Source organism: Epinephelus moara, chromosome 5, assembly GCF_006386435.1.
Source record: "Epinephelus moara isolate mb chromosome 5, YSFRI_EMoa_1.0, whole genome shotgun sequence".
Taxonomy (NCBI): domain Eukaryota; kingdom Metazoa; phylum Chordata; class Actinopteri; order Perciformes; family Serranidae; genus Epinephelus; species Epinephelus moara.
Window position 1 is genome coordinate 19,301,137 of NC_065510.1, and position 144,179 is coordinate 19,445,315.

General features: G+C 41.8%; 5 protein-coding genes across 5 annotated transcripts in view; 4 read left to right on the plus strand and 1 right to left on the minus strand.

Moving 5' to 3' along the window:
• The window catches only part of mxd4 (MAX dimerization protein 4), a 31,101-nt gene extending 4,412 nt beyond the window's left edge, over nt 1-26,689 (minus strand). Inside the window, exons 1-6 of the mRNA XM_050043505.1 lie at nt 26,474-26,689; nt 25,764-25,863; nt 20,407-20,436; nt 5,342-5,456; nt 2,562-2,724; nt 1-165 (exon numbers count right to left, since the gene is read on the minus strand). The exon at nt 1-165 is cut by the window's left edge and continues 4,412 nt beyond it. Coding sequence (XP_049899462.1) covers nt 5-165; nt 2,562-2,724; nt 5,342-5,456; nt 20,407-20,436; nt 25,764-25,863; nt 26,474-26,537 — 633 coding nt within the window. The 5' untranslated portion in view covers nt 26,538-26,689 and the 3' untranslated portion in view covers nt 1-4. The remainder of the gene's footprint in view (nt 166-2,561; nt 2,725-5,341; nt 5,457-20,406; nt 20,437-25,763; nt 25,864-26,473) is intronic.
• A 30,118-nt stretch (nt 26,690-56,807) lies between these two features.
• LOC126390858 (proline-rich protein 36-like) lies at nt 56,808-75,573 on the plus strand. Its single transcript, XM_050045342.1, has 6 exons — nt 56,808-57,340; nt 62,610-62,654; nt 63,060-63,104; nt 65,379-65,526; nt 67,531-67,692; nt 69,161-75,573. Exons 1-6 carry the CDS (start codon nt 57,290-57,292, stop codon nt 70,282-70,284), a joined length of 1,575 nt encoding a protein of 524 aa, XP_049901299.1. The 5' UTR covers nt 56,808-57,289; the 3' UTR covers nt 70,285-75,573.
• Nucleotides 75,574-78,617: 3,044 nt separating this feature from the next.
• Nucleotides 78,618-103,398, plus strand: pdcd4a (programmed cell death 4a). Its single transcript, XM_050044454.1, has 11 exons — nt 78,618-79,096; nt 88,212-88,514; nt 88,951-89,048; nt 93,410-93,523; nt 94,636-94,857; nt 94,956-95,053; nt 95,367-95,481; nt 97,363-97,470; nt 99,778-99,891; nt 100,000-100,139; nt 101,587-103,398. The coding sequence occupies exons 1-11, from the start codon at nt 79,051-79,053 to the stop codon at nt 101,636-101,638; spliced, it is 1,410 nt and encodes a 469-aa protein (XP_049900411.1). The 5' UTR covers nt 78,618-79,050; the 3' UTR covers nt 101,639-103,398.
• A 1,483-nt stretch (nt 103,399-104,881) lies between these two features.
• Nucleotides 104,882-113,969, plus strand: mogs (mannosyl-oligosaccharide glucosidase). The gene is made up of 5 exons (XM_050045048.1): nt 104,882-104,973; nt 107,966-108,329; nt 109,510-109,733; nt 109,891-110,084; nt 111,336-113,969. Exons 2-5 carry the CDS (start codon nt 107,981-107,983, stop codon nt 113,101-113,103), a joined length of 2,535 nt encoding a protein of 844 aa, XP_049901005.1. The 5' UTR covers nt 104,882-104,973; nt 107,966-107,980; the 3' UTR covers nt 113,104-113,969.
• A 13,920-nt stretch (nt 113,970-127,889) lies between these two features.
• LOC126390489 (early growth response protein 1-B) lies at nt 127,890-131,186 on the plus strand. Its single transcript, XM_050044817.1, has 2 exons — nt 127,890-128,185; nt 128,453-131,186. Exons 1-2 carry the CDS (start codon nt 128,029-128,031, stop codon nt 129,781-129,783), a joined length of 1,488 nt encoding a protein of 495 aa, XP_049900774.1. The 5' UTR covers nt 127,890-128,028; the 3' UTR covers nt 129,784-131,186.
• Nucleotides 131,187-144,179: the final 12,993 nt, after the last annotated feature.

A 144,179-nucleotide genomic window follows, 5' to 3' on the forward strand; every position in this document is an offset into this window, starting at 1 on the left:
GTCTTTAACAGTGGTGCGGCTGCAGTCTGTGGGAATGTGTGGCTGTGTAGCTGGTGTCGCTGGAGCTGCTCTGGAGGCTGTAGTGGTCCTCCTCCTCGCCGTCGCTGATGCTGTCCACGCTGTCCGCCTCGCCAGGGGTGAACTCCATGCCCTCGATGTCCACCTCTGTGCGCAAAGAGAAAAATACACAAGGTTATTTTCGGCACTGTTCGGAAAACAGAACAAGTGAGGGGAAACTGTTTATTTCCACCCAACTGTGGGCATATTTATTAGGGAGCCTGCAGCGCCTGTGGATTAAACCCGGATTTAGGGAGCCATTAACTCTGGGCAAACAGGCAGATCTTTGTGCTCCCACAGCTAATCCTCATCCATTGATAAACAACTGCATGTGTGTTTACCTCATCCAGGATTTGTAAACAAACTGTAACAGTCCATACTAAGTAATTCAGGGGAGTGTGTGACACCAGTGAGCAGCAGATTGGCCCTTTAAGCTCGGGTTGTGTTTGAAAAGAAATAGATCATAAGACCCTGCAAGGAAAAAGTGTTTACAGCTGTTCTGAACGGCCATCACGGAGAGAGGTGAGACTATGGATGTATAAACAGACCTGGATAAAGTGTTGGAGGCGGGCCTTGTTCATTCTTATGAAAGTTGCTCAGAGCATGAAGCCAAAAAAGCTGATTTCCACGATATGAAATTACCCAGATCCTCTGCATCGTGGGGCCCATAAGAGCAGGCACACCGGAGATTTATGGCAACTGAGCGACTAACTTTCAGTTTATCCCTCAGCTAACTCAAATGAGGGTAAAATGATTTAATGGTGCAGCTCTCCTAGACCTTAGAATGGTGAAATGCGCCATTTTACAGGGACTGTGATGCTCAGATAAATTTATCAACTGGTTAACAAACATCTCTTTTACAATATAAGTCTGTAGAAAAATGTCTTTTTGAACCCAGTGGCATCACGTAGCGTCCCTGGAAGTTTCACGTTTGGCCACTGTCAAATTGGCATTGACCCGTGCTGTTCCTTGGGGCCTGTGTGACACATGATGAATCATTTAAACGTGGATGATATCAGTGCACCTTATTAAACTGCCTTTCCTGGAGGGCATTCATAAGCATCTTTTACAAAGTTGTTGAAGGTGAAAATGCCACACCCTTATTTTGCTTTGCTGTTCAGTATAAAAGGTACGATCACAGAATGGGGGGGCAGAGTTGTCTCGCCTTTAAGCTAGCAGCGGAGGTAGTAACAGCGCCAAACTGACGTCTTTGTAAAAGGGACAGCTGGCAGCATGGGTCAGGTGTGACGTTTTGAGGACGTGTTATATGAGCGACCCTCTACCGGGAGATTTAAAAAGCAGCAAGAAGCAGTTAGCAGCTAACTCAAAGGAGAAGAACAACCAAAATTGTTATTGCCATGTTATGCCGATGTGATTGTTTAGAAAGCACTGCCCGATGCATGTGTTATACGTCACACTAGGGGCTGACCCTGCTGTGTTACATGTCAAACCTGTTATGTCTTTTTTGCTTCTGGAACGCTTGCATGCTATCTTAAATCAATCACTGGGGCGGCATTATGCCACCATTGTTTGGTTCTGTGTAAAAAGGCAAAGCCAGCGTAATGAAGGGACTTGGTTGCGGCCATCGAAGGATCTCTGTATGAAAAGTAAATAGCTGTGTAAAGAATGAAAAGACAGAAGATAAAACCCTGACAACTCTCTAATCTCTGCACACTTGGGCAGTCATTGCAGAGTTGGGCGTGATTGTCATTTCATGAAGTTACAGAGATGGTACAACACAGACCCTTACTGGCTCCATAAATCCTGTTGTGTCAGGATAATAACATTTAAATAAAGCCAGCATTAGTGAACAGAAGTGATGCCCCTGAACCCTGTCACTGTTTGTATTTGTCACGTCAACAGATGAAACATGACAAAGTGGTTGAGCTGCCACAAACTGCAGCCATACATGGAAGATCACATGATCGCCATCAGTAGCTAAAGACGAACGCTAGATTTCTTTATCTGCTCTCAGAGAGGTGTTAACCTTTGATCCCGAGGCCATCACCTGCAAACAAGGCCAGGCTAATCATGGAGGGGCTTTTCACTTGGATCACAGTGTGATTCAGAGTTTATCGGTGGACAGCGAGAGGAATGCAAACAGCTCTGACCAAGTTTACATGTAGACGAGAACAGGAATAGTGTTGTGTTGAGCTGTTATTTGCAAACAGACTATAGCTTCAGGGTATACAGTGTGCATGTTAACTGAGCCATACATTTACAGTAATGTCATAGTTACATAAAGCTGTGGCAACAACAATGCCCACAGTGTACAGTAGAGGAAGTCCTGATTGACATAACATTCTCTAGAATTAATTTTCATTTAAACAGCATTTCATAATATGTCATGCACGTCTCTATCTACCCTAGAAAGCTGTGTACGGATGGCTTATTATTACTGATGGGAGTGTTCAAACAACTGTCCAGATCTGGGACAAACAAGGTTCCATAGTGAGTCAGTCCTGAGTGTAGTGCAGCCAGTTGACTTTTTAAAGCCTGCGTACCTTGCTCAGAGTCGGTGGAGATGGTGGAGCCCATGCTGTCGGTGCGGATGCGCTCAACGGATCCGGACACAGAAAGCTGCTCCAGGCGGCGTTTGAGGTAGCGGTGCTCTCTCTGCAGCTGCTCCTTCGTGTTTAAAGCCTTCCTGTCCTGCTCCTCCAGCTTCTGCAGAGACACAGAAATGCAGAGAATCAATGATCAACGTTCGCTGGACCCAAACATCCCCAACTTTACTCTCTCTTTTTACCGTATACCATTTTGTTTTGTATTTGTTGTACCATTTAAATCCTAAATTTAAACTCTTTTCCACTAAAATAGTTCTTGTTCCTTATTCCGTTCAGGACTCTTGGAACCTATCAGAACCACTGTAATCAAGGATGCATCACCTACAGAGGTCACTGCACAATGCACAACTGAAGTAAACCGTAGTAGCAAGATAGCTAATTGCATTTATTACCCCCAAACTTTTGTTCTGTTTTGTCTTGTTTTTATCCACAAACAAGCATGCATCAACTATTAATAAGACCACTGCATGCTCTTGTTATCCAATGGACTGTGGCTGCGGCGGCTGTTGCTCAGAGGTAGAGCGGGTCGTCCACTAATCGGAAGATTGGCAGTTCGATACTCAGCTCCTCTAGTGCACATGTCGAAGTATCCTTAGGCAAGTTACTGAACCCCAAATTGCTCCCGTTGGCTGTTCCATCGGTGTGTGTGTGTGTGAGTGCGACTGAGTAGCAGGTGGCACCCTGTATGGTTGCCTTGGCCACCAGTGTGTGAAAGGGTGAATGTGACTCACGCTTTGCGTGGTCGGAAAACTAGAAGAGCGCTGTACTATTGTTCTACTACTGTTCTATTGTTGCCTTCTTTGTCCTCTCTTTTCGACCTGTAGAACAAGACACGCCCACTGATGTCATCACGGTTCGCAGGTCAAGGAGGACCTGCTGTTTTTTTGGTTACAGTTGGGGACCAACTTTTTCGGGTTTGGAACCAAGATATTTTTGGTCAAAATGTTCTGGACAGTTCAAAATTAGGTGCCGAACATGTTCCATGTTGGTGGAAAAGGGGCATGTGGGAATTTGTTTTCTGGATTACTTTTTCTTTCCCTTCATAACACATTTTGCAGTGCTTCTTAAATTGGGAGACTTAACATAAAAGTACTTTGGAGAAACAAAATCTGACCGTTTTTGGGGCATGTAGAAATGGCACACTGCAATATCACTTTTAAAAATATATTTTATTTTAGTATTCGATATTCATACAAGAAGAATAAGTCATTGCTGCACACCGTATGCTGTGCATGTTAATAATAAAACGAAAGTAAAACATGTTTTCATAGTACAAATACTCTGACTACGTCTGACATGTTTGGTATTCTTTATCTTCCCAGACCAAAAAAAAATCTTTTAACTCTATTAAACGACCCTTTTTTCCAGGTGTTGACACACAGTGACAGATGACATAAGTTATTTGTTCCGTAGTTACATAAGTTTTTTGTTCCAATGGTGATTTCTATATTAGTGCTCTACTTATTACTGGTGTTGGAAACAGTGTGTCTTTGCAACGATTTGGATTCATGCCATAACATACAGATGCAGTTACTGATGTTATCACATAAAAATGTGAAAGCTTATGAAACCAGTGTTTTCTATAATCTCCTGCCAAACTTACAAAAGAGAGCATCTAACTACAACAACAAATTTCAACATGTAATAAGGAAGTTGGCTGAGGGACTGTGTGAGGTCTGCAGGTTAGAAAGTCAAAATAAACATAAAGTCTTGTAAAAGTTTGACTCAACGGTGGGTTTGGATTTTGCACTTATTTGAATGTGAAAGCTTTCGGTGGTGAATCAAAGCGGAGCTGAAGAACACGTGTGGCCCCCTGTGATGCGAAAAGACACAGTGCTGACGAGAATTAGCGCAGATCGTCTGAGCAGAGAGGACATGCATGATAAACAGGAAATGAAGGGTTAAAACACGCCACGTCTGGATTTTCCACCAACCACATTGTTGCTGCTTGTAAACAGCAAGATCAGTACAGCGTGTCCTTAAGTATAGATTTACAGTTCTTACTCTGCAGCACTAAGAATCTGATAATATCCTGCAACCAATCAAGTGTTTTAAGCCCTCCTCGGTCACTGCTGTTGCATACTTTTTTTTTAAAGTGTGTGTTCGTGTGTGTGTGTGTGTGTGTGTGTGTGTGTGTGTGTGTTTCTTAACTGCCGCAACAGTTAATGAACCATGGAGGAGGAGTTGGCCTTAAACAAACCTAACGTCCAATTATCTCCGTTCACATATCTTAAGATCAGTCACCAAATGTCCTGTATATTCCACTTTGTTGACTCGTTTGTTTTTCTTTCAGCCTTGGGAGCATTTTTTTTTTCCCTGACAGGCCCTGAACTGCTCTGATTAAAAGATTAGAAAACAATATAGCACTTAAGGAAGGCAAGGGAGAAAAATCAAACAGCTCAGAGGTATGAGAGTATGATCACGGAGCCCCAGAGGAAGGCAAACTGGATTTTTTTGAGGAAAGTTTCATCTAGTTTTACTCTTAATTAGAGTCTTAAATGACTTGTTTTTTTGATTAATTGATTGTGCTTTGTCTAAAAATGTCTGAAAAAGTTTTTAAGAAGCAACAGCATCTTATGCAACAGTTCAGAAACCAAAGATATTGAAGTTGCAATGATAAAAAAAGCACTAATAAATTATGTGTGTGAAAGGCTATCAGATACAACACAACCTGCCTCGAGCACTTTATTTTTATTCTGCTGTGTCTGTTTTAATACCTTGATGTGCATCTTGGCCCTTTTCAGCAAGCTCAGTGTGGTGTGTCTCGTGCTGTCTGGACCCAAAGGCACCAGCTTCTTCAACTGCTCCAAGTACAGCCGTAGTTTGGCACGTCTGCAAACACACAAGCACACAAGGGTGAGTCAGCAGACATGCACCAGCAGCAGAAAAGTGAGAAGGCACCTCCACAAACACTCTGACAGGAGCTTATCCACACATCCCTGAAGGGCAGAAAAGAATACTGCTCCTCTTATAAGTGACTGTCATGTAAACATGTTCCAAAGAGGAGACTGAATACTATGCGATCTTCAGTTTCACTTGTGACTTTGGGATTGACCGTGAGACGCTGCGTGTTCAAAGGGTTGAGCTGGTGCAGGGTGTCGCTGGTTCCATGTGTTCAAAGCTCGCGGAGGCTCCAGCAAAACCACTTTTTAAATCCCTGTGAGGAAATCGCATCCTCCCAGCATTAGAAAAGAAAATCTCACATACTGATGAAGTTACAAAATACTTTTTCATATCATCTCCTGCAGCCAGAGTTCATGTCAGTACCTCAACATTTACATCTTTCCTCATCAACAGAGGTGTTTGCACACAGCACACCCACACACTCAAAAAGGCAAACGGGCTCTCGGCTTGGAGACTTTCCTGTTTTTAGAAAAAGCGCGCTATATTTATCGAACCCTGTCGAGCCTGACCTGCCTGTGGGAGTAAATTTGGTTGTGTACTCACAAAAACATACTATTATTAATCTATTTGCACCATACCTCAGTGCACAGGGCTCAAAATACTTTTTATGTGCACATGCACTGGTTTATGCAACTTTAAAAACTATATGACCACATTTTTTGTACCGTAATGTACAAGTAAACTGCTTCAAAGTGAATTTAGATTGAAGCTTCTTAGCAAACATAATATGGAAACTTCTTTTAATCATATAAGGACAGCAGTTCCGCAAGACTTATTTAACATATGATGCTGAAACAGAGTCTTTCTTTGTCCTTTTGGCCACTCCAAGTAGCATTACTGTAACAGTATGAGTAGATGCACATCAAAATCCAAATTGCAGCTGGCTTGACTGGGTTTATCATCGTGCTAATGCTGCTCCGTCTTGTCTATCTGCACACTGTCAGCGTGAGTAAAAACAAGACTTCAGTGTCTTCCTTTCCTCCTTTCGTGCCACGTATAAATTTGTTCTTAAAGGTGTGAGTTTCATGGTCAATGCGTGAGAGATGCTCGCCCTGCACAACATATGTTCTGTATGTAACCTGCATATTACGCTGACAGTTAAATGCACAGTTAAACTTTTATGTGCACTACCATGCACTATGGTTGCGTCACACTCACTTCAGTATAACTGTGTACTGTCTTGTGGTGCAATGCTTTTGTGCATCAGCTGTCTATCTTGCTTTTTCCTAATCTTGTGTTTGATTGATGCACCAAATGGACTCCCTGTTGTACACTAAAGCTGCGTGAGAGTCCTTAAACTCACAGTCACTGCGAACAAAAATCATTTTTGACCAAAATGACGGCCATGAGAAGTTTCTCATCTGTTCATGTCACTTTGTCGGTTGAACTCAAGGCATAAGCCGTGGCCCCGGAAATCCCTGCCAAAGCCCTACAGGCCAACAACCCTGGATCCACAAGTAAACAGCTCACTGGATATAAATTCAGTGATAGTGACGACAAGGCAGCAGAGTTAATTTCTGTGTGGACACTCGCTGACTTGATACAGATAGTGTACATTATTTCAAAAGGCTGCTTTTATTCACATTTTTTTTATCAGCAGATTACCTCCCCTGTCTGTCCTTGGTTCATTCAAATTTGTTCATAAAGGCCTTTCAATCCTCCATTAGTCAAGCTAGTCCATGAACCATTTCTTTGTTCCGAGCTAGCCATCCCCCTTCTCTCCCGTTCCTTTGGCTAACTCTGTCTGAACGGTAAACAAACTCCAACAATACAAGGTCTCCACTGGCCATCGCTGCGACCACAATAAACCTAATCAGAGAAATGAAGCTCTCTGGGGCTGGCTGCAGAGCCAAGCACACGGGAGAACACACTCTTTACACACACACGCACATACACACAGTCTTTTCCCTGTTTCTTTTTCAGGAAGGGCGTCGCCTGTGTTTTTCACATAAAGTAAGACCCTCTCACTAGCCCCGTCTGTTTCATTTAGAGGTCAGCCAGAGGCGGCCTGTGGGTAACAAGAGAGTCTCAGGGACTAAACATAATAATCCAAAGTTGCATCTTTAATTTCTAGGGATTTGACTGTGGCTGTAAAAACGCACAGGATATTTAAATATAAAAAAAAGATTAGCAAAAGCGCCCTTTAAACCATCTCCACCTCTCTACAGGTGCATACAGGCGTGCTCCCCCTAAAAAAAGGGCGTGTGAAAGTGCTCTCGTTCTTTTATTTCCTCCTCTCCCAGGGGGCAATTCTGCCTCCCCCTCCATCCACTGAACCCCTCCACCCCTTTGCTCCACCCTGCCAACACCAACACACCCTCATCCCACTGGAAAACAAGTGTCTTCTGAGGACAGGGGCGGGGGCCCACCTCCAACCTGCCCCAGTCGAGCCACATGAAGCACTTGGATTGCAGCCAGGGGAAGCGGGCAGGAAGGAGCTGGGGGTCTGCAGCAGAAGGGGGAGAGGAGTGTTTTGTTTTTTTTTTTGGAAAGGGGGAGCGGGGTCCGAGCTAGTGGGTGACTTTCTCTCGAGTTGGAAAAAAGGGCTCTTTGAATGCAGTGTGCTCAGCTGCACTAGGCAGCGCTCCACACACATCATCCAAAGGGTAACTTGAGCCAATGGGCCACCATCGTGCACCCCGCTCCCCCCTCTCTCCCTCTCTTGTAGTGAAAAACAAAAACAAGGCGTTGCCCGAATACTCTCCCTGACTACCCACCTTCCCCCCTCAAGAAAACGCGTTTTTTATGGATGTATTCATGACGGGCCCCACCTGTATGCTCACCACATATTTTACCTGGCGTGCAGAGGGTAGAAATGTGCACAGATGCACTTACACCTCCTGAATGTGTGAAGATTGGTCTGGGCTGGATTATAACCCCAGTCCTGCCCTGTGAGAGTGGTGTCAGTTTTTAATCTAAAATGTCAAACTGTTCCTTTTTAAATGAAGGAATAACTAGAAATGAGAAGGCATGCACACTTCTGACTATTCCTCCTGTTGTTTTTGTACGTCACATGACTCCAAAAAAACAAATACAATTTCTCTCCCTTCATCCAAACTGCAGCTTCTGAATTGACAGCAAACTCACTCTCTGTGTAATTGTTGATAACGATCCACTTTAAATTTCTGTTTCAACAAGTCCAGGCAGAGCTTTTCTTCGTCTCAAGCCGTGCATCAAATGCTACACATCTCCCATCTGTTTTCATCATCGCTCTGCTTATTATGATGCATATCAATAAGATAGGACCTGGTTTAACCTGGTGGTGTGTCGCTGACAGCTCCCTCCCAGCTGCACATGTTCCCCCGCTGCAAGACACACTTGTTACTTTTCTTCAAGAGCGCACAGCCGATTTGGAGCGAGAGTTAGGACCCTGCCTCACTCACGTTTGTTATTCCTAAGCTGAGCCCTGGTCACGCTATGTTTATCAGATTGCCTGCGACAGCCATGCAAAGTGTGGCACCAGATGAACGTGAGTGTTGTGTTCATGTGGGGAAGCAGACGGTTTGCATCGCCCGGCTCCACGTGGTTCTAAATCACGTCAAATTTTCCAATTTGTCCGGGTTGAAAATAGGACGGCCTTTGATATTCCATTCACGGATACTGTCACAATGTTAGACTGTTACTGTGGTGTCATGTTTAGTTTTGTGCTAATGTGTGTCACCAAGTAAAACATACTGCAAAAGTCAGGGTTTCAGTGTTTGAAGGACACAACACAGGATATGTTTTTAAAATTCAAACACTTACTTCAAAGTGTTCAAAAATTAGTAAAAATAAATCATACTGTGCATTGTTATAGTGAAACAGCAGCATTTTAGCTCTGCAAGGTTTTCGTGACTTTGCTAAAACTCGCTAAAACAAAAACAAAACAGCCTGCAATTTCCCTGCAGCTGAGGATTTAATAGTAAATCTGCAATTTGATTTGCTCTGGAGTCACGTCTGCAGGGAAATGACCACCTGACTGTTCTCACGTGCGGAGTACCACGGGATGATTTGTGTCTGATCTCTGCCCTTCCCTCCCCCCCTCCTCCTCCTCCCTCCCTCTCCATCAGGGGCTCAGTGCCAAAACAAAGCAAAGGCAGAGAGGGGGGAGAAAAAAAAAAGAAACTTTTGCTCAGAAAGCTGCACGCTGCTGAAACTGGAACAAGCTATTTAAACTGCTGACTTACGCTCCAAGGTTACCGGGTACAGGCCAGGCCTTTCTCACAGATCTGCTCACACTTTGGGCCTTGGAAGGAGAACAACCGTGAAGTATCTTGTTTTGCTGCTCGAGCAGTGTATCTGCAGCAGCCCGTTTGTATGTCTGATGGATGCATAATGAGGGATATTTACAGTATGTACACTGTGTCCACACACACACACACACATACGCACTGTCCTGGTGACAGCAGTGTCCCAGGACCGTCCAGGTCTCTGGGGGTTGGAGATCCATCGGTACACAAAGAGCTGCAGGGCCTGAGAAGGCGAGCCAGTGCAAACAACGGGCCTTCACCCCTCACTCACTGCACTGTTTAATGAGCTCGCTGCAGCCCGGCGCATTCCTCAACCCATACGCACAGGACTGAGTGGCTTGTCTGGCAAGGAGCCAAACCCGCTAAACTCAAGGTCAAAGGTCATCAGAAACACCACTGCGATGTTTCCTCTCAACTGCCGGAGCTGACTCAGTTTGTTCCCCGTTGGGTTTAAAATAAAGAAAATGCGATAGCAGGGCTTCTGGTGTTGTTTTGACTCGAGCCCACAAGACACCAGCATGAAGGATTCACCGCCTCGTCTGCTCGTCTTTTAGCAGCCATGTTAATGGGATCAGTTAACCATAAAATGCATGTATCAGTTAGGAGGGTTTGTCATGTGACACCTTCAAAATCAAGAAGCTCTTAACAGTGTTTTTAAAGACTCAAAAGATAATTCCAGCTCATCACAACTTGTTTTTATAGTCGTGTCTATCTTTCTTATCAGTATAATAACAATACACTAATTGCTGAGATCTGGAGGCACGGCAACACTGACAAACATTTCAGATGTGCTCATTTCAAGTTTTACCTCTGGATAAAAGTGGCTTAGTTGAACCAGAAGGTCAGATGGGTAATAATTGAACTATTTGTCTGGTTTCTCTACCTAACCTTAAGTTTGTTTAAAGCCTGATTGAACATCTGGCTGCTTTTGTCCCATCAGACGTCTTTATAACGGTGTTATCATGTTTCTAGATATCAGCAATTAACTTAGTGAGTATAATCTTACCATAACTGATATAACTTATGACCACAACTAGAAAAATGTGACTCAAGCTGTAATAAAACACACAATATTCTCTGTTTATGCTTGGAGATCATTTTGTAACACTGGTGTTACCCGTTCATATGTTAAAGGTTATGTATTAATATAGCAGCAAACCACTATTTACTGTGTAAAGATATAAAGGAGCGATGGCGTCATGTACAGACAATAAAGTCACGCTACCTCTCTGTGGTTTGTTGTAGTACGGTCTGGCCGTGTGTGCATGTTGAGGCATGGGTCATCGCTGCCACTTTGTACTGTGCTTATAGAGCGGTTATCACTGATATTGGGATTGTGTTGTAGTGGAAGTGTAGTACCCACCCTCTCGTTTCCCCTCTGGTTGCCACTGTTTGCTCTATTGTTGTTTAGTGCTGTTTAGTTTGCACTATTAGTGGCTAGCAGCTCGGCAACGTCCATGTACGCTCTGAATTCTGCATAGAGCCCCTTTAAATATCCTATTGTGTATCAAAACTCTTAATTTCCAGTGTTGGTTTGTGAGTATTTTTCTTTACTTTTGAGTCAGATCCAAAAATACGCCCCCCACTTTTCCAAAGCAAAACCTTGATGCATCTGGCCCTGTTGTTTACAGACAGCTCTGTTATGTGAAGTGAAAGTGGGGGCTGCATTGCGTGAGTGCAGATCACCATGTTGAGGTGGTGGAATTTCGGGTTGCCAGCAGAGTGGCTCCACATCTGGCTGGCAGGTTCCCAGGGAGTATGAAGCCAGATGGAGGGATTTTTGAGGTGGTGGTGGGGGGGACCTTACCCAGGGTCCCAGCAGACAAACACAACACACACACACTGGGCCTTTCAGCAGCCCTTCATCAGTCTCCCTGTCACCCTCCAGCCCTGCCCTCAACATGTTTACATTTAACAGACATCTGATGTCCCGTCTCTGAAAAACAAGGGGGTAGAAAAACGAAGTAGCTCATGTGAGACGGGCAGAGTGGTTCGCCACATTGCCCACGTCAGTGAGACGAGAGACACACACGGAGACATGAGAAGCTTTCATCACGCTGATATGAAATGTCAGTCGTCTGGGTTGAGCTGTATTTGTTTTCTGTCATCGAGGATGCCACACCCACCCACTGTGTGCAGTGACAACTGCGAGGCGAGACAGACGGATACAAGTCCCCCATAAACACATTCTCCTGACGGCAGGAACATGGAGCTGGCTCTCACATGACTCCGCTCTCACACGCAAGCAGCAAACAGAAACTTGAACACACCCCAGCAGCAGCGCAGACAGTAGGGAGGAGCCTGGTTACTCCACTACTCGTGGAATTACACCAAAGAAAGAGCTCTGCATACTTTGCTGGTGATTAAACAACAGGAAACTGCAGAATTAGGCAGTTTGTTGTTCACTCGTTGTCGTAGTATTTCCACTGGGCGTGCTGGGGAATGCCTAGTAATTAGATTCATTTGATTTTTTTTCGTGTACTGAAACAATCCCCTGTGCGAGCACGGATCATGACAAAATCCCTTCCTCAGCACAGCCAGCTTACACTGGTGTTAACAAAAAAACAGATGTCAAATAGAATTTAAAGAGGAGAGCGTGTGAGCAAACAGAGCGAGGGTTCGGACTACAGAGCCAGTTCCCTGTGCACCTTTGAATCACTTCAACACAATGTCAAATGACAGACCTGGACATTAATTGCCTTCCGCTGCGTGCACTGAAAAGTACATCTGCAAATGTTGGACGGACTAGCAGAGACAAGTTCAGCAAGCTCAATAAACACATTCCCCTGACACGGAAGAGCTCTGGTTTTATAATGGGTCCTTGTCAATGATCCACACACAGGAATCTAGTGGCATAAGAGATGATTCCAGCGTCCATGTTTACTGTAGAAGTTTGGCTGTTTACTTCAGAAAGGAGGTTTTAGAGCAGCGGGGTGGGGTCCTGTGAGAGAGATAAAACTGAGGAGTTGTAAGATACTAAAGAGATAAGGAGATATTTCTACAACACAAAATTACACTTACTTAAGATGTTCCTTCATTTTTCTTAGAAATTGTAGTATTATCAATACTTTTCAAATAAAACGAGGAAGTCACAACCTATAGGTTTATGCAACCAAGGAGGAGTCATTTTGGGGCGTCACAACGCATTAAGGTTACAAATTGCTGTTGCAGAGCACAAAACTAGAGAGAAAAAAAAAGGGAAATGAAAACAGATTGATGAATGACAGACCGCCTGCAGCTCTAATCCGCTCTATCAATGCATTATCAAACAAATATTCGCCTGTGACTCCCTGCTCGCCAGAAAAAAACAAGCAGCACCCGACGCAGATGCGGCTGCAGATCATTCTAGTAATACTCGGCCTGCTAGTTTTGTGACCCCCATCCACCCCCCCCACCCCCCCCACCCACCCCACCCCCCACCCAAACCTCCTCTGTTACTTAACTCTACATTCCAGCGTATGTGTGCACTCTCTGCTGACCTGAATTTCAGGCTGCCTGCTCGACCTACACACTGCCTCCCGTTGCTCCCTTTGGCAACGTTCAAGAATGTCATCACCTCTTCCTCTTCCTCAGACCGACAAGGGACTGAGACCAAACCATGAATGGTTCAGTCTGCTCACTTTCCTCCCCTCTCTCCTCCTTTTTTACTTCTTTCTTTAATTGTTTTTTTTGTGCTGATGAAACCCTTAAAGCAATGCACTCACCTTGTTAAAGTGCACTGCTGTTTTTATGAGCATCAGCTGCTTTGCGGCAGTGAACCGAGTTTACTGACACAGAAATGTGGTGCGCCCTGCAGCGGCGACACCTGAGTGGGAGCAGGGACGTTCTCACCTAAATGTAGGTCTATGGCGGTCGCGTTCACACACTCAAATATCTCAGTGGCAGTGTACGAAGAGCCTGTGCGGGTCATCCGCAGGCCTAGCACACAAATGTCCACAGATAGTGTACGTGCAACCGCGACTGTGACTGTGTCCGGGCTTGACCTGAGTGAGCCAGAGAGCGTCTCTGCGCCTGCTGACCTCAGGGTGGAAAAATTCCACATGTGACCTCTGCTGTTGACCTCCAGTTGTAGCCTCTTTCTTATTCTTTGTCCACATCCAGCCTCTCAGCAGTTTCAATCCAGACTGTCCCCAGGCTCTGTCCACTGACTGCAGTAAATGTATAACAACTTGGACAAACCCAGTCTGTCGTAAGATTGGGCAATATGACAAAGTACATCAGGAGAGGATGGAAATGTGTCAACCGTCTTAAGATTTTGCCACACCAACTGAGACGTCCTTGAAATATATCTGGTTGTATTTCTCCATAGCAGGACTACTTTCTAGTAATTATGCTGTATTGTGTGAATGTATTGGATTTACAGGATTATGTAATCAAACTGAATAAATATTTTTCTGTTACACACATTCCTATCTGGCTATTTTATCTAAAAACAATATCACAAAATGCACACATTTAAAGTTTTGTAATAAAATATTACAATATTATCTAACATGGGGTCTGTGGGGATTGACTCGCTTCTGGAGCCAGCCTCAAGAGGCCATTCGAGGAACTGCAGTTTTTGGCACTTAAGCACTTTTTCGGCATTTTGCTAACATTAGCTAACTTAAGATGCGACTTTTTCGGCATTTTGCTAACATTAGCTAACTTAAGATGCGATTAAATACAATGCAATGTGTCTGTGAAGATTGTGACAGTCGCCCAGCCACAACCTGAAACCATCTTCAAACTTTGGTTTTATGTTCAACATTTTTAACTAGCACATACAGATGCATATTTAAGTACAGCAGGAAAGGGAAAAGTTGACTGCCCAAGCTTGCAGGAAGTGCGCAGTGCTTTGAGGCCAAATTACGTACAGTAGTGGCCAGACAGTGGTACTGCAATTTCCAGGGTCCATCACGTGATGCCCCGCGGCCAAAAAAATGTTTTCCCATTGACTTACATTGGGAAAGAGACATCTGTAAATCAGTGGACACATTTTTTTTAGCGCCACAACCCCCGCGAAATGACTCGTTTCACTATCAGGTTGCGATCCAATAACATTTAGTAAATCTAGAGGAGCCGGAAGATTAAATTATTTTATCCCCATTCAAGTTAGCAGGGCGTTAAACTGGAAGTTAGCCATTCAGCCGGCGGATGCGCTAGGCTGCATTCAGCTGCCGTAAGTCTCTAGTGCACATGCTCTGTGGGTGGCACAGTGCGGAAGTAGTGCCGTAAATCCCAAGATCAATTGGGTAATTTTAGATGTGGCAGCAGCAGCAGCGTACCATTTTGGCTTTATGCACCACTGAGCAACTTTCATAGGAATGAACAGGGCCTCGCCTCCCATGCTGTAGCTCAACTGTTATCGGAGTACAGAGTGAAAAAGAGCATAAACTAATTGATAATGACAAATATCCTTAGTTACAGTCCTGCATGTATTTGTATCTCAATATAAAATTACATATATCTTGATAGAGCATTTTATCCACATGGCAGACCTCAAGTAAACTGCAACATCAGGTCAACAGTCACTGATTTCATGTTGAACGTACAGTACAAATTATAACATAGTCTATATGTGCCTTGATAATTAGAGCATGTACAGTGCTTCATTCATTACACTGGGTTATTAACTGCCTGTGCAACCCTAATGACTCCAGGTCACCACACACACACGAGGAATGTAACTGACAGTGTGACATTTGAGGAAGTTAAGTAAAAAAGCCACGCGCAATCATGTGAGCATGTGAACGCCACACCAAAACCCCAAACAGTAAGGAATGAAGGAGCGTCCCACTTTGTTTACGTAGCTGCCTTTTTAACTCTTTAAAAAAAATGGATGTCGTTTTAACGGCAGGATGTGGACATAATATGACCTTAACTCCAGCTGTATTCACAATGGCTGTGCAGTTTACAATCCACATTAAAATGCAGATTAACAGGATTAACAGGCCCATCAAAGCCTGCCGTCTTCCACATAAACTCACTGTCACAAAAGAAGATTTATGCCTTAAAAGAGGAAAAACGGGCACAGATGAGTTTTGGCAGGAGGACCAGTAAAGAGTGATAAAGGCCCTCTGTGAGAAGGGAGCTCAGCCTTTCTCCTCCGTACTGCCTCAGGTTTCTGCTGACTCAGACCCTTTTTTTGGGGGGGGGGGGGGCTGGAATAAGGAGAAAAAGATAACACACACAAAAAAAAAAAAAAAAAACCCAGATATGCACTCTGGAGAAAGGAGGAGACAAAGAGTAGAAGGCGAGGAGGTGAAGTAACAGGGCTATGGGATGGCTCTCCCTCCTACTGACACACTGCCATAACTCAAACAGCTCAGTGAGGTGCTGCCCGGCCTATAGACACACACACACGCACGCACGCACACACAGGAGCTTCACTCGAGGGGAGAGAGGTCCTAAAAGCCAAATAAGTCATTCATCACAGCTGGGAGTAGAAGACACTGGGAGAGTAAATTTAATTAGAGGGAAGATTAGACCGTGACAAACTGAGTGCCGGCTCCTGTGTCCATGAAGTGCGTGTAAATTTAGAGTTCAGTTCAATAGGTGGCACACAGTTGTCGTACATTATCTGAGGTATGATATATATTGTAAGAGAATACTGTTAGTTGAAATCAATCTGTAAACTTCTGAGCATCAATCTGAGTGATCTCAGAATTGAAACTGACACCACCTGACAGCCACGGGGCGGTGCCTTTGTCTGTGTGTGGAAAGATAAAAATAGAGATGTAAATCCTTTTTCAATTGAGGGAAGCAGTGCAAACATATCAGACATACCGGCCTTACACGGCTGGATTTCCTGTAAACAGGTGATACGAGGGAAAACGAAACGTCTGTAGTTTTGCAATTTCTTGGCGTTTCTAGAAAAGGAAACTTGGTGCGCTGACAAGTCGTCACAGGCGTGATCAAGAGCGGCTTAAGTCAGAAATGGGAAGGAAGCAATGCCAGCGGAGACCGACCACACAGTAGCGTTTGGTTTCACGGAAATGTCAAGCTGATGCTCTGCAGCTTTGGCCTGTGCCAGTGCAATGACGAGAGTGAGAGACGGAGAGAGAGAGAAAAAAAGCAGCAGAGTCACCCCTCGAGACGGTCTATACAGAACTGTCACAGGCTGCAGCAGATAAGCAGGTTGTGTCAGGACAGGCGACCCTGTGGGACGCTGCTGGCACCCGACCAGACGTCTCACTCTGATAGCCGGACACAAATATATGCAGGGTGCCTCTTGAGTGGCCACCAAGGCAGTGGTCAGGTTGGTGAGAGACACCTAGCATGCATAAGATCACCCAGAAGCAGCCAGTGAGCCTGTTGTCCACAGGAAACGGAAAAATTTAGGCGCATTAGACGCTGGCTTTAAACTGACTGATGATTTGAAAGTGGGGCTGGGTGTTAAACCTCAAATAACCTCAATATTCGAGGACCCAAGCGCATCATTGGTGCTATTTACAATATACTCAATGCCTGCGGTGTCTAAAACAGACATTTATCGGTCACTTTGCCAGCCACGTGAACATACAGTACAAGGACGGCTCTGTGCTGCACCAGCGTGAACCAAACACACCGACACATGACCAAACAAAGACAGTGAGTCAGGGCTCAAACAGCAGCACCTCCCTGGAGTGGCGTCTGAGGGTGTGAGGGAGGTCGATGAAAGCGATACTGGGATTGCTGAAGATTAAACAGGTCTGAATCTCTGGTGGCACACTCATTAAACTGGTTGAACGGGACAGCCGCAGACTTTTGATGTTCTTATGAATCAGAAAGTAAAACGACAGACAGGCAGAGATCAACCGAGGACACTGAGAGTGTTGGCTCCAGGCGTTTCAGTAGCATACCAGTGGGATTGGAAGTGATAACATTTTGGCTGTCAGCTGCTCTCTTGATTTTTTTACAGATATCAATTAATCCATGGGTTTCTAAAAGTAAAGACACGTTTAAAAGGCCAAGCGTACATTCTGAGAGCACAAGGTGATGTCTTCAAAGGGCTTATTTGTCAGGTTGATAGCCCAACACCAAAATGTTTGGCATCTATGCTTGAAATGACTTAGGGCCAGGAGACATGCCACTTCTTTTATCGCCTGCAAAACGCAAGCTCGGTCATTGCTACTCTTGTGCCTACTGCAGAGGTAGGTCGCGTCTTGAGTTGCCAAGCAACAATAACCAGCACTGTATCATAGCCTTCTCACCAGAAATGCTGAATTCGGAGTTGATTGTCTTCCACACATTTTTTTAATGTGTAGGCCTAAATATTTTTCATCTGGCAGATGTAAAGCTCCGAGTAGCCCTGCGCTAAAATGATCAACTTCTTCTCCAAATACTCCATAAAACTGATATTAATGAAAGAAAGGGAAGATATATACTGGCTGTAATTTGTTGTCCCTTGTCACATGACATGCAGTGCATGTGTTGCTGCATTCCAAACGTCGAACCTTGTTTATCTCTCTATTGATTTTGAGCGTGCCTTCCACGTGTCTACATATATTTGAAAACTCGCTTGCAGGCCCTTAGACATCTTCAGATCTTCAAAAAGATCTAAATTAGAAACACTTATATCTATTGGTGAATTTAAGGGCATTATAAGGAATGAATAGTTGTTGTTTTATTGCGGATTTTTGTATTATATGCTGTATTTGTTGCATTTTAAATGTGTTTTGATCGGCTGCTGCCTTGGTCAGGTGTCTCTTGTGAAAGAGATTTTCAAATTCAAAGGGACTTCCTGGTTAAATAAAGGTTAAATAGAAAATAAAGAAATAAACTGGGCTCGGCAATATGGAGAGAATCTAATATCACAATGTTTTGGATATCAATATTGCAACGATATTGTTAGGTTGACTTCTGGTGCTTTTACAAAATGTTTACACAATGGGATTTTCAATAAATGATCACAAGTAATGCAATAGAACGGCTACAACAGTCTGATAAGTTCAGGAAATTACATCACTTTACTGTAATGCAGCTTTCAAAACCAGGAAAAGACAACACTTACCAAATTACAATATCCAAAATCTAAGAAAATACCTAATCTGATATCACTTTTACCAGCGTCAAAACATTCACGAACCAATTAATACTTTAAAGCGCTACAGCAGGTATAATGCGCTACACACACACGCACTGTAGATGATTGTGCAAGCTAACAGTCACAAACCTTAACACCTGCATGCTGGAGTAATGACCATGTAATTTGAGGCCGCAGGTCCAGACAGGGATTGAATCAGGATGCATTATGTTGCGAAGGATCACAATAATACCTCGTCACTGCAGGGCCTGTCATTACAAACAAGTAGTGGAATTTTCCCCCGCGTGCACACAGTCACGGACTGACAGATGAATAACAGCAGGAAAGTACTTTTAAATATGAACTAATGCAGCACTTGACATCAAGGAACTGCAGTGTGACTTTAAATATGATTTCATTTATTTACGTCCTTGCATCAGGGCCAAAACATCAGCGAAGAAGTTTTACTATTACAGTCACGCTGCACTGGGTGTTAAAAAAAAGCATCTTTTTTAGAAACTTGTGGCCGTGGTGACGACAAGGGAAGTGAGTAAACTGATTATGGAATACTTTACTGGCACTTGTATTTGTCAGTTTGACTGGACGTCACATCACCAACCACACCCGTTATCGGACATGAGGTAACTTCTGTGTCTCAACACCTGCAGTGTGATCAGCTGGAGCCCTCTCTGCCTCGCAGGTCGGGGAGGAATATGTCTGCACTTGTTTCTCTCTGTGCTACACACATCCATTACTCACTCCCAGACATGTGACTGGCAAACCCCAATCCCTCAACGTGGGTGACAGTGTGTCACGCACACTCAGCCCAACACACCCATCTCAGCCTCTGCTCACATGCTGATAGTCGCATCAGCTGTTTTTCTAAATCCTCCCTGGCAGGCTTTTATTTTTATTTTTTTTGAAAGAATCAGCTTGGGATGACCGTGATGCAAAAAGCACGCACACACACACACACAAAAGTTTTGCGTCTCCCACCAACCATTCTTCCCTAAAGCAGGCTTTGCTGTATCAAAGAGGAGTTTTGCTTCCTGACAAGAAACCCCTTTGGATCTCTGTGAAGTCACTTCCCCTCTTGGTGAAGTCAAAACAGAGCAAAAACAGACGTCCGTGCCTTTAACAAGCGAGGATATCACATCACCACAAGCCGAGCGCTGTACCCCGAAGGGAGGAAAAGAAAAAGGTGGAGTGAGATGCATGCTGGGGGTAGTAAAGTGTGTGTGTGTGTGTGTGTGTGTGTGTGTGTGTGTGTGTGCTTTCTGTGGGCTTCTCAGTTTAGAGAAATGACAGGCGAGGGCCAGATTCACCCCGCCTCCGTTCACATCGTCAGCCTGCGCAGGATTATCACATTACTGACAGGATTCCCTTTCCATACAAGGTAACGAGTTTCATCCGTGAAATGGAGACAGATCTAATCGACGTGAAGCTGCTCTTTGAAATCAGCTTATTATCCATTTTCAGACACGAGGAATTAATTGATTCAATCTCTTTGAAGATGACCTCTGATCCAGTCTGGTGCTTTGACTGAGAGGAAAATATCTTGATGTTTACCTGCAGCCAGCATCCCTTGAGGGTGCTCGGCGAAGACGTGTACGTAAATCACACAAACTACAGAGATGCCAAACAGCCTCAGATGACACCTTACCTGTGTTTCTCCAGCTCGTTGTGCGATGATCTGAAAGGACAAAGGAGGAGGAGTGTCAGGGCAGCGAGTATTAAAATACTGTCAAAATACTTCCAATCACACGACATGAGTTAGGGTGCAGTGTAATGAATAATCCCGAGGTGAGAAACTCGGTTAGCAAATGTTTTTTTATCTCAATATAAGACAGATGAAAGCGAGGAAAGTTTGGAATAAAGTGCAGAGTAACAGCAGATCTGAGGAACATTCAGAGGAAAAATGTGTCAAGACATCAAAGAGGAGTGCCGATTTTTCTCTGCTTTTGCCTTTTTTCTGCCTCCAGGAGGCTTTAGGGCTTTTGACTGCTGGAGTTGCTTTACAATAAAGTTTTACCTAAGACATAGAATATTTTAATACTCCAAAACAGGCCTTAAAGGGATACTTCACCTACAAAATGATCGTTTGTGTATCAATTACTTACTCCGTTTTACACTGAATTTATACAGAAAACTTTGGTTTTCTCTCATCCCTCCACGGTGAACGAAGAATTCAAACAAGAGAAAAATTCTTGATGAATTGGAGTGAAAGGGGGCCACATTTAACAACAGCAAAACTATACCAAAATATCAATTTAAAAAGTCTACATACAGCTCCTACAGTATGATCCAAGTCTTGTTTGCTCAGTACTTCCCAAACACAAGCATTTCCACTAAAAGCTTATCATTTAAAGCCATTGATGTAAAATAATAACAAGAAACTTGTCTCTAAGATGGCTCCTATTCGCCTGGCACATATGCCAAAAGCCTCTGGGTTTACTTCTGGGGTATGCAGCCCACTGAATATGCAAAGTAGTGTTTCTCTCACTGGCCCTCTCACTATTCTTTGTTCACAATTACAAAGAAAAGCAAAATTTCCCTCACAAATTCAGTGTAACGCATGGTGTGTAACTGACATATAAATGATCATATTGTGGGTGAAGTATTCCTGAGGCTTGATCCCACACTGGTAACAGACATCCATGACAAGATGGAGTCTCTGTTTTTTAAAATCTTTTTCCATATCTGTGTGACATCTGTCAGAGATTGTGTAGCAGAGGGCAAAAATGACCCTGAGCCTGAGAGAGCGACAGAGAGACAGAGACAGAGAGACTCCTCCCTGCCCACTCTCACATGCATACAAACAGCATGCACACACTGCTGTTGTTGTTGCCGCCGCTGCACGCTGGCTGAAAAAGCAGCGTGGACATGGGATAAAAACACACTCAGACGTCTGGAGGCCGAGACGCTGCAGAATTCCTCAGCGTGTGGGCTATTCCGAGGAGAGCCCCCTATCGTAATGTGCGGCCCGGGCGGCAGCGAGGGCACTGCAGTCCATCTGAAACAGGCCCTCTGTTCATGAGGGCCGTCATGGATACCACGGCAATAAAAACAAAAACAGCAACAACAAAGGGCCAGACTGACAACAAGCCTTTTCAGATTTTCCGCTGTTTGAGAGCCCTTGTGCTGGTGAAGCAGTGGTTCCCACAGCTGTGCCGAAGGAGGCCGAGGCATCCGCGCAGCGACACTGCTCGCTGCACCAAAAAAGGGGTTACAGTTGACCGTGCAACTGGGATAATGTGGCGTCTGCACAGAATCATCCAACAAAGAGCACAGGATGTTGCACCGCTGCTAACAACCTGATCCAAAAAGGCCGACAAAGAGCTTCGTTCCATCATGGAGGAAGTTGTGCTATTCAAACCTGCACAAATTGGGGAAACGTCCCAGTCAAAGCAAAGGGCATGACCAGGAAATCAGGCGGTAGCTTGCACAGGAAGGGAATGCATACAGACCTGTAATAACAGCAGGTTAACAAGCACTCCTTTACGTGTTATGTAAAAGAATGGCGTGGCATGCAAATGACTCTGATCCCTTAAACTTGGCCCTGAAGATCAAAGGCCAATATGTTAGCCTCATATCACCTTTTCAATGGGTTGTAAAACTGCCAAAGCTCATCCTCAGAGCACCTTGTGAATGTTTTCCAACGTTAACAGGAGGGAATTCAAGGAGTAATTTGCACTGTTCTTATTTTTAATTTGATTTGTAGTGTGACAGCGAGCCATAATTCCAGGTCTTCCTCTTTTTTTAGAAGCATTTTGATTTAACAACAGTCTGCGAGTAAAAAAGGAAACTCCACCAGGGTTTCTTCTTTTCTGTGCTCAGAAATAGACTCCCAACTACATTTTTTTTCACATGCCCTGAATATTGCACCGCTGCAAAACATGTGATCCGTTTTAATTTGCAGATTTGGTCATGACATCAAACGCCATAATGCCAGTTTTTGGATGTACAAAGCAAAGCATTGTGCTCCTGTCAAACTGAAAATAAGTTCAAACATGAAACATGTTTTTACTTCACTGCCCCGTGCATCCTGTTGATGCTTAAAAAAAATCCTGAAGGGGAGTATAAAGGGAATTGGGGAATTTGCCCACGGTGCAGTCCCAAGTAAAAAGGGGGGAAAAGCAGGTCTGGTGCATGAAGCCTGGTGGGCTGGGGTTTGCCACAGTGTGTAGGTGTCTGTTTTGGCCACCACACCCACCTGCCACATCCCCATACACACCCTTATCCACACACACACACACACACACACACACACACAGATACATGATTGTGTTACTCAGTCAGAGGCTGTGTCACAGGAATGTGGAACAGACTGCATTCTCATTTGTGACAAATGTATACAAATATCACTTTCAAATTTACAAACCCACGCGCCTTCTAAAGAATTCTAAGGTGATACTGATATGTTAACACACTGTATGTGTCATTGTGTAACTCTCACTACAGAGGAAATCAGGCTCACTGTGCTTCCAAAACTAATATTTGCCAGCAAGGAAAGTTTGTTTTTTCATCAGATATTCATGTGCTCGTGTTCTTGGGAACAAAGCTGAAACATCATACAAATGTCTTTGGAGAGTTACACCAAAAACCCATTTACCACAAATGACAGGTAGTTAACAGATGAAAGACTCCACTGTTGCACACCTGGCTAAATAACTCAGAAAAAATTTGCATGTAGCCTTGGATGTAAAAGTCCCCAAATTAGGGTCATAAATCAAGAGGAAAGGGACTCCTGATGAGGGCGTGCCCCAGATTGATCCAGACAGTTTAAGGCCTCTTTCAGTCCAACATGATGAACATGGTGTGTCAACCATGTTAGCGGCTACAGCTGAAAAGAATTAACTATCATAAGAAAATAAGGCGTCAACTGTTGATAACGGATTAACTCATACATGACAGTAACCTGAAAGTCTTTGGGTTTTGGACTGATGGTTGGATAAAACACGGGATTTGAAGATGCAAACTTTGATTATATTTTTCAAAATTCTGTGACATTTTATAGGCAAAACTAGAATTTAAAAAAATATCATTATATTATTGTGGTATGCTACTCTAAGCTAACGAACGTGGTATCTTGTGAAACCAGACAACCTCATTTACATTGGTGCCACTGCCAACCATTTTAGCATAGCTTGTTGGGAAGCAGACTAAATAATGCTCCAAAGTTTGGCTAAATTTTGGTGAGGGAACAACTGGCATGGCCCTTTTCAAAGGGGTCCCTTGAACTCTCACCTCAAGATATCTGAATAAAAACGTACCCATAAATCTCCCCAAAACTTGAAAAAGCTTTTTCCCAGAAAATAATCTGTTTCTTACAATCAATGTACTCCTTCAAATTAAAACGGTATATTTGTCTTTTTAAAAACAAGGACAACCAGATACATTAAAACAGGGTTGTTGTGGAACTCAAAATGTTAACTGTACCCATACAGAGCGCCCCAGGAATGAGTCCTACACCAGGAAATGAGTTAGCATTGTACCACTCACAGTTCCCTCGTTTCAAAGTCAATGGGTTTTTGGTTAGATGCCTGAAATAGGGTCTGTGGTTAACACAAGCTCAAGAGGCTTTCACCTTTTGGTTTTATGACATAAAATATGTCACTAAATACCTCACTCGTGAACTTTGAAGCTTCTATATGATTTTAAAAAAGCAGCTGCAAACAAGTGGCTAAATGAGACTACAAAATGCCATCACACTGAGCCACGCCAAACACGACTTCACAGTCTTGTTATGGTGGTGACGTTAGGTCATGCGAGAGTGGTGTGGTTCCTTTATTGCCTGACATTAACTTTTTACTTCTGGTGCATTTACGCTTCAATAATCATGAAAATGGAGTTCATTGGTGAAGATTATCTTGCTGAACAAACTGTTCAAGTATCACAAATGTTTGCCACAGAGCGTATTTTTGGCAATAATCCAAAATCCAATGGAAAATCCCATCAGCCTTTTTGCGAGGGAACTGGTGCGATGTTAACTTCCACATCGGCCTATAGAGCATCATCCCTGGAGCATTTTATTAGTCAATGCACATCACTTAGAAACTAAAAAAGATCCGTATGCAATTCCTTAACTATTGATATAGTTAACAGCTAGCCTATATACTTCAACAACATAAGCAAATTCCTAAAATTCTTCTTTTGGTGTGCCATCCCAAGAATTTTAGTGGCCCCATCTCGCCACCCGTATGAAAAAAAAAATTGGGGCACCCCTGCCAACAATTAAAATAATAGCCATGTTAGCTGCCTTTTAATTTTGGTAATGAAATTAAATATTAACCCACTGAGGTTTAAATGGCTTTTAACCAGCTGTCCAACTGGTCTAAATAGAGCAACACAGCAAGACAGAAGTGAAACTGAAACTTAAATATATTGACTTATTCTGTAATTTTATAGCCTTACAGCAGGGTGTATGTCAGCTGCAGACTGTCACGACATGTGAAAGAGGTCAAACTCGTGATGAACGTGTGTTAATTACAGTTTCACGAGGAGACAATGAAAAGCAATCGATGCATTCTGATCAGAAGCATCGATCTACGGAGTCTCAGCAATAATGACAGCTCCATGAACTGTGTGTGTGTGTGTGTGGGGGGGTCGCACGATGGGACCCCCTTTTGGTACAGCACTTTCATTTAACATCAGACACACACACGTACAAAACACACTAACCACATGAAAAAAGAGGCATTTGTGAAGGCATGATAGCCGTGAGAGGCAGGGTGCAGAAGCGAAAGTTTAATGTGCATGTCGGGTGTGTTTTGTGTCAGCATGGGGAGGGTTTTTAGGTGTGTGTGGGAAACACAGAGAGAGAGAGTGGGAGCAGCAGAGTTGACAGTGTACGCGTGGCAGTGTTTATTGGAGAGACCAAAACAGAGAGCCCAGCCCAGGCAGCAGCAGCAGCAGCAGAGACATGGCAGTGTGCATGAAAACACTGTGTATCTGTGCATGTGTGTGTTTCTGCAAGCTGTCATTTGCACAAACAAATAAAAAAGCAAGACTTATATTTACCTATTGTTCTGAGTTTTTCTGGAAATTGGCGAGGCTTTCGTTTTCTTTCTGGAGAAGTCGCTACTGTACGGTAAAACAGACGCATAACCGTGCTCTGCCTCTATGGAGAGAAACAAAGCAAAATGTTAATTTATTGTTGTCTGTGCAGGAATACAATTTAAAAAAAAAGGCTTGCAGTGAGCCATTCAGGGAAATGGTGAAACATGAAAGAGCTCCATAGAGGCTAAGTCATTTTAAAGAGGAACAAAACGTGATCGATCATCAATGTAATCGCTTCCAATAAATCAACTGTAAGCCTCCAGCAAGGTCTGTATGGTAAACATGCAATGCTACATGACCATTTATGATCATCTGTCATTATGATACTGCCTCATATTCTCAATGTCACTCTTGTTTACTCATTTCCGAAGCGCTAATACGAGCTGTACTCTCAGTATACACAACACGAGCTATGCAGAGTTCATTAAAAGGCTACATGACGTACTTTAAATATAAAACATAGCTATTTTTTCTAGCATATAAGCTACCGGGTCCAGTTTGCACCCATCGTCCCATTGTCTGTAAAGTGACATCATACCTGCACTATGGCAGGGCACGTTAAAACTTTACGTATGACAGAAAATGAAGCTAGCTGTCGCCCCAAATGCTCCATTCATGAAATAATTAGTAGCCTGGAAATCCTGTCAACTTGTCAGTTTAGCTTGAAATACCTCTGTCTCTTCTTTCCAAGTACTCTGCAGCCTCCAGCAGAATTAAAAGAGAATTAAGTTCCATGTCGCTGTTGTCTCGTTATAAAAAATAGAAGTTGTCTATTTACACAAATGTACAAGTCATGAAATTGTGGAATGGAGATTTTAAAAATTGTTTTCAGAGCGATGTACGTGCGCTGCTATATTCAGTTCTGAGTCTTGGTGACTCCAAACTACAGTATCAACAGCACCTAACTAAAACTCAGGGAAGGGAGTGATCGCACCGATGGCCAATGAGAAAAGCCTGGAGGCGGGATCTGCCGGTGTGTCTTAGCCAATGAGCAGGCTGGAAACGATTGATTGCGATTTGATTGGCTCAAGCGCGTTAAAGTCATCAGGGACATACCCTAGCAACAGCCTGAGCGACCCGCCCCCTTCGCAGCTGATTGGTTTGACACACAGACGAGCGGCGTCTGATTGGCTGATGCGAATTCTGTGCGTGTGTTACAGTTGAACTTGGGCTGTTGTTTTGGTTGCCGAATTTGATAACTTCTCAAAAGTATGCTTTTGGATTTAGACCGTGAAGTAAACTACATTCAACGGCCGTTCAGTCAACAAGGCTCTTTCACACACATCAGCTATTTCCTTTAAGAGCGTGTGACATGGCAGAATTACTCACAGGGTTTGTGTGTTGTGCTCATTTCCTGTCCAGCTTAGTCATTATGAAAGTCCTGTATGAGGTTGCAGAAACCGAATTGGTTTGTGAGTCCTTTAGCTATAAGGTGAGCTGCAGTATTTCATGCATGTTTTTAAGGAAAATACACTAATATAAACGTTAAATGCACATTTTTCTTGTAAAGTCTGAACACTGTCCGCCTAATTTATAAAAGCAGTTTGGATGGAAGAAGCAGGTCATTGTTCTGCAAGTTACAAATATGTCTCTGAACTTAAGTCCAAGCCCTTAACTTATTATGCACCCTTTATTAAATGTAAGCTCTTGTTCAGACCAAATATAGAATTTGCAGAAGTAGTGGTTGCTTTAAAAAAAAATCTTATTTGTTACTCCAAAATAAACTTTATATCGTCTAGAAGCAAAAGTTTAGATGTTAGGTATTATTCCTGTTATCATGGGTGTATTATGAGACAGTGGGTCCCTGGGCACAGATATACAAAATGCCCCACCTCTACTACAGTACATGGTGGTGAGACATTAAGACTCTGTGGTGATTTTTTGTCTCTTTGTAGTTGCTTTCCCCTTTTTGTAGTTATTTTGTGAATCCTATTTGCATCTATTTGTGGTCATTTTGAGTCTCTTCCTTGCTGCTATGTGTTAATGTGGGAGGCATTTTGCAGGTGAAGGCCAGGGGGGCCTCTGACCCTTTGAGCCCTTGGGTTTGTGCCCCGTACGCCTGTTCAGTAATCCATCCGTGCCTGTGACACAGTTAGATCTGAAACACTCAGGTGATTAATCAGTTGATTGGCAGAAAGTTAATCAACTATTTTAAAGGTAAAAATGTCAAACATTTTCTGGTTCTAGCCTCCAAACATATATATTGGTCCAATAAAGCAATTTAAATATGTCAACTTTGGCTCGGGAGTATTGTGATGGCCTTCTCTCACTATTTTCTGACATTCTATAAACGTGAAATAAATTCACACAGGATTTTTTTTTTTTTACTTTGAATGTAAATTATTAAAAAACAAATAAATAAAAAAGATCGATTGACTAGAACCACCCCTGCGTACACCTGACCTGTAAGGGGCTGTTGCGACTGGCCCCTGGCCTTCTGTCAGTTTGCAAAAGTGTCTCCAAGGACAAAGCAAATTAAGCATTCCTGCTCTTAACACAGTTTTGATACAGGTTTAATTTTTGAGCGAAATGCACATTGCTGTCTGTTTTTTTGTTGACCACAGCAGACTTTTTACATCCGATTATGATTATCTGTTGTCTGTCTGCTTGTTTACGATGCCAAAACAAAAACAAACAAACAAAAAAAAAACGGACCTTTCCATTGTTCAGGAAATGACAACCGACAACTTAATCATCAGAATATGATATTTTTGGTTTATGGGTTTGGGTTTGGAGGGATGCGAGGCACTCCAAGTGAATTCACAAGTCTGATTTGGTCGAGTCAAGTCAAATGTCCCATTCATGACAGACTACTTCTGGCTCCAGGTCCAGCTTTAGGGCTTCATTTCAGATGGCAGATCCCAGCAGATTGAATCCTAATGTTGCTGCTCAGTTTTCACACTGTGTAAAAGTCTTGCAGCTGAACTGTGGGCATGAGCACAGTGTCACTTTGCAAGAGCAGTGGAAGACTTATGAATATCTCAGCAGGAGTTCCTGCCGAGTATAAAAGTGGGTTGCTCTGCATGGCAGGCAGTTTATATCGCTTGCAGCCAGATGTTTGTGCCTCAGATTGTTGGAGAACACTCTGAAGAAATCACAAAGGCGTTATGATGGGGGAAGTAACTTTTTTAGCGTGTATGATGAGGGAAAAGGCCCTTGAGGACTGGAGCCACAAACGTTGTTTTTGTTGTAGTTTCTTAGGAACAAGTGTCACGCAGGATCCTCATGGGGCCTGCACTGCAGACAGTTTATCATAGATTGCAAGATTTCAGACGACACAAATTGCTGGTTAAGTCTGTTGCTGTCAGCTTTTGTGCATGTGAATGAATGTGCAAATTAAAAACAAAGTAAAGCTGTGTACAGTGTGAGTGTCACTGGCAGCAACTCAAACACAAATGGGAATATATTGGTGTACTAAAAAAATTACCTCACCCGTTCGTTTACAGTTTATTTCAAAAAGACTGATGTGAATGCTCTTGTCATTTATTCACATCAAGCTAAAAAGAATGCAGTACACTCAGGGGTGTTTCTAATATTTTGTCTGCCCTTATTGGTATAAATTAGTTGGATAAAAACATCTCACTCTTCAGACAACATAATAAATCAAGATTGATTAAGTACCTCTTAAAACACAACATTATGAGTGCCAAAAAATATAGAATACATTCATCTAGATGTACCTAATAAACTGGCAACTAAGTGTAAATGTTAAAATGCTAAATAACTGCAGGAGACATTCAGGATGCAGGTGATTGATTTAACATTTACAGAAACTGTGATCGTATTTGGTCCACCCAGCTGAAGCCATGCAGAAACCACACTCAGCTGCAAATGAAACTGTATATAAAAGCACGTAGAGCTTTTATTTCCTGTGTTTCGCCTGCCTTCGTTTTGCATGACTTAATTTCGGTGTCATCTGAATGAGGTGGTAACACCTGTTTGGTGTTCGTATCACTTTTTATTTTTGTAATTTACAAATCCATTGTTGCTGTGATGCAGATCAGGGTCGAGTGGATGGTTCCCATGTTATCTTTTGTTTGTCCTTTTAATACCCACTTATGAGGCAGGGCTGCTTGCCAGTAAGATGATTAATGATCTCTCCTCCTGTGCAATTTTAATTCACTCTATACGCATCATAGGGGAGATATTTTTTTGCTTTTTTTTTTTTGGTGTCACTCCTTAAGCTTCATTGAATGTGATGATTTATTTATGAGGAGGTTTGATCGCTTTTCACAGGAGAATATCGCTTGCTATGTGCGTTCTTCGTGGTGATATGAAGACACAGTAAACAAGAGACCAAATTAGCCTCAGTACATCTTTTTCCGAAACAGTGCATCCAGTGTACAGTCGTACTGAGAATAGCTGCACATACAGTGCAACTAAGCAATTTCATTTTCTCTGGTCAGGCCTGATGCAGTGTTTGCACTACACCTCATGACTGTTTTCTGTGGTAATTAAAGAAACGTTATGCAACTTGCACACTTCTTATCATATGCCCACATAGGCAGTTTTGTTGATTCACTCTGCCACTGAACTTTGTACATAGCTTATTTCAGATTGCAAGGGGTCACAGGTTTATGGAGTCACACGGGGTGTTTGTCTCTTCAGGTTTTGTTGTGTGGGCATTCATCTGACCTCGCTCGAGGTCAATGCAATCGAGCAAACGCCCGTGAGAGACTTGACCTCGACCTCTTTACGTAAGTTAGCATTCATCATCTCGCGCATGTTATTCATTTCTGAGGTTTTTGGCATTTATTCAGCCTGCATAGTTTTAAGAAGTCCTGTTTCCTCTCTCACTCAAGTGGACTTCGTCAGAAAGATGTGGCTTTTGGCTGCTGCTGCGTTTGCCTTAATTATTCAGTGACACGGTTTGACAGTCATCTCAGTTAGAGTGATAACTTCAGCCAAGTGTCTTTATAAAAAGGGGTTAGTGTGGTTAATGAATGCTGATTAAGCAGACACGAAGGAAAAGCTCAGGACCTTCTGTTCTCTCAGAATGTAAAAGACTCGCAAAATAACATCTGGTTTTGTAAAATGCATGTTAATCTACTTGGATGTTTTGGATTTGGGCCTGTATTGCATTTACAATACACTTCGAAATGGAAACTGAACCACTGTCACGGAGACGTGTGCAAATCTTTGTCTGCAAACCCAGAATTCATTGACAAAATCTCTTTGATCACCAGGAGCATTTTCACAGCCATGAAGAAGCCCAGTCATTGCCAACACTAAACATCAGTTGCCATGTATTGTGTGTTGCATGCAGGAATTTTTACATTTTATATGGATTTTTTGTGCTACAACTCACCTCATAAGCCTGACTGGTGCCATGTGATTACCAGTCTAACCTTGTGATATTTATTTCAAATATAAAATAGTCACCATGCTCATGTTTATATCATATAAAATGCAATGACAACAAGTCACGTCCTAAATTGCTCATTACAGTACAAACATTCAACCATCCTTTTGCATCATTTGAAAGGAAATAGCCTTTGTCCCTCCCGCTGCATGTTTCTATTTATAGACTTATCATCTGCATGCTCTCTGATCATAGTGGCTCAGGCCTTGCATTGCTCATTGCTTCGGGCCTGTCAGCCAAATGACTACTCTCTCCACTCTTTCGTTGTTTTCTGCCATCCATCGCTCCATCTTGGCCAAACATCTCGATCCCGTCCATCCCACCGGTTACCAGCTGCCCTCAACAGTAAGGGACCGAATCTGCACAGCAAACAGGAGCATTATGTCTCCTATTTGCAAATTTAGGTCATGATATCAGCAGAGTAAAGCTTTTGTTAATGATTATAATACTGAGGGTTTGGATTTTTAGTTTAGTTCTGTAGTTAGGTAAAAAGCAAGCATACTAGCCTGCACTATGTTCTACTGTTATTAATGTTTACGTACTGTAATTGTGACCATAAAACATTTGTTACTTTTAGAACAACTGTCCGCTTCACTGACTGTAGATAAAACTATTTCAGAGTCAACTGAAACTGCAGGCTTCTTCATTATGATCTTTTTGGCCACTCTCATTTCCCTTTTCCCTTTTTAACTTGGATTATTATTGGGCAAAATGTTTGGGGTGACATTTAAAGGAATACTTCACCCACAAAATGATCATTTGTATATCAATTAATCCGCCTGTGCTACCTTGAATTTGTGAAGAAATATTTGTTTTTCTCGCATGCCTCCACAGTGAACGAAGAATCCAAAAATGGTGAACATTCTTGATGAATTGGAGTCAATGGGGCCCATGTTTACCAACAGCAAAACTATATCAAAACATCTGTATATAAAACTCTCACATAACTTGTGTAGAGTAATCCAATGCTAGGAAATACTTCACACCCGATTTCATAGCTTTCAAGAAGAACAAGTCGGAAAACCAAGATTTTGTTAGCAATACAACTTTTAGCGAGGTTAGCCATTGTTAGCAATACCATTTGATAACAACGCGTTACGCTATGTTTTGCACATTCAAACACTGTAGCAAAATGTTCACAGACAGAAGTTGGGCAGGACTGTGTGTATGAGTGTTTTAGTGAGACGCTAGTAAGGCAGAAGTACTAATAAATTGTGTATAATTACAGTTTTCACTATCGTTGATGCACAGAGCGGCCATATTGGATTTTTAGGTTGGAGTTGGTGAGGTTTCTCTGACTTTCCAAGTTGAAAATCCAACTTCAGCGCACATTTCAGTTAAAATTTCTGACCGAGAACTTGGAAATTCCAACTTTACAGTACAAATGTAACGCACTACAAGTCTAATTTATCCAGTCGTATTGTCAGTACTTCCCCAATACATTCATTTCTTGAAACCCTTACAATCTGAAACACTTCTGTATAAAAGTAGCGCACCTGGGCACCAGTGTTGAAAAACTATTTTCCAAGGATAGTAGCTAGCACTAGCTTGAAAAGTCGCCAGATGGTGTCATATGCTCATTTGTATGTTGGCGACATCATCACAACTCAATGGAAGCATTAAAACTTTGCTGAAGTTTTAACCCTTACAAACATAAAATAAAAAGAAGAAAAAGCCTCAAAAAACGATTTCAGTGGCATGATAGCTATGGCGGTTTTGTTATAGTGTACCACTTTCTGTCGCTTACAATTCAAAGAGAGTTGGCTCCTCCAGTCTGCATGTCAAAGTATCCTTAAGCAAGATACTGAACCCCAAATTGCTCCCGATGGCTCAATCAGTGTGTGAGTGTGTTAAAAAATGAGTAGCAGGTGGCACCTGCTACTCAGGTAGCCTCGGCCACCAGTGTGTGAATGTGTGTGTGAATGGGTGAATGTGACTCTTCCTCTACTCCTGCCTGTCCCACACCTACTGCATGGGGGGAGGGGAGGAGATACTTCTAGCTTCCACAGAGCCATGGACTGCGATTACTTTGAGTAGCACACATGTGAAGGAATTACAACATAATATATTTCTCTCATTTTTCTTAATGGTCTGAATAAGTCTCTAAATTTTAGTGCTAGTCGCTTTTTTAGAAATGAAATCACTAAGACGGTCTGAAAAGTCGCTAAGTTTGCAAACACGTATGTTTAAACTCTGTTTGCAGAGTGTATGCCCATGCATGCACCTGTTTGACCCAGGCAGGCTATTTCTACACAACAGTGTTTTGAATTGTAAGTTTGTAAGCACAGTTTGTAAGCACTAAAATGATTATACTACTCTTGGATTATACTGAGCAAATTGTTTGAGAATGTGTAAACAGATGTTTTTATATAGTTTTGCTGTTGTTACATGCGGCCCCCTTTTACTCCAGTTCATCAAGAACTTTATAATTTTTTGGATTCTTCATTTACTCTGGAGGTATGCAAGAAGTTTCTCTTCACAAATTTGACCTAACACAGGGTGAGTAATTGATACACAAATTGTCATTTTGTGGGTGAAGTGTTCCTTTAATTCACACCACACTAAGGCCTGTGCTGCAGCTCTGCGGGAGCCTTCCACGTGTAACCACTGAGAACTGAGGAACTGAGTTTTTATTTTTAAGAATTATAGGTTAATGACAAGTATATTCTCCAACGTGCAGTTCAGCCATATGCAATAGTCATCCATCATAATAGGTATCAATTTCATGAAATGAAAATGTAAGTGGGGTTTTTTTTCTTCTGCTTTGGTCAATTTCCATTTTTGGGCATGACCAAGGAACAAAATATCAGCAACATGTGTTTTCTGGTTCCTGAGCCACAGCGGGCAGTTGCAAAGTGATAATCCCCCAATCAAAGTGATGTTCTCAGGAAATAATCCAAATGCTTTCAATATGTGACTGGAGGGTGGTTCCTTTTTTGCACAAGTCTCCTCTGTCAGTCTCACTGCATTTACAGTCATGCTCAAGGCTCATGAAACCTTCAACAGTAAATAGTCTGGAGACTCTCAAGTCTTTTAATCTTAAAAGACAGCAATAAAACGTCTGGTGCCCCGGAGCCACGGCCGACAAGCTCAGCCAGTTTGTGTCATTTATTTGTTTTTGACGGTTTTTGACTCCTCTGTGGTCTCTTAAGGTCAAAATCTAATCACCACTATCTCAGGAAAGCTAATGGGAGATAAGGGGAGAGAGATTGTGGAGTGGGGGAGTTTTTTATCTTGTAGACGCTAATTGATTACTGACTACCTTTCTCCCATCTGCAAACACCCTTCACTCCATCCTTTAGGCCAAAGGTCAGTGACTGTAGTCTGCTTTCCACCATTTCGCCTCCACTTGTAATCAGGATTAGGCTTGTTAATGCCATTAGCTTTAGTGTAAGTGCAGAAAGGACAAAAGTCCACATACACTAGATGCATTTTTTGTCAACAGGCACACACTCAGATTATTGTTAAAGGGTTAAAAGCTTTCTTTAAATGCAAATCGAGCCATACAGGCCTTGTAGGGCGTTGAAATAGATGCTAACACCCTGAGCTGATAGAGTTAAAGCCTATTACGGGGCTAAGATCAGAAATGTTCATGCCCATACTGAACAAAGGTCATGTCGTATTAGTGTGAGCACGCTCTGATTGGCCTCGAGCAACATCTCATGTTTGCTGGATTAATTACGTGACATGACAAAAAAGGTGTTGCTGCTTGTCTGGCTTCACAATTTTCCATGCAGATTTGGCATGATGCAATTCACCACGTGGTTTGCGTAGTAGATACTGAAACAAAGAGATATTACAGGTCCCATCATCCATCCCTCCCCCAGTTTCAGGAGCATCCTGTGTGTCATAGAGAGCGACGTCACCACCATAGAAATACCAAAGAGTTAACTGTCTGGAAATGTTCCTAAAGGGCGAGGTGGGGCGTGTACACAACAGGAGTTGAGTTTGCACAAACGTAACCTAAATTGCATGATCCAATGTTTTTCAGAGTTAGATTAAAATAGTACTGAGAGGCAGACAACTCACTCACAACTAACTCTTTTTATTTAATTAATTTAATCAAATAAAAACAGTTAAAAAATGTTATTGTACAAAGCAAATTGAGAAAATTCTTCATGTCGATTTTTCTGTAACAGAGATCAAATGTTTCTGCAGCTACAAACAAAGATTTGCAAGATTGCATCATGTTATGATTTTAGGGCAAGGCGTTCTCATGGTATAGCTGGCAGCTTGCGTCACATAGCGAAACCTCTGTGAGCCTGACACTCATCTCAGCTCTGGGTTGAAACCTTTGATGTTGCTAGGCTTCAAACCTCAGTCCGTGGGCTTCTACTTCTTTCGTTCAGCCAGAATATCTCAGATGTATAGGGCAGTCGTCAACCCCCCCCCCCCCCACACACACACGCATACTTCCAGTCTAGACATTTTCCTTCCAAAATCATCGTGCTCGATCTCATGTTTATGTTTTGCAGCAACAATTAGAAATGTTTTGGGAGGACCTGTCTGTGGCTTCACACGGACTTTTTTTGTCTTATTTACTCTGTCAGCTTTCACAGTCCAGCTTCAATGTGCTGGCTGTCACGTCTGTTTGAGTCACATCTGCTTATCTCAGCATGTGTGATGACCATATGATGTGGATATTCTTAGGTCACAGTTTGGTTGTTTTCAAGGGCATACAAGCACAGGCCAAATTATGTTAACAGATGTTAGCATAGTTTCAGAGGTGGGACCAAACCATTATGTTGCAAGTCACAAGTAAGTCTCAAGTCAAACTGAGAGTTTCAAGTCCTGAACAAGTCAGAATGCACTCTTCACTAATGCCATTTTAACAACAACAACAACAACAACAACAACAACTTCATAGTTTTTGTATCTGAATAAAATTATCTTTGGTATGTTTTTTTCCCAGCTGGTGCTCAGTAACGTAATGTTAGTTCTTCATGGTTAACTCCTGCAATGTGACTTCCATCCATCCATCCATCCATCCATCCATCCATTTTCATCCACTTATCCGAGGCCGTTTGTCAGGGGCAGCAGTCCAAGCAAAGCACCCCAGACATCCCTCTCCCCAGCAACGCTTTCCAGCTCTTCCTGGGAGACCCCAAGGTGTTCCCAGGCCAGATGAGATATGTAATCCCTCCAGCATGTACTGGGTCTAACCCGGGGCCTCCTACCAGTGGGACGTGCCTGGAATGCCTCTAGCGGGGGGCGCCCAGTAGGCATCCTGATCAGATGGCTGAACCACCTCAACTGACCCCTTTCGACGTGGAGGAGCAGTAGTTCTATTCCGAGCTCCCTCTGGATGTCCGAACTCCTCACCCTATCTCTAAGGCTGAGCCCAGCCACCCCATGGAGGAAACTCATTTTGACAGCTTGTATCCACAATCTCATTCTTTCAGTCACTACCCAGAGCTCATGACCATAGGTGAGTGTTGGTACGTAGATGGACCAGTAAATCAAAAGCTCCGCCTTTCAGCTCAGCCCCCTCTTCACCACGACGGTCCAGTGCAGTGCACGCATCACTGCAGACTCTGCTCCAAACCACCAGTCCATCTCACGCTCCATTCTACCCTCACTCATTAACAAGACTGAGATACTTGAACTCCTGCACCTGAGGCAATAACTCTCTCCCAAACCAGAGGGGGCAATCCACCGGTTTCCAGCAATGTAATTTGGTTCAAATAAAGTTGATCTGGGGTATTAAGTGTTGACTCACTGGGAATGAATAACGTTAAAATTAGCTGATTTAGGAAATGAAGGGAAATTAATTGATTCGTGACACACTTTTGAAATAACACTTTTATTCTTGGGGCTTGGGGAAAGTTTTTTTCAAGTCAAAAGACTCAAGTCCAAGTGAAGTCACAAGCTGAGTCAAGTTGCAGGTCAAGTCTAAAGTAATTAAATGTGTGACTCCAGTCATATGACTTGAGTCCACACCTCTGTAAGTTACTAAATCTTTGAATCTTTTATGTAAATTTGAGGTAGCTACATCTCCAATGCAAATAGGTATGTCCATTATATAATCGTCTATCATTACACGCTCTCTCTTGTTAATATAATGACTTTAGAGACTGTCGCTTGACATTTTTCTTGCACCCTATTTTCTGCTCTCACAATTTGCATATCGTTGATTTCGCATCTTTGGAGCTCTCTGTTAGTAATTTACTTGTCACCATGGCTGCGGTATGTTCTGGGTCTGTACAAGTGCATAAAGACCATCTAAAGGACTCTTTCCTCCCCTTCCACCCATGCATTCTCCCATCTGTGTCCCTTCCCCTGTCCCGCTGTCTCTGTCGGTGTGCTTCTGCCTACAGAGCTGACGTCTGTTCACACAGCAAGAAGCTGAAAGGTGGCAAACTATTCAACTATCCTGTGCCGTTTCAGTCTTGTGGTCCAACGTCTTTTTTGTGGCTCTGGTGGTAGCACCTGGACAGGTTTCAGCGTCTGGCACTGGTCTCCTGGACTCTCTCCAGGCTCCTGGGTTCCTCAGTTCCTCTGCCTGGCTGGCATGGGTGCTGCGGTGGAGCAACTGTCGCTTGGTCGTTACCCTCTTGTGCTCGTTGGCACATGACAACACCATGTTGTTGTGGCATATGTCCTCCATGGGACCGGGAGCTCATGTGATGTCAAAGCATGAGTGCACAGGGCTGCTGCCTTCACATATGTAGTTGAGAAATATGGTAAACGTGTCAAAGAAATCTGTGACGCAAATTAAAACATACTGTCATTTGCATCTTTTACCTCACTAGGTTTTTAAATGTTAATGTTCCCACAGGTTAACTAGCAAGTCCCCCTAGTCTGAAACACAGACACCAACACAAAGTAAAAAGGCCATACAGCCACTGAAACTGGAGGAGTGGGTGGCAGGGATGTGTGTATGCGAGGCTGAATGGGCTCAAATAAAATAACCATATCCGTGGCCATGGCAACTGGTGAACTTAAGCTAATTCATACACTCAAACAGCGGGTCTCTAACAACAAACATCCTCCCTATAAATATGCAAACCAGGCCTATCTTCTCTGGTGGGTGGGCAGCGGAGAAGGGTGGTGACAGACCACCCACCAATGGATGTGATTCTCCTCTGATGGTGGATGAATATTAGAAAATGAAAGCGGTCTATAGATGAAACAAGAAGCAGAACCGAAGGACCTGTTCTGCTTTTAGACTTGAGTCTGACATCCCACTGAGAATCCTTGTCAGGATGTCTGGATTTATAAATCCCTGGTGTGCCATTGGCTCTAACCTTTGTGTCATGTTTACCGTGCATTTCCGTTCATTCAGTCGAAGTGATGCTCCACCCAAAGTCTGTCTTTTGAGTAATTACCCCCTGCTGGCTTGAAAGGTGGCTTCAAAGGTTTGTAATATTTCTGGGAGAAAACAGCAGCAGTGGTCAGCTCTATGTTCATTATTTTGATGCTTACTGGATTTCACAGCGTTAAAACATAGATATAATGCAATTTGGCCTTGCCTTCTTGCTGACAGAGAACATGCTAAAAGAACAGCTCTAATGTCTGTGCATCAGAGGTCTAGTATCTAGCTGTGAGGCTGCAGATTGCAACCAACTGAAACTTCTTCCGTGTGCCAAGCGTGTAGGAGACCTAAAGTGGGCAGACGTGACAACGCAAATGGCCCTATCAAGAGCCAGTGTTTGACTTGACCATTCTGGGCTACTGTACAAACAACTTAGCAAACTCCTTTAGGATGACCCGCTTTGTATGTTACTACCAATGCCTCATGTTAAGCTAACAAAAACACAACCATTCTTAGTTTCAGGTGATTATACACTGATGAAAAGATAGTTATAAAGGGTATATCATGCCAAATCACACACACTGGCCCTTTAAGTACAAGTCTAGACCTGGGGGATTAGCCTAGCTTAGCATAAAGACTAGGAGCAGGGCAGGAGGGAAGCTTGAGTGGCTCCATCCAAAGTTAAAAAATACGTGTACTAATGCATCACTAGCTCAAAATAATATTGTTACTTTTCTTTTGGTAAATCTTGTTACATATTGTTTTGTTTAATCTGTTTAAGCTCAAATGCAAAAAAAATTACGTGCTGTACTGCTCCTTCCAGTCTTTATTCCAGCTAATCACCTCCTGCCTCCAGTTTATATAAACTGGAAAAAGACAACTATTTAAATCATTGTTGACACCGCTGTCACAAAGCAACATGATCACTCTGTGTTTTCTCAGAACCTAATGGGACTCCTTTTTCTTTGGGCGTGTAAAGTTTGCACAGCTACTTCGGTTGTTCCACCGTCCGTCAAGTACACTACTACAGGTACAGTATATACCCCACTGCTGGGCATATGACTGTAAAAAAAAAAAAAAAAAGTACACTGATACTCTTTGGTACCTGGGGATAGCTACATGCTGTAAACGGAGCCTTCATTTTCCAGGGAGCTCACACCTGGTGAAGATAGAATTGCCAAGTGAAAGCGAGGTTTCCAGGGAACCAATCTAAATGCTAATGGTGTTATTATTTAAAGTATTCTCATACAATGGTTTGTATGATATCTGACAAATTAGCGCTCCATGAATGACGTTACGTACATAACATAAAGTTACATACTAAATGTAAAGTTATGTAGGTTGGGTTTCGGAAAGGTTAGGTTCAGTAAAAGAAACATGGTGACAACATACCTTAAAATAACTCAAAGTTCTCTTGGTTTCACATGGTTCCAAACACCGGCCTCCTGGTGAAAAGTCCTGTGTTTGTTGACCCACCCATCATCCCAACCTACATCTTTACATGGACATTTGGTCTTTGTGCAACTTCCTTATTTGCTCCCACCCGCACATTGGTCATGAGATCGCAACCTTCCTCATTATGTATGCTGTATACGAATTGTGGTACAATATATTTGTGGGTATGCAAACAAACGGTGCATGAGAACAGACATTAGACAACATTTACTTCATAATAACTGCGGAAAAAACTTGTCTTTTTCTACTTTAATGCTCAAACTTAAGAGTGGTATCACAGAAACTTTTTGAACTGCTTCTGCAGCACAGCCCACTCTTAAACTATCAATCTGTACGTTTACTTGCCAACACATGACTAAATATGCTGCAAGGGACACACAAATTACAGATATAAAACATCACAACAAGGCACAGAAAGCAGGCATCACACACACACACACACACACACACACACACACACACACACACATACATATAAAAACATTTACTATGTAGCCCATATTTTGAAGACGCTTTGGTTGGAATATCTCTCAGTTTATTAGCTAGCAACTGTTAGCATCCATAAGCCTTAGAAAAACACACATGCACACGTGCCCCACCAATAATTGGTTGCACGTGTGAGGGAATACCTGCATTGCTGAAATGTCTAGCTTAAGCTTTTCATCAGCTAACTCGCGAGTGGTCAAAGGGCGTGGCAGGGACAAATGTCAGAGACAACACGCTGCTGTAATTACTACCATCTTAACCGGGTCATACATCCAGCGCCATTTGTTTCTGCGACTGATTGCATGTGAACCGTTTTGTTTATGCTCTTCGTATGCTCGCACGCACACTGGCATTGTGAGTGTGCTATATGTGGTTGTGTGTGTGTTTGGGTGTCTGTGTGCATTATTTTGCCCATCTGGCGTTTTAGGCCCACAGCTGCAAGGTACAGGGTTTGGCTCATATCCGCTGCTGAGCTGGCAGTGGAGGGGAGGGGTGTTAAAGGGTCCGGACTGTGAGGAGTCATCGCAGCTCTCTTCCTGCTGTACTCTTCCACTGCTTCACTTTCCTCACACACAACTTCAGTGGTGTGTTTTCTAGTCAGTGTGGTTTTCTCTCCAGCTTTGGGGAGGGGTCTCTGTGAGGACTTGTGTAACACTGAATGTGAAGATTTATATGCCAGGCGCTCCTCTCTACAAAAATAAGCCATCTTTCTTTTCTCTGTACACACGCTGAGGCCCCTGACAGGTGGCATCCCCTTGGGCCGTGACAGGTAATTACCCCCAGGTGCCATGTGTGTATATATGTATATAAGAAGCAGCACTGGCAATAAGGGCAGGTCTGAAGGGGCATGGAGGGCTAATCCAGACATGCTAGTATTAGTGTCACCTTTAGGACCACCGCAGCTTTGACTCAGCTCAGGCACTCGCTGGTTAATTCATGTTACACATCAGCTATTGTCCAGAGCAGCAGGAGGGAAACACATTCTGCAGTTGAGCAATGTTTTCATCACAAAACAACAGACAGAACCACAGATATGCCCGGCTGTTTTTAAGGGCTCGGAGAAAAGGAGGGCAATGAACCTCCAGGGGTGTTTTTATGAGGGAAGCGAAAGAGCAACAAGAGAGGAAACATGGGAAAGACAAAAACATGCTAACACATTTTTTATTTTTCTGTACAGAGATTAGTGAGACGGCAGTGATGAGCAGCATTCTTAACATTTGTTTGCATTTAAATCATAAGCGCTGACCAAAACCAAAGTGCTCCTGCAATCCCCTTATTCATCATTTTTAGGGGAGGAAAGTGGAGCGAAGCGCAGGAGTTTCGGAGCAGGGGGGCATTTGAGCAGTGAAGTTATAACTCAGTAGGGCTCTGCGATGGCTGCTGGCCTCAGCAGACAGAGAGAATGGCCCACAAATGCACAGCTGTTTCTAATCGGTAACTCAGCACCGATGGTTGACCTACATTCTGGTGCTTGCACGTCTTTGAACCCGTGGCCCTGCCAGACTCAGCCATGGGGGAAGGTAGAGGGAATGAGGGAGAAAAACAAGAGGCTGGAGTCAAGAGGGGTAAAAGAAACAACAGGGGGAAAAGAAGATAAGAGAAAGAAAGAGTTTTGTTGCTTTGTTTTTATGCTGTAACGCCTTGTGCAGGTATAGGTTTGACACAGGTTGCATGGCGTGCATACATGTTTAATGACAGAGTGTGTCAGAGAGCCAGAGCCCTGTGCGTGCCTGCAAATGTTTCCACAGCCCCGAAGTGCAGCTGTGCACACCTAAAAAAGAAAAAAAGGGGGAAAAAAGAACTCATGAAAACCTCCTGACCGTCAATTTTCTGGTTCTCTGGATGGCCTTGTTACGCTTGGAAAATCCTCATTTTTCAAAATTGCTTTTCTTTGTCAACACCCTGCTGTCTATCAAACTTTCATAAAGTTCTGCTGTCTGCATCTGAATGAGTGCCCCCTTTCATTAAGGCTGGAGTGCATCTAGCTAGCATTCCTTGCATGCAGAGGAGGGGTACAGCCGAGTGCCAGGGGTCCCCTGGTAATGACTCATGGCAAAGATCCCTATCCACTCCCACTTGCAAACAGGACGCTTCCATGGGTCATGCAGAGAGAGTGAGGGAGTGGGGGTGGGTGTGTTGTATGGGAGAGAAAGAAAGAGCAAAGGAGGGGAAGGGTGGTGAGAAGGGGGGGGGGGGGGCTTGGAGCAAAAATGCTGCAAAAACAAAAACCGTTAGCTTTAACATTTACGCACACTCGGCTTCGGAGAGAGGAAGGAACTGGAAGTGGGTCACTGTGTCTCAGGACTCCAGAAAAAAATAGAAAGGAAAATAGAGAGGACCAGAGCGGGGGGAGAAGGGAAAACTGTGAGAGGAGGAGAGAGTCAGTGGTGGACTCCGGCCAGCGAGGAGTTCACTGGATTGAAATCTGCAGCAGCAGAGACACCAGATTACTTGAGAAATGTTTCACTGTGAGTCAGAATGACAGAAAATAGCAAATTAGTGGCGTTTGTGAGAGCGTTGCTCCTCGCGAGCATGCTTTCATCTTGTGTCACCAAAACCAGGTGTGACACAGAAAAGTGCAAGCCTCAAAAGCTGTTTGCAATTCAGCACAAAAAGGGCATGTTTCAATACCAGTCAGGCCCTTTTTATAGATACTATATCGACAGTTTCTTATCGCATCAGACGCCACGGTAATTCCACTTGCTGCACAACAACAGCAACAAAAGAGCATGTTTTTCTCTTCGTGCGTGTGTATCATCTACCAAAACACGTCTGCAGCAGCGAGTACTTAAATCAATATTTCAAAACAGTGTCACTGAACTCAAATAAGACATGAAGATGGGGAAACAGACAAACTGCAGACATGCAATGGGAACCAGTTTTTCTGCTTGTGCCGGAGTTTCCTCTGCTGACTGACTTGCAGCAGTCGGTGGTGCAACTGAGCTCGGTGTACTTGCTGTCCTGCTTGTGCTTCTCTGTTCCTCTCTGGGCTCTGATGGTCCTCTGGGTTCCCTTTTGTTTTTGTGTGGGGCTGAAACAAAAGCCTTATGTCAGCAGCAGCAGCAGCAGCAGCAGCAGCAGCAAACACTGAAGAGAGACATCAAGGTCCTGTGGAGGGAGTGGAACCAACAATGGAGTAAAGGGAGGAACTGTCCTGATATGGAGGCCCTTTTTTGAAAACTTATTCATAATTTCTCCGTCTCTCAATTCCCTTCCCCCGCTTGCTACTCATTTAAAAGAATGGGGGATGAATGTTGTCCGATACTTTAGTTATTCCAGCCAGAGATTTGTCTCAGTTAGCTATGGATAATTCATTTGGAAGGCGTAGAAGCTTTGAATGAGATCCCAATTGTGGGCTTCATCTCCTTTCTCTTTGATATATTCTGTTTTTCCAGCACTCAGCAGCATTGTAAACCGCTGTTGTTTGTGTCACTGTGTGCATATTTAAGCAAGCACATCAGAAATAGACTGAAGGGGTGGCTTCCAAAAGCAGCATACATCCTATGCGCCGACTTTAACTCCCATTTATTACATTAGGGAGTCAAAAACATCATTGCTTTCTATTTATGCATGTGTTCCCCCCAGAGCAAGCCTGTGCATATTTCCTCTCTTATTACTGTTAGTGGTTTGGTATAATTTCCTCCTGGCCACATATTTTAACGTTTCAATGCATCTGACGTCTACGGTACATAAAGAAAAGTTACATTAGCTTACTTAAGTATGCACATGGCTCAGTAGTCAATCCTTTTTAACCTGCAGGTAAACACAAATATCAAAACTAAAGCCACTGGATTAGAATATACATTTTTTTGTTTGTGTTCCTGGGCCACGACGCTCTGATGTGAAGCTCTGGATTTCAGGCGGCGGCAGCGTGAGGTAACCTGATGCAAGTCTTTTCATATGATGTTTTGGTTGTTTCACTCAACGGCATGATAATCATGTTTGATAGCATGTGCTTGTGTGTGTGTGTGTGTGTGTGTGTGTGTGTCAAGGTCTCCACTACCCTCATTAAGTTAACTACGGATGACTTGCCAGGACTTGTCATGAACCCCTGTTTGGCCTGTGGTTCCAGACTGTGTGTGTGTATGTGTGTGTTGAGGGGGGGCGGGGTCTGACAGTTTAATCCGCTGTCAAAGACAGGAACAGGAGACTTTGGGTGCAAAACAGCCTGTCTGTCATGTGTGTTTTTTCTCTGAGTAAAACCAGTGTTTGTCTAGATACGTTATGTTTGCATCATCTGTTCGAAAAAATATGAAATAAAAAAAATGCAGGGGAGAAAAAGTGAAATGTTAGAACAGGAAGCTGTTTGTGTCGGTGAGAAGTTTGTGCCCAAACAGCAGCTCTTTACTGCCAACTCATAATTTAGCCGACTCAGAGTGTTCCCTCTTTCCAAGAGATAGTGACTCACATTAATACAACTGTCTCGTCTCTGTGGAACTAAACACTGCACACTGATTGGGCACGCATCAGCAAAAATACGTTTCCCACTGAATATCGCATGATGCCTACTCACATGAGACAAGGACGCTTCATAACGTGATAAAGCAGGACAGAGTGTGAGCGGTGAGGCTTGCTGTGTCTGTGTGTGTGTATTGACATATATAGCAGTGTATTGTGCATTCTCTGTGTTTGGTTTGCATGTGGACGGTGCAGGGCCGTACCACGGCACATAATGACAAATGTTTGCAGCCGGATTAGCCATGTGATCCTTCGACAAACATCAGAGAAATAGTTTCGTGTATCTGCCTCCTTGTAGTTGTGTTTGACAGCTGTAGTATATTAGACTAGGGACAGCTGATTTACAATGCTGGTGATAACAAATTGCAGTCGTTCTTCAAACAAAGACACCAAAGACACTGATCCGGTGACTTGGTCTGACTTAACCAGTGACAGCTGGTGGAGGATCATCTAGGGGGCATATGAAGGCCTCGTGCTGGATGTCAGGTATTATTGGCAGGTACTTGATTGATGGGACAAGTGATGACGACGTGTCTAAGTGCTAGTTGACAAGTCCTGGAGCGCCTGAAAACTTTCTTTTAACATTAAATATTTAAAGCAATCATCAAATATAAACTCATACATAAATAAAAGTTAAGCACTCATAAATTCTGCTAATCTGCTTCATCAGGATAGTTTGGATGTGGTTAAAGCAGAGATGACTGACAGTGGCATCGCCCGGGCAACACAGGCAACAAACCTAAACAAAACTGTCACATTTTGATTCTTTTTTTTTTTTTTTAAAGATATTTTTATGGGCATTTTTGCCTTTAATTGACAGGACAGTGAAGTGTGAAAGGGGGAGAGAGAGAGGGAGTGCCACGCAGAAAAGGGCCACAGGCTGGAGTCGAACCCGGGCCGCCGCGGCAACAGCCCTGCACATGGGGCGCCCGCTCCACCACCAAGCCACCGACGCCCCACACATTTTGATTCTTACAGCATGTCAGAAAACACTTCAGTGACATTACTTTTTAATATTTCATGTGACTGTTGGATTGTATGCACAATAGAGTGGAATAAAAAAGCAGTGTCCATGGCATGTACACTGCTTGCTAACAATCTCACAATGTCACCTTTACAGATTTAACAAAAATTAAAGTCATACAACCGTATACCTTTCATTTAGGACTTAAATATCTGAAATCTCGAGTTACTCCTCGCTACAAGCTAAAACAAACATAGGGCAGTGATCCCCATCTCTTTTGGGTTGTGACCCCTTAAAATGAAACAAAGTCTACTTGAGACACAGGTAATGTACATGAGTAGTCAACATGAGCAGTGAACTATGTCAGATAGTTTAATTTTGATTTAATTTGGGTTTTAGAGGCCTGGAGAGGAAAGGACTTAGGATATAGCTTCATTGCTATATTGCTGAATTGTGATTGGGGCTTGTAAATATGTGACATCACCAAATTTCACTCTACTTCAAACTAGTAAGAGCACCACAGACAAATATATAAATATCTGAAGTTAAAACCAATATTGTTTGACTGATAATGTTGTAATCATGTAGCACCCAAACTGCAACTTCCGGGGCTGAAAAACTAAGCCACCACAGAGGTGCCAAAAACCGCAGTTCCTTGAATGGCCACTTGAGGCTGGCTCCAAAAGCAAGTAAATCCCCATAGACCCCCCTGTTAATTTGCACAATTTGCCTGGAACAAAAAATAGTTTGGGTCTGTTGGCTATAGCTAATAATCCTGTTCATGAGAACGGTACGGTGTTAAACTTTTATATAACTCTATATACTAAAACTGTTATGCATAATTTAGGACGGATGGTTTGAGTGACAGATGGGCGGGTGAGAAATGGCTGCCATGGCGACAATGATGGATAGGTAACGTAACCATGGCATACGCGTCCTGTCACAGCGCTGCCGGCGTCTCCCCGTCAGGACAGCTCCAGGTGAAACCACGGTCATCTCAGGGCTAGCTCGATGTAGCAGGCCAAGCTTGCTGCACATCCTGAGCTCTCTCGGTTGTAGCGTTAGATCTCTGCAGCGCTTTCTAATGTCTGTTAGAAACTCGCGACTAAGCTCGCGGTTACGTCAGTCGGAGGCCTCCACGTGGGGAAGACAAACAGGACAGGTGCAATGGTATAACGGTATAATGCTATAATTATGGGGTTTTATTTCTGGTGGAATTTACTTACATTTTAGTGTGCCATCAGCTCATTAATAGCATTTTAACCTAAACAAAGAAAAGTGTAAAATTTCCAGAAAGGTAAGTGTCGCTTTAAGCCATTATATCAAAGCCACCAGACTCCATTGACAAACACAGTAGTTCTACCTAGCAGAGTATTGACTTGCTGGTCTACCACAGCTTCGATTGGTTAGTGTGTAAGGTAAAGTGGAGCACGTATTCAAATTTAGCAACACTTACACTGATAGTGATTTTTTTAGGTGGCTAAAATACACTTTGTTGTGGCCCCTGTCCACAGCAGTGCATTGCTTCTGTGCCAGTAGATTTGGTTTATCAAGGACGATAGCAAAGCAAAAAAGTGCATAAAATAAGCACAGCAGACATGTCAGACCACCATGTTTAACTATTTATCTTTTTATATCTTATAACAGAAATCAACAAGTTTTCCAATTTTACATACCCCCTGACTTATAATCAGGTGCCAGTTTTCTACCTGGAAGTGATTATTGTTGTTAGTGCGACATCACAGTCATTCAGTGTATAAGCGTAGCAGTTGTTATTTCAGTGTGTTTTCATTCATGACAGTCAATTGTAACATTCTGATCTCTTAAAAAAGTCTTGTTCAGCATTTGGATGTATTAAAGGATCCTCTAAGGAATCAGATGTTCATTTTTTTTGGTAAGTACATTTTGTTTTGATGGTTTCAAGCCTGTTTTTTTTTTCCCAGCAAAAATTAGCATTAGTTTTATCACAGTTAACCATAGCTGTAAATGCACCTCGCTAACCAAGCTAGCAGCTAGCATTAGGGTTAGCGCCACCCTCTCATCCAAATATGGTTGCTTCTGGCACCAAAAATCCAAGATGGGTTACATCCATTATTTTATACAGTTTATGTGTAGGAGCCTATTTCTCAACATAAGAAGCTGATTTTTTTTTAAAAAAGGGATTTAGGGTGTTTAAACAATGTGTACAGTTTGGAAAAACAGGAACAGGCGATGCAGAATTAGATTTTGTTGACAGACAAATTATCATGGTGTGTTGAAGTTAAGCACTGATTGAGTTTTATCTGAAGATCTCTCGCCCAGGGAGGAGCAACATAAAGCGAAGAGAGGGTGACTTGCTTGCAGAAAATTCAAACATTAAGGTTTCTGACACGAACATGTGATCAAAGGCACGCACGCAGAGAAAAAGAGGAACACGCAGAACGTGGCTGTAATTTGACATGCAGGTGAGGAAAGAAGCTCAGTGCTCCTCATCACTTTGGAAAATAGCTGATAATGATGCAAAGTATATGGAATTTTTCTCTCCCCTTCAGGGACCCACAGTGCACTGTCATTTACAGTGGTATTTTTAAATGTCACATGTCCACGAGGCACAGGATGTGACTTGACAGTGTGGTAAGTGCAGGCAGATGCATGTTGTTTTTGCAACACCAGACACTTTGCATTTCCCAGCATTAGCAAATTATTAAGCTTTGCCGGTTGATTCGTGGACTTTCTGTTGGGCATTTAACGAGAAAAGGGAAGTCTGCAGTTGACTGACTGGTGCTTTTTCCCTATCAGCTTTCCAGAGTGACATCATTTTCAAGAATTATGACTCTTACGTGTTGGGAAGGTTTAAAAATAACAGCGACCACGTAGCCACAGGAAACATTCCTTATTGTCTTATAAGGGCTTTATTTCTGACAACTGTGTCAAAGTCCACATTATGAACTCCAGACTTTTGGGCCCGGGCTGCATCTAATCTCTCACAAAACAACCTGTGTTTTGAGACTCCCCCATGCTGTCATACAGCATCCATTGTGTGTGTGCTGTTAAAGACGTGACTGTCAGCTGTACATATGACAGTGGAAATTTCTGTACTTACAGTATGTTGATTGTGCAAGTGAGATTGTATCAGACAGTGGGACAAAGAGGGAACCAACTCATATTTGTTGTGCTGTGTATACAAATACATTATATGACTATAAATTTATGAACAATAATATTATTAACATAGTATTTAATATCATAGTCATATTAATTATCATAAATAAGTTTAAAATCCTGCAACTTCTTTAGCAGTTTACAGGCTGCAGTAACTTTGCATTTTTATCGGTCTGTCACAAGTTGAAAAGTTCTTTTAAAGGAACAGTATTTAGGGGGATTTAGTGGCATCTAGTGGTGAGGACTGCAGATTGCAACCAGCTGAAACTTTTCCCTGTTAATCAGGATTAATACTTGTGTGTCAGCTCGATGCAGAGCCTACGCTGTAGCCTATGCACGTGGCCTACGGCATTATGAGCATTTATACTTGCGCAGTGGTGTGTCTGCTGCAGTTACACCTCCGAAACACAAGTTGGTGGCAGGGTTTCTGTGAAGTGCTGTTAAGTTTAGTTGATTCAAAACACACCTAAAACACATTAAACATGGCTTAATAGCGTCAATGTCAAACACAAGTACACAAATCAGCTTCATCGTAAGTCACAGCATTCATAGACAAAGCACACGTGTTTTGCTGGACACATTTTACCCACAAAGTAGCCTAGCAGCTAGCGGACTTTTGCTCTACTCATATAAAGCCAGGGACAACAGCAACGTTTAACAAAGGTAACGCCACAAAATTCGGCTCTTTTACAACTCACAAGGTTCACTGACAAAACAACTGTCTTATACTAAACATGTTTTCCAAACAATATAACATGCTAACACTATTAGCACACGCCTATGGCATTTTACATTGTATAAATTAGCCTAGCGACGAGCGGAGATTTCCTCTGCATTTTACATTGTATAAATTAGCCTAGCGACGAGCGGAGATTTCCTCTGCTCATATGAAGCCAGAATAAATCACACAAAAGACTTAAAATGCTATTTTGTGGAGGCTTTATTGTCTTCACAATTTATTGTTTGTTATCTGTGAAATTAAAGTAAATAAAAGCTTAGTTTCCACTGAGGGAAATGGTTTCAGCTTACAGAAATAGACACGCCGTGACATGTAGCTACATTTCTGGGGAGGTGCACGTCAGGCTACGACATCGGGTAAGGCGTCGATTCGACGCAGAAGTATAAATCCCGCATTAGAACATTAGAATAACTAAATAAAACAGTTTCACGTTAAAAAACTGGTGTTTTTCTGATGCTCTTGTCGCGGAGGGGTTGCTAACTATAGCGAAAACGCAAAAACACATTTTGCACATGGTGGTACAGCATGGCAATCTCTGTAAATGAGGACCTGCTTCCTTTGTAGATGTAAACAGCTCATTCTAAGGTAACAAAAACAAAAATATTCTTATTTTCAGATTAAAATATACTTAAGAAAATATTTCTGCAAATTTATCGGCCTAAGTCTGACAGACTGGACTTTTAATTTCAGCTCCTAACACTCTTTCTGGAAAGCAGAAAATAAATTATTTCATGCCAAGAGATGATTTAGTGAACCACACATACGCCTGCTGGCTCAGGAGGATTCAATGCCAAATAAATGTCCCCTAAACTGTCACTTTAAACTTTCCTTCAAATAGCTTCTGTTTGACTTTAAAACATGCGAGAGTGCAAGAACTACAAACTTGCTTTGAGAGACACGCTTTACACGTCACTTTTTGTTTCATGTTTTCGTGGATGTGTAGCTGCTGCTCTGTGGCTGCTCGCCTTCTGTGGATAGTAAGCGGTGATGAGTGATGTGAGATAAGACAGAGGGAGAGAGACGGAGACGTGCTGCAAGGCCACATACTGAATGCCAGTTTGTGTAACCTACAGCACATATTCCTTGGGCTGGGGAGAAGGCATAAAGTAATTAGCAGGAGTAATTACTGCACAAATCACATGTCTTATCTCTCCGTGGGAGGGAAAACAAAACAAAATGAGTTTCATTTCACAGTTTCCTCTAAAGGGTTCATGAGAATTTGCGTGTTCTTCTCTTGTACTGCCGAGCGTTCCTGTTTCTAACAACTCACTTTTCAATGTCTGATGCACTTTTGTTTTTGCTCCCATTTTTCACAGGTTTAAGTTAAAGATCTAAGACTTTTTATGCAGTAAAAAGACACATTTCTCTCAAATGTTTGTTGCAAATTTGTGTTACTGAGCACTTCTTTTTTCTGTGATAATCCATCCACCTGACAGGCGTGGCATATCAAGATGCTAATTAAACCACATTATAACTACACAGGTGTGTCTTGTGATGGTCACAATTAAAGGTCACTCTAAAATGTGCAGTTTTATCATGAAAAAAAAAAGACTTTTATTAGGATTATACATAACTAGGGCTAAAGAAACGCATTTTGGTCACAGATACACTAAAGAATTATTCAGTATCTGGTGTGTCTGAACATTGGAAAGGCGAAGTGCTCTGTTACATGGATTTTCACAAATTTGCAACCAAATTTGATTGAAATAACTCTTCTGTGTGCATAAAACAGTCTTAGATCTTTAACTTAAACCTGTGAAAAATGCAGAGACACTGCATATTTCTTTATGTGCCACAGCACAGGTCATTTGTCTATTCATTTTCACTACAATTAAAAACACAATGTCCCTTGTCCATTAAGGGGTTTGCTGTTTTGGTGCATGAATGTGTGTGTGGGTGTGCACAAGTGTGTGTGTATGTGCTAAGAGGAGCCAGAGGAAGTGTGTTTTGTCACGTTGTGTCATTACGTGGGTGAGCAAACAAACTGACCAAACATGTTCTCTTAAATGCGTAGGAACATTACTGTAAATCAGGGTACAGTACTAAATAATATGGGGAGAGCTCTTTTAAAGATTTTCAGCATTCATCTTGTATTTCTCACAAGAAAAAAGACACTGAGCTATTTTATTTCAATGTTTGTACACAGATCTAAATTAGTATTGGTTTGCTAAGAGGCAGCATTATTTCATCTACTTTTATTTTCATTTTAATAGCTTGTTCAAGTGTCTGTCTTGCTCCATTTAGTCACTCACTTCAAGTTTTTCGTGTAGAGCAACTAACACTTATGAATATTGATTCTTTATAAATTCCTGTCTGCGTGTGGCTCATTCACATGGTATGAAACACGGTGTGCTTACCATCCAACCTGTTGCTGGTTTAACACAATACATCTACAGCGCTAACACACCCTGTTCATTGTTACTCCCTTTTAATCCATATGTTACAATAGTTGTACCTCAAATGCATGACCAATACCCGTGAGCAAGCGCTCAAACACGTATTTCACCGTCAGCCACAGGTATGAAATATGGAGAAAACAATAGGTGGGTGGTGGAAATACTTATCTTGTTCCCCTTTCCTGTTTAGAGAGAGAGAAAGAGGTGCACAAGCAATGATGGATAGATGTGTAAAGATAAATGAGTCTCACATACAGTGTAGTTTCGTTTGCATGTCTTCACTGTAACAGCTGTAACTGTTTGCCAAAGTCTTACTGAGCTGCAGCCGTATTTTTCTGTTGCAGGTCAATCATCTGACCTCAGAGGCTGAGGGCGGAAAAATGTCTCAAAAAGGAAAAGCCTGTACTCTGCTGCCCTCTAGTGACAAAGACACAAATTGTCATGGATGCACCTCGCTGGATTTGTGTCTACTCTGTTAGGCATTGGCTGTCATCAAGACACATGATGGTCAGTATTGTAATATGACTGTGGACCATCTTCTCCTCTCTTTACACTACATGCGCTTTTACACTACCTCACATGTACCCATTCATACACACATTTATATACTGGTGGTGGTGGCCGAGGTGACCATACCTGTTACTCAACATTCGCACGCACTCTCAGAGCAATTTGGAGGAATAAAAAAGGTATTAGCTTAAAGCTGTATTTCTGATTGTACTTCATAGATGTATTGCTTTTGTTTCATTTTTATTTTGCCAGGAATATTTACGCTGGAATTCAAAACTAGTTTACAAGTCAAAAAGAAACATATTTTGTCATAAATCATCATAAATACTGTGTGAACACATGCAGGCTTAGAATAGACAAAGTCAAATCTCTCAAAATTACATAGGCTATAACTCCAGTGCATCATTTGGTCCGTAACTGTTTTTATAATCTTCATGCATGGAGATATTATAGTTTGAAATGACTCTTTAACTTAAACCATCATAGCAAAGTACAGAAACATTACAAAAAAGGCCTGTTTCATAATGTAGAATATGACCTACAACATTTTTGTACATATAGCTGTGTCAGATGTCCTGCACAGTGAAGTCTACACTATTAGTGACATACTTTATGCTGCCAACAATATGTTTTAAATGCTGCAGATGGTAAATGGACTGCACTTGCATGGTGATTTTCTAGTCCTCCAACCATTCTTACACTACACACAGTCACACACTAGTGGCCGAGACGAACATACATGGTGCCACCTGCTACTCAGTAACCATTTACACGCTCTCACACATTAATGAAACAGCTATCAGGAGCCATTTGGGGTTCAGTTCAGCCCAAGGATACTTCGAAATACGGACTGGAGGAGCTGGGGATTGAATCGCTGATCTTCAGCTTAGAGGCTGACTCTGTCTTCCTCTGACCCAGACCAAAATAATAATAGGCCAGACAGAAGAGAAGAAGAGAGGCACATTTTATAGACAGGCACAGTGAGCAACATTAGATCCTATGTTCCTCAGCTCACTATCCTCTTAATATGACCTTTCAATGGGTTATGTTGACATCAATGTATTTCCCACAGTCAAATGTTCAGTGTTTCCCTCAGTCAATATGCTGAAATCACCTACTGATGCTTTACACTCCTTGAAAGCCTCAGATTTGTGGACGAGGCAGTTTTCTTGCCTTGAGCTGTTTATTTAATAGCAGCTAGTGGAAAACCAAGAATTGCTGCAGTTGATAAACTCACACATAGCTCATTTGAAACAATAAATAGCCTCTGGTTTGCACATGATGCAACAATAATAATTCAAAGCTGTAAAGATAATTAGATAATTGCAGTGGAGTGATGAAGAATTGGTTCATTGTGCCGTTTGACCTTACTAAAAGATTTAATTGATGTCAAATACAAGGAGCTCCACTATTACAACATGCCTTGTTACGGGGGTAAGGAATAAAAAATGACACATTACAAAAAATACACCTAAAAACTGATGCATACACCAATTCCTAATGAGGTCTAACTAGCTAACTTGTTCTTGATGCTTAGTATCTCATGGTCCAAAATACAAATGTGCTGCCTCAGTTAAGTAACCAGCCACGACTACCTTTTGCTGCACATCAAGACTTTGTGACTGCTGCGATCGCCCACACAGGGCAGCTGTGTTGATCCTTTTTGTCTGAGGTTTTGTAATTTCTTGCAGTGTCTGCTCAGTGTCACATGGCAGACAGTATTCTTTGGGGACAGACCATGAGACAGATGTTACTGTCTGTCCCTGCCCACCTGACCTGATGCAGATTTAAGAAGTATGCAAGCACATCCCTATCTGTCTTTTCAGCAGACTGAAAAAAGGAGTGAGCTAGATAGGGAAAATGAGTTTAGCTGTCATTGGGGTTAGTTGCGACACTTTTTATAAAGGTGTTACAACCGCCCCCACCCCTGTGTCAGGCCTTGTTTAGCTGGCTGTTGCAGGGTGGTGGTTTGAAATGAGCAGAGATAAAATGCCTCACATTACTGAAGACATTGCTCTCTAACCTAAAACAAGTTACATAATCCTAACTTCAATAGTATCACTGCTAATCCAACCATAGGGGAGACCGGGGTTGGTTGGCACGCTTATACTCTGATACATATTTCTCTGGCATAATTTATGTTAGAATATTCTCACCAGCAGCAAATGAAAGGTTACGGTCTCAGCCTCAGCTGTGAATAAATATGTTTCAGTGTACTCAAATGTTGTCTAATATTAGGTGATTTGTGATTAAACTCTTGTTGTGTATTTGTGCCAACCAGCCAAATCAGGGGGTTGGTTGGCACACGTTAAAATGCTAAAAAAAAAAAATGAACCAACCAATAGAAACAATTTGAACATTTACTTCGAACAAGAATCAGAGAAAATTAACCTTTAATAGAGTAGGTAGGAATATCTAGTAACTTTTGCCATCGACCATTCAAATTAATAATAACTAACAATATAAACACTGCTTCTAATCTTTTACAATAGTTTTTATAAAAATACAGTTATAGTCACAACTAATATAGTTACAACTGTTCATTTTGCATTTAATTAGCACTTACGCTAACCAACCCCACTCACATTTGATCCAACTTTGACCCAATGTAGCGTATTCCTATGTTTATACAGTAGAAGTGACGCATTTCTAATATCTGTATCTAATACGGTTTTGTAACACATTTAGTCCACAGACCACTTTTTTACTTTTGAGGCAATAAAACTGAAATGTTACCCTCACTAAAAAAGTGACTTTCAGATGTTTTAACATAGTAAAGTGTAGGTGAAGAAGTGTCTTACCTTGTAACTGTTGCTAAAATTGGTCAAATTTGTTGCCATATCATTCTAGAATTAATAAACAAGTTTCAACCATAAAATGTGATCAGGTTTTGGACCTTGTCCACTTTTGTATTGGGATCGGCTGCAGACTGTCTTGACAGAGATGGCTGCCATCTTGTTTTTATATGGATTAGTGTATTTTGGTCTTACTACCACTAGGTGGCACAAAAGAGTGTCCACAAAGGTGGACAACAGGTCCAACAGTTCGCTTGCTTTGATCCGAATCAGATACTAGTTTTGTAACAAAGCTGCATAATTGCCTAGAGTTGGTTCGTGTTCTCACGGCAGCATTTACAAAAAAAAGCTGCTCTTGATTGGTCAGAATTTCTATGCGGGAAAAATCCAGGAAGTAAACAAAACATTGAAGAAGAGTACACTTGCAAGATTAATGCAACACTTTCTAATGTCACAATGGAGGGACAACTACGCAGGTTGATTTTAGCGCTGCTCATCGTGGACTATATTGCTGTTATTGTTCATTTTAGTCAAACCATACAGTTTGAAAACGAGGCGCGGCTCCAACTAGAAAACAATGTTTTGATGCATTGGATGTGCTGAATGTGCATATTAAGGCAGTACAGGAGGAGGTGCACATTAATAATCCTCCAGGACTGTAACATGCTCATGTTTAACCCAAACAATGTGTCATGTGACTGCAGTTGGTTCAGATCCAGGTCGGAACACGTTCTCACCACAAACGAACCGCACCAGAGTTCTTTTGTAACTGGACTGAGACCACCTCTTCAAGAGGGTCTCAAGTGTGATTGCTGTGTTCACACCTGCCCAAACGAACTGCACTTAGGGACTAATTTTGTTATAAAGTTGCACAGTTGCCTAGAGTTGGTTCTTGTTCTCATGGCAGCATTTTCAAGCGGACCAGATAAAATGCCTTGTGCGAGAAAGCTGCTCTTGATTGATCAGAATTTCCACAAACAAACCGCACCAGAGTTTGTTTGTATCCGGACCGAGACCACCTCTTGAAAGAAGATCTCGGTCCGGTTGTTTTAGAGTGCACCCAAGTGTGATTGCTGTGTTCACACCTGCCCAAACGAACCACACTTAGGGGCAAACATACTTGAGTTTGATTGAACCGAACCAAACAGGGCAGGTGTGAAGTCACCCTAGGTTGAGTAGAATGAGGAAAAGTCGAGTAAACCCAAAATGTGATGTCCTGGTATGAGGACACAGGGTCTCAGGAGGATATAAATCAAATTTTACTTACTTACATGACTCCTAGATGAGTCCTTGGTCAAAGTGGTGCTGTAACAACTATTCCCTTGACACAACCACACCTGGTCTCCCCTATGAAGCCAATGTCTGGCGCACACAAACAACCACTGAGTTCACCTTTGTGTTCAACTATATTGCTCACTATCATAGCTATGTTTTACTACAATTAAAAAGCTCTGGTTTTATGTCCATGTGTAATTAATAAAGCAACAGTGTGCGAGTAAAGCCCTGTTGAAGCAGCAGCCTCTGTGCGGCTGTTGCTGGGAGCTCCGGCCAATCAAAGCCGCAGCGCTCCCATACAAGTAGTTTGGGGGCTGGAGAAGCATGACATCATGCTCAGCTCCGACCCTCTCTGCGAAAACAAAGAATAAAACATCTTTATTTCACTACAGCACGCAACAGTCGACGACAGCGACGTCTGCACTGTGATACTCCGCGGCTCCATCCTTAAAATACAGCCGGAGTCTGGCCGCGGTGCTCCGGTGTGTGCGGCGGAGTCTGGGAGGGGCATCCGTCCGTCCGTCCGGGCAATGGCGGATGGGGAGGCCACTGTGTCTGTGGAGTGGGACAGCAGCGATGGGGGCTTAGCAGAATAACATCCCACCTCTGCGTTTGTATTTTCTCTGTTTAGCTTGGTATTCATCTGTCGCCATGGATCCAGAGAAAACGCTGACATTCTGCCTCGGGCTGAAGGCTGAGGAGGTAAACGCACCGCACAGATTTGCTTTGATACAAACAGCTGGGCTTCAGTTCTTCTGCAGAGCAACATGCTCTGCACGGTCTGTGTTGTTGTTGACAGTGGCCTCAACTTGTACTGTACCCGTCTGCCTTTTCCTGTTCTTCATCCTGAGTTGCATCTTTTGACATGTCTCTCCAGCACAGAATGTACATTTGTTGCACCACTGCAGCAAAGTCAGTTTCTATTTGACTGTTTGTAGTGAGAGGAAGTGCTGTCTGTGATGCTGTTGTTCATGCAAAACATTTTATAGACAGTTTTAGAAGCAAGGGCCCTCTAATGCACAACAACATCTTTTAAAATTTAATCCAGTGTCACTAAACTCACCACAGACACACAGTAAACTCTCTCTGGGAACACTAAAGGAAAGTTATGAGTTGTATATTATGGATTTCAGTTGTAGTTTTTTGACTTGTTGACTTGTGTTGCAGAAACTGCACGTAGATTTTAAAGTTGGTTCTTTGTTTGCTGCCATAATGCACCAAGGATTAAACTGTAATATATGCTGGCATGATTAAAGAGCTGTAACTGCCAAACCCCTTACAGCCTCATAAATCTAATATACAGCTGCTTGTCCAGCAGAACACCATACTGCTGATTCAGGACACTGCCAGCTCAACACTGGGGATGATGTTTCCTTGTTCTGAGTCTGTTGTTGTCCAGAAATATTTAGGCTTATACAGCTGTATTCATGATAACACAGTGTAAACTACATCTGTTTGAAAGTGCTCAGAGGAGACATCTATGTTCAGGCAGTCACTGTGACATGTAGAGTAACATTCACCTCAAACCCTGTGATACTAATAGTAACATGTTGCTTTAGTTGCATAATTATAATTAAAGGAATACTTCACTTTCTATTCCTCACTCTGTGTTGTGTTGAATTCGTAAAGAAAACTTTTTTTTTTCTCACATGCCTCCACAGTGAACGAAGAATCTAAAAGCAGTAAACATTGTTGATGAATTGAAGTCATTGGGGACAGTGTTTAACTACAGCAAAACTATATCAAAACATCTGCCCCATTTACACTGATTGTTCAGGGAGATTATATCACGCCATTACACCGCTTTGCTGTACCGTATGTAAGGTGCATTTGCGGATGGATGGACAGAGTTTTCTCGCCTTTTAGCCACCACAGGAAGTAATAACAGCGCAAAAACTGTGTCTGTACAAACAGGACAGCTTTATTGTCTCCGTAGGGAAATTTGTCAAGAGCTGCACAAGTGTTGCTGCTTTACAGTAATTATGATAACGTGTTATGCGTGCGACCCACCATGGGAGATTTGAAAAGTAGCTGTTAGCAGTTAGCGCCTGCAGCGAATTGGAAAACAATGAGATCCAGGAGCTCCTTACCCTCTGAGCAGAGGACGAGATCAGCCGCCATATAACAGATGCATATGTCTTATGTCACAGTAAAGGCTGACACTGTTGTGTTACATGTGACGCCCGTCAGGCCTCCTTTGATTCTGTGTATAATCACACACTAGAGTTGTCTGGTTCTGTATAAAGTGCAAAAGAGGCATCAAGAAGGGACTGTGTAGTGGCCCTGTAGTGTGATCTCTGTGTGAAAAGGGATGAAGTTTGATGTTTTTGGATTCCTCATTTACCGCAGGCATACAAGAAAAACAAAGCTTTCTTAGTTAGTTAGTAATACACAAATGATCATTCAGGAGATGAAGTATACCTTTAGGTGCAGCATTACTATAATAATGTCGGATAATACATTTTTTTTCCAAGTTAATGTTGTTTTAGTATGTCAAGTTTTGGCATTTGATTTTTATTGTGGTAAAGGACTTGGTTCTTATATATTCATATAAAGATGCAGCATCTGTCTTTATGTGTCTCGACCTTTTTACAGGCTTCAGTGGGGCAAAAAGTGTTTGTCTGTCTCGCCTTCAGTCTGACATTCAAAGCAAATCTATTAAACCCACATGATGACCACAGTTTGCTTCAAAGTCCAAGGAGTCTTGACCTCATCTTATTTACATCTTATTTACATGCAAGTTTTAGGATTTAACATATAATTTAAGTCATAATCTTGACTACATGACATAAATGCCTGTTTTTTGTGCATTTTCTCATTTTACCTTTGCCAACTGAAATACCAGCCTCCAACTGATTTCCCCTTCACTCATAATTTTTGGGTGTTCAGGTGGCGAGGGAGGCTCACAGTCAGACGTACACAAATTGGCGTGTTCTTCACAGGTTTCATGTCATCTATGTTGGAGTTAGTAAGGTGTGTGTGTGTCGATGCAAAAGAGAACTGAGGGATCCCAGGGGTGGAAATCATTTGTGGTTAGTCTGTGGTCTCTGGGGAAGTCTGAATGTACTTCGCATCCACGTGCGTGTACTCCACGCTGTGCGGTGGGCTTACCACAGGAACTCAGTTCCCTCTTGACTCCGTATTTCATAACAGTATGAAAGCTTACTTATGAACCACCTGAGGTTATATTTGACAGATGGATATGCAGCAAGACTTTCCTGTTGGGTTTTGTTGTGGAACAATATTTAGTGGTCTGCATATATCAGAAACAAAAAAAGTTTGCAGAATGTCTTATATATAATTAGTTGTAGCAGAGTAGACGAAAAATAGCCAAACATAAAATCATCTTGAAATCTTGACGCAAACTGTTGATTGATTTGAGCACTTTGGCTTCTTTTCTTAAATTAACAAAATGTTTTGTAGTAAAGCACATCTATATTTCTCTGAGCTCGATATCAAAAAAATATTGTTTTGTATTGGTACCAAAATTTAAAGGTCCAGTGTTCAGGATTTAGAGACATGTAATAGAGAGATTGCAGATTGGAACCAACTGAAACTTCTCTTGTGTCCCAACGCAAGAACACAATTGGCCCCTATTTAGAGTCAGTGTTTGGTTTGTCTGTTTTGGGCTACTGTAGAAAAAAATGGCGGACTCTGTGGAAGAGGACCCGCTCTGTATGTAGATATAAACAGCTCATTCTAAGGTGACAAAAAACACAATGATTCTTAGTTTCAGATGATTACAAACTGATGAAAAAAAGATTCTTGGGGCGTCGGTGGCTTAGTGAATAGAGCAGGCGCCCCATGTACAAGGCTGTTGCCGCAGTGGCTCGGGTTCGAGTCCAGCCTATGGCCCTTTGCTGCATGTCATCCTCTCTCTCTCTCTCTGGACCCTATCTTTCCATGTTTTTGTGTCTAAGTGAGTAATGGAGAGAGTCTTTGAAATTACAGCTGCAGCGGCAAAACAGGCTGCAATGTGGTCAATTTACATCTATAAAAACTGCTTGTTTTTGCCACTGACAGGCTCAGATTGTTGTTAGAAGTGTGTGACAACATTATGGAAAGATACCCTCAGAGAAAAGTTTTTTTTATACCTTCCACTGATCCAGTCTGTTGTGTGTAACTTTGTCTTGCTTAAGTAGCAGTCTTGTCCTGAAATCTCACTGACTTTTCCACATCATCGAAATTCAGCCATGACATTGAAAATCTTTTTTGTATTACTAAGCTACGCTTTATTTGCTCCAACACAACAACCTAATTTCCAGCACCACTGTTTTTCTTGCAATAACACAACTCTTGCGAGATTGCAGAATGAGCCTGTTTTGCTGCAGTGGTTTCTGTCAATACTGGACCAGTTTAAAACACTGTGGTCTCCCCTAGTCACTGAGACACAAAAACACAGGAAAATAGGGCCCAGGTTTAGAAATACTTAAGTTTACCTTTAAGTGTTGTATTGAGGAATGTACCCAGCCATAACAGACCTGCCTGTGAAGATCTTGTGCTCATGGCCACATGGTACTGCCTGCAACCTGATCACTTTTTGGCATGACTTTTTGTAATTTTAGTTTGTCTTACGCTCCTGTATGTCCTTAGACATTTCTCTTCCACCAAAGTGTCATGTAATGTTTGTGTTATGCAATATTAATAAACCTGTGGAAGCATCTGGTGTTGAAGAAGGGTATACGTATGTGATATACTTCAGTAAATAAGAATATCTGTCAGCTAACTAACAGCTGTGTACAGTCATGGTGGGGCAGTGTGTGGAGTTAGCTGCTTGTTGAATTTTGGCTCATTGTCATTTTGGTCTTTGTAAGTAGACAGATATAACTCTGAACCTGTTAATAGCTGTGTGCATGTGTGTGTGTATCTGTGCACGCGCTGGCATGTATGTACAGACACCGCAGCCAACATTGTTCCCTGTGCTGACTACATAACAAGCAGCCAGTTGTTAACAAAAGAGGTCTCATTTACATGGCTGCAGCCCCCAGTGTCTGCACATTGTTTTTGACCGTGGCCCCACATCCAGCCGGCACACACACACAGGCATATTTTCCCGTTACTCACGGTGGGCCTGAGTGACATTTACAGAGGCGTGAGTGACACACAGAATTTTAAAATCTGCACCGTGACAGAATTACATTTGGGTAGCGTAAATGCTCTATTTATTTCCACTGCAGATAGTATTTGGACTCAGATCGTTATATGATGGATCCTATTGTGTAGCATCCTTATAGGTAGGTCAGCCTGTGTGATTGCCTGCTGAGATGCTACCCTTGTCAAAAAAATGCCACCAGGGAATTTTTTTAAGATACCCAGATGTTTCATGTGTATACTATGTGACTGATTTAGTGTCAGAATGCTTTGCAGATCAACAGAAAATTCATTTATCAAGCAAAAATGACGAACATTGTCTGATTCCAGCTTCTCAGATGTTGGAATTTTCTGTTTTTCCTCCCTTTAAATGATTGTAAATTGAGTATTTTGGGGTTTCAGACTGTCAGTCAGACAAAAGAAGCAGTCTGAACATGTCAGCTTGGGCTTTGGGAATGCACGTTTAGTGTATTTCCCCTATTTTCTATTTTCATCACAGTTTTCGAGGTGTATGCATGTGTGAATTTTGAAAGAAACAAGCACAGAGAAAGGGAGAGTGTCTGGAAATTGGTGCCTTCTGGCTGCTACCTAGACACACGGAGGAGAAATAGGTTTTGTTAAAAAGCCATTGACCTTCCCGGCTCCTTGAAGAGCGAGGGGTGTGGGGTAACTGGCGTCGTCACACATGGGAAGCTGCCTTTAGTGGCCTTTTTTTGTCATGCTCGATTCCTAGAACGACAGCACAGTCTAATTTCTTTCCTGTGAAGCACGTGTGCTTGTCAGTTGTAACACGTAGTGGCGATCTTCTGTTTATTCTTTCTGTATCATGTCTCTCTCTGCAGCTCCATCTTAACTGTTACATCTCTCTGTGTTTTCCCAGATGACCATGTCCCTGCAGGGGCTGGATGGGACTGAAGCTGCCACGGTAGGGAGCTCGACCTTCACCCACAACTAAACATTTCACACCGCTGGATAATAGAAAACATTGTCCACACGGGTAAAAAAAAGCCTCCGAGCGTAACCACGGTGGTTGCTATGGCGATGCATAATTACTTGTTAGCACTTCTCAGTCTCATGTGTGGTAACTATGTACATAACAGATACAGCAACCTGTTCTTGCTGCATTATTATCGTGGCTTTATGGTTTCGCTGAAGTGTCTGAGCTCATCTCTTCCCCCAAGCATGGACATTTTATCAGCCTTTTATGATGTGTCGAACATTTATTATATTTAAGTTTAGGTCCTTGGTTTCTTCTCTGCCTCGCACTGACTTGTAAGTAATTAAGATGTGACTGTAAAATTCACAGAGGTCCTTCCATTTCTCATTGTAGGTGGCTGTTTCTCAGAAGGAGGCTGACATGCGCACAGTTAATAAGGTGTGAGATTTTTCATAATTTAATTTTGACCTGAAGCTGCAAATAAACATAATGTCATCTCACAAAATGATGTTAAAGCTGCTCTAATCAATATGTTTCTATTAATAATGGATTAAGTGTGTGATGTGTATTGTGAATGGGGTCACTCACAGAGAATTATCACCCACTATGAGACATTTTAACGTCTTTAAAAGCAAGAAGAATGTTTTGATTTTATGAACCACAACCACTACTACTACTGTTTACTGTCGCAGGCTCATATTAACCCAGTTTAAAGCCACCACAGGCAGCTTTATTCAGCAAAACATGCTGATAATGCCACTTCATCAGGAGTTGGTGGAGACCAAAATGGAGCTAAAAAAAAGAGCTAGAATGAGAGTTAATGGTGAATGTTGGGGAGTAGTGAACTACATCTAATTAAACTAATAGTTTAATACATGTTTGCAGTCACTTGCTGGTGTTTCAACTATCTGTCTTATTTGCACTGGGATTCAAGTAGTTAACTTAGTTTTTTGTGTTAAGTTAACTACTAAAATTTAGGGGCAATTTAGGGCCATAACAGGGAAGTTATGATTTTCTTTTATTAAATTACTTGTAATTGTAATTCCTGCAATTGACCTCTCTGACCTTGCCTGGTGCCACTAGGTTGACTCTAGTTTCTTAAGCCAGGTGTCTGACTGATTGACATATACACGATATACAAAATCAAAGATGATATCCCTTACACTTTCCGGTGAATACTGGGGTATTTTTGATTTTTTTTGTTTCCATGATGATCTGGTAACATGGCGGCGTGACTGTCACTAGCATGACAGTGCATTTTAGTAGCTCCTATTTTAGATTTATTTATCTGTTTATTACTTGAATAATTCAACTGAGGATTTATTTATTTTTTTTGCTGGTTTTTATGTTTCATCATAAAAATGATAATAAAAGGAATCTGAATCTAAATCTGTCTGACAAGTGGGAACTTTTTACAATAAACCCTATTGAGTGGCATTTTTTGCTGGCATGTGACTATTACATTTTGTTATAATTTAGTATCACATGCAAACATTGTCAGTTTGGTCATTCACAGAGTAGTTTGTACTGCTTTTTTAAGTAGCTTTACATTTCTCTCTTGGGTAGCTTTGCTGTAGTTCAGCTTCTTCTTGCACAGGGGTAGGCAGTCTGTGGCTTTGGAGCTGCACGTGACTCTTTAGCCGCTCTCAAATGGCTCCCTGTGGCTTTGAATTGAAATTAGGCCACATGTAAATGAATGACGGTTATTTTTTAACTGTGATTCTTACAATATCCAGTTGGAAAAATGTGTAACATGTAGGCCCACAACAAATTTAAGAAAATTTTTGTCAACTAAAATGTGAGTCATAGCTAGGTCTACAGCCTGGCGCCTTTTCTTGGTGGCTTTTCTTGAGTCTTCTTAGTGAAGCCAGCTGTGGATTCCAATTCCAGCTTGGAAAAGACTTGGAGGAAAATATAGAATTTAAAAGTACATAGATTTGTTCACTTTCGCTGCAATATACCAAATATTCATAACTATGTTACTGCAGAGTGGCAGCCTTATGGTAAAAAATATTAATGATTACACCTATTAGTAATGTTGATAAGCTCATTTAGACTTAATGGGGCTGTGTTACTATTGTTATGATAAGGCTCAAATATATTTTGCAGCTCCACACAGATATAATTTTTTTTTTTGGACCAGAAATGGCACTGCTGGTAGTAAAAGTTGCTGACCCCTGTTCTAGTATGAAGTAACTGATAGCTTGCATAGCTATGCTTTCAAACTAGCTTCCTCAACACTGCAAATGTGACTCTAACATGTGTGCCAAAATATAGTGATGCCCCAAAGTGGACAAAGAAAATAGCTGAGTCAAGTTCAAGGTTCACCTACTAGTTTTTTGAGCACCTCTCATGGTCTTCATCAGCAGATGGCATTTGCTCAGTTGTCATAGAGATGGTCAGTTGTCATCACATGATTGACGTATGGAATTTCAGTCAGGTGTTAACAGGTGATTGTATAAAGGGGGGATTATAATCTCTGTCTTGGTTCAAGATTGATGTCAGATGTAACCGGCCTGCTGTTCTGCTCTGACTTTATCTTCAAAAGCTCTGAGGAAAAACCAAATAAGTAAACCTTACATACATTTTCATGCTCACATTGTGTCGTCTGTCATGAGGGAATACCGTAGCCATACCAACCATTCCAGCCTTATCTCTGCAGTAACACCATTGTCACTGTGCTGGTATGTGATACTGTGTTTTGTCCACTAGGTGGTGAAGCATCATGGAGGCTCTGGTAGCCAGCCTGTTGTCAGCCCCAAGTACTGCCCTGGGGTAAACAACAATCCAGGTTACCTGTGTGAAACAGGGCACTGCTGCGGAGAGACAGGCTGCTGCACCTACTATTATGAGCTGTGGTGTGAGTTAACTGACTGACTTCAGTCCTGAGTTCTGATGCATGACGAGAAAAATCTGGACACAAAGATCTGCTTGTATTTACATTCCTGTTGCATATTAAGAACAGGTTACAACACATAAGTTACTGCACGTGAAATAATCTGACAAGGAAATTAAGAGAGGGATGTCGTGCAGATCATTCGATGTCTTATTTTCAGTGTAATTCAGAGATTTAATCTAGGTCAACCAGACAATCAGGCTTATAATACTCTATGTTTTACATTGCTGCACTTTGCATAAAAGCATCTGCCAAATAAACTTGATGTAAAACAACAATAACAGCAATAATAATTATTATAATTATATAATTTTGTATACAAATGATGCACATATTGTACATATTTCTTATTCTTATTTCTATCTATGCATTGTAACATGGAAGATATAATTTTATATTTCTAAACTTTACGTACTGGTTTTATACATTGTAATGTGACATAATGCGCATATTTCTGTATTTCTAAACACACTAGTTTTACACATTATTTTTACAATTCTATATTTTACATACTAGTTTTTTACATTGCAATATAGCAAAATGTATATATTTTTACATTTTTAAACTTTATGTACTAGTTTTATGCCTTGCAGTGGAGCATAATATACATATGTCTAAACTTAACATACTAGTTTTATACATTATTTTTATATTTCTATATTTTACGTACTAGTTTTTTTTTTACAATATTCCTTAATTTCTAAACTTAACATACTAGTTTTATACATTATTTTTATATTTCTGTATTTTACATACTAGTTTTTTACATTGTAATTTAGCAAAAATGTATATATTTTTATATTTCTAAACTCTATGTACTAGTTTTATACATTGTGATGTAGCATAATATACATATTTCTATATTTCTAAACTTAGCATACTAGTTTTATACATTGTAATGTAGCCTAATTTACATATGTCTATATTTCTAAACTTTCCCTACGAGTTTTATACATTGTAATATAGCATAATGTGCATATTTTTATATTTCTAAACTTTACATACTACTTGTATGCCTTGTAATATAGCATAATACACATATTTCTATTTTAATAAACTCAGCATACTTGTTTTATATATTGTAATGTAGCATTATGCACATATTTTGTCTATCTCTAAACTTGAGGGATTGTTTTTTATGATATAGTGCTCTTACAGAACATATTTAAAAAAGCATTTAGCCTACGTATATTTGACATAGTGAATATTGCATTGTAATGTTTAGGTAAAGGTAATGGATAAGCCATATCTGGGCTTTTCCCTTATCCCTGCACATTACCTTTCATTGTTTGTCATTTTGTCATTTGTTTAATTTTAAGTCAAGCTACACACTGCCATGGTCAAGTATTTTAAATAAACACTAGGGGGCACCAAACTACAGCTTCAGGCTGCATGTTGCAATGCTGTTCAGTTAAATCTGATCATTAAATCTTAAAAATCACATCTGAAACTGTATGTTTCTCTTGGTCAGATCACAGGGTCATATATCATTTGACATTTACAGATGAAGTTATGGCTAAAGGTCATGGTTAAGTTGACATTAAAGGATTTATTCTGTACTCTTACAACTTCAGGCTGTTATAAACCACTGCATTCATGAGCTATTCTTGAATGTCTCAACTTTTCATTAGGTTAAAAAACAATAGCAGCATATTCGCCACTGAAATGAATTTCCTGCCTCAAGTATGAAAGCTGACATCATGGTCAAATTAATGCACAAAAGTTAGGAAATAAATCTAAAGTCGTTCAGTATGCTTTGGAAAACAGACAGCAGTAATGTGGAACATAAATGAATTTATGTGCAATGGGATAGAATATCTAAAACCACCATAATTATAGTCCTTTTAAAACAGTGTATACCTCTGTGTGACCTGAGAAAATCTGGGATGTAATTCTGTAAGCGCGAACCAAACGTTTGTTTTCACGGTGATGTCAAGTTCATGCTGGGTCATTTCCTGCTCTCTGCAGGGTTCTGGCTGCTGTGGACGATGCTGATTCTCTTCAGCTGTTTCTGCGCTTACCGCCACCGCCGGGCCAAGCTGAGGATCCAACAGCAGCAGAGACAGAGGGAGATCAATCTGATTGCCTATAACGGAGCCTGCAACTACCCTTCCTCAATGCTGGACCTCAGTATGTTGGCTTATGATACTACATCTCACTTTTTTTTTTGGATCATGTTCTTCTGTCAGGAGCTGCAGAGAATGTTTAGACTCATGCTTGGGTCTTGACAGTTTTGTACTCACAGTTGAATACAAAAATCAATTTCCCAGAACTTTACATGTGTTCTGTTTTCCACAGTGTTCAGCTGCCCTGAGGACATTTTAAGAACTTAAACGGAAAAAACTTGTGAACCTCTGTTTGTTCCACTTGTTTTTCCAGGTTGTAAACTGCACTCAATCTAAAGAGCCATGATGCAGCCAAAATAACATAATATATTGGAAAGTAAGATGTCAACAAATCCCATTTCACTAACAAAGACCAGCACAGTAGTTTTGGGATGACTAAGAATTAGGGAAAGACAGGGTGAGGGTTGTGTTTGATGGGATGATGGGGGTCGAGGGGAAGGATGAAAAGGGGGTTGGTTGCTGGGGGATGAACGGGTCGACCAGAGACAGTTATGGCCCCGGGGGTCGAGCTTTGTGCTTCCGAAGAATGGAGCTTAGAGGGGAGGGTTGTGAGGACAGAGAGGCTGAACTCAAATCTCCACCTTGCGGACCGAGCCCTTGCAGACTTCAGCTGTATATAGTGTGAGGTATTTACTGTCATCACGTAAAGTCTGTGCGGGCAGAGACTGCAAGCGGCTGATAGACAGCCCACAAGACTGTTTTACTCGTTGCCTTGGAAACGTTTAACTATCACTGCTGTCATATTCATCTATGTGTCATATAAGTTGATGAACAGTGCCTACTCATCTGTTCCTGCAGATAACGTAGTCCGCAAGTCCGCAAGTGTGGTGAAGTCCGGACATTTGGATTCAGCAGACAGACAGAAGAGAAAGGGTTAGACACACCTATACAGGTCTGAGCAGGTGTTAATGAGGATTAGCAAGATGCAGGTGATTGAATTAGTTGGAGAGAGAAGCGTGTTTTTGTTCTTGTTCTAGTTATAATAACTTCATCAATAGACTAACAATAAAACTAACAATCTGTCAGCATGTCTTGGGCGCTCAGCTCCAAACCCACCAGTTCCTATCAAGGACGTGCAATAAATATTTAAGAATGGACCACAAATATTCAGCTTCCTTTTCAAAAAAGACTGTTTTCATGAGACAGCTGGGCACTGTAGGTCTTAGTAAGCATCACTCAAAGAAATAGTATACAGTGCCTTTATCAGGGACTACGTTAAATCAGGGATCAATACACATTAGGTGGACTAGGTAGTAGGGTGTATGTGTGATGGACTGCCATTGTCCCACTGTTCCTACCACACCCACCTCTTGCTTGATCTAATTGGCTGCCTTTGCTTAGTGTCACACTGATGAGCCACACCACTGGAAAACAATGTATTTTCTGGTGACACATCTCAGTGTGATCAGGCCCAACAGGTCAGGCAGCATACTGCACGTTTGAGCTGATACGTGATATGTCTTTCGTCGCAGGTTTTCTGGCATCCTTCAAGTTGCCGTCCTATGAGGAGGTGGCAGCGCAGCCCAGCACCCCTCCTCCGCCTTACAGCTCCGTCTTCGCCCTGCAGGGAGGTGCCATGGGGGGCCCTAGCTCCTCTTACCCCCATCATCACCACCACCGTCACCCCTGCCCTCCCTATCTGGGCCCCGGTCCCAGTGGCCTGACTTCCTCCCAGAGCTCTGACAACTACACCAGCTGCTCCTGCGAGTCGTGCTCCCTCACCTCCCCCTCCAGCACCTCCTTCTCCGTTCAGGTGACGGACGAGACATACGACAGCAGCCACATCTCCACGCCCAGTGAAGCAGGGGGCGATTGTGTTGTCATGCCGAGGGTTGGGGCCAGCTTCACACCAACTCCTTCCCCGACTCCTCCATCACAAGTTCCACCTGATGTTATACCCGCGGCTACGCCAGATGTCATACCAGTACAGAGACGCTCCTCTAATGGCAGTGATGGAGTCTCACCTTCAGCTCCACCGCTCTCTCTTCCTTTGCACTCTCGTCCTTCACACCCCTCTCGCCTCCCACTTTCTCCCCTCATTCTGTTATCTTCCCTCCCTCCTGGTCAAGTCCATCCTCTCGTCCTCTCAGACCCACTCGGAGCTGTGGCCATGCAGAGAGAGAAAGAAGAAGAGGCCCCGCCTTGTGTTCCAGTCCCGAGGCCCACTCTGTCTCCCCCTAAACAGGCTCTCTTCTCTGCACATGTTTCTGTTTTCACACATTGCAGCAACAAGGAGGAGCAAAAGCAAGAAAAAGAAGAGGAGGAAGAAGAAGACGACGATGAGGAGGATCATTTCCGGCATCGACGGCTAACGGGCGACTCGGGCATCGAGGTGTGTCGCTGCCACGTGAAGAGAGAGGCACAAGAGGACGAGGAACTACAGAAGGGGCATTTTGGTAAAGGAGGGAAGGAGGCTGTGAAGGAGGAGGAGAGGGCAGACCTGCTGCACGACAGCTTGGACTGTTCTCTCAGAGCGAAGGCCGCCGCTCAGTCACCACACCTGGACGACTGCGCTGAGCAGCGCAGCCACATCTCCTCATCCTCCAGTTTCATCCAGAAGACAGGCGAGGCCATCATCACTGTGGAGTCCTCGTAAGCTGACAGCCTGTTGATGTAGTGGAAAACAGTGAGACGTTTATGCCTGATAGCATCTTTACAGATCAAGACCAGTAGGTGAGAAGTTGAATCACTGAAGGAAAGTCTTGCAGGTTTTGAGGATGAGAAATGAATCCTCTTGTTTTTTCCTGTATTCAAGCGAAAAGCTCCAAGAGAAGCCGACACCTGAAAGTCCTGTTTGTAGTTAATTTATTTATGGTTTGGGAGACGGTATAGCTTCCTCTCTAAAGTGATGAAAATGAATTGTTCTTTCTCTGTCTCTCCCCACATGCTAACCAAATCCATTTTTACCAGTGGATCGATGTCAACATCCCTTTGTCCCTCTGCCGTTTGCTTTTCATCTCTCTTCTCTCTGCATGACACAGCATTGGTAAAATAGCATTTTAGCTCCTTGAGAAGAAATCCGTTATAGTCAGTGGTTCCCAACCTGGGGTCAGGACCAGGGGTCATGATGAGTAACAGCAAAAGAAGATGCTACATAAAATTATACGCTAATGTTTCTCAAATCTTTAGGGATAGTTTTACTTCTCTGGACATTCAAAAATGATTCAGATAAAACAATCTGAGAAGCGCAAATCAATCTTTAGCAGACCTGCTCACAGCATCTTGACTTATGCAATGTGTGACGGGTCACAAAAAGGTTGGGAACTGCTGGCTGATACACCGTATTACTCAAATCATCCCAGCAGCAACGAACAAGACTGTTTATCTTTAACTGATTCTTCAGTCGAATAGAATTATATTCTAGGAGTATACGAAGTAAAAACACGAAACAATTCATTTTCAAAAGAGCAGCTCTGACTTATTGTGTTATATAATCTTAATTTACTGGATCTTTCCAAGAGGTTCACACCTGTTGAACGTTATGTATCGCGGCCACAGGACTAACCTGCGGAAAAAGGGGTGCAAACATTAATTATAACGTGTGGGTGGCAAAGCTTTACAATGGTATTATGATTATACATTGTTGTTTCAGACTGTTACATGATTATACTGTATAATGAACTGACTGTTTGACTTTGGATTTTAATGTGTTGTTCCTGGTTGCCATTTTGTTCTGTTTTTTGCAAGGCAATGTAAATCTGATTCCTCCACGGACGGGATTGTTGAGTTTTGACGAGGCAGAAACTTTAAGCCTAATCTCATCACTGATAATGAATGTAAAAGGTTTATGCATCGCAACACAAAAAAGATCAATTGTTTACGGATCATTTTTATAGCACGACGCTTGGTGTGGCTTGGAAACCTCTGGAAAAGTTTCCTAAAACTGCAGCTAGATGATACGACCTGCCAGCTGCGGGCTTTGGGAAAACGTTTTGAAATGTAGTGCCCATTGTAACGTCTGTCTGAGTCGGGTAATCCCTGTGAGATGTCGAAGGTGTAAATGTGCAAAGTGAGGGTTTAAATTCAGAGTGATTGCTGTGGCTAAACACGTGATCACGTCTGAGAGTTGCTTTTCTCTAAACGTATCCTGGCTGACCCTGTTTTTGTACGTGAAATCATTCATTAGTTAACATCCAGTTGTACTGACAGTAGGGACTTTGATTGATGCCCTGCACTTCCTATGTCAGTTAGTCGATCCTGGTTTTAGCAGTGAGAATAGCACACATCCTGTCTTGTGATTTACTCTGAGTACAAAATGTACTGAAGCGTAGAACAAGATTTACAAAGCGAGAATGTCTCCAATCATATTTCTTATATGTTTGTCTTGCTGTGGTTATTATGAGACAAATGGAGCTTTGTTGTGTCCTTAGCTCAGTGCAAAGCCAACTTAATTATCTGACACCTGAAGGCAAAGCTTTCAACTCATTTATGCGGACTGAAAATGTTGCCTCGGTTCAGCTCAGTAATATTTGTCAGGCAAATTATGTTTGTGTATATAGGGAGTTTAAGCAGATTCGGGGTTTGTTAGGAAGTTTGTTTTGACATCTTATAATCTCTTAGCTCCTGTGCAGTGACTCACAGGTGTGTCTCAGAGGTGACCAATGCTCTGACGGAGACTTTCCACCCTCTGAACACATCAGCATAACGGCCTTTTGGCTGCTGTACATTTCTTTCGGCTAAAGACTGGACAGTTGTTATCTTCTCATTAGCTCTAGCCGATGTTTGTTGATCAAAGTATACGGTGCCTAGATGAAATTAGGCATTCTATAGTTTACTGCTGCTATGCGAGTGTTTTCTGTATATTGCGTATAGTCGTACGTCAAAATGGGCAAACGTTTTCTAGCAGTGCTTAGCGGTCTCTTTATAAAATATATACAGTACATGTGGGACTTGAAGAAAAAAAAATTGTATTTAGCAATAGTATTCACACTTTTTTTCCTTACTCTAGTTAATGCTGGTCGGTAGGAAATTAACTGTTGTGAAAAAAGACATTTACCTCTTTATAACTGATCCGTGAGCTGTGCTGGGCAGAGGCCCGTGATTGTACATAACACTGCATTTAAAATGCCTTTGGCTTAAGGTTTCTCCCAAGTGCAAACTCAGATTATCTGGTTTTACCCCAGCCCCAGTTTGTGCCTCTCATGTGCTGTCATTTCATTTGGGTCACGGAGATAAGCATCTGTGTTTCTGGAGAGTATCTGCTCTGAAAGTATTTCCAGATTCCTCTGGACTGCTCTGTCCATGTGGATAAAAAAATATAATAGTTTGGCCATCCGGAGGGAGCTCGGAGTAGAGCCGCTGCTCCTTCGCGTCAAAAGGTGTCAGTTGAGGTGGTTCAGGTGTCTGATCAGGATGCCTCCTGGGCGCCTCCTGTTGGACCACGTCCCACTGGTAGGAGGCCCTGGGGCAGACCCAGAACACACTGGAGGGATTACATATCTCATCTGGCCTGGGAACGCCTTGGGGTCCCCCAGGAGGAGCTGGAAATCGTTGCTGGGGAGAGGGATGTCTGGGGTGCTTTGCTCGGCCTGCTGCTCCCGTGACCCAGCTTTGGGTACGTGGTTGAAAATGGATGGATGGATGGATGGATGGATGGATGGATGGATGGATGGATGGATGTGTAGAGGACTTTTAAGCTATTTCCCAAATTGCAAGTCTGTTTCCTATTCCACACAAAAATGGGAGCTGGAAATGTCCTTGCTTGATTGATTTGGCTCAGGAAGTAGAGCAGGTTGTTCACTAATTGGATGATCAGTGGTTTGATCCCTGGCTCCTCTAGTCCGCATGTCCAAGTATCCTTGGCAAGATACTGAACCCCAGATTGTGAGTGCGTATGAATGTCTAAACCGATGAGCAGGTAGCACCTGTGTGTGAATGTGTGGGTGACTGTGTATGAATGGGTGAATGAGACTCTGTAGTGTAGGAGCGCTTTGAGTTGTCGGAAGGCTAGAAAGGTACTTTACAAGTGCAAGTCCGTTTACCATTTCTATAATATGAACCAAATTGTAAACTTTTTTAGAATCAGTTATATTTTCTGTGATAATGTTCCTTTCTTTTTTATGTATTTTCAGACAAAATTATGTATTTAACAGCCTTGAATCATAGTTAAATCTTGTTTATGTCGAGGCGAAAGATCTCAAGTTGCACATGCAAACATTTGCAGGATTCCTCTTGAATATTTTTGAACGTGTACGTGAGCAGTGTGATTTAGGGTAAGTGGAAAGTGAGCCCCATTTTCCTATATGATGATTCATGAGCGTCGGATTTCCATAAAATGACCCAACAAAACTATGAAATATTCCGTCATGTAAATGATTTAAAAACTATAAGGATAAAAGGCAAGATTGATAATTTAATTATTATTTATTCAGATTTCTGGAGTATAACACAGTACATGTTTTGCCAGTGATTCATGAATTTCATTGTCGACATCAAGGTCTAGAAACTGTAATTATTCTTACTATTATTGTATTTTATTACTAATAAGAACAAGACATTTTGAGAAAACAACACATATGAACAACTTAGCTAACATGAATTAATAAATAACAAATAAGAGAATACTGTATGTGCAAATTTGCAAATTCCATCTTCTTCTTCTTGTTTCTGTACTTGGCGCTGGATTTGCATACATTAGCATTTTCGTTCACTCTAATGCCCCCACACTCCACTCAACCATTTCCGTTTAAATGTCACTAAAAAAAAGAACATACATTTTGTGTGTGTGTGTGTGTGTGTGTGTGTGTGTGTGTGTGTGTGTGTAAGGGGCCAAAAGGAAGATCTGCCACCGTTACAGTAGCTATTATTTTATCCACATGGACAGAGTCGTCCTTTTTTTATGGATTTTTCAGGTATTTATTTTTCCAGCAGATGTTTAGCTCTGTGACTTGAATGTAATCGCGACACACATGAGGCACAAACAGGGGCTGGTTTTACCCCAGCTCTGATTTTACATTGAAGCCAAACTGATCTGAGTTCAGTGTACATAGAACTAGTGTGATTTTCTTTTGCCTTGTCAGCAGCTAGTATGTACAGACAAAAACGCCCAAACTCTACCCTCATTGCCACTGACGGCCAATGCCTGATATAAGACTGTTACCTCACTGAGTTTTGACTGCAAAGGACTGTTTACTTCTCCTTATCAAGATAGTATTTACTCTATATTTGTACTGACTTTATTTTGTAATGCCGAGAATTGAAGAATCGAAAAAAAGAAAATAAAATTGGTACGACTGAACTGGTTTGCCAGGAAAAACACAAAACATCAAACCCAGTTGATTCAGGATTACTCAAGACTGTTGATCTCCCGGGAAACAAAGTGTTCTCCTTTTACTCCTGCAGCTACGACACAGCGGGATTTATAGAAGTATCTATATGTGATTGTACGTGGAATAGTTCAGATTAATATTGCTACAAACTGTGGTGTTCTTTGAGGGTATCCTTGTGTGCAATTCTACCTGCAGCTCTTCAGTGTGTTGTGCGCATGTGTGAGAGAGTTATCGTCGGCCGTGTTGTCGTGGTGTTAAATCATTGTCGCTTATGATGAGGCCAAAGTTGATTGTCGTTGGTATTTGTTAACATGATATTTGTCAATATGAATATCCAAACATTTTTATGTCATCATGAATATAAAGTTGATTTTGTATCTTGGTGTATAGCATAGAGATTTCTGATGCTCTGATGTAAAATCACATTTTTAGATATCTGTTTGGTTGCACATATCCTGGTGCTTTTTTCCCCCCCGGAGGGCGGGGTTGTATTTAGGTTTCATCCATTTGAGTTTTTTTTACATTGATGCTCACTGGGGTTCTACCTTGTTAGACATGGACATCTGCGCTACTTTATTCAACAGAAACTGTGGATTTTGTGTCAAATAAACGCTAACAAGTGCTACCATATGTGTGTCTGTACTTGTGTAAACATCATACACATCTGTAGTCGTAGCTTGAGGAATGTTCTGCTTTGAAACACAACAAATGCACTAACTTATTACAGCAAGGAATGAGCTAAAAAACACCCACTCCTGAGTAGCTGTCACTGTGACTCAGGATGAATCATCAGGCTGCACTCACTCTGAAAGCTTTGTCTTTTCAGGAGTAAACCGCGAGGAAAATTAGACTGAAATGTGTAATCGAGTGTGGTTGAATGCACCGTGTATAAGCAATGTCAAATACAACATGCAGTATGAGAACATCTGCTGTTCTTTGTTGTCATACATGCGTGGAATATATCAACTGCTGTGTGCTTTGACAAGACCCGTCAGTTTGCATTGTTCCTCTCACTCTGATGAGATGAGCAGGGCAGAAGAAGTCCAAGAATTTGCTGTCTGACTAAAAGCATGACTTACTATTATTACCAAGGCTGGGTTACCAACCAGCCAACTGCCTAGGGTCCCCTGAAACTATACGGGGGCCACAAAAGCTCCAGAATAAATTGATGTCATTATCTTGAGGCCTGCCTGGTCCCTGTGTCCAAATCAGTGGTGTAGTGGAGGGTATCAGCAGGTATCCAAGGTGTACCCACTTCATTTTCTGTCTGTTTACCATATACCCAGCTATTAGCCACAAAGCCATTGAAATATATGTAAGAGTAACCCCACTTCTTCTTTGGTCACCTACCCATCTACATGGTTAACACACTTCATCAACAACCGCAACACCACTGGTCGAAATGTACTTTAAAGACCTCCATTATTTCAGTATTTTAAGCTTACACATTGCATATTCCTAAATTAATATGTTCATTCATTCTTTTTCCGAAACCACTTATCCTCTTGAGGGTCACAGGAGGGCTGGAGCCTATCCCAGCTGACATAGGTCGAGAGGCAGGGTACACCCTGGACAGGTCACCAGACTATCACAGGGCTGACACGTAGAGACAGACAACCATTCACACTCACATTCACAATCAATTCTCCAATTAACCTAGCCTGCATGTCTTTGGACTGTGGGAGGAAGCCGGAGTACCCTAAAAAACCCTTGCTGACACGGGGAGGGACAGAGGGGCTTCGCCACCTCGTGATTCAAAAGCCCCAGCCTGGGTTCGAACCAGGAACCCTCTTGCTGTGAGGCAACAATGCTTTTGCAATGTCTAATTACCACACGAGAAACCAGGAAACCTAGAAAATCGGCACAAATTTCAAATAAATAAGGGTTTAATTTTGGCCCATTGGATCATTTTTTGTGCCATGATAATTACAAGCCCGATATGCCCTTGTGTCTTACTGTCAGTTTATAATAAAGACCCTGAGTCTGAGGGGTAGGTGTAGATTTGGGGGGAAGCAGAGAACACGTCCCTCTCAATATTTAAAACGTGTATCTGTCCCTGCCAATAAAAACATGAAAGTAGCAGAGGGCTTTTATTACACTGTAAATTGATGCAGAAAATGTATAAATTGGTTCATAGTTCTCCAGAATGCAGAAAATTAAGCGTATAATGCTCAAACTTTTCTAGCAAAGGACCCCCCTTATGTTCCATCCAATATTGAAATCAAACAAACGGCCTTGTTTTTATAGGTGAAAAGAGGAACCAGTAGCTCCAGTGGAGAGGACAAAACATTCCAGACAACAGTATAAAACATGGGGAGTGCCCCAACCTTTAAGTGAATGTGACAAGTTTGCAAAGTCAAAAGAAAGTTGGCTGCTAAATGCCAAGGGCACCTAAATGCTGACTGTCCATCACCTGACTTTAGCTGCACAGGTTTTTTCAGCACCATCTGGTGGTGTGAATTTGGATGACAAAAATACTTGAGAAGGTTTTTGGCATGTACAGGAAGTTTGCCTTTAGTACTCCCTCAAAATTGAGTACAAAGTCTTTAAGTAATTGTGGGCATGTTTGCCTTCATTAGATAGGAAAGAGTTAGGGAACGATATGCAACAACATACAGAAGCATAGATAGGTGTAGATTTCAGGGGGAATGCAGGGGACACGTTGCCCTTAATGTTTTGAACATGTGCATTTGTCCCTCTGAATAACAGCATGACAGTAGCAGAGGACAATTTCACCACACATCGGCGCAGAAAAGGCACAAATTGGTGCATAAACATTCACCAGAATACAGGACATTAAGTGTTTGATGCTAAAAAAAATTCTTGTAGAGGACCCCCAAATCCCCCCCGATCCATATGTGTCCTCCAATCTTGAAATGAAACCTGCGCCCTTGTCCCAAACTGGATACAAACGACAACATCTTAAACTCCCAGGCATCACACTTAGAATTATTTTACAATAAATAAAATTCATAAAGGTGGTTTGTTTGTAAAGCCAACAAAGTAACACATCCAGCAGCCACTGAATAATTCAATTTTATTCACCAAAAAAACCCAGACAAAAAAAATATACAAGTACAATTCATGAGAAATAGTGGAGAGGTGAAATGAGAATATGGGCCCAGACATGGAGCAAATTGTGTTTTAAAATGTGTTTATGAACACGTTATGTAGATTTAAGTAGAGTACAGGTAGTATACAGTTTTTACAGCAATACCCACAAAAAATAGCTAAATACTTGAAAAGACTGTGATTAAATGTTAAATTTAAGGTCATAAAATCCGAATATTTTCTGTTAAATTATACTTGATACATTTTAATGTTAATTTTTATAAGTAAAATCCATGTTGACAACAAAAGGAAGGAGAATTACATAATAGAATAATTAAATACACTCAAAATAGCTCATAAACACGACCAGAAGTACAATTATAAAATACATAAAACATGATAGATGCTAAATATTATAAATATGTGTGTGAATGCTGGTCCTTTTCTTTATGATAAATCAATTCAAGCAACAACAACAAAAGCTCTACACTAAAGCAGACGTGTTTATCCTGCGCTGTGATTGGTCAGAGCCGACCAGCACCCACCCCCTCCAGTAACCACTCCCCATCCGCGTTTTGTTCACGTGACTCCTCTCAGCTCGCTCTTGCAAAGTTAAAAACAGACTTTGTTTATCTTGCAGGTTGTTTGCTGAAATGCTCTCCGACTAGTTAACCTACTTTCCTCCCGTCAGCGCTCTCATTTTACTCTTCCCAGCCGGAAGCGCTGAGAAGAGTGCGAAACCCTTTTGTTATTCCACTCCCTTATTCTTTAGTATCTCTGCACTTTTTGTAATTCAATTTATTTTTTTTTTGGTGTGTGTTTTCTGCAGCTGACACCGTGCAGTGTGACAAAGAGGGGCATCAGGACTCTAGTTTATCCCCTGCAGCACGTGCAGTCTGCCCAAAACACTTCTCCACTAAACATCTTGTTCTGCAGACATTTTGACTTGCTGTTTTTTGGGGGGGGATTTGTTGCAGCTGAAGCTCGACAGGAGGAGCTCACCGTGAGGATTTTTTAATCGAGCATTTGGGAGAGAGAGCGCCATGGCGACCGAAGTGGATACGTGGACCTCCGCTCCCAAAGCCGACGGTGAGTGAATGAATCCAGCCGACATCGGGTGCACAGTGTCGGGGAGCCACCGAGGGGCCTGCTCGGCGTGCTCTCCCTCATCTATTGTCCGTGCATGGGATGGGCTGCAGCGCCAGCCATGCTCCACCATGTGCTCCGTGTACATCAGACACACACACATATACACACACTCGCACAAAACACTGGAGCAACAAGCTCTGCACGCGGGTGCAGCTTCGCGCGTCGGACGCTGCGACCAGCACCAAACTCCATTTGCGTTTTGCGCGTTTTAAGAGCTTTCAGACGCTGTGTGTTGTTGTGCTGCTTTTACATTTAACCCTTTCGCGTTTCTGATTGGACGAGGCCACAACGCTTACTTCCGCTTTGACAAGTCGTTGTTTGCACACACACTAAAGCAGCTGCTGGGTGCATTTTTATACACACAGACGTTCAACTGCTGTTCATTCTCGGTGTTAAACAAGTGCATGCATGAGTAAGACTGAGCTGTTTTGGTTCCTGTTTTTTCCCTGGTCGTGCATGTGCAAATTGGTACAGTTCCGCAATCACCTACTTCGGTTGTGTGTCCATACTTTTTGTGTTTTTGTGTTTGAACCTTTTTGTAAACCGAGGCGCAGCGCAGGAAACATCCTGTTCCTGCATGATATTATATATTTCAACAAGCAAATGCGAGTCGATCAGTGTCATCATTGGAAAACTGCATCAACAGGAAGCAGTTTTCTGATTTAAATCGCACAATCTATACAGTAAACATATTTAATTTATCATCTATCTATCCACCATACGTCCCCAATGCGCACACCGTCTGGATAGTGATTGTGTTTACTCTACAGTGGCTGTGTGAATGACATTTGAGCCCACGGTACACAAGGTTCCGTGCTCTCCTCGCTCAGCCTGCCGATGACGTCGATATGTATAGCCTACTATAAGAGCCAATAGGAAAGCCTTACATAATCTCTCCGTGGCTGTGTATTTAAAGGTTACATAAGTCATAGAAATGTATTGTTAGCACCACAACCAGTTCACCCTGAGATATCACACATGTGAGTGGCATTTAACCTCAAATGTTAATAATAACAGTTGTCCAGTGCCCCCAATAACACACACACACACACACACACACACACACACACACACACACACACACACACACACACAGCTGATTCACCTGAGGTTACACCGGGGTAAATCAGTGCATGTGAGAGTGAGCCACCACATGGTTTGTTATGTTGTGTTATGGTGGTGAGTGTGTGAAAGCAACTGGTGCTTGGGTGCACAGATGGGCTGTTCTGCATGTACTTGACTGACCTTTTTTCTCAAGGAAGGTCAGACACGCTTCATTGAGCAGACTCTGTCGATTAGGTGGTCACACACACACTGTCAAAGACTCTATTGTCTGTGCTGGGGGAAAAGGGGCAAAACAACTCCTTGATTCGTTGTGGGTCACTCTGGGCACTGGACTCACACAGCAGTATGGGAAATATGTAAAAGCTGAATGGTATAGCACACAAGTCTTACCAGTTATGCATCTTCCCCAATGATCAGTTGTTCTGGGGTTAAGGATCTGCTTTGGGGCATAACCAGCGATTATGGTTTACTATGAATTAATTAGTTGAGTTACCATAGCCCCAAGTGATGTCTTAACAATTCTAGTCTGACTAGCAGACGTATAACCCAACGTATTTGATTTTAAAACAATAAATATCTGTAAAAATCAAGCCTCTCGTTGCATTTTTTATATCTAAAACCATCATATTTGTTAAGTGTTAAAGTTCTGAAATCACGGTCCACCTACTAGCGTATTCAGAGCTTTCACGCCACATCTTGAAGCCTCAAAGGAACAGTTCACCCCCAAATCAAAAATACATATTTTCCTCTTATCTGTAGGGCTGTTTATTAGTCTAAATTGTTTTGCTGTGAGTGTCAGAGTGTTGGAGATATCGGCTGTTGAGATGCCTCCCTTCTCTCAAATATAAGTAGATGGCGCTTGGCTTGTGGTGCTCATAGCGCCCAAAAAAAGAAAAAATACATTTGAAAATCTCAACAGCAGTGTCTCTTTCCAGAAATCATGACCCAGTTACTCAATATTATCCACAGACCTTGTTGTGAGCAGTTTCATGAAGCAACCATATATTTTCTATGAATTACACCCGTCAACCATATTACCATGCAGAAGAAAGTGTGCATCTACTAGGGGTGGGATCACCGAAGGATCCACGACACGATATTATCGCGGAACTTAAGTCACGATACAATATTGTTGCGATTTTAAATATGTTGCAATATGCTGAGTATTGTGATAAAATATATTGCAATTTTATTTGTAAATTATGTCCCCAAAGGAAATCTTTGTCCACATCTGTATTATCCAATAAGATAAAGTTTTGAGTCTGTTCATCTCATGTCAGCCACTTTTTGCAGCAGCAAAATGTTTCTAGTGGACTGAAAAAGCAATTGATCATATTATTCCAGTAGGCTAACTAAAGTTTAATTTTTATTTGTAATATTAATTACTTATATAATGAAAAAACAATACTTGGCACTTTGTGACAATACGACATTGCCGCTGTATGGTCAGCTGGCTAGTTTGGTGGTGCTAGGTGAGCTAGCAGTCGGCTAGTGTAGTTTGTTAGAGAGAATAGTTCCTACATGAAACTGCTCACAACAAGATCTATGGATTATCTTGAGTAACTGGGTCACGATTCCTGGAAAGAGATATTGCTGTTGAGTTTTTCAAATGTACTTTTTGGGCGCTTTGAGCACCACAAGCCGAGTGCCATCTAGTTCCATTATATTGGAGAGGAGGCAGACAACTTTACGGCGATATCTCCAACACTCTGCAGCTTGCACCAAAAAAATCTAGGTTGATAAAGAGCTTGACAGGTAAGAGGAAAAATATGTATTTTGGTTTGGTTGTCAGGTTTGTGTTTTCCATTAACCTTTATTTTTATCGCATGAACTTTGAGAAAGCATTTTTGGTATTTTGACTAAAGGAGAACATAAACTTTCTTCAACCCTCAAGCAGAAATTCAATAATTGGCAAAACACAGATATCAGTGCCCAAAGAGTTTGACTGGATTCGTTTTATGTCACCGGACTAAGCGACTTATCAAGTAATATTTCACCATAAATAATGTGTTTGGCCTGGATGAGTTTGCGGAGCAACACAGAGCCAGTCTGTGCCGTGAGAGGTCCCCTATAGATGCAGCTTTAAAGCCTGTGTAGAGCCCCACCTGTTACAACATTTCCACAGCGCCTTGTGTAAATACATGCGTTACAAGCATCATGGAAGAAACCCACTGCCATAGGTGTCAAACCAGATCTCTTCGTGGCCTGCTGAGTACACATTATGTTATGTTCTTGCACTCTCTTCTTTTGTTAACCCCCCCCCACATACACTCATGAAAACACGTTTGCGCACACCATCCGTTTGCTGCAAGACCTTTAGTTTGGAAACTGAGCGAAGTGGTGCTTTACTGTAAATCTGTTGAAGCGATCTGCTGATAATTAAAGAAAAAAACATTATCGACCTCTTAAACGTTTATCTGCGTAGCTCTAATCTGTTGCACGCACTTCCCCGCGCACTTTATCTGTTGTTGCTCTGCAGCTGTTACGGAGGGTGACTCAAGAAGCACAGTCAGCAAATCCGTACACCTTTCCATAAATTAACTTCCTTTTTCTCACCCTGCATTAATAAAACGAGAAACAAGCTTGTTTCACACATGGCAACACTTGTGCTTTTATTTGTGGAGCATTCTGCGGCCATTTCCCCAGCTTCTGTTGTTGCTGCTGTAAATTTAAACATGAATCATCATAAGCACACAAGTTCAGGCGCCGAGTCCAAAACATGTTTTTAAGCAAAATTTTGCCCCAAGTCTCCTGTTATTAAATGAAATGACAGTTAAACCCCAAGGACGTCCACACCCTTTACTCCTCTGATAGATTATCACCACAGCACCATATACAGTAGAGTTGTTTTCTACTGTCCACTGTGTTTTTCTGCAGATGCTTGTTTGACCTCAGAGGACAACACACATGTTTTTGCTTTGTGTTTTTCTGTGCGTGGGTAGACAAAGATCTTTTTTAGTAGATCTTTAAAAGCTGACCTTTATTTAACCAGGATATTAAAGAGACCTATGTTTCCTTTTTGAGAGTCTGGGCCACTGTTGCGTTTCACAAACAAATGCAGACTAAACACCAAAAGGAGAGGAATAAAGAAAAGGAGGAGATGTATGAAGGCATTGCAGACGCATCTTAGAATAATAATAAGCTGCCCTTAATGCACTGCCTCTGTCTCAGTCCTTGTGTGCAACCAGCTTGTGAAAACAGATCTGTTGTTCTTTGCATGTTACCTGGAACATTTTACACAGAAGTGTCGTCAAAATTTGTGATGTGTAAGTTGCTGGCAGTCTTGCATTTGTTGTAATGTATTTTTTAAGATGCACAGAGACACATAAAACTTGGCTCATTTCACAAAGGTCTGCTGAATCTAAATGAAAGCACTTTGTGAGATTAGTTTAGTTGCTTCTGACAGTGGGCGTGCAAAACAAATCTGTCATCTACATAGAAATGTCTTGCTGTCTTTTAAGAGCCCCTACAGACATGATTTAAAGCTGGGATAGGCAGAAATCTGGAAAAGGCAAAAAATTGTCAAACAAGAAACAATAAAGCCTCCACAATATAGCATTTTAAGTCTTGTGTGATTTATCCTGGCTTCATATGAGCAGAGGAAATCTCCGCTCGTCACTAGGCTAATTTATACAATGTAAAATGCCATAGGCTGGCGCTAATAACGTTAGCACATTATAGGCTATTTGTTTGGAAAACATGTTTAGTATAAGACAGTTGTTTTGTCAGTGAACCTTGTGAGCTGTAATGGAGCTGAAATTTGTAACGTTACCTTTGTTAAATGTTGCTGTTGTTGCTGGATTCATATGAGTAGAGGGAGAGTTCGCTGGCCGCTAGGCTAATTCGTACAATGTAAAATTCCATAGGCTTGTGCTAATAACGTTAGCATGTTATATTTGTGAGGAAAATGTGTCAAGCAAAGGACAAGTGCTTTGTCTGTTTAATGTGTTACTTGGGTGTGTTTTGAATCAACTAAACTTAACAGCACTTCACAGAAACCTCCGCCACCGACTAGTGTTTTGGAGGTGTAACTGCAGAGTGACACAACCACACAAGTATAAATGCTCACAACGGCGTAGGCCACGCACAGAGGCTATGACGTAGGGTCTGCTGCACATATATAAGTCCCTCCACCAGACAACCAACCATGGGCTTATGCACATTTATCACACCACAAATAACACAAAAATTAAGTAGCTAGCCAGCCCACCTGTGTCGCTTCCCACTGTTGTGAACTGCTTGGTGAGAAGCAGAATGGGCAGCTCCAGAGTCATTTACCTTTGGCAAGCGGTTGTAATGTCAGGACAACGCCACTGCCGCTGTGTGTCATAGCAGGCCAGTGGCAAACAGAACCAGGCCTTCCCAGTGTAATGGCAGCAAAAGAAAGTTTGCTGATCTGGCATGGAGGCGCTGCTGTCTAGTCCCCGAGAGCTGGGGTTTGCTCTGGCTGGATTCAGGTTGCTGCAGCCACTGACTGGGGGCTTGTCTCTGAAGCTGCTGCATTTTCTCCTCCTGGTGAGGTGGACTGTAGTGAAGGGGGGCGAGGCAGATGACACAATGTGAGTCGAGGCTTTAGCTAACATTAGCTACATGAATGTGAACCACAGCTGTGAGCCCCAACCTCTGGTTAGCAGAAGGCTGAACTATTAGCAAGATTATCTCTCCATCTGTGGAACACTTGGCCAATATTGACACATTTTGTTTCATTTATTGTCAGACTCCCTCTTCCTTTTTTGGGGTTGCTTTGTAGTGTGTAGGCAGTTGTTGCCAGTTCTGGAATGGCAACTTTCTCTGCAGGACTCTCTGCCGTTGAATCCGGCTTTACCTGAAGGGATGTACACACGTGTCTGCATTTGAAAACAGCCAGAAAGTGCCCCCTCTCTCTGAAATGACCTGTAATTTGCCAAAGTCTCCCGTCATGGTCTAGATTTTCTAAAGCCTGAAAAAAGTCAAAAGGAGGTGCAGAAGTCTAGTGTTCTCTTGGTCCACTTGAATTACAGTATGCTCAAAGTTTAAAGGGAATTTTGCCCAGTGACGCCAGACCAGAGCTTTCAGACATGTAAACACCTCTGCTTTTGTTTTTCCACAAAAAGTTTGATGACCTAGTTAGAAATAGTTGAATTGCATGTAGTCTTTTAAGCTATTTGAAATATCCATGATGTATGACTAAGTAAATGTTCATTTCACAAGTTCACCTGCAGTTGTGAGCACAGAGAAACTTTTCCAGTTCAGCAGATGAATGTCAAAACAAACTTTGAGAGTCAAACGCTGCACATACACCACTCTACACATACAAGTGCAACAGGTTTTTGAGTGGAGGGGTCTAACTGTAATGCCGTTGAACTTGACACAATCTCCCAAAAATGTCAATAAGGCAAACATTGAGTAAAACCCAGGTCTGCCCCTCAGGAGGAATGTGCTCCACTGACCTCCCTCTCATTCACAACTGCTACTGTATGCAGACCTAAATCTAAATGCCTCAACGCTACGGCTCGCTCTCTGACTGTGGAACGCTCCCACACAGCATGTGGGGCAGAGGTCCTCTGCTGGTCTGCATCTGGCTGTGTGTTTAAGAACTGGTTAAATGTGGGGGCGGTTTTGAAAACCATCATGACAGTGCTGTGTGGTTTGGCATTCATTTTGTCGTGCTCTGGTAGGCGTGCAGGGTTGAAGACGGCAGAGTTTGTTGCTGCAGCTTTATGAGGCTGACGTTGACACATAGACCTTTCATAGAGTAAACCTTAAGACAAAAACTTTTTCAGCAGTTAAAGTCGGCACACAACTTCTTCCACCAGGTTTAAAAGCTGAGTTTGCTCGGCTGCATTTTGTTCTGCTCGTTTTGCAACTCTAGTCTTGGCAAACTGCTCCCACTTTTTCTGCCTTCTCATTTTTCTGCTCTTTTCCAATTGGCCGGTCCTGTGTATGGCCCGCTGCCATTGGTTAGTTTCTAATTTATTGTGCTGGCAGGCCCCATGGCCTACATGAGGGAAGGAGGAGGAACAGGAGGAGGAGATGACACATGGCCGGCTGTTTACAGATTTCGAAGGCCAAGGGTGTGGTGCTGCTCTTACAGCAACAGGTTAATTCAGGGAGGTGTCCCACTTAGCTCAAAGGTGCTTCCTTTCATTTGTTATTCACATTCCAAGTCAAACATTTGAGATCCTTTGAATACCTTTTTTAAAAAGTGGTACATGTTGTTGTTTCCCTGCACCAGAGGTATGATAATAACCCCAGTTGGTACTTTTGCAGCACACAGACTGCAGCTCCTTTTTAGATTGTTAGTTTTATCTGTGGCTTGGATCGTCTCCCCCTCGCCTCCTCCCTCTCCGAGCATTTCCACTACATGTCCTGTAATCTATAGGGCCATAACTCTAACTTCCATTTGGGCCCATGCACAAGAACTGTAAGTATTCATTACACCCTCAGACATTCCTCCTCCTGCCGCTTTCCCTCTCCTACGGCCCTGTCATGTGACCAGTCATGGACCCAACCATGCCATATGTAGTCAGGTTCACTCCGGCTGCTGCGGACAGATCGCGAGAAGACGGGAGGAATAAAAAAAAATGTGGTGTCAGCATTTCTCTAGCATGTGTTCCCCTTTGCTCCCTCGCTCCTCCCATGCCTGCAGGAACACTCCAGTCCCACTTGTTGTTGTCTGCACAGCTCCAAGAAGCAACCTGGTCAGACGTTTTGCTACTGCATACGTTTCATCACACCCCCAGGAGAATAGTGTATTGAGTTACTAAATGTCACACTTAAATGTTACGCCTGCTGATACAGCTGGTGAGTGTCGCAAGACCGTGTGTGAAAATTTGTGCTGCCATCTTCTCGTGTAGTGTCTTGGGTGTTAAGTGACCTTTGGCTTGATGTGTGCAGAACATGGCTGGGACATATGGAGGTGGCTGTAGAACATGCAGCCAGAGATTATCTGGCGTGTGGTAGTGTTTTGCAATGCAGATGAATCCAAGCCAAACAATATCAGCAGGTTGACCATAAATATGTAATGTCTCACTTAAGTTATGATCTGTCTGATGTATCACATATCCTCGTAACTGTTTTTGTCTAAGAGCTGCGCCATAATTTTTTTACTGATGTTTTTATGAACATTGTTGCAGCAGATCAAATGTCATGACTAAGTATTCCTTTTGCATTTACTTTTTTGTGGTTTAGATCCTTACTAAAAGACCAAATCAATAACTTGCGGGTAGAAACCCCCGGCATACATAAAATGAAATGGTGCTGAGCAAATGCTGGGCAGTGGTTAGCCACCAAAGAAAAAAATCTATCACATCTATCAGTTTAAGTTAAGACTTTCCATAAGATCGAGTTCTGACACTGACTGTAAGTTCTGTCTCATTGTGCGCCGTGTGGCTCTCTCATGTCTTTCCCAAACGGTTGCTATTGTGTCTACATATGGTATGGTGCCTGACATATGGTATGGTCCACAAAACGTTGCAGGACTCTGCTTTAAGGTATTGACCAAAATAACCCAGTACCAAGTAGCATGGAAATGTCTCTATTCACACGATACCTGCATTCGATGCGTTTTGTATCCAGACCTAGAAAAAAAGACAATTTGTATGGTTTTGCTCGCAGCCAATCACTGCAAGTGTTCTCCGATTCATTGCGACACGTGACTGGCCCACTATTGCAGAAGCTACATTAGACATATAGTCTGTGGTGAGGTGAAGTTGGAGCAACCAACCAAGATGGCAGTTTAGCATTCTGAGATACTATCCAAACGTTCGGGAGTATGTCTATCAGCATCCCTTTAAGGGTACTGCTATTGGTACTGTTATCATAATGCTTTTTTAATGCTACCCAGCTCAAAATAGTGTACTTGTCTGGCCAACAATGTCTACGGTGACTTGCACATGGTTTTCTGGCAGTACAATGACTGAATAATCCTTTGTAGTGTTTGTTATCGTCTCATTGTGGCAACATCCAAACCGTTTCACTGTACTCAACTGTTCTATTTTTCTGACCACAGGGGTGTTCTCTTTAGACGACAACCTGGCAGAGGCCGACCATCCCTACAGCGTTGACGATGATCTGCTCAATGAGGCGGAGGTGAACGGTAACTGGACGCCTCAGGAAAAAGCACTCCACGAGGCGCGACTCAAAGCCAAAGCCAAGCGCCGCCTGCGCAAGTCCTCATCCCGCAATTCCACCAGCGAGTCCCTCTCTGAGTCAGGAGAATTGGCAGGAAGTGACCCAAACAGTCCAAAGGGCAAAGTCAACACCAATGACCGCAAATCCAGGACGGGCAAAGGCAGAGGCCTGCCAAAAAAAGGTGCATTTGAGCTGGTGTATGCAGCTTTCTGCCACAGCCTTTTTACAGGGGACAGCCACAGGCGCTGTGTCCAGACGGGGATATTTTCCATAACCTGAGAAAGTTCAGCTTAGTAGAGGAGCGCTTAAGACATAAGCTTCCTGTTTTTCTAGTGACTAGCTAACAACAATAAACACACAGGGTTTTGGTGTAAATAATCATCTGATAGGTTATAACCTCATCCTCCAGACATACATTGGAAATAAATGTTAGAGACACTAATTATCATATGAAGATATGACGACTGTGATTTGTGTATATGTGCTGATTGTTATCAGTAGCGGTTAGTTTGGTTGTAAATGTGTTGCATCACTGGCACTAATTGTGTTAGTGGCAATGGCTTTTTCATATTACCATAATAGTGAACATGTCTTTACGGTTTGTCTGCTGTCTCCAGGTGGGGCAGGTGGTAAAGGAGTTTGGGGGGCAGCTGGGATGGTTTATGAAGATGAGGAGCCTGATATGCGGGACCCCAACTACGATGAATCTGCTCAGGTGAGTTAGTACAGCACACTTGGACTGTTCATGAAGAAAGGGTTGGGACTCTCACAAAAACCTTGGGTGCCTGTGCATGAAAAGCGAAGACTTCAACCGATGGCCAACCAGCATGTACGTTATGCTCCTGCGTGAGAGGAAATAACTCACCAGCAGATGGCAGTAGTCCGTATTTGTCATCCAAAAAGGGAAAACTGTCTTGATGCTAGTTAGCCACTTAGCACTTTAACAACACAATCCAGTGTTGAAAGAGCAGAGCATATTTACCACGCACCAGTGAATACCAACACAAGCTATCCATGAACGTTTCTGCTCAAGAGCTCAGTGGCTAAAGAAAATTAATCTTACCACATGTAACACATTTGTTTTGAACTCATTCCCTGTTGACTTTAGCTCTTTGTTTACTTTCCTCAATTCCATTTCTCGTCTTATGCACTGACCTGAACTGCCAGTCAGAGTGATTTCATTCACCAAGAAGCACTGCCATCGACAAGTCAATCCAACATGCTGATTCAGCCAAAAAAAAAGCAGACAGGGGGCTACGGTGTGGGACACCCTACACGAACTAGGGTGACGGACGCTCACCAAAGGCCCAAAATTGACCCAACAGCCGATTGTCAGCTTGGTGTGTCAGGGCCTTTACAAAGATGGCAGTTTAAAGGTGTTTACAGTTAATGAGAGAAGAGAGAGAGAGATGGGAAATGACACGTAACAAAGATCCCGGCAGAACATGAACTTGGGATGCTCTGGCTCATAGACGTCAACTTCACTCCTAGGCTACCGTGGTGCCTGGGTTTTGTGCTCAAAGTTGGGGAAAAAATTACATTTGATATGATCCCCACTGAGCTGTCTGTGATTAGATGTAATACGTTTACTTTATTTCCTTTGGGCTGTGTTATTTTTATCTCTTGTGCCGTCAAATCAGTCGTTGACAATTTAGATCCGCGGAAGGTGCGCTCAAAAACAAGAGCGATGATGTCGTTGTGTAGGCAGTGGTCCGAAATCATTCACTCATTCACTACTCCCTACTCACTATGTAGGGATTTTTATTTAGAGGACTACATAGTGAGGAATGAGTGATTTTAGATATAGCCTATGACAGTGCTGGTCATGGTCACTCAGCAACGTTAGGAGCAACCTGTCTCCATGCCCTTGAAAGTTGGCACAAAGTAGACACATGAGTAGCACGTAGTGCACATTTTCCATGTGTTTAAAGATGCGGCACGTGTGCTGGCCCTGATAAAAACAAAGTTTGCAATGCAAAGTTTGGAATGCAGCAACGCGTGCCGCACGTCGTGTGACAAGGAACAACTAATCACAGCTGGCAGATCTCTCTCCCTTCTCCCATAAATATCAGTCTGCGATAGCTATGGAGGAGAGAGGCTTCCCTGAGCTTTACATCTGTCCCATGGATAATATTTTAAGCCTAATAATACACACTTAAAATATATGATGCGTTGCTGGTAATGGTTGCTTAGCAACGTCAGGCACAACCTGCCTTTGTGCCCTTGAAAGTTGGCATGGAGTAGGATAGAGAAGCACCCCAGCGTCTAGCCTTGAGTTTTCAGCAGCAGTAGACACATTCCTAGACTACCTATGGCAAAATGTGATTTCAAAACCTCGTTTGCATCGCAGCTACTAGTAGTTTTAATTTTCAGTGTAAGGGCCGCGACACAGCTGCATTTTTTACATTTTGACCATCACTACAGTTGATCTGCAACCAAGAGATATCTTGAAATATTTATTATTTTGGCAACTATTGTGAGAAAATTGAGAATTTCACAATTTTACTCCAAGGTTCCATCTTCAGATAACTTGTTTTGTCCAAACTGCAGTTTAAAACCCAAAATTGGCAAAGCTATTTGACAGTTTTGCCTGAAAAACGACCCGGAAATGTTTTTTTTTTTTTTTTAAATCAAAATAGTCGCAGATTCATTTTCTTTCGGCTAACTAATTGATAATTGTTTCAGCTCAATACAAAGGGGACATTTTGTCGTCTTTTGCTCCGTCGATCCTTTACTTTTTAAACAGTTTTTTCTACCTGAGCATCAACAGTCTGTACACACACACTCTGAACTGCCACCGATGAAAGAGCATCACCAGCAGAGGTTAGCTTATCACAGTTGTTGTTGCTCTGACCTGTTGTTAGGAGCAGCTTTTTGTTCCAAAGAGGCCCACTGATCAAAGCTGCCACCTTTTATTTCCTGTGTCAAACAAACGTGCTGATGTTGAAGGGCTGCTGCTGCTGAAACACACTGAATATAAAAGAGGCTTTGCTCCACGAACAAGATAATGACTGTCCGCACTCAGACAACAAGCATATGCACTCGTGCATTTATAATGAATTACACAATGCGCTGATCACTTGTGATGAGTTATCTTATGATGCATTTGATCCAAGAACATTTATCATAACTTGAACTGGATAATTAATCTGTCGCTGTTTGATGTCAAAGTCCACACGATTTGGCCGAAGCTCCTTTTTGAAACACACCTGCTCACATGATGGCTTCATCCAGGTGGCTCCGTCCCATCACAATCAACAGTATTTAATCTTTAACCCTGTTATCAAGCAAATGCTGGGCGGGATGCTGAAGGCTGAGTTTGTTTGTCTCCTGTTATGGTCACACACTGAATGCAGAGTGGGAACGTGGCTTCTGTCAGTAAAAAAAGTTGATAATGACTCAGAAAAGTGCAGTGCAATTTGGCCTTGAATATTGAGGGAGCATGGTGGAAAGATGTCAGTGTGTTAAAGGGGAACTGAGACAGAGTGGTACAGAAAAATACACAGGACATGTGCAGACAGTGTCCTTTGAGTCAGTCTGAGGGGATCACCTGATAGAGGATATCTTTATGGCACAGGTCATCCTGTACGTGGGAAAATGGAAATATTATTTTCGTAGCTGTGTAATGGAAACTAAAACGTGCCTTTCCTCTCTTTTAATCCATCTTTGGTTCAAGTATCATTGGCAGCCATGTTGAGACAAGAACTGTGGATACAGGCTCAGTCTTTTACCTCTATGTAGCCTTAAATTATTGTTTTAGTTCTCTCGCATCACCGTCTACAGTCACTGCATGAGCAGAAAACAGGAAAGTGAATCAGCGTTTTGGGCTTTTGGCTCCAATCCTTCTTTATACTGATATTTATTTTCCTGTTATATAAACACGGGCTCATCAAAAGAGGTCAAGACAATCGAGTAATTATTTTTTTATGCTCTAGATTTTACGGAACATTAAAACTGGAGCCAGCTTTTCTCTTAAAAAGGCCAAGGAGTTATTCTCCTGTTATTATAGTGTGTAGGCTGTTTTTTTTAAGTCTATTGAGTCTGTGCTAAGATTCAGTGAATCAGTGCTTCCTATTGTTCTCCAGGTTAAGCAAAACATCACCCGAAAAGTTAGTTGGACCGGTTTTAACTGACCTCCTTGGCATTTATCGATGCAGGCGTTGAGACAAAAGAGAGAAGTTTTATGTTACATCATCACAGAAGGATAAAAGAGGGATTTAGTCTGCCATGTTAAGTGTTTTTTGATAGTGATAGATAACTTTAGGCTTCTGCTGCTAATAATGACTGTGCATCCATTTTGTTGTGCGTTTTTTTTTTTTTTTTTTTTTTTATGGATAGATGGGTTTTTTATGCCTCCGCACTGGTGACAGCTGTGGCCGGAGGCATTATGTTTCCTGGTCCATCTGTCCCTAGTGTTCTAGTGAACGTCATATCTGGAGAACTCTTATTTATTTAACCAGGAAGTCCCATTGAGATCGAAAATCTGTTTTACAAGAGAGACTTGGCCGAGGTAGCAGCCAATCAAAACACATTTAAAATGCAGCAAATACAACATATAATACGAAAATCCACAATAAAACAAGTCTTGTGGGAATTTCCCCAAATTTGGCACAAACGTCCACATGGACTCAAGCATGAACTCAATAGATTTTGGTGCTCAGAGGTCAAGCTTCTCAAAGCATGTTTTTGGCCATAATCAAGAACTCGTAAGCAGATTATGACACAAATTTCACACATATGTCCAGTAGGATAAAATTATGTAGTGATGAAATTTTATATCCAAATGGTCAGCTTTATTGTGACATAGCTTTTTTTCTCTCCGCCATAACTCAAAAGCAGAAGGGGAGACATTTGGTCGGACACTGAATTGGTGACACTAATCTTGGATGCCCACCTTTAACTTTGCTGATTGTATAGCTCCTCTGTGTTGCCGGGTTGAAGATGTGTGTGAAGCAGCCATGTTTTAGAGGATGTAGCTTCTTTGCAGCAACACCCATATTTGAAGCATCGTCCTAAATAGGACTCTGGACGGACAATTGATGTGAACTGCATCTTAAATGTGTTTTTCTTTCACAGGGTGACACAGTTTATGCAACAGTTGTGCCAGAGATAGATGAGAAGGAACTGGAAAACATGGTCAACCCAATTGTACAGGAGTACTTTGAGCATGGAGACACAAGGGAGGTCCAGGTAAGTGATTTCAAATTATTCTTCCTGTCAGTCAGTGCTTTTTTGACCAGGGATGAGCAGGTTTAGAGAATGAATTGATGTACAGATGAATCAAGGAACGCCAAAAACACACCAAGCAGCGGTCAAGTGCAGCCTGCGTTGAGCTGCTCTGCAAGGTCTACGGCAGGAGTGGGCAACCTACCTAGGCAGCTGCATGAGGCTCTTCGGGCCCTCTCTATTGGCTTCTTGTAGCTGTGACACATAATTATATGGACGTAAATAAAGATTGTTTTTTAACATTGAGATTTTCATTCCTTATTATTGTAGACCTAACTTGATTATTGCATTCTACAACTGTAAAAATGTGTAGCCCAGACATCGAATTAAAAAATCGGCGTAGTGGTGGCTAGCCTGGAGTCTCTCGTGCAAAGCTAGCTATGGATTCCAAATCCAAAAAGGGAAAAGTCTCGGAGGAAATTAGAGGATTTAATAGTGTGTGGAGAGATTAAAGTGCTAAATAATTATGAATAGCCCACTGCAGAGTAGCCACCTTTTAGTAAATCATATTAATGAATGCTCATGAAGACCTTCTCGTAATACTGATGGGCTAATTTAGTTCCAGATGACTGTAACCTTTATTCAAATATGTTTTGCATCTCCAGGCAGATTTTCTTTTTCCTTTCTTGGCCAAAAATGGCTCTTTTCATAGAAGAAGTTGCCAAAGCCTGGTTCGTGGAATGCAGTGGTGGCCGCTCCAAGCAGTGGCTGTTTGATTCTGTGACAAATTGCGGTTAAACTACAAGTTGGTGATAGTTAAACTTTTGGGACCAGAGATTTCCTGCAGCCAATCAGTCAACAAGTCCTGTGTCTCCAGGCACATGTTGACCGATGTTACAAAGAATTTTTTGCCTCCTCAAACACATGATACGCCTCCCGGTCGTAGAAAAATTAGAAATATAATTATTGCAGTGAGTCAAACTTTTCCACCGCTTGGTGTTTTCAGCGTAACAGAGAACTTTAGATCAGTTACAGTACCGGTTAGAGGCTGCGCAGTTCAGTTCACACTGATTCAGAGCCAATCATTTAGCTTCGTTACTGTCTTAAATTTTCTTATTTGTCCCTTCTCCCGTCAGATGCTGCTGAAGGAGCTCAACCTGGGCCAACACAAGTATGAGTTCTCCTCCCTGGCCGTGTCCCTGTCCCTGGAAGGCAAGGCCAGCCACAGAGAGCTGACCTCCCGCCTGCTGTCTGATCTGTCGGGCAAGGTGCTGTCACAAAGTGAAATGGCCCGAGCCTTCGACAAGATACTCAAAGAGCTGCCAGACCTCATACTGGACACACCGGAGGCTCCACAGGTAGACCTCTAAACTTTGTCCAGTTGCTTTACACATTGGACTACAAAAAAAAATTGTGATATAGAGCTGCATCCTGATGTTTTTTCAATGTCTGTCAGATGTTAGGCCAGTTTGTAGCCAGAGCCATAGCGGACCACGTCCTCCCCATGTCTTTCCTGGACTGTTACAAGGGCAAAGTGGACTGTGAGCATGCCAGGTGAGCTGAGACGGGCAAAATAAAATGCAGATACAATAACTTATTCACTAAACAACCTAAACTTTCCTCCTTTCTGTGTTAAGAAAAGTGTCTACCTTTCATTTTTATTAAGGGAAGCAAATGTCTTGCTCTCCTGTAGTACAGTATGTTCATCAGATAATGTTTGAATAGAATAAAACATCTGTGTTGTGATTTTATCTTTGTAATTTGGACCTCTGTGCTAAATTGGGTAAATCGCCCGAGCAAACTAGACTTAGACATGACCATTTCTGTGCAGAAAATTATATTTTGGTGTCGCGTTTCCTGCTTTCAGAGTGGCTTTAGACCGTGCTGAAGTGCTGCTGACCATGAAGAGGGAGATGGTTCGTCTAGATAACGTGTGGGGCGTGGGCGGAGGCCAGAGACCCGTCAAACATCTCGTCAAAGAGGTAAGCAAGTTTAAGAAAAACGGTAAACTGTAGAATCATGCGCTTGTTTCCATATTCAAAATGATTTAATGCATGATCCCTTACACCTGAGGTCAGAGTGTTTGTATTGACAAGCTCTGTTTCTTACATAAGGTAAACAGAAGGCAGAAATGCATGCTGGGTAGAGAGCCACAGGCCAACCCTCTGTTGTGTTGCTGTGTCAGCAGAGCACTTTTCTCTCCTGAGAATTTGGAATCGTGAAAAATTAGGGCACAGGAGGAGCCGACACGGATACACACCCTAGCCTTTAACTGAACAGTCGTCACACGTAAACTCCACGTGCTTTCCGCTTCGTCTTTGTTTACAATTATTGTTCCGTGATGTGGAATTTCTGGAATTATTTGTGCTTGTGTGGGTGGCGTGGGAGATTCAAGTGCACGTCTTCATGTCCGTCAATTTGAATTTTACGCCACATTTTAAGGAATTTTGTGCACGAGAGTTGTCTGTCAGTGTTTTCAGTCATGTAGCATTGTGTAAGCCTCAGCAGCCCTCAGAGCCACGGGCTCTCCTGTCAAGTTTTTGATTTCCTGCCTGGTTGTGCGCAGCCTCAGGGGGGAACCCGCTGGGCTGCAGGAGGCACAAGGCCTCTTTCACTCGCTGCTCTCACTTTCCCCTTATATTCACATTATTGCGCTCTCACTCTCAGCCTCTTCTAATCCTTTCGATTTCTTTGTCCTCCCTTCTGTCACCGTTCTGCCTGTCCACATTACACCCCCTCATGTTTTTTTTTTTTTTTTTCCTCCCAGATGCTCAGACGACCACACATTCCCTGAGCTCAGTGAATTAGATCCAGAGTTGACTCACAGCTGTCGGTCTAGCTTTGAGGGTTTTTGAACTTGTTGCATCAATCACCCTCCCCTCGAATCTCAAGCGAGATGACTAATTGATCCATAAATAGGTTTTTAAGCAAGATGGTTGGTGAGTGTGCAGCTCAGCAGTGAGAGTGACATAACCAAGCAGTACCAACCAGTGAGGCAGAGACTGAAAGATTCAAGCACAGCTCCGAGCAGGATTGTTTTGTCTAGCTGACTGCAGATCGTCAGGTATGTTAGACATGTGTGCAGAGTTTTATTTCCCAAGGAAGTCAGGTTATTGCTCAGGTAAATCCCTGAAATACTTTTAAGCGACGTGGTTCCGGTGTTCTTGAGCTCTCAGTCAGCTCTGTCTGTGTTCATACCTGTGAATTCATGCCTGTTAAATTATTATTTATTTATTTTTTTTATTTTTTGTAACAACCACTGTAAATACGGTTATCCAGGGTGTGTTGGAACAAATAAAGGTTTGTCCTCGATCAGACATGTCTAAACTGCTCCATAAAGGCCTGTGTGGTTGAGGTTTTCATTTCAACCAGGAAGGAGGACACCAGGCTCCGCTCATTTAATCAGCTGATCTCAGACTTCAAATGGTTAATTTGTTGAATCTGATGCACCCTTGATTGGTTGGAACAAAAATAACATGCAGCCACATGGCCCCTTATGGAATAGTGTGGACGTGTCTGTTCTAGATAAAGGCTGGAAAATAAAATGACCTGTGCTTCAACACAGACAGTTCGGTGTAATTTATATCTCCACAGCATTGTTCCATCAATACTCTCTCATCTATCTTTCTGTGAAAGAGAAAACAGAGCAACAGGTTTATTTAGTCTTTAACAGAGGAAAGAGACAAAGATGTGTCTGTCCGTCCAGTCCTCACTGAAGAATTTCAAAGAATATTTATTACATTTGACAGACTTTATAGGCAGAACAACCCCCTCCAGTTACAATAATTACAGCCTTGCTTCACTCCACGCTTTCTGTGTGCAAACTGCACCTAAGACAATTTGTCTGTGTCCGTTTGTTTCAGATGAACCTCCTGCTCAAAGAGTACCTGATATCAGGAGATGTTGCAGAGGCAGAGCATTGTCTGCGGGACCTGGAAGTCCCACACTTCCACCACGAGCTGGTCTATGAGGTATGAAAGACTTTAAAGCCTCGTTTCCACCAAACACTTTGCATATGGTACCTTTGGAACCAAAAGTAACCCTTCAGACATGGTGCCTAGACTCAAGGGTTTCCAACGCAAATGATACCTGTAAATGTGGGCGGGGTTGTTGCTACTCGCTGCTCCGTCCAGCACTCACTGTATTTCCTCATTACTGGTGACACAGTGTCTGCACCTCGTCTATTGTCCACAGAACGAGTCTGCACGCCAACATTTTCAGAACAAAATAAAACAGGCTCATGGGATATTTAAAATTGGTGGGTTTGTGCATGTAGTCCATCTCAGGCAAGCTCAGGGGTTTAGTGTTGCCATAGCCCACAGGAATGCCGCTCTCTGATGCTTTTTTTCCCCTTTGAGTGAGGATTAGAATATATGCAGTTCACATAACCTGGTCGAAATTGATATATAAAAACGTTTGAAGATCCACTCATTACTAAAAGTGTGTGTCATATAAAAACTTAAGTGATGGTCAAAGTTGTCATTTGGAGAATTTAAGGTGTGTTGATGGATTCACGTTGTCACCTTGTGCATTTAGTAACATTACAAGTTAACGTTCCACCTTTAAAAGTTGTCGTTAGTCAGCCAGTGAATTAAGTCCTGTTTTCTTCGACTCCAGCAGCTGCGAGAGGCGGCAAACATCCTTTATTTTATAGTTGTAGTCCACTAATATAACTCCACAGTATGAACAGTGGTTACATGAGCCTGAAACCAGCCACAACTCAGCCCTGAGCAGAGTGACCCTCCGCTACTGACCAATCAACAGACTGCAGTGTTCACAGCTCCACCTTTTAGTACCAGATCTGTGTGCTAGGTACCCCAACAGAGGGGGGACCAAAAATGGGAATGGTATGGAAATGCTCCATTGGTACCATCCACAACTTTCACAGTGGAAATGGGAAAAAAAGCATACTGAACTGAACTGCTTGGTGAAAACGGGGCTTATGTCACTGTATCAGTCTTAGTTTGGTTTTTGTTCTGTCGTCACGCAACCTACACATAGCATACTTTTCCGACATTTTTTTTTTTTAAAGATTATTTTTGTGGGCTTTTTTGCCTTTTAATGACAGGATAGAGGGTGAAATGGGGAGACAGAGAGAGAGTGGGGACTGACATGCAGCAAAGGGCCGCGAGCCGGATTCAAGCCCGCCGTTGCAGCAGCGAAGCGATGCCTCTGTACATGGGGTGCTGGCACTATCCACTACGCTACCGACGCCCCACTTTTCCGACATATTCACCAAGAAAACAGACAAGCCAAAGCACACAGATAGATCGAAAGTCATTAAAACACTGACATGCAGAAGCATGACTCGGAACAAGATAAAACTAGAAACAACATATAAAGCAGAAAAGGTGTTTGGCATAAAAAGCAGTCGAGTATAAATCATATTTGCAGAGATAATGTCAAACATGTCAGAATTTTATGTCAGGTATCTCTGTGTTCTCCCACATTATGACAATGAGATAAAATCAGCACAGTGAGACTCTTTTTAAAAGGGTATTTTCTCCTCTTGGTGCCTGACAAGTGAAGTGCAGAGGAAAACCAGCAACTTGTTGGTGACTGTCACTTCTGTTCTCTGCCAAGGACACTGTGTGTCTGGCAGAGGCGTCCTCTCATTCGCACTAACACAGCTCAGTCCAAATCAATCGATCCAAAATGAAGAGGCACATTGCATAACATGGAGCTGTGTTTCCTCCATACAAGTGTATCGGCTCAGTGATTAAGTACAGGGTGTAGCCGGATTAATGTATTTGCGATGGTTCTTTATTTAAGTAAAGACGATTAACTCTCCACTGTGTGACATCTCCTTTTGTTTTTTCTTTTTTAAAAACAGGCAATCATGAATTAGTGACCCAATGTCCAATCTGGTTCTTATTTATTCGGCCTCAGTTGTGCGTGTACCCAGTATGATGTTGCACAGCCTGGTGCTATTTGTTCTACACATGCAGCACATTAAGAACAGATTCCCCCAGCTGGACTTTTTCAGACATAGTTTTTTTATTATCTACAAATAACCACAAATTAAAAAAATAATTTTTATGTGTGAAGTGTGAAACAACTGCACCTTCTCCTCTCTGGTGAAGAAAATAAAGGCAGAGGGCAAACACCGCCACCATGTGGTAAAATGTGCAGCCTACATGTCTATGAGAAGATAATTTTTCATCATCTTGATTCTACTGGTCTGACTTTATTATTATGATATCATACACTAAAGACACGAATGATGGCAACACACTCCTCCTTCTCTCTTACACATGTGTTTTGTCTTCTGTTTCCAGGCTGTAGTGATGGTGCTGGAGTCAAAAGAAGAAGCCACTGCCAGTCGCGTGATGATAAAGCTGCTGCAGTCCTTCTGGAAAACAGGCCTCATCACTGTGGATCAGATGAACAGAGTCAGTGCCTTTTTAGATTTCAGCCTAACTAAAGTTCAGAATATCTTTGTCCATGTGAAAGACATGATTTAACCAAACTTGCATTGTTTATTTGTGTTTGTCATGTAGGGTTTCCAGCGTGTCTACAATGAACTCCCTGAAATCAGCCTTGATGTGCCGCATGCCCACTCCATCATGGAGACCTTTGTGGACCTCTGCTACCAGGAGGCTGTCATCACCAAACAGCTGAGGGATGCCTGCCCCTCCAGGTGAGCTGGCTATTAGTTAGCACTTAAAAAAAGACAATGGCTTATTTTATATTTTTCTTACTGCCATCAAATCCCATGAAAATACCCAAACCAACATGTTGGTGAAGTTGAAACAGGGTTCCCAGCACATCATTCAGCAGCATGCAACCAAATCAGGTACCTCTCAGCTCAAGGACAGAGATTCTCCAAAGAAGAAGAAAGGACACTGTGTCTTCATCAAAGCTTGGAGATCTTTGGTCTTGGCATTCATGTGGGTGCCACTTGACATGCAGCCACCCAAACAGACCACGGCAATGGCACCCTATGATGATAATGGCCCCCCTAGCCGGACAGTACCCCATGCCACACCCCGAAAATTGTTCAGGAATGGCCCGAGGAATGTGACAGCTCAAGGAGTTGTCTTGGCCTCCAGATTCCCCAGATCCCAATCAGATCAAGCAACTCTGGGATGTGCTGGTACGCCTGATAAAGGGTCAGACTTCCTTGGATCGGACATGGCTCTGACCTGTCGAGGCATAGACACAGTACCTCTGGGGGCGTCCTCCTGGGTTGTGACGTAGTAGCACATCCCATAGATCAGTGGCTCAGCCAAGGGGTCCAGTCATTAGTTCAAGGTCCACACAGTTTAATATATTCAACGTCGTACTTGGCATTTGGCCGAGCTAGTTTGCTGTCTCTGTCAAGTAGCTGTCCACTAGTCACTCACTCTACAGCAGGAAATGGTGCTTTGAAATGAAAGCTATACACCAGAAATTCACTGCACTTCAAAATAAAGTGTGTTTTTTACAAATGTTCTCAAGTCACTTGCAGTCCATTCAGAATGGACCTGCAACCCACCAGTTGGGAACCACTGCCATAGATAATCAATCCCTTTGGTATTTGGCTAATTTGGAGGCCAGGCTGACACCTTGAGCTATCTGTCAAGTTTCCCGAACCGTTCCTGAACAGCTTTTGTGGCACATTGTCCTGCTGGGAGGGCCACTGTCATCGGGCATTGCTGTTGACATGAGGGGCTGTATTTGCTCTGTAGCTGTGTTTAGGTGTGTGGTGTGTGTCAAGTGGCATGCACATGAATGCCAGGATGCCAAGGTATCCCAGCAGAATACTGCACTGTAACATGATCAATCTTACTCGCGTCACCTGTCAGTGGTTTTTGTGGTTTGGCTGATCAGTGTATAGAGTAGCTACAACTGGTGAGCAGATCTATTGGATGGTGTATTCACAAGTTGGAGTTGTCAATGTCTATGCCACACTTTATGCACCACAATCACAGCAGGAGTAAAAGAGCACAGATATTTCTTTTACACATAGAAAAGGAACAAATAGAAAAAGTACCATATAGTACAGTACAAAAAATTAAATATATGTAGCCTAATTTTTTTTAATGTTGTAAGGTACGTAACGAATTTACACTCACATGTTTCTCAATCTCTCTTTCCCCCACCAGAGGACGGAAGCGTTTTGTAAGCGAAGGAGATGGAGGGGTAATCAAGAACTAATCCACAAGAGGAAGAGGAAGAGCAGGAAGAGGAGGAGGAGGAGGGGTGTCTACATGTTCTTACACCCCGTTTCCGCTCTGGCATGTTTTCCCCCTGATACCGGGCATGCTGGCAGTCTAAAGTTTCCATGTCCCTCTCCTGATAGTGTTGTCATTAAACAAACCAGCATTGACGTTCGGTGAAAGCAGACTGAAAAAGTCGCCCAGGCGTTCAGTTCCATTCATCTTGTTAATCACCGTTTTTTGACTTTTTTTTTTTTTTTGTAAGAAAATTCTTTATTTCTGGGGTTGGATGCGCCCCTCTCGCCTCGGTCTTTGTATCTGTTTCTCAAGAATCATTGGAGTCAGAGCTGCAGACAGACAGGCGGACAGGCGGGGGCGTGTGGGAGATGAATTTGGGTGTCTTGTCTCTTGCTTTGCTTCGGCCGTTGCCATGTCTCTTATTTTTCTTTCCATGTTAAGTGCTAAAAATGAAAAAAAAAAAAAAAAGCACATAAAAGACAGAGCATACTGTACAGTCAGTGAGCACTTAGTAATTTAGCTCAACGAGGATCTAACCTTTTTTTTTTTCAGCCACAAATGATTCGAAATTATTTCAAGGACGACGTGCTTTGTAACTTCTGGTTCAAGTGGTTCTATTGATCCTTTATGAGAAGTTTTTTTTTTTTTTTTGGTTCTCTCTTTTTTTTTTTTTTCATTGCATTTCTGGCCTCTGAAGCCAAATGTTCACTTTGTAAAGCAAAGCAGTCAAAGCGAGAAGCGTTTGGGCACTGTTTGGGTGGTTATTTGAAACTCACAGTAGGGTCAGTATACTCTGGAAGCCCTTCTCTGAGAAATAAATTGGAGATAATGTGTGTAAAAAAATAAAAAAATATATGTAAAAAGTACTTAAAAAAAAATTAAACAAGCAATATTTTGAGCACTCTGACTTTGCTTGCAGTTAAGGATTTTACAGCTCACATGCTCGGCAATGGATTCTGGACAGGTTACCTTACAATATAAAAGCAAACCTTCTGTATCTGGAAATTATTTTCAATCTTGTTCACCTGTCTGATATGTCTGTGATATTCATTTATGCATATTTCAGGCTATTCTGCCTCCGTTTGTAACAGTTTTACATGTTGACAAAAGTTCAGGATGTGGCAAAGAAGTATATTTCATTGATTAAAAAGCAACAAAATGAAGTTTCTGTATTTCTTTTCTTGGGTCATGCCTGCAGTATTGGTGGAAGAGTAATGAGGAGAAATTAACTCGGCAAGTGTAGAGATGTACATCAGTCACATGTGTTGATAAGTCATCAGTTGTGATGCTTAAAGTATATTTCAGCCTTGTACTTTTTGTCAGTTGATCTCATTTCCCATCATTTCTATACAAAAACAGGTTTAAAAATGTAACTGAGAAGCAGTTTGAGGCCAAAGCTCAGATTTTTTTTCTTGACTCCTGACCCCATTTATGGTACATCTAAGATACCTGGCTATGCGTCTCCATAGCACAGCTTTACTATGCTTACAGTGTAAATAAGTGGTTGAGGGAAATTATGTTAAATGGTTCATATTTGGAAGATGGTGTAATTTACAGGACACACTCATCCATGCATGCAGCTGTCTTCTGTCAGAGAGGCTATAATGTTTATGTTTTGTATTCCTACAGTCATCTTTGTACTGTTGATTTATTTTGGATCAGCAAACTGTTGACGACACGCTCCCCTTACACGAGAACTTCATTTTATATATTTCAATAAAATTACATTATTTCCCTCTACAGTGTCACAGTTGTTTTTGTCTTTCACTTGTCAGGTGTTTATTTTATTTAGTAGCAAATTTTCAAATCTGCAGAGGCTGGTCAAGATGTTTCTACTCTATGATTTTCACTGTATAACAAGCTGGTCACAGGCTAACCATAGCACTTTGAAACCACTTGAATTATTACACAAACAAGCACTCAAAAAACTAGACAAAAACAAAGCACTCACATCACTGCCCCATTCTAAAAAACATCAGATTTTAAGTCGTGATGACACGATGATAAAATATGTTAACTTGTGTTTGATATATTAAGTGTCTCATGACTTAGCTCCACCACCACTTGTAGCCTATATTAGCAGAAGAGGAGAGGAGATTGTATGATCCCATTGAGGAAAAGTGCTTTTAGCCAGTCAGCCTGGTCTGTGAGGGGTTCGAGGGAGTGGGATGTGATTCAAATTCATATCAAAGAACTAAACACTTTATATCTTTCAGTAATCAATTAAAACAATTGATGATTAATACACAGACGCAAGCACTGAACTCTGCTGCTGCTGATAATATGTCCTGCTGGTGTTGTAATTTTGTTCAATGTGGAAATATGTCACAACTGCCTCTAGTGCTTTTAAAAATTGTATTTCCTTTTATACTGCATCAATTGTGCCTCAAGTTTTAGCACTGAATCACATATTTGATGGTCATTACATTCTGGTGACTAAAAAATCATTTCTTGTTGATGTGTTCAAAGATGTCTGTTAAACTGTATGCCCTGTTTTCTTTTTCTTTTTGTGTCATTTTGTTTTGTTTGTTTGTGCTTTGTTGTATTCTAGGTAGCCTTGTGTAACATCTAGGCCAAGGGACTATAGATGAAAGATAGCCTTTTGGCTAATTCTGGCATTTTTATATTAACTAAACTAAACTAAGGTGCATTTACTCAAGTACTGTACTTAAGTACTACTTTTTGGTACTTTTACTTAATTATTTTTATTTTCTGCTACTTGATACTTGTACTCCACTCATCTCAGAAGCAAATATTGTACTTTTTACTATATTACATTTATCTGACAGTTTAAGTTACTATCTAGTTAGGCTACTTTACGCATTCAGATCAACAATACAAAATATAATCAATAAATAAATTACAATATCATATCAGTTAGGCTTTATTGGTCCCCAGGGGGAATTACAGGCCAACAAGAAGCATGTAAAGTAATAACGCTACATACAAAAATATAAAATAATTTAGATGTGGTTCTCCAAAGATGGAGTACATTAATACCTCAGTAATTACAATCCAATAATATTGTATTCTGAAATTAGCCATTCTGCATTATGATTATTTTTATTTTTGGCACTTATAAATATAGTTTGATGTTAATACTTTTACTTTTGAAACATTTTAAACGCAGGACTTTGAATTATAACAGAGTATTTCTACAGTGTCTTGTTAAAAATCTCAGCACGCGCCAAGGTAACTGATGACGTCACACGCAGGCAGCGGAGTCCACGTCAGTGGTAACGGCTACTAACCAGGAAGTGGCTAGTAAAGCTAGCAACGGATAATGAGCAGCTGAAACCGTGGTATTTTTGACAGGTCGGTAGCCATTTGCTCAATGAACATTAAGCTAGAACTGTAGTTTAGCCCCGTATTTTATTAGCTACTAATTAATTACAGCCACATTTTATCGCGTCAGCCGGTCGGTTTCGCTAAAACTGACGTTAGCATAACTAGCGAGTAGCGTGCAACCTGCCGGGGCGGAGTGGCGAGTTACATACTGAATGTGCTCTGGTAGAACAGGTGTCGGTGATTGGAGACACTTTGCTTAAAAGCTGAGTTTAATTGTAAAATATTCGGCGCCGTAATAACACATTTCTGCCCTCATACACCTTGAAGGGTTAACCTAGCTAGTGCGCTTGTTTAGCCTGAGATGACGTAAACTTAACGAGTGTTACAGGAGGCTACTTCAAGACTCACAACCGGAATCATGAATAAGCTTTTTAATTTGTCTGTGATGTTATAATTGCGGCCATGTTTGTGTTTTCCGCTGCTTTGGTTGACGAAAACTACTCTCCTTTGTGTGTCTATGTACGTAAGGTTTGCATCAGTGGTTAGATGAAACTAACTGTACCTAAGATTTTTGATGTGCCTGTAACAGTCACTTAACTTGAGTACTTCCATTTTATTGCACTTTATACTTGTACCCTAATACAGTTTGGGAGCAAACATTGTACCATTTACTACACAACATTTATTGGACAGCATTAGTAACTAGTTACTGTCCAGATATATGTTGAATAAAAAATATGAAACCGTTTAGGTGATAAATTATGATGTATTATGAAGGATTGAGCTACCCAGCAGTACAGGAAGTAGTTAGAAGAAGCCCCACCATCACCGGCTGCTACATTTAAGTAATGTAGACATTAATGCATCAATAATAATAAACCAGTAATATATATTTGGCTGAGGTGGAAAGTGAGTTTCATTTTCTTTTATACTGTACAAACTATGATGACTTGAGAGAGCTGATGTTTCATGACATGGCCTCTCTAAACCCTGACATTTTCTGGTGCTTGGATTACCAAAAGATAGTATAGTTGTTTAACTGTGATGTGTTTAAGATTGCCAATTTTGTAACAAGGCAGGATAGATTGTTTAATTATACTTATTTTGATTTCTCAGTGCTACACTGTAAATGTCTTTGTGAGTGATCATGAACTCGGTAGAGTAGAGTAGTAGAGTATGCTTTTGTGTCTTAGCTCCATTTCCCATTCTTCCTAATGATGTCTGAAAATATGTACTTTGGACTGGTGCCTTGTAAGCCCATGCGAGCTGGGTGTAACTATTTGCATGACACAGTAATAAAATCAATCCTTCATTCATTCATATGTTGTTCTCAAATGGGCCCTTTTGCATAGTGAGTTCTACTTTTACTTTTGGTACTTTAAGCATATCTTGACGCTAATGCTTATGTGCTTTTATTAGAGTGAGATATTGAATGCAGCACTTTCACTTGTAATATAGTATCTACATATTGTAATATTGCCACTTAAGATCAGAGTACTTTTTCGACCACTGTAACAAATCCTATCTAATGCACCAATACGAAATAAATTCTACCTCGTGCTTGATTCAGTTATACTGGGAGGTGTTTCTTACATATTCTTTCCACTCAGATTATGTCAGTGATGGTGGACAAAATATTGAAATGTACTCTCAATACATTGCAATGCACTTGAATAGCACCACATAAGCTACATCCTCCAAAATGACCATTAAGTTGAAACAACGTCTCTCTAAACATTATAACCTTAATGAAGGTAGGATTTACTGCAGAAATGTTTTATCATAATGCATTAGTTGTAGCTTAGTGCAGCTAAATATACTGGAGACTGTGTGTAACTACTTTACAGTGGAAACAGAAAAGGTGTAAAACATACGATGCCTATATGCCTGGTGTTTGTTGGATCTCTGCCTTTTTGTTAGAGCTGTGTGGCCTGCACCCTGGTCCCACTTTGTCTTTGCTTGCAAATTAGCTAGAATTTTGTGTACTAATGAATTTTGATTTAATCAGGTAGTCTCATTGAGCTCAAGATCTTATTTATAGAGGAAGAGTCAACCAAGCCAGCACACTAGAGCGTCATGTCAGTTTCAAGTCAGTTTTATTGATGTATATATTTTTTTCTTTTTATAGGCCAAAAGCACAAATCACAAATTTACCTAAAAGGGTTTTTTGTCTGTCCTTAGACTTTAGTCTGGTTAGGAGGTTTTTATATAATCTGAAATAGGAGGAACATCAGAGACGACGTACTCTCAATTACCAGTTTGTTAGTGCATACTACCTAGCTAAAACTAATGCAGTCTAATACAGCTGCCCTGCAATGAAACCTACATTTATGGAGGCTGTAATGTCAGTTTGGGTTTGTGGTCAGTTTGGAGGCTGTAGTTCATATTTTGGTGTTTCTGATATCTGATCCACCTGGTAGTCTAATATGTTTGTTTGTAGACTGAAAAAACCCAGCTCTCAGCCTCCAGAAAAGATAAATGAATGCTTCGCTAAATAATTTAAACAAAAAACAATCATAAGATTAATTTAAATTGAATTTTTTTGGTGGTCCTTTGCATTAGTTGCAATAGTTTTAGTTAGGTATACCTAATAATCTGGTGACAAAGCGTAAATTTCGACTGAGCAAGTGACAAATATATATAATAAAAACAAATTAAAAACATCTGATCAAAATGGTTTTTTTTGAAAGGTTAACTAAAGTTTGCAGTTCAGTTCAATACCTAAACTGAATTCCGTTAATGTTACTGCACACTTCTCGGATATTTAAAGTGAAATAATTATTGAATCCTGTACTGTAGTTACAAGATTTAGATGAGCTGTGGCTTTATGTTGGTGTACACTTTTTGTGTATTTGTGTTTTATTTTTAGATACATGCACGGAACCAGAGCACATTTATGAAACAGTATAAAAAGGCACCGTTTTAAACAGGCCTTCAGATACCTTTCAGTTTCCCTTCACACTGCTTCACACAGAATAAGAGCATTATATCAAAATATCTTCCTCTCTGTCACCTCCAGCTTCAGCAGGGCAGGATGGGCAGGCAGAGGAAGAGGGTGGTGACCGGTGAAGCTGCTCCCCTTCCAAGGAAAGACGAGAAGCCCCCTGCATTCCACCGCAAAGAGAAGAAAAAGAAAGTCGACATTGGCAAAGTCTTCATCAACATCTCCATTGGCCTCTGCATATTCAGCTTGATCTGGTTCTTTTATGCCCTCTACATGCGCTCCAGCCTGGCCAAACGGGTGGTGACCCTGCACCCGTCACCTCCTGTCCTGGATGCCAATAGCAGCAGTGCCAAGGTTTCCTCTGAGAGGTTCTGGGGCTCGTACAGGCCTCAGGTCTACTTTGGCATGAAAACCAGGAGTCCCAGGTCGATGGTGACAGGTAGGGTGACACATTCAGAGTCAAGCTGGAGCTACTGAGTATATTTTTGGTGGATAGTAACTTTCTCATGAACTGAGTTACAGATCAGATTCATTCATTCTCTTTCTTATGGGCCAAATATAACAGTAGACAGTATATGATAGATTGTATTCATATTTTGGATTTGTTAGCTATGGTGACAAAGCAAGTTTAGGAGCATTGTTCACTCAGATAAACACTAATGAGTTTAAAAGATTAAAATATTTTGAACCTCTTAAATCCCACTGAGTCTGTGCAATACACTGAGCTTTTTTTAAATTCTAGCAGAGATCCTACAGTTTCTAAAGATACTAAATACATCAGGCTAATTTTTTTGGAAATGTGTATAAAATTAATCATAATAAATCTACAGCATTTTCACTTTATGGAATGGTGCAGCTTTAAAAAACACAATGTCTGTAGTTTGAATATTTCACTCAGTGTATGCATCATATCGCTTTAATGAACTGGAACAATGTGATACAACATATAAAATATGCTGTCATACTGTGATATACGAAGTTTTTCCAATCAAGAAGCTACTTGAGGAGAAATTAAAGGCGAAAATGGATGTTAAGGGTATCATACTATCATTATGTTAGTATGATGAAAACATAACAATGACAAAGTTGTACATACATAGACAGTTTTCTGTTTTTTAGATGCCCTCTTTACTGTCAAAACCACACTAAATTCATGTCTCGAGTCATTAGAATCTGTTTTAGGGTGGCTTTTCCCTTTAATATTTAATTGTTTGCTTTCACAAAATATTTGCCTCATTGCATTAATCAAATCCTCAATGTTTAATTGCACTCGATCAGGGAAATGGTGGGAAACAAGCCCAGGCACTTGTCAAATTCAAGTAAATTTTGGCCACAGTTCCTAGGACTGTTTACCCTGTCAGCCAATTTGGACGACCAATATTGTTTATTAGTTGACAGCACAAAGTGCACTACATTTTCCAATATTGAGTAACAACAGTTAATTAAGCACTGCTGTTCTCAAAACCCAGTTGGCGGGTAACGTTGCGCATGTAGCCAGTGAGTTTTGGGACTTACCTTTTATGTGAAACTGGTGACTAGTTATTTTCCAAATGATATATTTGTGCATTGTCTCTGCCATACAACCAAATGTATTTACTTTTATTGTCATATCTCAACAGGCATGATGTGGATGCGTCAGTTTACGGACATGGATATAAACCTGAGGCATACATGTGAGCAAGGGGATCGTTTGCACGGCTACGGCTGGCTGATGCATGATGGGATCACCTTTGGCGTGCAGGAAATCCGAGACAATGATTTCACGCTAACCACAGAGTTTGTCAAGAGGATGGGAGGGGATCACGGAGGAGACTGGACCTGGAGGATCACCGCTAAACAGCATGTGAGTACTGACTGTTTATTCTTGATATTCCCACTTTATCCAAATATATTTTACCATTTATTTGAAGTTTACCAAGCAGATACATATATCACTTGTGTTTAATGATTCCTGTTTTAAGTTTTGATAATTGTATTCTTTTCTTGTCTTTACCCAACAGAGCTCGGCCCCCCAAGCACCAGTCATCTCCCTGATGTTATACGCTGCAGCAGACACCCAGGGCTCACTGGAGGCCCACGTCGAAGATAGAAACCGCCTCGCATCCATCACTGGTTTCTCAGAGGAGCTCGGCAACTTTAAGATCACCTTTCGAAAGCCAGTCACCGGCGAATTGTCCAGTGCTAAATATGCAAGGTAAGTGCATTAATACAGGAGGGAATGGTCAGTTTTAAGAGTGATCTCGGATCAGGCAGCTATAAAGAACATACTGTAGAATGACTGCCAGAGCTGTATTAGTGGTATTAACATGCACCATAGAAAACTGACACTGAAGAATTACCTGCAACATTTGGTCAACTAAATGTTCTTTTAAGTGAACAGAATATAGTTCTGTTTCGCTGTCTATCCAAGTAGTTCAATTATCAATCAGTGAGGAAAATCTATGTGTCGATAAATCTCCATAGAAAGGTGAGATGACGTTGTCATATAGCAGTGCTGAATAGTGAACAGTTTAAACTGCATATGAATAAAAGATCCACGCATTAAAAAAACGCATGTGGTGATGTAAAGTCTGATGAGTCACCGAATCTTATGTTGAAGAAAAGCACTATTCGAGTGACCCTGGAATCTGGATGTCTGTTTGAGCTCTCCAGACTCCCAGCATCAATTGTACGGTCTTTTGATGATGCTCAGTAGAAATGTCATATTGTACTGCAGTGTGACCCTTCATTACTACTAGGGTTAAAAAAGAAATCCAGCCACTAGATGGAAGCAAAAGCAGGACTTTCAGCTTTTGTTTCATCAATTTGTTAATCCAAAAACACACTGGAGGAATTTCTTAATTCTGAAAGTTTCCTGAGCGTTCTGACGTTAATTATAACAGGATATATGTAACATTTGAAAAGCCAAAGAAAAGCAGACCCCTTTCCTGCCTTTTTCTGCAACGGCACAGCTGTCGTTTAATTAGAGAAGGTGTTTATCCACCTTCAGAAAGAACTGTCGTCTCAGTATTTTTTTGCACTGAGTGGATCAGGACTCTCTGCTAGCAACACCCACAGGGAGCACCAATATTTCACACTTTCATGAGGGCCAGAGAAGACCAGCATAGCAAAAATTAAAAAGGTACAGTATGCACTGGTAGAAATGATAAGAATTGTTTGAATTATAATTTATTGTAGGAAGATGGGTGATGAGGTGTAAGTGGGAGCTTAACGTTTGATGTTACTGTGAATGGTCACTTAACCTCTGACTCACCAGTACAATGTGAAACCCTCAGGACACACAGGTTATGACACGGAGTGCTAAGCCTTCACAAACGTAGCTAGTGCAGTTGAGATCACTTGTGTGTTAGTGACTAACTATGAAGTAGTTTAAAGGTTTGTGTGACTAATTGAGCTCACGTTTGAAAACACGAGGCCGTTAACAATACAATTCTTGTCTTTTCAGCTACAACTTTCTTCAGACCGTCTCTCCCGGCTTGGAGAAGCTCACTGACATTGTGAAGCAAAGTCTGAATCGCAGGTTTGTCTACAGCCCTCCCTCTGGTGAGAAGAGGCATTACATAGCTGTAGACACCTACAAGCCCCCCCACCACCAAAACCAACAGAAACCCGCCGACACGAGGAAAGAGAGTGACTTTGTGGTTCACCAGGTGACCGTCCAGATGCCGTTCCAGATCGAAGTTCTGTTCGAGTCCGGGAGCTTCCACAACCGTCCCAACCAACTCGTGGGCTCGATCATGACTCAGGAGCTTGAGAAGAGGAAAGCTGAGTTTGACTCAAAGTTTGAGAAGACTTTTGGGCTCGAGAGCAAAGGTTTTACCAAGGCACAAATTAAATTTGGCCAGGCAGCTCTCAGCAACATGTTGGGTGGAATGGGCTACTTCTATGGACAGTCGGTGGTGCAGTCGGTCTACAATGAATACCCACTCCTGTACCCTGAAGGAGCTTTATTCACTGCCGTCCCATCACGCTCTTTCTTCCCCAGAGGGTTCCTTTGGGATGAGGGGTTTCACCAGCTGCTGCTGAGCAAGTGGGATCCCCAGGTGACAAGGGAGGCCATTGCCCACTGGATAGACCTGATGAATGTGGAGGGCTGGATTCCCCGGGAACAGATCCTGGGAGACGAGGCTCGCAGTAAAGTCCCAGCCGAGTTTGTAGTTCAGCGTAACGAGAATGCCAACCCACCTACGCTCTTCTTAGCTCTTCAGGAACTTATTGAACAACTCACTTCAAGTCCAGAGAACCCAGCATCTCAGCCTACCTTGCCTTTCCTCCGACGACTCTTCCCTAGACTGAAAACCTGGTTTGAATGGTACAACACCACACAGACAGGGCCCCTGCCAAACTCTTACCGCTGGCGTGGACGTGACAAAGACACCAACCTTTTCCTCAACCCCAAGACCTTGACTTCTGGGCTGGATGACTACCCTCGGGCCTCACACCCATCAGCAGATGAACGGCACGTGGATTTACACTGCTGGATGGCCTTGTCCTCAGGCATCATGGCAAGCATCGCCCGGCTTCTAGATGAGCCCCACCAGGACTATGAACTCACCCACCAGGTGCTCAGTGACAACAACCTGCTGAACGAGCACCACTGGTCAGATCAGCTTCGTGCTTTCAGTGACTTCGGCAACCACACTCAGTCTGTATCCTTGCAGCAGGAGAAAGTGTACGTGCCTCCCGGACAACCTCGTCATCAGTTCCCCGTGGCACGCCTCGTGCGCTCAGTCCGCCGGGCCCCCAAGCTGCAGTATGTTAACGCTTTGGGTTATGTTAGCTTGTTCCCTTTCTTACTGCAAATCCTTACACCGGACTCACCCAAACTAGAACATATCCTCCGTGACATGAGAGACACCAATAAGCTGTGGACGCCCTACGGCCTGCGTTCAATCTCCAAGTCTGATCCAATGTATATGAAACGAAACACAGAACACGATGCCCCCTACTGGAGGGGACCTGTATGGATTAATATCAACTACTTGGCAGTCAGAGCCCTGCACCATTACAGCAACACAGAAGGGCCATACCAAGAGAAGGCAACTGCTCTTTATGAGGAACTCAGGACTAACATCATCGATAATGTTTATAGACAGTATGTTGAAACAGGGTATATCTGGGAACAGTACAATGACAGCACCGGCAGGGGCCAAGGAAGCCACCCCTTCACTGGCTGGTCAGCCCTGACAGTATTAATGATGGCTGAACAGTAGTGATACTGTAGATTTCACCTCATGTTTTATAGACAAGATTTCGGCCTTCATTCATCTGGATGGGATTGAAACACACGACACGGTTAGGTGTTAAGATACAGTAATAGGACTCGTCTGGTTGATTAAACTCGACAAACTGTAATTACCAGATCCAGCTGAAGAACAGGCATTTATGATCACATTTCCACATTTAACCTTTAATTAAAATAACAGGTGTCACACAGGTATTCTCTGAAGGGCAATTTCAAACAAGCATAAGTGCAGCTACCCTGTCTTTGCTGTATGTGGAGCCGAGCACTGTCTAGTGCTTCAGTCATATACTTAAGATGCATTCAGGAAACACTTAACAAACTCATATCCCTCACAGCTTCAGACACACACAACGTCATCGCTTCACATTGCGACATTTTAATATGGGAATTCAAGACACGTGATTACAGTATTTTTAGTATTTAATATGTAGGAAACTGCTGGTCCACATCTCTGAGGGAGAGTTCATGCTTACACACTGTAAGGTATGTGTGGTATATGAGCAACTCTTCAGATTTGTTTCTATCTGGGAAAATAAGTGCTTAAATGAGCAAGTTTTGCATTCTTACTTACCTAATGAAGGCCATTCTCCGTTTTTGTGCCATTTCTCTTTCATCATATGTCCTCAGTTCTCTGTCTTTATGATTGCTCATTTTGATATTTAATTGTTTGGTCACAGTCTTAAAAAAATCTATACAGTCTTGCTCAACATTTCTAAAATCACTGCTTTTAAAAGCAGACATTTTGTATACAGCCTGTGGTTCGACTGGCAGGGAATACAACAGTGACTGTGACGTTTTGTTTTGTTAAAAACAATAAACGGTTTAAATAATTTATTTTGTCTTACTGGACTTTTTTGATGATATTGGTGTTCTCTGCTTGAAATGCAATGAGGAAATGACCTTGTCCATCCTTATAATATGAGCTTGGTTGTTAGAGCTCAGACCCTGACACTTTGCACAGGGCGCTTGTATTTAATGATTATTCTATCAGTACTTGTGAGTTGCTTTGGATGAAAGAATCTTTCTTTGCAAACACAACTGTAAAATCCTTGTCCTTAATTAACCTAATGTGTTACAGCTAGACTAGAATTGCATTTAATTTAAAATTCAATATTACAACTTACTCGCTAAGAAAGACGGCTGTGAACAACACAAAAATAAACATAAAAACAGTGGTGGAATGTAACTAAGTACATTCACTCAAATACTAAGCACAATTTCCAGGTACTTGTACTTGAGTACTTCCTTTTTATGCTACTTTATACTTCAGCTTCACTGCATCTCAGAGGAAAATAATGCACTTTTTACATTATTGCATTGATTTAACAGCTTTAGTTGCTAGTTACTTTTCATGTTTATATTATTAGTACAAAATATAAACCAACTAATCTGTGCTGCATCATTACAGATTACCCAGCAGTATGTAAAGTAGTTGAAATAAGATCCACATTTAATGACCACATTAATGCCTCAATGATAATAATCTAATAACACATTAAACATTATACTGAAATAGTATTTTAAAATTTGCTGCTTTAATTTAAAGAATCTGAATATTTCCATCACTGCAAAAAAAAAATTCAATTAATTATCACATCTTGTTTCTCCATGTTACAGTATATATATGTACAGTAAATGCACAGCGGCCAGCATAGGTAGGTTTTAAATGTGAGCACATTTTATGTCTTGGATAGTAGGTAAAGTCTTGAAATAGAGAAGTTGCTGTTAAAATCCCACCATGTCTCCTTTTTCTTGTATTTTTCAAATCTTTTAAATACTTCCAAAAATGCCTAGGGGTGCATATTATCCCAAAAAATATGAATAAGCTCAAGATCAAAGAGTTGTAATATTTAATAAATGTTTGATAATACAGTGGAGAGCCAGGGTGTTTTACTTTTATACCAAATATACAGCTTTAACAGTAGGAATTTGATTGATTTGCTTGCAATATTACTAAGTAGCCAGAATTGTCACCTGCCTCCAGCTCCAGCTATGAACACAAACTCTCCCTGTTTTGCATGTGATGTAAAGTATTGAAATTGCAGTGTCTTTTTTTTTTATGCAGATTGCAGTCAATGACTCCTCATATGTTCAGCACTGATGTCAGCACTCGTCTGTCAGTCAGAGCAGACAGTAGCTGCAGCACGCTGTGACCTTAAGTACAGCAGCCCTGTCCTTTTCCTTTTGTCAGATGGCACATTCGAAGGCCTCTAGCTGACGTCAATCTGCTTTTTTACATGGTTTCCATGGAGCGCAGTTGCTGTGAGGGCTTGGTGCCTAATTAGCTAAAATCAAAAGGCATTGAGAGTACATAGATGGCAGATTCTCTTTACTCCTTGACTTGTGCTGGCATACATTCACACACCAGGGCATACAGTGGCAATGTTCTTATTAATACTTTGACACCAAATATAAAACGCAGGTACTGGGAGCACTGATATGGGCTCTCAGTCTGTGTGCATGACCACTGGGTTTCCAACCTCTACACTTTTGTGAATCCTTTGAATGGGCTAGATGTGCAGTTGTATAGTCGAAGGCTTAGCATGGTGCATTAAGGTTGCATAGCTAAAAATAGTGCCTCTATCAGTTAGCAGAACAGCAGATACACTGTGAAGCCACAGATCGGTAGCTTCAGCACAATTATAAGAAGCTACAGTATGTCCCTCAGTTTTTCTATTCATGATTCACGGCAGATAGTGTAGATTAACAGCACCAGAAATAAACACAGTGCCTGCATGCATCTTGGAAAAGGTTTCAAATCCATCTTTTAGCAATATTTTTTTCCAACATTGTGAACCGTTCTGTTGACTCAATCGTGTGTTTAGATCTCAAAAAACTAGCGTGTGATGTATCAATGTGCAATGATTGCCTTCGGGCTCAGTCGTGGGAGACACAAGCTCATCATTTGACCCTGTGACCTGTTAACACAAAGCACGGTATCAAGGGATTTGGACAAAGATGAGCCATATCCTCTGCCGTTCGCTGTTTCTGTCAGAGGAAATGGATTCCACATCCCCTCAATGCAACCACAGTCGAAAATGCATTTATTTCTTTGAAGAGTGCGGACAATCTGTGTGACTAAAGCACTCACTGCGCAATCCATCCCCCTCACCCAAGACCCTTTTTTCACAGTGAGATGGGATAATAGCCAAACAGCATCAGAGCTAACTAATGTGACTGCATAATAAACAGATGAGTCAGGGAGTATTCATTTGCATATCATCCCAACCTTATCAGAGCTTCTATATAGTGAATATTTTTGTGATTGCCTACTACCAATGAATTGGCCGGCAAGTGCGGGGAACATGGAGAGAAGGCTGTGTCCAAATGGCCGCAGCTCGGTGTTGAAATAGAATATTTTTTTATGATGGAAATCATTATACATCTGCAGAGCAATTATAAAGTTGTCTAATAGTTGCTGGAAATACCCCCCTTGTAGCACTGACTGCTGTATTGAATGTAATTACTGGGAACTTATGCTAGAGGGAGCTAATTAATAAGGCATTTGTGAGTGGAAAAGAGGCTTTTTGAATACAGCTTAGCTATCATTTTACTTACAATGGAGAGCTACTTAGAATTAAAGCAGTATAAGTGGATAATTATGCTAATGGCTCAATTTGGATTTAAGATATGGTGGCAGGCTGTATTTCTGTGATCACTGCTCCTGCATTACAGTGGCTCTCACACAGGTTTTCTGCGTGTATGTGGGCTTATATGTTCATATCATCTCACTGGAGATGTCAGATGTTCTGTCCTGAGGCCACAGTATAATGTGAGTGTGTGTGTGTGTGTGCTCCTCTGACAACTTTTTTGCCTCCCATACAAACAAACAAGGCCTCTGGGCAAACTGGCTGTGAACTTGTGCTCCTTGTGACGTTTGCATTTATCCATTTTTCTGTCTTTGTGTATCCCTCAAGCCTCGTGGCTGCGAAGTGTTTAATGTTTTAATTTTCATTATGCTGACTGCATGTCAATGTTGTTCGCGGAACTCCATCTTTGACATCACTGCCCTCCCAGGACAGTGTAACAGCATTTGTTCTCCCTGACATCAAAACAGCAAGGCATCCTTCCTCTGTTTAATTCAGTTGCTATCATCATCCACACAGGCCTAATTGCTGTTTATGTCTTTCTGTAAAATACCCTCCAGGATCCAGCATCTCCAGCTCTCTGTACCCTGCCTTTGCCCCCCAGAAGCTCGCTGTTGAGCACCAAACTTGCCTCAGCCAACATAGGTCTATGTATGTTATGTAAGGCCCACTATAAATAGGTTCACCCGGGATCTTTTGTCTTTACCTGATTCGCTCTTAGCCCAACAGTTTTTATTTCTGGAGAGAGCTGTGGAAGCTAGTGCAATGTAGAGCTGGCCGTTTCCATAGTTACTTTTGTTAGCTGCAAGCTCTTAACATTCTTCATCTGTTTCCTCACATGTCTGCTGTTAGCTATTTGTTTGAATCTGTTTGCATTGCATGTCCCCCTAATGACTGTGCGTGCATCGATAAAGCAGTGATGGAAACAATGCTTTCTGATTATTAACATTCATATCTTTTCATACGTGTTGTGGTGTCAATGGACAGGGGGGAAAGAGCAACAAATAGAAATCAGTGTGGGTGCAGATGAGTCAGAGACGAGAATATGTAGACGTTAACTTCTGTTGGTCAAAAGTACATGCAATTAGTCCCATGCTCTGTGATAATGATTTTGTGTAGTGGATGCTATTGAGCCTCAGAGTAAGAGGAGTGTTGCATCTCATAAAGCACATAACCTAGATATTTGCATTTTTTACACTATGTTATAAGAAACTATCAGCTATCTGCGGGGCTGGAAGGCATTCTTTAGTTTGAATCAGATATTTGCAAAAATATGAAAATCCACTGTCCTATTTCACGGATTTCTCCAAGCAGTTAGGTAACAGCAGGTACAGTAGCTGGATCAGGCCCAAGAATTTGAGTGCTGCAAGCTTGGATCTAGCAGAGAAGAGGGCAAGGTGGGAGCCATGCGAGTGCAATGTGTGTGGAGGAGTCTGGGGGCATGGTTAAAGAAACACTGGGGCATTCCGCAATCACGATTGGAGAGCTGAATATGATTCTCACCCATCCCTGTTGTAGAACCAAAGAGTACAGGCGGCTGGGGACCAAAGTGGGCGAGTGCGAAAGTATTTTTGGATCGCACGGGAAACCTGCCACACCAACAGCAGCAGCAGCATCGGGGCCTGGTACCGGGCTTCCCTAACCCACTCCCACTCTCAGAGGAAGAGCAGGAGAGAGATGTTCCTTCAAAAGAAGAACCACGCTTCCGCCGCTTTTATTTTTCTTATTTGTGCTATTTTTCTTTCAATTGCCCGGCGTTTGAATGATGATGTAGTATATATAACTATGCAGAGCCCAACATGACAGAGAGAGAGAGAGGGAGAGAAAATAACGAACTTGGCAGCTGAGGCGAGTATCTTGTATTTATAGAAAGTCGTGTTTCCGGCAGAGGTTTCTGTGGTTTTAGCACTCCCAATCCATTTTTGCGGTGTCTTACAGGCCCTATTGTATCCAGGTTTAGATTGAAGATGTTCCCTCATCTAGCGCCTTGGGGGGAGATTTGACTGTGAGACATGTCAGAATGTGATTTGGGGGAGGCAGATGGATTTCTCCGGCTCTTGTGCAACCCTGGCTTTCTAAGGATTGCTCCAAAAAAAAATCTGCTTTGCATCCACAAACTTAAAAAGGCATTAGCCAAAAGTACAACACAGCACTTGAGGCTGAATTTAAATGTGTGTAGTGTATGATCTATATGCATTTCATTACTGCGTGGATGCAGGCAAAGCTGAAGCCTAAGTTTTTTGTTTCTTTTTTTTTTTTTTTTTTTTTAAATCTCAGGTTTTCTGAATTTGTCTTGTAGATGCAGTACAGTATTTCCTGTATAACCTCTCCAGATCATGGCAGGTTTGAAGTGCTTTTTTATTTCAAACAGCAAATGGCAGCCTCTGCATCTCAGTGGATTTCCTGGTATGGATAAGGTTCTTCTATTATTTACTCTCAAACCGTGTGGGCTGCATAGTTGGTTGACAAACTGCCAAGGCATTGAGACTTTGAGGAGCTACTGTACATCAAGAGAAATATATCTCATTTTGAAGTGAGAATTATCAGCACAAAATGGTTGTTTTTTTTATGTTGTCGAGTAGTAATGTGGACGTGAGAATCGGCTAACGCTTCAGTTCTTGTGATCTTGAGACAGGAGCTAGTCTGGGTTTAAAGGGTCTGAGAAAATAGAAAACAGTGGAGGTGTACTGTACACTAAATTTAGCACTCCCTTTGCAAATACATAGATGAACAGAAACTGGCTACTGATTTTCAATAACGGGTGAGAGTGCTCCACTTATCTGATTCGGCTTACACCAGAACTGCAATGTGCTTTTCAGAACAATAATGATAACAGAGATTTTGCCAGCATTGCTACTGAACGGCATCTGGTCACATCTGGCTGAGACTTGAGGTCATCATTTCATTCTCATTTGGACTTGAAAGTCCAACATGGACACAACCCAAATTAGATGTAATCCGATACATTGATGTGCCTTTAGTTTGCATCGATAGCTTGACTGCTGCACAGTTTTGCAAAATCAACAACATGCCACAGCTCATAGATTTTGTCCTTACCCGTGCATCAGCTTTGTCTGGAGCAGAATGTCGTCTCTTGTAAAAAGGCAATGCTTTTCAATTCAATTTTACTTGTACAGCCCAATATCACAAATCACAATGCGCATCAGAGGGCTTCACAACGTATGACACCGCCTGTCCTTGGACCCTCACAGCAGATAGAGAAATACTCCACCCAAAAAACTCTCAAGCAGGGAAAAATGGAATAAACATCAGCAAGAGCAACTGAGTAGGGACCCCTCTCCCATGATAGCCAGATGTGCAGTAGATATCGTATGCTGTAATTATAATATGTTTGTGGTAATGTGTCAGGAAAGTTCAATACAGCAAGAGACAACTGTCTGTATTGTTGGGTTAGATTAGCGTTGTCTGCATAGCAGCTCTTTTTTTATTACAAGACTAATACACACTCAGGAATAATAGTCAAAATAAAAAGATATACAGACAACACTGTCCACCCTATCCTTCATCTTGCAGGCGGTGTTCTCAGAGGGCAGTCACTCCTCACTGCCTCTTCAACTCTGTCAGGCACCCACCTGCAAGCAAAACTCCCACACCTTGTCCAGGAGTGAACCTGAAAATAACACGGCCAGGGGGTTACATATGCAGTATAAAGAAAAGCATTTACCTTTCCCTGGGGCACAAAGCTTTCTCTACAGTTATGAAAGTAATATCAGCCATCAAACACACACACAGTCAATGAAGGTGGTGTAATGTAATCAACTATTTAATTAGCAGAGACTGAGATTCCTTCTGTTTGACTGTTTAAATCGGAGTCAGTGAAGGTCTGTCAGTGTCGGGGGCATTGATATTTTTAAGTAAAGACTAAACTAGAGAACCTTGAAAAACAGGATTTGTCTTTTGTAAAAATGTGCTGTGCTGTTGCTGTTCAGGTGCATTTTTAGCCAGGCAACAGGAATAGCTCTGGTGGTGGTAATGTCAGTCTGTCGCTCCAACACTTTGGCTCAGACTGAAATATTTTAACAGCTATTGAACGGATTGCTGTGAAATTTTATTCGTGGTGCCCAGAGGATGAAGCACACTGACTTGGTGATCCTTTAGCGCCACCAGCAAGTCAAAGTTTTTATATATCCTGTGAAATATCTCAACATTTACCGGACAAACTCAGCACAAACTTATGTACAGATATTCATGGTTTCCAGATGATAGACCCAAATGACTTTTGCGATCCTTTGACTTTTCTTCTAGCGCCACCATGAGGTTGACGTTTGTGGTTTTTGAGTGAAATATCTCAACAACTGTAGGATGGATTTGCTACACACATTCAAGCTCCCCTCAGGATACGGTGTAATGACTTTGGTGATTCTCTGGCTTGTCCTCTAGCGCCATCATCAGGTCAAAATTTAAATTTGCCACATACTTTAGTTTATAGCCAAGTATGCCAAACTAATTCCCGTCATGCTAAACTAAGATGTTGAACATGGTAGAAACATCAAACCATCAGCATGTTAGCATTGTCATAGTGAGCATGTTAGCATGCTGATGTTAGCATTTAGCTCAAAACACAGCCTCAGAGACTCTTGATCTTGTTTAAAATGCATTATGCATTGTATATTTGCATATATATGTTTGCATATATTGTAGATATTTTTCTACATTATGTAGACAGATAAATTAATGCACTGGCTAAATTAAAAAGAGGAAAAGTTGAACCTATTTTAGGTCAGGACTATATTAACACATTCAACTTGTGCTTTACTGAAATGATCCATTCAGTAGAAGTGCCAAAATATCCTTTCATTAAAGCAATGTTTCATCTTCTTTCCTTAGCTGGTACTTTGAACCTCTTTTGAAGTCAATATCCTTATTAAAACACAGAGGAAACTTTGTATGGCTCCACATTCTTTCTCTACCTACCACACCGTTCCCTAAGAAACAGGAGCATTTTGTCTCCCAGTGCTCAGATGCAAAGGAATAAAACAAAGGCTTTTCATTTAACTTTCTCAGGTATGGAGTTACCCCTGCGCTATAATGTCAGTAAGTGCTAACATTACATAAATCCATTACTTAGTCCCTGTGCTGTGGCATTTTATGGAGGAGAGAGGTGAGCCACACTGCAGTTATCATAACAGCATCCCGTGATCTGAACTCTGTGTGATCAGATTGGTTTTAATAGACTCTGGATTACTTGGAGGCAGTTCCTCAAAGCTAAACATCTCTGGGCCTAGAATTAGAGTGCACATCTGAGGTGAAAACGATTTGTTCAGGAGAATGTCACTGCTGCAATGAAAGAGCTTATATGCTATTATCATACACTACCTTAAAAAGATGACAGGGCAGCGGCTCAGAGATCCTTTGATACATTTTCCACTGTTAAGTATCGAAGGAGATAACATTAAATTTGAGTAGTCTAGTATAAGCAGGCTGTGTATTATGTCTAATAGTCTTTTTACATTTGTGCCGCAGTAGACACAATATATTATTCCATATAGCCGACAAGCTTTCTTATCTTCAACTAATCTTGGTCATAACAACTCTCACTCGGATACTATTCAAACGGACGCTAAGCTCACAGGAGCCCTTTTAATACGGTTAAAAAAAACCTGTAGTTATTGGTAAAATGCTGTCTGTGTTGGTGTGATGGTAGTGCTTTGGTCTATTTATCTTTACTATCTACTGTGCACACTCTTGCCTGTGTACGGCTGTGTGCACTGTTGACCTCCTATCACAGGTTGCTTTCAATAAAGTCTAAAATGCCTTATATTTATACACGCATATGCTCTTGAAAATGTCTTACCTCGACAACCTTGTGACTTCTTGAGGTGGATAAAGCATTGAGATAATTAACTCAAATGAAAGCAGCAACACCACCACAACAAACACACTCCATCTCAAGTAAAATCCTGCATTCAAAATGCTACTTAAGAAAAAATACAGAAGTATTAGCAACACAATGTACTCAAAGTATCAAAAGTAAAACAACAAAAAGGCTCCTGTTATGTTATTAGATTATGATTTTCATAAATTAACATCTAAGCAGTATTATATTGTATTTCATCAAGATGGAGCTAGTTTTAATAACATTATATACAGGTTCCGGGGTTTTCATATTTTACAGGCTCAACATATGTTTTGTTTATAAAATCTTAATCTAAAAAGTAGCTATTAACTAAAGAAGTCAGATATGTATATGTAGTGGAGTAAATATTGCCCGCGGAAATTGGGTAGAATTTAAAGGAACAGTGTGTAAGATTTAGGGGGATATAGTGGCATCTAGTGGTGAGGATTGCAGATTGCAGCCAGCTGAAACTTCTCCCAATTAGAATTCATTCACTGTTCATTGTTTAGTACTTTTTCACCCGGAGCCGAATTATTCAGAGGTCTCCTCCTCTCCTAAACAAATAGAACGGGGGATTTCAACCGGTGAAAACATTGAATAAAGCACATGGTACAAATCAGTGTTTCTCCTATGCTGTTTGGCTCGTCATAGACAGGCTGCTAGCCCAGCACCTGCTAATGTGTGCTCATCTTTTTTCTCTGATAACTTAAGATCCAGATGCGTTTAGGAGGTTTTTATCTGTAGCCACATTATCCGCAGAGGTCTCCTCCTCTACAAAACAAACCAACATAATTATTTCAATTGGTAAAAACACTTAATAAAACAGTTTCATGTGAAAAATCAGTGTTTTTCTGACGCTGTTTTGTTCATTGCTAAGGGGGTGCTAACTACGGTGTGGCCAATGCGAAAACCAGGTGATTAAAACTGGTAAAAATGCTGAATAAAGCAGTTTCCACCACAAATCAGTGTCTCTCAGATTATTTTTGGCTTGTCGCATATTGGATGCTCGCCCACCACCTGATTATGTGTGCCCTTTTTTCTCTTATAGCTTAAGATCTAGGTATTCAGTTTTTTTTACCGGGAGCCGAATACTCCACAGAGGTCTCCACCTCTCATAAACAAATGGACCTGCTATTTAAACCGGTAAAGACACTGAATAAAGCAGTTTCATGTAAAAAAAAAAAAAAAGTTTAAAAAAAAATGCTGTCCGTTGGGTAGCGGCTGCTAATTACAGTGGCTGATGCAGAAATGTGAAAACACAAATGGCCATATCTAGAGCCACTGTTTGGTTTGTCGATTCTGGGCTACTGTAGAACATGGCAGTACAACAGGGCGGACTCCGTGGACGAGGACCCACTCCCTATGTTAATATAAACGGCTCATTCTAAGGTCACAAAAACCCAATAATTCTTATTTTCAGGTGATTATAGACTAAAAAGAAACATACCTATTATATTATATTCCATTTCTGCCAAAATATATATCCCTGAATTCTACACGCTGGACCTTTAAGCACAGCATAAAATAGCAAAAAAAGGGGGAATGTGGAAATAATTAATTAAAATAGTGATTTTTTTTTTAGCTGTGTGAGGTTTGCATGTTTATAATAAAGGACAAAAACATCCTGGTTTAGCCAAAAAGACTAAAATCACCCCATAAATGCTCTAATTTTGTAATGCCGTTGCATATTGCACATGTTGACATGGGTTTAATGCAAAAATCATTGTGATAGCAGTGTAATAGTCTGATTGGGTTGATTTAATGCACATTCACATGAATGCAGAACGACAGGAGCCACTGAGAGTAAAGTGAAAAGTAAAGTGTGTGTTTGTGCTGCTGGTTCATGTGTGATTACACGGCTGAATGCTGCTGCAGCGTCGCTATCCATGGTCCTGAACCTCCAACCAGTGCCAGAGGTCTGCAGCAGACTGCAACGTCCTATGAAAGAGTATCGACTTTTTGTAATAGGAAGTGTGACCACGGAGTGCACCCAGCAACAGATGCGAAACAGAAAAAAAAATGCTTTGGGGGTTGAAATGTCATGTGAACAGTTGGGTTCAACCACTGAACACCTCAGGGGTGTTATCGACTCCCTTCAATGCTTTTAAAGGCCAAGGGTTCGTTTAGACTGGGCTTTGCAGTTATTCGCCCTCATGGTGTAAGCGACCACAATTTCCAGCGACCACAAGAGAGAGAGAATTTGTGAAAGTAAATCAAAGCGGTGGACTGCCAGGAGGAGTTGTTCAGTTCAACTGCGAGAAAACATGTAGGCCAGGCAGTCTGGCCCAGATATGAGGCGGATAGAGAGGGAGGTGTCAGGGGAGAAATTAGTTCAACTGGACTGCAGGTTGTTCTTGTATTTCTCCTTTTAAACCAAGTAATTCATTAACAAGTGTTTGCCTCAAGACAACCTGACTTGAGAGAATATCTCCTCTGTTCAGCTTCTCTGAGTTTTGCCTCAAATCGTTTAATTAATCAGTCATTAGTGTGGTGCTTTTCCACTCTTTTGTCTCACTGTAATACATTTGGTACACATACATTAGCTTCACTTAGCTATCACATGGCCTTGAGCCGCACAGATATAAAGTGCTTCATGTCAGGTTTAAGAGCAGGTAGTCCTACAGTACCTGTCAGGCAAAATATAAAACTCTTACTTTAGAACTTTAGCTATTACAGTTCTTCATCTATGTGCCATCTGTTGCTTTAGTTTGTTGATTTTAAACTTGAAGTGGACATTGGACTCAACCAACAACAACAACAACAACATGCTGATAATTGTTGACTGCTGAACTAGTTATATGTAATTAAATTACAAAATCAATGTAATCAAATCACAGTTATTAATCAAAATGCTGGTGATTACAAAGGAATTACATTAGTGACATATGGCAGTAAGGATGGCCCCTAGTGCGAGATTTTGCATCTAAACTAGCCAGGACTTGACACTGGTCAACATCAACATGCATAATACCTAGGATTCATTAGCACAGACCTGTATATGACAAAAATACTAAATAAAATAAGAAAGTATTCATTCAATTAGTTTATTTGTGGTTTTATTTTTAACAGGATAAAGTTGTGTTTTGTTGGTATGCAGGGTGCCGTAATCCCAGAGGGCTGTAACTCTTTCTGTGATGTGCTGTCTGTCGGAGCTAGATCATATAAATGATTCATAATTGAAATATTATCTGAAGCCTAATTTGAATGTTTAAATAAACAACTTGATCGTATTTCCCATATTTGCTGAGCAACTGTTTTGTGTAAAAGGAATTAAAGGCCTGTCCCAAATATAAGCCTTTTGAGTTCAGAGATTTAAGCAAATAATAGCCCGGGCTATTAATTGAAGTTTTATGGTACACACAAAAAAGAGAGACCAAGATGAAGATGGGTTTGCCTTTACGGTGGCCTAGTTGGACTCACTTGTTTAATTTAACATGAGCTCTTCTTTGAACATGGGTGTATTTCTGTATTTCCTACATCTGGACATTTTTAAGCTTTATTTCCCAGTTTAAAACATGAATGAAAAAGTAATTAAATTTGATAGCCTAGGTAGCCAAAATGACTTGGCCCAGCATTGGCCTAAACTTGGCATGCTGGATGAAATTAGCTGGGCCGCTACTGGTTGCCTGACTCAGCTGAGACTTGGCATGAATAAAGCCCCAGAATCAGGCCAAATCAGATACCCAATTCTGGCTGCTCAAACTACCATCAATGGGGCGTTATCAAAGATGGCCCAGCATTGGCCCAAACTTGGCATGCTGGATGAAATTAGCTGGGCTGCGTCTGGTTGCCTGACTCGGCTGAGACTTGACATGGATGACGCCTCACAGTCAGGCTAAATCAGCTACCCGAGTCTGGCTGCCGACACTGCCATCAATGGGCCGTTATCAAAAATGACCTGGCCCAGCATCGGCCCAAACGTGGCATGCCGGATGAAATTAGCCGGGCTGCGTACGGTTGCCAACATCTGCCGAGACTTGGCATGAATGACGCCCCTGAATTGGGCCAAATCAGCTACCCGAGTCTGGCTGCCGACACTGCCGTCAGTGGGCCGTTATCAAAAATGACCTGGCCCAGCATCGGCCCAAACTTGGCATGCCGGATGAAATTAGCTGGGCTGCGCCTGGTTGCCCGACATAGGCTGAGACTCGGCATGAAAGATGCCCCTGAATTGGGCTAAATCAGCTAGCCCTATTCCAGCTACCAACACTGCCATCACTGGGTAGTTACATAACTTTGATGAAGTCATTAAAATAGTTAAAATTACTTATAACATTTTTAACAAGTAAGTAATATGTAACCTAATAAATTCCAAAGGTAACCTTCCCCACATAGTTTTTATGATATTCATCTGTGTTACTTTAATATTCCCTTTTTGGACATACAGTTTAATTTGCTAAAAAATAATAATAATAATACAGGCCTCAATATCTCTGTAGAATGTGATAGACTGATTTCAATGCTTTGTTTTCATATCTTATAATATATTATATAAAATAATAGTGATAAAAAATCTATCCAAAACAGTGGCTTTTGACCTATGATGCATATCCTGATACTGCAGTCTGTGCCATTCACAGAATATTTATTATCATTTATATATAGTCGTAGCCTATATCCTGGAATATGATACTATGATTAGATTGTCTTTTAGTTTCCAATTTATAGCTCAGAAATATTTAATTTCTGGTTCTTATTTCAACACTGTAGACTCCCTGAGAGTACATCTGCCACGTTACTCGTTACATTACCTTCCCATTACACCGTCTGAACTACCTCCAAACACTGTACTACTATCTGTCCTGCTGGTGTCCATGTCTTATGGTCAAACTACATCGGCGGATGGTGAAGGTACCAACACCGTTTGAGATATTTCACCCTCACCGTCACATTCTGAGAGACAGACGGTGGTACCAAGACAAACCAGCCTGTCTTCACTTTAATATTCTTTTAATTCAGATGATAATTCGTTAATGTGGAAATAAAATGCCATCATTTCAACGTTAGCCACCCAGCACTGGTCGCCACTTGTTGCAACGTCAGACTCCATCTCTCCGGTCTGGGAGGAGGGAGGATTAGAGGAGGGGGGGACTCCGTCACATCCTCTGTCCATGTATGGGCATGAAGTTTACACGCAGCGGGGAATCCTCTCACTGGAGCTGATGAATGGGGAGGAGGGCCGAGGGAGCTGCCAAAGTGTATATAAGGAGAGAGAGGGGAAGTCGCTGATGTGAAATCCACAGCAAGCAAATACCTACCGAGGAGCTCAGAGACGAAAAGGAATACCTTTAATTGCTTTTTACACCTTTTGACACAGACCACTTTGGATCATTTGTTGAAAACCATCAAAAAGAGGGGGTTTGAAAGCAAAGTCATCTGCATAATTTGTTCTACATCTTCCCCTTTTTACCCTTTTCCCTGGGAGAGACGGACTTCTAAGTGCATCAGTATGTTGAACAATATGGATTTGAATGCGAAAGATTCTTTTTACCCTCAGTTTGAGAATTGCAACAGTTCTTCCCTGGGAATGGAAAACAGCGTGCGGAAAGACAACCAGGAGGTGTATGTCGATGCAGAGCGGGGGGTACCTGCCCAGTTTGGCCACGGTGAGTTCGCATCTTTGCACAGTCGATAAAATGGGCATGCATGAGAATTTAAATGTGTTGAATATGAGCACCACAGGGAATAGAGAACTCTTCCCGTGCAGTCGTGTTTAGATATATAAATCAAGGCATCTTTTAAGGCATCCCTGTGCCAAAATACGCATGAATGTTTATGTAACGCTGATTTTTTTTCATCCTCGTTTAATTTCACTGATTCTTAAATATAAAACACTCGCGATGACAAAGTTTTCTCTCTTGCTAATTCAACAGAAGGAGCCCCAGCAACCCTCAAAACCGAAGCTTCCAACTCGGAATTTGCTTTTAACCCCTGCGAGTGCCCAAAAGACACCTACACCCCCTCCTCGCTCGCCTACTCGGGCAGTTTCTATGTTGAGGCATCTCAGGGAGCGCCGTGCAGCACCGAAACACTTCTCAATATGATCACTGAGATCGTGGGTATATCCACAATGCCACTTTCAGAAGTGCAACACAGCGGCAACAGTCGGGGAACTTATCCGTCGCCTGCGCCGATGGACAGCAGCAATGGCAATTTTGGAGACCCCGGCGTTAAAAGGCAATCCTACACCTGCTCCGGACCCACTCCCCCTGTGTACTCTCCAGACCAGACGTGCCCGAGGTACGCGGATGATCAGGCCGGTAGCCAGACCCAAGACCCGTCCACTTCCCAGCTGAGCTTCGGCTCTCCCCGAGCTCCAAACCAGAAGAAGGATGAACCAAAGTCAGAGGCCGCTTCTTTCCCTGTCGTGGTCAAGAATGAGTTTGAGAGCAGCTGCTATGAATGGGGGACATTTAACAAATCTGGCTGTTTGGAGACGAGTTTCCAGACAGAGACCTTCCCGATGTCGAGCGATTTCCCCCCTGACCAGCAAATGGATGTTAAGGAACTTTTAGACACGTTTCCCCCAATTTGTCCCAACCCAGAGATGGAGTTTAAAGTGGAGGGGGGTATCAAACAGGAACCGTGTTTCTCTGACACCTGCTCTCAGAGCTACTCCAGCCCCCTGTACAATAATTACCTCCCACCTCCTCCGATGGGCCTCTCCTCTAACCTGAAACCCTTCCCCGAGCCCCCACAACCATCTAATCAGTGTGATTCCTTATACACATCACCAGCTTTACCCAGCACCATAGACTCCATCCTGTACTCTTCCTTGTTGCCAGATTCTTTCGCCCAAAGTTACACCACCCGTGCGACGAAGCCCCCAAGGGCCAGGAAGAGCCCGGCCGCCTCTCACGGCCCAGCCAAAGAGAAACCCTTCACCTGCCCTATGGAGAGCTGCGACCGACGCTTCTCTCGCTCGGATGAGCTCAACCGGCACATCCGCATCCACACGGGCCACAAACCTTTTCAGTGCCGCATCTGTTTGCGCAGTTTCAGCCGTAGCGATCACCTTACCACCCACACCAGGACTCACACTGGGGAGAAGCCGTTCTCCTGCGACGTCTGCGGCAAACGGTTCGCCCGGAGCGACGAGAGGAAACGGCACGGACGCGTACACCTGAAACAGAAGGAGAAAATGGAAATAAAGCCACAGGTGACCACCGGCGCATGGACTTTCACTCTTCCCGAGGGCATTTGAAGACAAAGGCTGTGTGTCCACACATACTATATTAGGATCTTTCCGTCTTGGAAGATAATAAGCCAGCTAACTACTAAGTTGATGTCTGAGTTGGTTTGACTGGCACGCCAATGCCTGGCACAAGAGGTTTTGCAGTTTTTTTGAGGAGCAGAAAGGGGGAGAGAGAGGTCTGCTTCGGCCTTATTGCCTGCTGCTGATGCTGCTGACTTTATGCAAAGATGCATAAGTTGTAAAAGTCGGTAAACAGATCAACAGTGACTTGTTGCTGTTACTGTCAGTAGAGCCAAACCTCTCTGCTGCGGCATTGCATGACTGCTGTTCAGCACCTCTTCATCTGGACAGCTCCAACCTCCATCGCCTCTGAGCCTGGATGGATTGCACTTACAGATTATTAATATCTCCATTTAAGATTCTTATTTTCTGCTTTTAGCATTCTTAGAGCAATTGTTTGGACTATGTTTCTTAAAAATGCATGTTTATGTCAGTGTTTTTATTTTGTTTTATTTTATTTTTTTCCTTTAAGCGGAATAATCAACCACTGTCAAGGTACTCCTTCGCTCCACAGTGAGGGTTATTGACATGAATGTAGGCTAATATATTTATGGCTTTGACCATAAAGCTGTCCATCTTTTATCAGATTTAGTGTTTGTTTAACTTCTTATCATTTGGCTGTCAGTGTTTTTTGTCATTGGTCTTTGTGTTGTGTTACAATTGTTTGGATTATTACAATTGTGAAAGATATATCATAAATGGGAAATAAATATATTTGTATTACTGTACTTCTTTGTATTTTTATAGCCAACTGTATATTTTACATTTATCACATTTGAGCGTCATTTATCGAGGTGAAATGTATTCTGAATCATTAATAATGTCTTGGTTTTTTCGAGGGCTATTGTTTAGTAACACAATATTTTAAATGTTACAATTTGATATCAGAAACATTTTCGCACTTCATCCCATTGTTGGTATGATAAGAGTTATTTCATTGAACTGCTGATCTAGATTTAAAAAGGGACCAGTATGTACACTAGTTGTGGTACAGCTTTTCAACAAAACTAATTTTACAGTATGTACAGAAGTATGTTTAATCAAGCTAGAGATGACTAGCAAATCATATAAACATTGCTTTTGAGTAATCAGGTAGCACACATTGCTGCGAGTTTCTGTGGACTTTACCTTGGACATTTACCATGAAAGGGTTTTGACTCCTGGTATCTTTTTTTGCTGGAGATACTGTATGCTGAAATGTTCACTTTAGCAAAAAATACAAAAAAAAAAAAAGAAAAATACAAAGAAAAAAATGAAAAAATGTCAAGAGTTTGGTGAAATTGTCACCAACAGGGTACTGCAAAAAAAAAGTAATTTAACTCGCCTTAAGTTATATTAACTGTTCAAGTAAAGATTTTGTACATACACAGTTTCTACAATACTTTAAATTAATATTGATGTTGTTATTTTTATGAAAAGTTTATGAACAAAATAAACATTTTCTGGAAGCAGCCAGTTTCTTGTGCATGGTTTAGAATTTTCTCACTTTGCCCAATCTGTTTCATCCCCCCCCATGGGAGCGTTCAGATGAGTGTATCTCGTCCCAAAATATACATCCCAACAGTCCACCTGTGGCACCACACTGTAGCCCTAACATTAGACATCACAGTGCGGCCCTGTGACTCACAAGGCTTTTGACTCCAACACATTAAAGTGAATACCCTATTACTCAGTGCTGTGATTCTGAATCCCCTCGACTTCAAAGATCACTTTTCTCATGCTCTAAATGTAGAGATGAACACCATGGGCGCCATGGTAATCTCTACAGGAAACTTGTTAAACAGGACATTTTCTTGCCATGTCAATGAGATGATCTGATGCTCTCGGTTCATTCATTCCTTTGTTCATTCACTCATCCATTTTTGCAATAAAAGGATATTAATTTCCACTCAATTGCTGAACGCATTATGGTCTATTATCATGGGGTTTTTTTTCTCTTCCTCTCAAAGAATGGTGGTACTGAAGTCTCCTCTTGTCAAAACTGCCTGTGCATTCTTGTAAATGCAGTTAATGGTCTCCGTGCCTTGAAACCTCTCTATTAGAATAAAAATAGTGGTGCAAGTCATCGCTTCTTTTTGTGATAGTAAGGACATTTTTTTCAAAGCAGCAAAATTTGTATGTCACAATAAAGAACGGACCAAAACGGTGCTGAATTTTCACTTAACGTAGTAAAATTCCCGACACTTTGAGCACAACATAAGCAATGTTTAAGGTAAACAGATGCAACTTGTTTATATAGAGAGATTTTGGGGGATAAGATGGTTGTGTCTATACTTAAAATGGGATTTCAAGCTGCTTAGGATGCTCAGACCTTACAATCTGTCATTGCAAACCATGCAGGCATGTATTACCAGGGACTCCGCTGTGGTACGTAGGACATGCATGTGCCCATGACGCAGTCGGCTGGCAGAACACTACTTTGCTTGCCCACGGCAGTGCGTAAGTGCCTGCGTTGTCTGTAGCTGACAAACATACTGTACCAGTGTGAAAATGCAAGCTGCCACATGGAGCACTGTGAATAGTATGTACCCATCCTCTCCTGTCCATCACTCATCATCACTTACAATAGCACAGGGCCCCACCAGCATCAACACGCACTCCCTTATCCATGTTGTTTTAGTGGCAAACATTGTCCAGTGATGGATAGTTGAGGTTTTGAATTGCAGTGATGTGCAGTCACAGTGACCATTATCCAGACACTTGAAGACTGAAGAGTTATTGAACTCTGGCCAGTGATGGAATTTCTGCATTTGTGCATTTGGAAGCTCAAATTCACATTTGCATACTGTAAATGGTCCTTGATAGATCTAGCATGTGCGTACGGTTTCAGCCGCGTTGTCTTTTATTGAATACGTTTACCATGTCATAAACCCGTGCTTTGGTACAGACTAAAGACATAAATCAGTTCTTTTCCACTGACTGACATTTATGTGTTTTTTTTTACTCCCGTAGATATGCGTAATTGCTGAAGCCATTAAGTAATTGTGCAGGGAGGGCACATGACCGCCACTGAGAACCATGATTTCTCAGAACGCGGACCTCTGCTGTGAATGGTTGCACATCAAGTCCATTAAATCCTCGCCAGGATATTACTAATGCAAACATGTTAACATTAGGACACTTGCACTGGGGGGTTTATCCAAGGTAGTGTCAGTGTGTGACTAAAATATTCCATATGAAATCATAGAGGAAACCATGAACAGATTTGATTTCACTTCTTCATTGTCTCATCCAATTAATCGCTTACTGTAGGATTGCTTCTGGTTAAGTCAATGGGACTATTTATCTGCTGTACCAAATGAGTACTTTGGCTCAGGATTAAAAAAAAAAATCCTTAAAAATGACAGTGAAGGATTAGATGGGCCCAAATTCTGAGGATAAGTGTCATCGCAGAATGATATGTACTTACATGATCATTACTTGTAAGCCTTATCTTTCGTCTGACTGGCACAAAGGGTTGTTTTTTCTGCATATTCTATTTTTTTGCATCATACGCAAGCAAATACTGACCTCCAGTAGATCTACGTAATATAGGCTCATAATTGGAGCACATTCTCCTCAGTGTCAAGCCCATCCACATCTGTGCTGCCATCACATATCTGAAGTCTATCTGAAGAGGGACAAGTACGGCCCCAGTCGTCTCTGAAGAGCCCAGCATCCCTTTTATCCATGCTTGAACTCCAAACAATCCTACCTCTACAACAATAATCCAATAATGACTTTCAGAATGTATGAAAATGAATTTATTTGCTTATATGAAGGATCAGAGGCAGTTTCAGCGGTTCAAGCCTCAGGTATCAAGTCACCTCAAGTACCTATTAATAATCACAGTCCTACTTGAGACGGTCTATATGGCCACACAGTCTCATTCGCTCGTGGATTGATCTATTGTGGGGTAATCACCACATAATTTTATGCGCACCTTTAAAATGTGCACCGGGGCACGTCATGGTCCTTGGGGTGGGCTCAGTAATCAAGGTGCATAATCGCATGGCGGTAATGGCAATCAGGCTTAGCAGATTAATTCTTCGGATCATACATCAGCCCGTCGGTCCTGTATCTGATCATGAAGAAGGGTGTAGGTGGTCTGGAGAGTGCAGGTGATTAAAAAGAAGAGAACCATTGCGACGAGAAGGAGCTCGTTATGCAAACATTTTAAAGTGCCTAATTCTTTCCATTGTTCCGGCTCCCAAATTCTCCATTTGTATTACTGATCAGGCGAAGCACATGACTAAGAAAATAACTTTTTCTTTGCTCCTTCATGAACTACATGTCAATTCTGGGGGTCAAGGAGTCCAGTCTATCACTTTTGTCCTGGACATCTCTATGGTAACTACCTCAAAGGACTTGCAGTATATGCTGCATCTAAAGTGAATGGGAAGCAGCGAACATACCCCAGCTAGCTGAATGACTTCATAGCAATTCAGTTACTCAGGAAAATTTACAGCTGCCCTTGGAACATTCCAGGTTCGAGCCCTCATAATACTGCAGCAGCACTGCCGTGTACCGATGTGTACACTGTGGCAACCTCCAGTAATCTGGACCGTCAATGGAAATAATCAGTCGATACAAACGGCTCCGACCATGTTCATTTCTTTTTAACCTGTTGGCCTGAATGAAATCCCAGGGTGTTGGAAGGTTACTGCTTCAGGTTAGTATAGGAACAGGGCACCCTTTAGTAGCCTATAGCATAAATCATAAATGACTTAAAGCTGCTGTAATCAGTATTTTATATTAACAATAAATCAAATGACTATAGCCTCTTTTCCACTGCACAAAACCCCCCAGCAACACCCACTAGCCACCCATCTAGCTTTTGTATTTATAATAGGGAAGATCACAATTGATATTCACTCCTGGGACAAATGACTCTGAAATAGTCAGTATTTATCGGCTCCAGCTCCAATTGGCCCGATCAGCAGTGATGGAAGTATGACACTTGGGTGGACCATGGATGTACAAAGAGAATTGGATACAGCGTTGGAGGCATTGCCCCGTTCATTCTTATGAAAGTGGCTCTGTAGCGCATGAAGACAAAATGGTTCAAATGGAGAAAATGGCTCAAATGCCACGTATAAAATTATCCAGATGATCGGCACTGCTTCCACACTGTGTGGCCCATAGAGCAGGCACACTAGAGACTTACAGCGGCCGAGCCAGATATTTCTGGTTTGGCACTTTGTTAACTTAAATGGGGATGAAAAGATTTAAAATGTGCAGCTCTTCTAGACTTTTCGGTTGCTATCAGACCACATTAAATCCCAATGGTGGAAAGAGTCATTTTGCCGGGGTGTGACGCTCAGAAACCTTTATCCACTGATTTACAGATGTCTCCTTCGCCATGTAAATCTATGGGAAGAAGTTTTCTTTGGGCCACCGGGCATCACGTGACTTTGTAATTGCACTATTTGGCCACAACACAAATTGGATTCAAAGCCTGGCACACTACTTCAGGGTCTACGCGTCAATTCTTGCCCCTTTTCTGGCGCTATACAATAACGCCATGCCGCAAAATACCGCTTATCTCCATACAAGCAGCAGAGGTATATCGTTCAAAATTAGTGGCATCAAGTTTGAAAGGTAGTCTGAATAAGTAACCACCGTAAAATTCTCACTGGCCTCCATGCACTTTCTACTGTTTACTAACCTGTTATCTGGTGTGTCTGTAGTCTCAGTGGGCGGAAGTTGCATAGATCAGCCTCTCATTGGGCGGAACGAGCCACCCGCTGAAGTCCCGCCCTACCACTTCCAGTTGTGTAGCCGTTTTCAACTGTTTTCAACATGTCCTTTACTAACTTTTGCGGTGTTTGATCTTGCGGGGATGTAGCCATTTTTCTGCCATGGTTCGCGTCCTGTAGGCGGTATTTTTGTGGGCGTGTTACACCAAAACCTGTTTCCCCCCGGCAATATTTTTGCAAGTGCACCGTTGCTATGGCACCGCCCAGAATGACTGTGATTGGTTGAAAGAAATACAAGCAGCCGGGGCGTTTTTTTCTCCAATCTTAAAGTGAAAGTCGGCCCAGCCAGACCTTTCTTTTCTTGAGAAAGGTCTGGTGAGCGAGACTAGGGTGTCTGTGATGTTGAATGCGACACATCAGAAAATAAGAACAGGAAGGCGTACTCAGCTACTGCAGAGAATGTACACTGCTCTGGTCAACTGGCAACGGAAAAGGAGTCTATCGCCTATTTTTAGTGGGTTTTCCCCTGTTTGAAAACGTGCTTATATTGATGGGAAAAGGGTATCTGTGTATAGTGAAAGGGGATGCTCGTAGTGACGAACCCACAGAGAATAACCACCAGACTCTGTGCTGTGTGGAGCAACTCATAACTGTGGCTCAGGATGGTTCGGACGGCTGTGACAGCAGCTTGTAGTGACAATAGGATGCAATGTTAACCATTAACCTGATCAGCTGGTGGCAGATTACTACAGCTTCCTCTAACACTGAATGATCAGTCAAATCCGTCATGATATATGTCAGAGGTGATGGTGATGTGCACGAAAAAGAAACCCACCTATGCTCTCATCACGTTGTTGGAACAGTTAACCTGTTACCAATGACATGGCCAGCGCCAATACTTTGATGTTTGTGGAGGAAAATAAGCTTTGGGTGCTCGTATATCATCAACATAGCTGGGTGCATCTCGGATTGACAGTAATGACTCTGAAGGAAGTTTGTGCCTGTGGGTAAAAAAACTATTACTTGTTGCAAATATCTAGAAACCTGCTGTCACATTAGCATGCAGCCATCTCGCAAAGTATCTGAAATTTAGAAATCCACTCATCAATATAACATCACCATGTACACACAGCCGTTAACCCCTCTTCCCATAAAATAAATTACCGTATGACCATGTGTCCAGTAGAGCTGTGAGTGATTACTTTAGTGCTTTGACATTTGCAACAGCAGTAATGAGGCATGTCTGTGACAGCTGTGTCACTACCAGCAGCCTATGTCTCGGCTTTTCAGTTCAACGCTGGGAAGAAGGCATACTGTGGCCAAACACTGGCACTCTCTCTAGATAATGATGGCTCACCCATAGAGAAGCAGAGAGAATGTGTCGAAGTCTGAGGAAACTGTGCGCATGTGTGTTTTCGCCGAGAGAAAGAAGTGAGGCCGATTGAGAGTGTATGTGAAGTGTATTAGTGTGTGTGTGTGTGTGTGTGTGTGTGTGTGTGTGTGTGTGTGTGTTTGTGTGTGTATATGCATGTCTGTCATTGCCAAGATGGAATCAGAGACTGGGAGAGGAGGCTGGGCTGGGACATAAAGACTAGTAGTATAAAAATGAGTGGGCTGAACATGCTCAGCTCATACAGTGCACCCTCCCGTCAAGCAGGGCGGCGATTTGCATGTGCGCACCAGCCTCGACGCCAACTACAGTATGTATTCTGCATCTAAATTAACCATCAAAATCAAGCATCGCTCTTTGGAGCTCCGTGAAATGTATGCAAAATGTAGCTACTTCAGCATTGGCAGCTTGCTTCCTCTGCTGCAACAGTTGTTTTAACGCCGGCTGAGTTCTGATAGTTTGTGAATTGGAGCCATTAGTGAAGAATAACAGAGAACACAGAGCCTCATTATTTTCAAGTCAGGTTCATGAGTGACCTAATGGAATTAGACACTGGCTGTTTGTAGACGTTTAACATCATTTGGGACACTTTTTTTCTGTTTTATTCTGATCTGTGTTATTGGTCATGTTACTGATCATGTTATTTTCTATTCTATTCTGTTCTATTCTATTCTGTTCTGTTCTCATGGGTTCTGTTGTGTCGTGTTCTGTTCTGTTGTGTTATGGTATTTTCTATTTTGTTCTATTCTGTTCTGTTGGGTCCTATTCTATTCTATTCTATTCTATTCTATTCTATTCTATACTGTATTATTCTATTCTATTCTATTCTATTCTATTCTATTCTGTTATGTTCTCTTGGGTTCTGTTGTGTTCTTTTCCATTCTATTCATTTCAATTATATTCTGTTTTTTTGTGTTCTTTGTTTTCTATTCTATTCTGTTCTATTCTATTCTATTCTGTTCTGTTCTAATGGGTTCTGTTGTGTTGTGTTCTGTTGGGTTATGTTATCGTCTTCTGTTCTATTGGGTCCTTTTCCTTTCTATTCTATTCTATTCTATTCTATTCTATTATGTTCTCTTGCGTTCTGTTCTGTTCTTTTCCATTCTATCCAATTCAATTCTGTTCTGTTCTTTTGTGTTCTATTCTATTCTATTCTATTCTATTCTATTATGTTACGTTCTCATGGGTTCTGTTATATTTTATTCTGTTCTATTTCTGTTCTGTTCTCTTGGGCTCTGTTGTCAAGTCAAGTTCAAGTCACGTTCAACTTTATTGTCATCTCCTCACACACAGTACATGGGAACGAAATAGCACTCTCTTACAACCCCAAGGTGCCATCATATACATGCAAGTGTCACACATCACACATATGTGCACGTATACATGTGTACATATATACATATACAGATTAATAAAAGCTGGACTAAGAGACATCTGGTATTTAAAGTGCACAGCAGAATGAATGGCCAGTTAAATAAATATGAATATAATGTTGTGTTGTTTCTATTCTCTTCAGTTCTATTCTGTTGTGTTATGTTATTTTCTATTCTGTTCTTAGGTTCTGTGTTATTTCTCATTCTATTCAGTTCTATTGTGTTCCAATTAGTTGTTCTTTTCTATTCTATTCTGTTCCATACTATCATGTTATTTTCCATTATGTTCTGTTTTGTTCTTTTCCATTATATTCAGTTCTATATTGCTCCATTGTGTTGTTTTCTATTATATCCTGTTCTGTTCTTTATCTTTTCCTTCTTTCTTGTTCTCTTCTATTCTGTTCTTTGAGTTTTAGTTGACTACATTTTGCTGTAAATGTATAAATCTTTCTTAAGTTTTTAGTCAAGTTTATCTCAGGACTGACAGGCTGACCAGCCTCCAGTCTTTTTTTATTTTAATGTATTTATTTTTCATTCAGCAGCTTTATTGCTGTGGCAATATTTATACAATCATATCATATACAGTCTGATATTTTCTGTTACTGCACAGTTCACTGTCATTACAATCAGTGGGCGGGAGAGGTCAAATCATTTACTGAACCAAATGTAGCAATACCAAACTGCTTAAAATACGCCATTATAAATTAAAGTGATTCAAAGTTTTACTTGATTTGTCTACATCAGGCTGTTGAAGCATCCTTAACCTCAGATGAACTTTGTAATATATAGTTTAGGACTGTTTCCCATCACTTACATCGAAGATACATTAGGAAGGAGTCTATTAATGTCCAGTATGAACAGCAGGAATTATTGTAACAATCAAAATTTGTGTCAGTGTTCATATGGGCAACTGACTATTGTTCGAAAAAGGTTTGAAAAATTGTGAACCAATCCTTTAATTACAACACGTGAGGGTGGATTATGCCGAATGGATCCTTTCAGATATACCAATGCATTAGTATTGTGGATTCATTTATCATTGCATCATATCTTATTTATCATTATGTGTTAACTTGTAAAATCTGCAGTGTATGGAGTATGTCAAATTACAGTATTTACCTTTGAAATGTACTGCGGTATAGTTCAAAATATAAAGCAATATAAAGTAGAAATACTCAGGTTAAGTACAAGTACTTCAGGGTTTTACATAAATGTACATTACTTGAGTGAATGTCACTTTCCACAATGGTTTCCATGTAGGTCAGTGAGGATATCCTATAACGCTGCTGAGTACTTCAATCAGCCCTACATGCAGTGGCAGGATGTAACTAAGTACATTTACTCAAGTGCTCTAGTTAAGTGCCTCTTGTGCTTTGATTGAGTATTTTCATTTTCTGCTACTACATACTTTTACTCTGCTACAGTTTAGAGGAAAATACTGAACGTTTTCTCCTCTACGTTCATTTGACAGCTACAGTTACTTTTCAGATATCATCAGTTTTTATATTGGTGCAGATTTAAAAATTGAAGGCATTATGGAGTATATTTACTTTGTTGTATGGCTACTTTTACCTAAGTATAGGATCTGAATACTTTTTCCACCACTGCTTGCTCGTACTTGCTGCTTTACCCCCAGCAGCATAGCAAAGCAAAGCTGTGACACAGTCCCCTCCCCTCCTTATTCCTCACTGTTCCCCCACAGTAGTGCATAATGGCCAGCTCTGCCCCCCCCCCAGTGGCTTTTAGCTGGTGATGGACTGTCACTTTCGAGCAGGGGGAGTGCACCGAGTGTGACGTCTCTCCCTGTCTGAGTGTATAGGAGCCATGCTGGGGTCACACAGGGGCGTATACAGTACCACGTGTTTCCCAAGCCTAAAAGCCCGGCCGTATATCAGACAGAAGCTGTCTCTGATCTCAAACCTGTAGAGTGCTGGGAAACCTAAAGAGACGCGTTTTGCTCCCCTCCTGTGATTCTTGGTGCTTGAAATGGTGGCTTTCATATGTATGAGTCAGATCAGCAGTACACATTTAAAAATCAAAACACTTTGGGCTCACTGCAGGCCCCAAAGTCTCTTGTCTTGCGTTGTAAGCAATCACCATGTGAATTAACAGTGTGATTCAGGTTGTAGTTTTTGTAATTGCAGAAGCTTTGGTGAGTGTGATGGCAATGTATAGCTGGAAATGGAGAAAGTGATGGACTTAAAATTGTTGTTTATGCTGTAGCACACTAAATAAGGACATACGATTACATTTATGAAGTTACATTATGTATAACTTCAAAATCCTCCGACTCAGGCATTGTAGCATACATTCTGACATTTAATTTGGTCGCATCGTTTTCCTACATCAAATTTTCTGCAAAGCATAAATGAAGGAATTAATGCTACATTCAGCTGTGAAAAATTAGCAGCAAAAATGCTTAGTGAGGAAACAGAAGAGAGAAAAAGGAGTCTGCTCTGTTGTTGTTAGTCATCTGTGATCCTGTCACTCAATGCTGTGGCGGCATAGGGTCTGCTTCCTGTTAACAAGATATGTTTACAGCATCAGCATTGGGCTCCTACCGTCTGTGTATTTGTGCATTTATACTCCTTGTCACTCCTCAGGATTGATGCATCCGCATGTCCGTTAACTATTAACTAATCAGGAACTGCCATCTTTGGGGAGACAGATAGTGACAGGGCCCCCGATGCTCCTCAGCGCTCAGTGGCTGAGGCAGGCCTTCCTTTGTTATGGAGCCAAAATGGTGCCCGGTGGCAGGATGCTGCGTCTAACCATTAACTAGAGTCTTGGCACTCGGGCCTACTACCGAGGTGACAAATCACAATGTCCCCCATAACTTAGGCTGGAGAAATATTAACCCCGTCTCAGCTGGGGCTCTTCCTCTATCGTCCTGCAGATAAATGAAGAGATGCTGATCCTTCCATCACCATCAGCTCCTGCCTCCTCCTACTCATCCACTCTCTGTGTTTGTGTCTCTTCTGGCACCACTGACAGTGGCGTCTTGTGAAGGAGGAAGAGATTGATATGATGAGAGGTAGATGTGCTGCTTCCTGCCTCTGGACGAGAAAAAAAAGATAATTTATGGACTCATCACTTTGCTGGTCGTGAAAGCAGTATTTTTTTTTTCTGACAAAGAATAACTCTCAAAGAAATTATCATTATGAACGAATCCAGAAGTATGATTGAAGTTGAACAATCACTTAAACAGTCGCAGAGCTGGTACAATCAAGGGCTTTAATTTATGTAGCAGATTCTCTTCATTTGTGATCTCCTACAGCACCTGTGCTGTACAGAGTCATTTTTAATGTGACCGCGCGTCTGTTCATATGGCCCATTCACTGTGCCCTTGAATGTTGTAGGTCTCCCTGTGTTTAACACCTCTGAAATATTTCCTCCCTCCTTCCACGAGAAGTTAAAAGGGTGACAGATTTAGCTGTTGCCTCCATCATTAAATCCTGTACCCCTTCATAAAGTCAGCAGACCTCCACGGTGTCTCGGTCCTGCGCCGTAATGGCCGCTCATGGTCCAAATGGACTGAAGAGCTTTCATGTGTCCTGAACAGTCTACTCCTCTCATTACGGCCCATAGTGGTCTCACATCAAACAGCCTCATTATTTTCATCGAGGGAGGAAGCGCAAATGTGTGACGAGTTGAAGCTACAAAGTGACTACCAAGTTCAAATAAAATCTGCACTTTATGGTTATGCTATGCAAGCAAAATGCTGTACAGATTAAAATGTTTCTCCAGACTGGTGACACTGGGCTTTAAGTCACTGGTTTCTCATATTTATATATAATATGGTGGAATTTCTGTGCAATCAGAGCCTCTAATATTTTAGCTTCTTCAGCAGCAAAAAAATATCTGCTTTATGCACACTGAGCCATTTTAGTATTAAATACAGTGATTATGATGAACAAGATTAACATTCAGCACCTCTGAATATCCTCTATCATAAATGGCTTTTCACAATCTGATCATTAAAGCACAGCAAAAATGTTTTGATATCAGCGAGACCATCATATCAGCTCTCAGCTGAATTATGCCTATTTATAGTTTTAAAGCATTTTACATCATTTACATAAAAAGCCTCTATTACGAGGCTAATTTAATATTAGCTGACAACAATTTGACAAGGCAGGATCAAAGGTTAAGCTAACACACAATGGCTGTTAACTCTATTAACATGGAAATGAATGCAACAACTCAATAGCCTGTTGTCATACCTACAGTGAACAGCCTAAATAAGTTGCAGTGAAAAATCACAAGGGCCGTACTTGATAAGACATACTCGTGTTACTATGGCAACATCCATGGCTCAAGCAAAGAATGCAGAGATCTGGATAATCATTGTCATTGTGATACATGGGCTTTTTTTGTTGTTGCTGTAAGACCTGTGTATTACTATGTTGGGACATTAATGTGTTTACAGTCAGCAAGATCAGTTTCCATTCAGAAATCATTTCAACAATGGCTATACGTTCTCTGAGCTGCCTGCAACATAAAAGCCTCTGTCCATCATTTCATCTCCATTCTCAAGATTTATATGCTCCTTCCTTTACAGAGGAGTTGTACATCACACTCAGCTTTTCTGACAAAACACACATAACATTTACTGAATATTCTGCAGCAGTCCTATCAGTCAGTGGAGATGTATGCAATGCATTTATTTTTCAAATGCAGGTGCTTCGCTAAATAAGTGTTTGAAAGTGTATCAGTATGCATTTCCTATTTCAGGAAGCACCACTATGCAAACAAATCCCATTGTGATCTGTTTGATTTGCTTGTGTATTGCATTTTAATTTGACAAATGAATTCAAACAGTAAACGCTGAAACATCTGATTTGATATTTTAGTGAAAATAAAATACTGGCACTGTCTGCAACACTTCCAGCGGCCTTTGAACCAAACCACACCATTGAAAATGCTTTTAAATATACATTTGCATCAGTGGAGGAATTAGATAATAAATCATCAGCGTCTACTCATAACATTCCTGCAGAATACTGATAAATTTAAGCGGCGCCGTTTGACAATATCACTTGAATGATTCTTAAAGTGATTTCCAAATGTTTTATATTAATAATTTGGCCTCTTGCTCATTCTCATAGCTGGACTGCTTGATGATAAACTGTACACTTACAGTTGAGTTGCATTGTCGTGCAGTGAATGTGATAATGATTTCCAAGCTGTTAGCCTGCAGTTTCATCACATTTTAGACCTTTAATGAGTATAATTGGCACTTGAGGTGATATATTGATATTGGCCGAGCTCCCACAGGCTTGTATGTTGTTCTATTGTGTTACTGCGAGTGTTAACAGACGGCAAAAGCCCATTTGACTTACTGATGTAGCAAGAATTCCTCACCCTTTGAGGAAGCCAGGCTGGCTGTCATTCTGCGTTGTGTGAGGTCTCTGATCAGTGAGTGTATATCTTTGTGAGATTTCTCCTCAGAAGATCTGATGACAGTCAGATATATAGATGTTACACTGCTCAGCTGATCATATTCAGCATTCTTTAAGTCTGATTTTATAGATAATGAAAATACAGGTGGACAAAAAGGTGACAATCATCTATTAGGACACAATGTCTGTACAAACAATTACAGACATCTCTTATATTTGATTTTATTTTGATAACTAAAAAGTACACTACTGTATCTCTCACTAACTGTCATAATGTGCATCAGTTAATCCTTGCATATTACTGGTGCCCCCTGCTGTTCAAACCTTTAACTGCTTTCTGTGCCTTTTTTTGTTCTCACATTGTTGTTGCTACATCATGCAGCCATGGCTTATTGATGTGTTCAAGGGTGGGTTATTAAGTCTAACATGACCCAATGAATTAAATCCGTCTAAAGGCCAGATAAGCAGGCTAATTTCTTGTGAGAATGTCATCAAAACTACA

Bases quoted from the DNA above. Each gene is read 5' to 3' on its own strand.
- LOC126390858 (XM_050045342.1), top strand. From the start codon at position 57,290: ATGGATCCAGAGAAAACGCTGACATTCTGCCTCGGGCTGAAGGCTGAG. The intron at 65,527-67,530 runs GTGAGTTAACTG...TGCTCTCTGCAG, and splicing joins CTACTATTATGAGCTGTGGT to GGTTCTGGCTGCTGTGGACG. The intron at 67,693-69,160 runs GTATGTTGGCTT...CTTTCGTCGCAG, and splicing joins TTCCTCAATGCTGGACCTCA to GTTTTCTGGCATCCTTCAAG.
- pdcd4a (XM_050044454.1), top strand. From the start codon at position 79,051: ATGGCGACCGAAGTGGATACGTGGACCTCCGCTCCCAAAGCCGACG. The intron at 93,524-94,635 runs GTAAGTGATTTC...TTCTCCCGTCAG, and splicing joins GAGACACAAGGGAGGTCCAG to ATGCTGCTGAAGGAGCTCAA. The intron at 95,482-97,362 runs GTAAGCAAGTTT...CGTTTGTTTCAG, and splicing joins TCAAACATCTCGTCAAAGAG to ATGAACCTCCTGCTCAAAGA.
- mogs (XM_050045048.1), top strand. From the start codon at position 107,981: ATGGGCAGGCAGAGGAAGAGGGTGGTGACCGGTGAAGCTGCTCCCCTT. The intron at 108,330-109,509 runs GTAGGGTGACAC...ATATCTCAACAG, and splicing joins TCCCAGGTCGATGGTGACAG to GCATGATGTGGATGCGTCAG. The intron at 110,085-111,335 runs GTAAGTGCATTA...TTGTCTTTTCAG, and splicing joins TCCAGTGCTAAATATGCAAG to CTACAACTTTCTTCAGACCG.
- LOC126390489 (XM_050044817.1), top strand. From the start codon at position 128,029: ATGTTGAACAATATGGATTTGAATGCGAAAGATTCTTTTTACCCTCAG. The intron at 128,186-128,452 runs GTGAGTTCGCAT...CTAATTCAACAG, and splicing joins ACCTGCCCAGTTTGGCCACG to AAGGAGCCCCAGCAACCCTC.